The following is a 131,368-nucleotide window of genomic DNA, read 5'->3' as shown; positions in this document are numbered from 1 at the left end:
GGTAAATTATCCTGGACCACAACACTGCTCTGACCGATAAGCCTGATCAGCAGTGATATCAGCAGTGACACTGAGCTGGGCTGCAGCATGATACCAGACCACATACTGAGTCTTCTGACTAAGAATCAGTCGCATCAAATCTTTCCAAGTTCTAGGCAACATACCATAACCAGTACAAAGCCCTTCCATCATAAATGCAGATTCCCCCTCCCACTCTTTGGAAAGATCCAGGTCCCCATTACAGCGGGCCGCCTGGACTGCCAACGCCACTTTTGATCGAGGCGGTGGACAAGCGGGAGAAGGAGGGATGGGTGAAGAAGGTATGGGGGTTAAAGACGAGGCCACGGGATACGAAGATTCGGCTGCAGGGAGGAGAACCAAAGACGAGGCTGCAGGGAGGAGAGCCAAAGACGAGGCTGCAGGGAGGAGAGCCGGATAGGGGGGCGGTAGCACCTCCATAGCAGGTTGCAAGAGCATGTTGGCCACTGGCGTCCCAGCGCAGACAGCTCTATCAACCTTTTGCCAGGCAAGAATAAGTTGCACTGATGCACGAGGCTCACCCTTCAATTCCCTTCCTATTCGTTCCCAGTCTCCTGGATTGAAAGTGCCTTTCTGGGGGTACCAGGGACACTGACAATCAATCTCCCGTAGGAGATCTTTGAGATCCGCCACTGACATTGAAATCCCGCCACAATGTTTAACCAACCGCTGAAGTTCTTCAGCATGCTTCACCTGTTCCGTTGACAATGTTTCACCCATACTTACCAAAGGGAGCTGGAGCTGAGGGGGCCGATGAGCCGTGGGGGCCTGGAGCCGAGGGGGCCGATGAGCCGAGCTGAGGAGGGCTGAAAAGCCGAGGGGGCCGATGAGCCGAGTGCGCACATAAACCTTTTCCAGTCGTGGTAAGCGGGTGGGGTCCGGTGGATCACGTCGAATCACGTCGGCGGCACCAGATGTGGGAATTGGGAAGGATTGAGGCGAGGCTTCAGTGTCAGTGTAAAACAGAACTCCCTTGCAGAGAGCTGAGTTTATTTTATAGCAATTGTAATCAGCAGCAAAGCTGAGCAAGGCAGAAAGCAGCTAGATTCAGTGACTAGAACAGCTTGTACATTGCTAAGGTATATTGTTGCAATATATGTTTCTGCAAGGAGCAGTTGCTAACCTAAGAACAAAGGCAGCCTTTATGGGCGGTGGTGTGCCAGCCGGCCCCAGACTGCCCCCTCAAGGCCTGGGTGACGCGGTGTTCCACGTCACGCCTGGGTGGTGTGCCAACAACCAGTTAGGCCAAAACCCTATACCCTATACCTTATAGGCCTAGACAGACCCTACACTCCAGGGTCCTCTGAGCCATAGGAATAGCTTTGGGCTGAGGCAGTAGGCTGCAGGGGAAAGGGCAAAGACCCCTTCTGAAAACTCACTCCACTTGCAGAGGGCTTTCACCACAAAGCAAATTCTCTGCTTTCTTACATGCAACGATATGCTGCTGCGATGCAGTGGTGAGAGGGTCTTGGAGAGTAAGCTTCAAATCCCCCCACTGCCGAGAAGCTTGCTGGCTGACCATGGGCCGCCTCTCAACTTAGCCTACCTCACAGGGTTGTTGCAAAGTTAAAAAGAGGGAGAGAATAAAGTATGCTGCTCTGAGCTCTTTGAAAAAAGGGTGGGATAAAAGTGTACTAAATTGATATCAATAAATGCTTTGGTAAAGGGAGCAATTTGGCATTGAAGATCAGGCCTTTGTTTTGTCATCACTGCCAAGGTTAAGTTTTTTTTAAAGCCAATAGTCATTCTGAATTTATCAGATGACCTATATCGAGGCACACAAGTCAGTAAAGAGCAGTCCAGGCGTCCGCTGTATTCTTGATGCCACAGCGTCATTCTGATTCATAATTTCATCAGGATTCTTAAAGCAGAAGCTTTTCATATCCAAGGTCACGGTGTCCTCCTCTGCTTGTCTGGCTTTAATTAATATAACTGAATTTTAAATAGCAAAATGCAATTAAATTTTGTCACTTTGCTAGGTGAAATGTTCAATAATGGAGGCAGGCGGGACCCTTGCACTTGGTGAAAGGACATAAGAGGACTGTGCGCAGTTCTTTCGTAGAACGAGCAGCAGTCACATTAATGTTTTGGCCTCCGGTTAGCCTCAGCTGATATCTGAAGTCAGATGTGGAATGCTCGTGCCATTTTAATTTCACTGTCTTAATTTTAAATATTTATTCAGAAGTCAATTGTGTGGCCTTTGCAAGATGACCTTGAAAGATGTAACTTGTTTCACAGCAGTTGTTCTCAAAAACATAGAACCCATCTGGTCCCATATGCATTGTTTTTGCCCAATCTGGTCTGTATTGTTCTTTTCATGGACTACAGTAAGGATTGTCCAACTGGATATAGTTTGGTCGCATTTAGCATGTCCATACCAACCTCCCATTTTACTATCCAACTGATCAATGCTCACATAACCTGACCTTGCCATATGCATGTTGCATGTACAGGCAGGGAAGGGAGCTCTGTTCATAACCTCCTTCTCTTTAAAGCAGGGGTCTCTAACCTTTTAAAGCCTGTAGAATTCTAACACAGGGTGTCGGGCACAGCCACAAAATGGCTGCTACTGTTATAGGCTCTGGCATTTATGAGACAATTATGCCAATGGAAGCACTGTATTTTGCAGACTTTCACTATTTAAAGTTGAATGCAAGTATAGACTCCTCAGCTAAGAATGTTACCCCTAAATAATTTAGTCATAATATATATATATAAGTTGTTTGTAGTAGCAACAGAAATGATTTTGAAATGCCAGGCTGAGTGTAGGATTTTCCTTTGTTACAAGCCTCACGGTAGAAACTTGGCAAGCCTAGACATGTCTGACTCTGTGACCCTGGTTGGAATATAATTTTTGTGGAATCCAAACTGTAGCTGCAAAGATACAGCTTAAGGTGTAAAAGGAAGACATAGACCAGGAAGAGGATCTCCTTATATGGTGTCCATATGGAATCCAACAAAGGTTGCTCTCCTACAAAATAATGCAAATTCAGAACAAACCTGGAAAAACAGGTCTCAAAAAAATATAAAATGAGGAACTTTCTGACCAAGGGTTAGAGTTGCTAGCTGATTGCCTGAATGGATCTCTCCATCCCTTGCATGGGATGTGGGCTCTCAGACCTTAATTCTTGCATGAATTGAGGCTCTTAGACCTTCCATATGGGTTAAGACTTTCTTGCCTAAAAAGTCTCTCTAAGTATTTAGCCCTTGCATGGTCTGGGTACTTACAGATTTCTCCAACATATACAAGTCTTCTCATAAGACTGAGGATTCCTTCCAGATAGCCAGCCCTTGCTAGGACTGGGTGTCTGGGCTGAATGCCTACAAACCTCTCCACCTTTTAAGTAAGATGGAGACTCTTAGAAACCATCAAACTTTGTGTGGATTCTAAGAGCTTAGATCTCTCCATCCTTTTTATGGAGGCACTTCTTAATGCTGGCATGTATTGAGAAGTGTTCACTGAGATCTATCTAACCTTTGCATAGGCATCTCAGTCCTTACAGACAGTGACTCATGGGTCTCTACAGCTCTTCTATGAGCTGGGGATACTTGGAGTTTCTTGTTCTTTGCATGGAGTCAGAAATCTCTCTAACAACCAGAGAGGCTTCTGAACTCAGTTGTTACACAGACTAAGGTCTTATACAGAACTCTTTAACATTTACACAGATTTAAGCTTTCACATAACTATACATAGCTTTAAGCTTTGCATCGCTTTCTAGTTCTGACAAAACTAGAGATGGTATGCACACACACACAGATCTCCCTGATCTTCACATAGACCAGAGGCGTTTCATAGGCTAAAAACACTCAGAGATTTCTCTGTGGTTTCATGAACTTAGTCCTGACATGGACTGAAAATATGCTTCAAAGGCTCATAACTTCAGCTCTTACATAAACTCATGGAATCAGAGATTTCTCTAACCTTTGCATATAACAAAGATACTCAAAGGCTAAAATAACACATAGAAAACCTAAAAGGTCTATTCATCCTTAACATGGATTGGGAATTTTTCAGATCTCTCTAGTCCTTCTGTACTGGGGAGGTTCACAACTGACATGATTGGGTAAAGTATGCCTGCTTGTTATTATGATATTCTAGATACTTTGAATTAAGATACTTTTAACTAAATCAGACTTTATGTACTGAACTAACCATTTTACAAGATTTCTGTAACTGTTATATTTTATGAATGAAATATTATTACTGTTTTAAGGTTTGATACTCTCATATAGAGGCATAAAGATTGCTTAAGATTGCTCCCAACATGAACATGTTTGAGACTCATGTCTGAACTTGTGTAGCATTTAAAGACTTTGTAACCATCTACATGCATATACTACATTATGTAAAATAAACTGTACATACATTTATGTCCCTTTTCATAATTTATTGGAGCACTTCAAGAGAAAGCTTACTTCAGTAAGAAGCATTGAGTCCTGCTTATTAGGTGTCTAACTGAATAAGATAACATACTTCTTCTCAGGAAGGGGTCAATTCTAAGAGCTTAGGTACTCAAACACAGAGACCCGCGACACTACAAATGTCAGGCTGACTTTTAGATTCTCCGTTTGCCTCCAGCTTCAAGGTTGTTTACCAGAACAGCCTCCAGCTGGCATAGCTTCTCAGGGCCTGGGAGCTCTGTGGGAGCCTGGTAGTGTGAACTGTGTTATCTTGATATGACTGTATTGTCTGGCTTTCTCCATATAACCGAATGTACACCCTTCCCCTTCGTTCCTGCCTTTTGATTTCTAAGCTCTGCATACCTGTTAGCAATAAACCAACTCTTTTGGACTATCTGTCTCTTGATGTGGCTATTGGACTTTCAGGACAAACAAGTGCTCACAACAAGAAGCAAAGCTGCCCACAACACATCAGGGAGTGAGGTAACTCTTCAACATTTCAGGCAGAAACTCTGTTTGACAGGATACCTTTAAAAATGAACATATTGTTTAAATATATTTCTTGCATACACACAACTTACCTTTAGTCATGCAGTGAAGATGCTTGAACTGTGGTGGTAGCCATTGCCAAATCTGCACAGCAAATTAGACCACCAATGGCCAATCAAAAGCCCCACTAGGCAAAAGCCCGACCTAGCCCCACACACTTTGAAGAAACATTTGGCGGATACCAGGAAAACTATCTGTGGGTGCCATGGCACCCATGGGCACCATTTTGGGGGACCCTGCTTTAAAGGTGCCACAGTACTAAAAAAAGGGAGATGAACTATCTGTAAAGTAAAAATGTTTCAAAAATGGGTAAGGACTCCAGGAGAGGTCTTACTGCTGTTGACCAGCTCCCTCCTCAAAGGCTCTTAAGAGTGGGAAAATGGGGGCAGCTGAGCCTCTTAAACAGCTGGAAAGTGACTTTAGCAGTCTTATTAAAAAGTTCTCAAAATGGCGCCATCGGGAAGGGGGAATGTATGAGTCCCCAGAAACAACTGAGCCCACGGTGTGCTGGCCTTGAGTACTGAATACCACATTTCAATGTTGCTCTTCAAATACCATCATTTGACTGCTAAGAAAATGATGGACTTTTCTCCCCATAAGGGATATACTAAATGGGGACAAAGTCATTTGGTTAGAATGACTGTATGTACTGGAGGAAAAATAGTTGTAGTTATACAGAGTAATCTGAGCATACTATGGGAAAACTTTGAGTTGGTTCTCTCTCCCCACCAGAAATGCTTGCATTCTGGTATGTGGTGTAGATGTGAAAAATATGGGCAAGCAACTTTCTTTTTTAACACTTTAAAAAATTGTGCCCAAAGTCAATGCGTGTTTGAGACCTAATTCTTTTCCTGCTGGCTGCTTCTGAATATTTTTTAAGGAACAAGCACTAACAAATACACCTGTTCCATCAAAATGGGCACAGCTTTCACCAGTGTACCAGTCCAAAGTGTGACATATTTAAAACAGGGTAATATTTTCTTAATAACATCAGGACAGCTTCCCATACTGTACTTTTCTGCTACTATTCTAAAGGTAACTTGTAGAATATTTGAACACATCCTGGTTTTGGATTCTGTCACATGCTTCGTTTGACAGCACTTTTCTACTTCCTTATATCAAACAGTCGGGAGCGTGGCTGTTTGAAAAGGCAATGGCAAGAGTCCAAGACCTACCTGATCCTTCTGAACAAACTTGAGTTTTAAAATTGTTGCTCTTTGACACAAGACTGGAAAGGTTTTCTGAAGAGCTTTCTGCATTATTTCCTGCCCTGGCAGCATTCTCTCTCCCTCACTCTGTGTAAAATGCTATCAAGTCACAGCAGACGTATGTTGACCCCTTATGGGGTTTTCAAGGTAAGGGACTAACCAAGGTTGTTTGCCATTGCTGTCCTCTGGCATTTACCATGGGGTAGTTTAATCTTGGAAAAGATGTTAATCATCTCTGTGATGGTCAACACAGAAGATGTAATGCTGGCCAATAACATAGCCAGAGTGAGGAGTCAGCCTGTGTAGGTTAGCAAGTTTTTTCTAAAAGGGCAGGTTTGCAGCCTAGAGGTGCTATTAAATTGGGTCTACCTCTGGAGGTCTTCCTGCTCGTCACTTACAGGTTAGACTGCTGTAATGTGTTCAACACCAGATTGCCTTTGAAGATAGTTCAAGATACAGCTTGTGCATGGTGTAGAAGTAAGCCTGCTGTCTGGCGTAAGTTGCCAGTTCTGATGGAGTTGTGCTGACAGTTGATTCACTTCTTGCCACAATTCAAAGTTGGTTCTTACCTTTAAAGCCCTCCATTGTCTGCTCCCATGCAAGCCTTCCCATCAAAGCAATCGTTTGGGACACTGATCATTCCCCTCCACCAACTTTTTGACAACTGCTTTTTCTGTTGAAACATCCCTCCTGGCACACATTTGCGGCTGTGCAAGTCTCCTACCTTTGCAACACCTGAAAAAAGCCTTCCCTTTTCTAAAAAAGCAGGACTTCTGAGTATTTTTTAAACACTTTGTACATTGTTCTGGTATTTCTATTGGCCCACTTGTATTGATTTCATGGATTTTTAAAGTTTATTTTATCCACTTCCACAATGGTTTTATGCTGCTATAAAAATAAAATCTCTGCCTTATTGCCGTTTTTTTTATTAGCACTTCTGACTACATTAAGAGCAGAGGGTATTAATGTCTTAAATGGCACAGTGCTAAGCTAGATGTAGACTACAATTGTATAGATTTTCACTTGTAAATTATGAGCAGCCGTCCTTAGAAATAGCTTTGTAACTATGCAAAGAGAAATGCCATAGCACAAGCCAGAGAGTAAGACTTTTCCTACATGAATTATTTGCCTCAGGAATGATACCATTGGGAGACAGGGCATTCTCCTCCTGGACAATTCCTTGTGAGAATCAGACCCCAACCTCTACACTAAGCACCTCTTTAACATTTCAGAAGTAACAACGGGCATGGTAATGTAGAAAAGGTGATGATGGTGTGTGTACAGGGGGACAGAATGTGTAAAACTCCTCGTCCACTTGGCTGATGAGCTAGTGTGTTTCCCATGTAGTCTGGTCATGATTTCAGGTTCCCTTTTGACCAAATGAGTAACCTTGCCTCTAGGCATCATCCAGACTTCACTGTCCTATGAACTCCCACCACAATTTTTTCTTAATGGACTCTCCAAAGAACCAGGATATCATCCTGCATATAATGACATCTGCATTATGATTTTAGTAGTATGGATTTCAAGCGAGGTTCCTCTCTAACTTGGCTCTTTAAAGTCCACATCTTCAGGGTACTTTACAGATTCAGCATTTAGTGGCTGTTTCCTCTCCTGAAGTGGGTATTAGATATGCTAATAGTAGGCAAGTTCCCTCTGATAATATTGGCATAATTTGGTTTATAGCTAACAGAATTTAACTGTAAATTGCAAGTTTGCACGGAGCTCAGCTTCTTCAGTGGCTTTGTCTAGATTTGTAGTTGAGCTCAAAGGACACTCAATAGTTCTGACAGCCTGGAGTTCCCAGGCAATTTCCTTCAGGCCTACTAGAAGAATTACCAGTGGCAAAAGACTATCTCAAGAATTCCACAACTTGGATGATAATGTCAAATAAGGAGCTGCCTAAGTGGACTTTTGTTTATGCAAATATGGAAATTGGCAGACTAATGCCACTTTGGATATAGCAAAACATCTAGATACTCTATGGGCAGATCTACACTACAGACTGAAATTGATTTAACAGTCATTCATTTTCACTAAGAAAGCCTGGAAACTGAAGTTTGGGGATGGGGTCCTGGGATGATCAATAAGATTCTCAGCACTCTCATCAGAGTACAGTTCACTGGAGAAAGTAATGACAATCCAATTGGCATAAAACTGATGGAAGTCTATACGTCAAATACTTTTCACCTTTTCCACTTCCAAACATACCTGATAGTTTCTATTAGCTGAATCAATATTCAAGCTTAAGACGGTAGTAAAAGCAAAGACGTTTGCCTCCTAGGAGGCAAGAAGCATGAGTTAGTTCTCACCTTTTTAGCACCAAGCTTTTAAAACGTAGGGCTAATGTTTTATGGTTCACAAGAAATGCAAGATATATGCCTCTTAAGAGAGAAATACTCAAGGTGAACCTTATTTTCAATACATAGTATAGAATACACAATTGTGTTTCTTCAAAATTTTATTTCAATTATGGGGCCTGCCAGATCTTCTAATAAGAAATGAAATGCTCTTATGGAAGTAGAATTACAATTGTTTACATCTTTTAAAAAAACCTCACATTAAATAACTTTTTACTTATTATTTTAAGCCTTCACGCAGATAAGAAACCACTTCCAGTACAATAGTTTTTAATATGAATAGCACATCAAATGGTCTTAAATACAACTCTTTTTGAATGCCAACACTCCAAGGTTTAATGTTTTAAAAAAGTTAGCCACTGTTTCCCATGCCGAATAGTAGAGAAGCAAAACCAATATCCAATCATCTTTTAACTTTATATATATACACATACATAACTTTTAGCATTTCTACATTTCCCCCCTAATGTGGAAGCCTTATGCATAATGGAGAATAACTTGCCAAGTAATATTTTCTTCTTCTTAAACTACAATAAACCAAAATATAAAAAGGACAGTTAGTACTGAACTATAATACCATCTCATGGCTAGTTTTGCCTGCCTAGATAAATGATTTAATAGAGGTATACTAATTGTCTTCCTCATTCAGTAGACATTATGAATCACTTTGCAAAGGACAGGTTATGACCTCTAAAGGAAGTCAGACCATGGTGAGACATTCAGAATCACCAGAATCCTATTTTCTGGAGCTATTTTCCCTATGTGAAGGCTTTAAAACTGAGCTAAAATGTCAGTCAGGAGATTAATCAACTGGGAAATAATTTAATTAGAAAGAGGATAGAAAGCAATAAATAATTTTATAGCACTCTCAGTCATATTCAATCATGCAGAATTTGAACTTTCATACTCCTAATCCATGAAGTTGGCTGGTTGTGATCTTAGCGCTAATATTAAGATGAATAGATAACATTTTGATAACATAGTTTAGATATATTTAGCAGGTTTTTTAATGATCACAGTAACAAAAAACATGGTGCAAAATCAGTCTTTTAAAAAAATAAATACTGATAGTTTGCAGCATTAAAGAACAAGACACTGACATGAGGACAGTTATGAAGTTATGGTTGTTTGAAGGGGAATTATAAGTTATTTACTCTCACAACTATCATACTGAGTATTAACTACATTAGAGAGATTTTCGGTAGATACCCACAAGAAAAACAAATTAGTATCAATTTAGCATAATCTGCATAATTTGCAATTGGCTGAATGTAGCGCTAAAGATAAGTGAATAAGGCCAATATTCAAGAACACAGTTTTAGTGGGTTCCAGCACTATGTTTTAATCTATCCTAATTTTGATGGCACCCATTAGATCAGTGAATACAGGAAAACGGGGGTTTCTTCCTTTTAATGCTGCAGTATTTAAGAAATGTGAAATCAGCATTTCCATGTGATCCAAAAGTATTCATTACATATGAGCTTTCATTTGCAAAACTCCGTATCAGGTAAAAGTTACAGACTAATACATTAACATTCCTCTGCTGTACAAATTAAATCATTTTTAAAAGAAATGAGCAGCCCAAGGAGTTATATACAAAAGAAATCAGCAAGCGTCGTTGAAATGAAATGCAAAGTGTCACTGTTAAGCTCTACTGTCTGAAACACCTTCAAAGTGAAATTAACAAAAAAGACCCTTTAGAACGTATTTCCAAGTCTACAACTGAACCAGAAAAAAAATCAAATGTCAAAAACAACAACAAAAAAATCTATAAAGCAGTGAAAGGCATATATACATTTTCCTTATGAACTCTGAGATTTCACTCTTTAGAAGTTGCTATGTTTTGCTATCAGTTTTATTTGCAAGACAACTCTTCATCCCAGTAAGCTCACATCTTAGATACATTTCCCCTTTGATTACAAATAAAGCACTGCACGTTTTGTTTTTTAAATCAAGGCATACAATCTTATACTATGGTGCCAGATATGCACAGATCACATTGTGCTCGCATCTCATACAAAGTTAAGTGCAAACATACGGATTGAACCAGATTTGCAAGCATGCACCCCATTGCGTAAAATCTAATCTAACACCTTCTTCTATCCCAAACTACCTTCTATATATTTGCTTTCATGAACCAATCAGCTTTCCCTCCCAGGATTTCTAAAAACAAGCAGTGTGCTTGAATTCAGACACAAATACCAAAAAGTCCACATTGTGCAAGAAAGCAGCAGCTAGGTTTTGTCAACTTGGACTAAAAAAAAGAAAAGAAAAACAAAAACAAACACTGTTCACTGAACAGCAGATTAGCAGTAATGTTCCTCATGAATTGATAAGAGTGCCTGATGCTGAATATCTAACAGCAAATGCTGAATTTGGATTTAATATTTTAGGGGTTTATAGGATATTAAGCTTCTTGCTGTGCTGGTCTTTTCAAATCCCTGATCTGTTTAACTAAATAGGTCTTCTCATCATTAAATTGTTCGTCCTCGGTCCTGTCATTCTGAAACTTGCTGAGGAACTCAATAAGTTTGGTCTGGTTCTTTAAGAGAATATCTAATATAGGCTGTGTCTTGTTAGGATTGGCTACAAACACCTGCAATGAAAAGAAGAAGAAAAGTTCAGTTGATATAATCACAGTAAATGAGAGACAATGAAATATAGATTTTTCACTTAATGTAGAAATTCCAAGGAGCCCAGTTTACAAGGAGGCTAAAAGCATATACTGTATTTTTCGCTCCATAAGACGCACTTTTTTCCTCCTCAAAAGTGAGGGGAAATGTCGGTGCGCCTTATGGAGCGAATGTGCGGAATCCCACCCCTCCCGCCAGCCGGCTGCCTGCCTAGGCAGCGCAGAGCAGTTTAATCTCCCCCCCCATGCGGTTCCCATTCCTGAGCCTCGGGACAACAGTACTGAGTAGACAGTACTGACTTTGATGGACCGAGGAGAGGGGTCTGGTTCAGCATAAGGCAGCTTCACGAGGAGGGGCCCGTGGCTCAGTGGCAGAGCCTCTGCTTGGGCATAGCAGGAGGCCCCCGGTTCAGTCCCCGCGGGGCACCTCTGCTCCCACCTGCCCCTGGCCCAGGCGAGCCCGGCCTCCGCTTTCCCCCCCCACTCGCTGCATGGAGGCCGGGAGGGGCGGGCGGAGAGCGAGGCCGGATCCTGCCGCCGGGATGATCCGCCGGGCCCTCCCTCCTTCCCTTCCGCTTGCCCGGCCTCCGTGCAGCGGGGATCGCCGAGGGGGAAGTGGGAGAGGGGGGAAGTGGGAGAGGGGGGGAAGTGGGAGAGGGGGGGAAGTGGGAGAGGGAAGAAAGGAAGGCCGGGGTGGGGTAAGCCTGAGGGGGAGACGCCGCCTTTGCTCAGCTGTTGGGCGGGGTGAGGGCGCTTCAGGACCGGGAAGCGTGCGGGGGGGGGGAAGTTTAAACCCCCAACGCCCCCCTTCCCGGGAGTCCTCACAGGAAGGAGGCCTGGGCCAAGGGTCGAACATGGTGGTGCTGGGGCGGCTCCTGCTGCTGCTGGGCTCCTGGGCGGCCGGTGCAGGAGGTAAGCAGACCCGCGGCCTGGCTTCCTTCGCCGGGTGGGAAGGAAGGAGGGTCTCCTCAGAAGGGGCTCCCCTCCCCCCCGCCCCTGCTTCCCCTCCCCCACCATCCCCCCTCCCCCCGCGGGCATAGGTGGCGTCTCCCTCTCAGGCCTACCCCACCCCCACACCGGCCTTCCTTTCTTCCCTCTCCCACTTCCCCCTCGGCAATGCCCGCTGCACGGAGGCCGGGCGAGCAGAAGGGAAGGAGGGAGGGCCCGGCAGATCATCCCGGCGGCGGGATCCGGCCTCGCTCTCCGCCCGCCCTGCCCAGCCTATGTGCAGCGAGTGGGGGGGAGGCGGAGGCTGGGCAGCACCGGGCTCGCCTGGGCCAGGGGCGGGTGGGAGCGGAGGCACCCCACGGGGACTGAACCGGGGGCCTCCTGCTATTCCCAAGCAAAGGCTCTGCCACTGAGCCACGGGCCCCTCCTCGTGAAGCTGCCTTATGCTGAACCAGACCCCCCCCCCAACTCGGTCCATCAAAGTCAGTACTGTCTACTCAGACCGGCAGCGGCTCTCCAGGGTCCCAGGCAGAAAAGGGTCTTTCAGATCACCTACTTGCCTAGTGCCTTTAACTGGACATGCCACTGGGGATTGAACCTGGGACCTCCTGCATGCCCAGCAGAGGCTCCACCACTGAGCTCACAGCCCCCTCCCCATGGCTCTCCAGGGTCTCAGGCTGAGATCTTTCACATTGCCTACCTGCCCGGTCCCTTTAACTGGAGATGCCAGGGGATTGAACCTGGGACCTCCTGCATGCTGAGCAGAGGCTCCGCCACTGAGCTCACAGCCCCCTCCAAAATACACACGAACACATGAAGCTGCTTTCTAATGAATCAGACCCCCCCCCCCCCCGGTCCATCAAAGTCACATTTGTCTACTCAGACCGGCAGCTCTCCAGGGTCTCAGGCAGAAAAGGGTCTTTCCCATCAACTATTTGCTTGGGCCCTTTAAACTGGAGATGCCACTGGGGATTGAACTTGGGACCTCCTGCATGTTGAGCAGAGGCTCTGCCACTGAGCTCACAGCCCCCTCCAAAATACACATGAACACATGAAGCTGCTTTCTAATGAATCAGACCCCCCCTTGGTCCATCCAATTCAGTATTGTCTACTCAGACTGGCAGCAGCTCTCTAGGGTCTCAGGCAGGGGGTCTTTCACATCACCTACCTGCTCGGGCTCTTTAACTGGAGATGCTGGAGATTGAACCTGGGGCCTTCTGCATGCCAAGCAGGGGCTCTGCCACTGAACCACGGCCCCTTCCCCATTACGCCACTCTTGCACATATCTAGGTGCAAGTGGGAAGGGAGAGGCCTCCAAGCCCTCCTGCCCCAGCCAGTGGGTGGGGGCAGGGGGGGGGGTTCTGCAGAGAAGAAGGGGCCCAGAGAAGAAGAGGCCCCTTTCTCTGCAACACCCAATCACCCCCACCTGCAGTTTAACCTCCCCCCCACCGCGCTTCCCGGTCCCGAGGCTCAGCTGTTGGGCGGGGAACCCCCCCACCCGGCTTCCAGGGACTCCCTGTACAGCGTGGGGGGGGGGGGGGAGGTTAAACTGCTCTGCGCTGCCTAGGCAGGCAGCGCAGTTTAAATACCCCCCGCCCGGCTTCCAGGGAGTCCCTGGAAGCCGAGTGGGGGGGGGGTCTTGAAAGTTCTCCACGCTGCCATCCCAGGCAGCGCGGAGGAGTTTAAAGACCCCCCCCCCCGCTGGGCTTCCAGGGAGTCCCTAGAAGCCGGGCGGGGGAGGGGGTCTTTAAACTGCTCTGCGCTGCCTGGGATGGCAGCGCGGAGGAGTTTAACCTCCCCCCAGCACTTCCAGGTCCCAAGGCTCAGTTTCCATCCTAGGCAGCGCAGAGCACTTTTAAGACTCCCCCCCCCCCGCCTGGCTTTCCAGGGAGTCCTTAGAAGCCGGGCGGGTCCCCGCCCAACAGCTGAGCCTCGGACCGGGAAGGGGGGGGAGGTAAAACTGTTCTGCGCTGCCTAGGCAGGCAGCGCAGAGCAGTTTAAAGACCTCCGCCCGGCTTCTAGGGACTCCCTGGAAACCGGACGGGGGTCTTTATTCGGCAGAATATTTTTTCTTGTTTTCCTTTGCGTCTTATGGTCAGATGCGTCTTATGGAGCGAAAAATACGGTAGTCAAAACTATACTGAGTGGGGCCAAAAAATTAAGTTGTATAAAATTTTTATTGGAATTTTAGAGATGAACGTATGAAACCAAGGCAGCAATCCTGAGGTGTGTGTGTGTGGGGGGGATCCCCTTAGGAGACAGAGTGACCGCACGCTGGCATAGGTGCCACTTTATCATGGGATAAAGGGGCAAACACACTGGTGTCTGGGAGGCACGGAGCTCTGCCAGCCCCCGCCGCCTGCTCAGCCACTCCGGGAACTAAAGCCCAGAAGAGAATGGCCACGCCGGCATGGGGGAAGCATTCCCGGGGTGTTCTCAGGGGCAGAGCTGCCTCTGGGCAGCTTCCTAACCCCTTTCATCCCGGGAATGCCCCTGAGCTGCGGCAGAGCTGCACCATCTTTTTTGGTGGTGCACCCTCGCTATTTTCAATGGGGCATTTCCCTCCATTTTGCCTTTTTTTATTTTTAAAAATCTTTTGTTTCCTCTGTGGTGGCCAAGAAGCCTCGGAGGCGGCGGCATGGCTCTGCCACTCCTGGCCACTGTGGATCTACCCCCCATTTAGGAATAGGCTGTAATACGTAAAAATACCACGTAATATCATCGTGATTTAGTTAATCAGAATACCCATATTCACAATCAGTGCAGCACAAAGCAAGTTTGCTTGCATTCAAACTACGTAAAAATTAGGACTGTGATATGAGTCGAACAAGTGCAGGACCTGCAAGGACCTATGGGGGAGTGAAAAATCCCACCCACCCCTTGTCTCCCTAATGATGTTTGTTCATCTCCCTGCTATTTCTACCTCTGTTCCCTAACTCCCTTCTTTCTCCCACTCCCACTTACTACATTTCCTCTTTCTGTCTCTGCTTGTTTTCCTCCTCCACCTCTTACCTTCAGCTCCTCCTATTTTGTGTATTGGGTTGATGAAGCAACATAAATTGGCAACAGAAAGCACATGCTTCTGCAAATTCTCATGCTGGAAGAAACACTGTTCCTTATTGAGCTGTCTGCACATGCAGAAATCGTTTTGCTTGTATGTTTTGGTTCCTCCCTTTTGCAGCCCCTCTTACAGATTTTTTGGCCCTATGATGGAGCATTCTTTGGCTATTGCTTATTTGGTAAAATTTAGCTATTTGGAAACATTTTCATCAAAATTTTGTGGATTAGATTATTTTAAGAATAGAGAAAGAAAAGGGTTTCCTTAACTTGCTTGTTTCAATGACTTGGAGCAAAAATGAAAACCTATTTTGAAAATGAAAACCTTTATTAAAAACCTATTTTGACTTTAAAATGTAAATTGCTTTGTACAATGGGAGTGGCAATACTTCCCAGTTATCAAAGCAGCTCATTCAGTTTTATTGCACCATCCCAATGTAAAGTTTACTGTAAATATGGGACTCTTTACCATCTGTCCATTTGAAAAAGCTATTTTTACCTTAAAGACGTGAAAGGCTTCAAACTGAATGTTGCGACTCTTGTCTCGTAGAAGATTCATCATTAGTTTGAGATTTTCAGGTTTACTGATGTATTTTGTCATAATCGTGAAGTTGTGCCTATCCAATAGCAATTCACCAAGCAGCTAAGGAATGATAAAAAAAAGTGAATTGGAGATATTTTCCCCAAGGGACATATAATTACAAACACTTGAAAGATAAGGGCAGCATTCAAAATGTTGTTCTTAATCCATAACGATATCTGAAAGTTTCAGACAGCGTTTGATGTTGTGGTTCCCCCTGAGTACCCATTCAAACCTTATTGTATCTAAACCTTCACTTGTACAGTGGTAATGAGGAATCTGGGCATGAGGCTACCCTTCCAAGACATTACGTACATGTCATCAACCCCCTTAAAATCAGTTGTTTGTGCTACTTGATTCACATGTTCAACTGTCCAGGGACCAGCTCTTGCAGGATTTGGGAGCATCAGAACACTACTCTTGCCTGGCATGGAATAATGTGCACAGCATGGGCTAGGGGAGGAAGGGTGAGAGACTGGGAGAATATCACCTGTCAAGTCAGTCTGCATGCACATTAGCCTTGACATCCTAAGCTGTGTGTGTACAAATAGTGCTGAATCTTGCCCTTTGTTCTTAGAGATAAGAAATCACACATAACTGAATTGATAGCTAAAGTGGTAAGTTTTGATGTGATGGATGTGCATGCAAATTTATAAGGAAGATCCATATATTAGTAACATTTCACAGGGATGAAATCAACTGTGAATGGAATGAGCTTACGTAAAGTATCCCTCCTATTTCTCTCTTCCTCCTGCATCCTCTGAAAACTGAGGACTGATTGGACTCTTGGGAACAGAATGGGATGTGGTATGCGTGTGGGTAGGAGTAAGTCAGCAGAAATCAGCCCCCCCCCCCAACTATAAAACAGAGCAAGAACTTGCATTGGTGGGATTTCTGCTGATTCCGCTTTCTCACACATCCCAATATGTTGACAGCTCTCAAGAGCAGCTTCGGGGGTGGGGGGAGGGGAGTGGGTAGGAAGACATATGCACCATGAACTCATTCTGTTCATGATTCACTGGATCCAGCTATTTATTGGTAGATAAAACCTGTAGAAGAGTGCTCCTTTGGAGTTTGCACTATGGATAAACAGAGTGGTACCCTAGAGCAGTGGTTCTCAACCTTTTTCCAACCGTGGCCCCCTTCCGACCTTGTTTCCTTCCTGTGGCCCCCCTGTCCTACTGGTAGTAAGGCAGCTATTTAAATGTTTTGTTTGTAAATAGCCAAGGAGCAAAGAAGAATAAAAAGCCACACAAAATGCACACATGCAGTTCTTATTGGGAAACTGAAATTTATAAAAAATACCCCACAAAAAGGGAATACAACATGCTAATAAACAACAATGTTCACATACAAGGGAGAACAAAGCCTATACCACAGTTGTACGATTACAGCGATACAAAAATCCACAGTTGCAAACGATGCATAGAAGTGCAATGAAGAAAGTCATGTGTTAAGTTTTCATGTGTTTCTGTTTTCTTCATTCTCACTTCGCTATGTGGCCCCCTAGTCTCGTGCCGTGGCCCCCCCATTTACGCAATTTTCACCTGTGGCCCCCTTGGAATATCCTGCCCCACCCCCTGGGGGGCCATATGGCCCCAGGTTGAGAACCACTGCCCTAGAGTATAAAATCCTTGCTGGCAATCATCACATTCTTTTAGTAGTCTGGAAAGACACAAAAGTGAATACCTCAATCCTACCATTAGCACCCAGCTATTCTGAAATAGTGCTGTTGTTACTCATACGTGCCATAATATCTCTTACCTTAAGTGACTGTCGTTTTGTCACATAGTTTTCTGAATGGAGTAACTTTTCGTATTCACTAAAGAACTAAATGGAGAAAGGGAAAAAAATCAAGACTTCAACTATAACAAGAATTCTGATCCCAAGTGAGTACATGAAACTGGAAATATGCATAAAAACACAGAAACAGAACAAGTTGCAATTGCAAACATTTCTGACGCATTACTCTCTGGAATGCTTTAACTAGTTCTGTTTGAGACGACTAAAGGAAACGTACAGGGAATTCTTTATGCAATTAAAAGTCAGCAAGTAAGATTTGCATTCTTATCATATGTGGCCAGTAGATGGAGCATATTTATCACATTTTCCTTTACAGGATAAGTCTCAGATGTACCAAGAAGAACAACTGAGGCAGTGCGCCCTCTAGATGAAAAAAAACAACAACCTTCTAATGTGAAATCTAGAAGCTCCTGTCAAACACTAAAAAACTAAATTCTAGGTTGACTGTAAATTCTAGGTTGACTGTAATACAAGAAAATTTAAAAAATTACAGTGATCAAAACAAATACATACACACATGTATTTATTTGAAAAATAAGAAACTGGGAGAAGGAAAGGTTTTCATTAGCTGTCTTGCTCGAAAGGCAAATCCTAGCAAATATCAGAGCAGCCATCCTGAGGAAGTGAAACTACATACCCTATCGTAATGCTGTTCCAAGAACTCTGCGCTCAGCAACTTGTGCCGTGTAAGCAAATCCTGAAAAAAGATACATTTGATAAATTAAGAGGTATTTCCCTTTTAAGTCCCTAGGTTAAGACAGAATGGTTTCTTTTCCCCTGGTTGCCACAGCTAGCCCTTTTACCAGAAAGACTGCATGGGCCAACTGGCTGCAGCCAAGCAACGAAAGTCTTGTGGAGTCGTGAAGACGAAAACATTTACCATGGCATAAACATTCAGAAGCTTTTGTCACTGAGCACTGTGGTAATCCCTTTTACATGTTCCTTTAACTCAAACCATCCCAAAGTTAACCCATTCTTGTCCTCTCCCCCAAAGTACCAACCCCTTTTCTGATGGCTGTGTACTTGATGGTCAAACAGTATTGTTTTTTTAAATTCTGGTAGTGTTTTGAAGAACTTATTTTTTTTAACAATTCAATGTTTATGAAAATTATGCATCTTATAATACAGTTACAAACTCACAAAATTAATCAAGGTAGGGCTAACAAGTCTTTCTGAATGGGGGGAGGAGAGGGGAGAGAGATGGACTATTTTCCGTATGGATCAAAATTTCTTTTCCAACTATCACCAAGGCTGCTGGAAGGTTACAGGGAGGTCCAGGTATATCCTGTGGTATTTTATCAGCTTCGACCGCTCCTCAAAAAGCAGGATCTGGCCATGGCGATCCAAGCTCTGATCACATGCAGGCCAGATTATTGTAATGTGCTCTATGTGAGGCTGGTCTTTGAAAACTGGAAACTTCATTTGGCCAAAATGCGGCAGCCAGGCTGCTGTTGGGGGATGGATACAGGGCTCATATCGCCTCTGCTTAAAGACCTGCTCTAGCTGCCCATCTGTTTCTGGTACAATTCTGTGTGCTGATTTTTACCTTTAAGGCCCTAAATAGCTTGGGGCTGGGGTACTTGAAAGACCGCTTCCTCTCCAGTTCTGTCCAGCCATTTAAAATCTGCCTCTCAAGCCCTGCTCTCTTTTATGTTAATGGCTTATTTTAGTGGTGATACATATACGTTGTTTCTTTGGCCTTGTGTATTTTTTTTTTTACCTTAAGTTGCCTCTAGCAGGTCTCTACAGAGGCGGATCAACAAAAGCCACACATATTTAATTACAATAACAATAATAAATTTTAGTCATCCTAGCTTTAATGGTATGATACAGATAAGGCTGATTTCAAGGTTACTAAGGAACATCCCAGCTGAACCTGGCCCACTTTCAAACCAGGGATGTCAAATGAGGGGAGTACTGTTAACCAATACTATTGGCAGCAATGAAAAGTATGCCCTTTGAGAGTATTTTGGATGACTGTTTCAAAAGGCACTGAAAGTGTTTGCCAAATGGCTTCATTTTCCCTTCTGTGATTCAAAGCCAAACCTGATTGACTCTGAGGGGTGACTGTGTTTATTACACAATGCCTAAATGTCTAGAGTTGCCTATAAGAAAAATATGGTGCAGTTGTAAAAGGGAAGGGGGAGTGCTGACAAGGTAATTTTTTTTGTTGCCACCACGTCACAGCTGACTTATGGCGACCCCATAGGGTTTTCAAGGCAAGAGATGTTCAGAAGTGGTTTGCCATTGCCCTGCCTCAACGTCACGCGTCCAAGGTCACCCAGCAAGTTTCCATGGTAGAGTGGGGATTCGATCTTAGTCCGACACCTGAATGAACCACTATACTACGCTGGCTCTCGACAAGGTAAATATATGTAGAAAATAATTACAGGAAGCATGTTTTTAAGAACACTGTCACAATTTAGTGCGTTTTGGAAGGGAAGCATTTCCCACCAGACTTTAAAGTCATACTTTTGACATGAAAATCAAAATGAGACATTTGGCTCAACCATAAATCAAACCAGATGCACTTCAAATTACACATTACTGAACAAAGTAGCCTGAAAGTCCAGTCAGTGAAAATATAAACACTGCTTTGTGGGAGACAGAGGCTTCTCTGCCGATACTCCTGAAACCAAGTGAATTCTGTTAATTTGTCTTTAGGAAAATTGAAGTTATGCAAGGCTCACCTGCTTCAGCATGCGCTTCTTAGGGACTTAAATACTGGTATTTTTGCAGCTCGTGTTACTGCAATGCTGCTAATTTGCTAATGCTGGGTTAATTGTACATGCTTCTTGATAACTTATATTTTCCTAAACATGACGGAGAAGGCATTTTTAAAAGAGTCATCAAATATACAAAAAATTACCTTAAAAGTGGCAAATGCATCTGAAGCTATATCAAATGTTGACATTTCCACATATCTGAAAAAGTCATAAAACTGCTCTGACCACAAGATTATTTTTGCCAGTGGTTCGTGTCGGATGCACTCTCTTAACATAATTCCACAATTCAGAGCGATTTCTGGAGATTCATACCTGCAGAGTGAGAAATCAACACCTCAGATGTACGTAGTTATTGCAAGCTGTTATACATAACCTTCTAAATAACCTCCTCAAAAATGGTTTCGGCAAACAAGCAGTGTTTATATTATCAACTTTACAGTGTCAGTGAAATGGCTAATACGGAGGACTATTAATTATTAAATCCTCAATCTGTTCATATTATAGACGTTTAAATGTCAATGTTTCATGACTAGATGCACTACATAGAAAATGATACAATAAATGGATTCCAGTCTGAAAAAGTGACCTAGGAGCAAGTATGCTTTGGAAGCAGTGTTACAATTTATGTATCTGCTACTCCAACTTGCTAACAGTTGTGCAATAGCATGTATAAATTCAATTTGTTCCGATTTTACCAACTGCATGGCTATTCAAGGAGATTGTATTAACCATTAAAATATGAAATTTAAATAATAAGGCTGAGCTCCCCAGGAGCGTATGTACTACCAGGAGTTTTCCAGTCCCCTGCTTCCCCTTCAACACCCAAAAAGGTGCTCCTGAAGATGGAAGGACCCTTTGGAGCAGTGCAAAGGGATGCCAAGCTGGAAAATTGCCACCATACCCCTCCGACATGCGCATGGAAGTGCTTTCTGCTTGTACATGGAAGGGGAAAAGGGGAGTTGGATCATGGCCTAGGAAACTGTGTGCAAATTCCAGTTCCTTAGAGAAAAAATCTGTTCTCACCAGTGACTTAGATTCTTTCTAATGCCTTTGGAATTTAACTTAAAATCTGCCAAAAACAGCTTATAAGAAGTCTGCTTTTCTTTTGTTAAAAACGGAGGGAAAACAACCTTACCATTTAGTGAGCAGCTCAAATGTTCAGGTAGCTTATCATGGCTTGATACTGGGGGGCCAGAGACAGTCATCACAGAGTCCTTCATGGATCTGGTGGGGTGATCACTTCCATTTTATGCCTAACTACTACCTCATCTCCGTACTCTAATTATATGCAGTTATGACTTACCAAACAACATGGATGTTTACCTTCCACAGAAAATATTTACCAGCCCACTAACTACTACCAGCTGCCACGGGTGGAGATTATTTACTGTTGTGGGTAGAACATAATAATGGGGTACGGCAGAGCCGTTATACTATCTAGCAGAAAAGGCAGCCTAAGCAGAGAGGGACACTGGAAACTTTTAGTGTTGATTATAGCTGGCACCAGTCATTAAAAAAAGCCCTCCGCCATGGCTGCAGGTTGACCCTATCTGGAATCATGAGCACAAGTTATATCTTGCTTTTCTGTACCATAAGGAGTCTCAAAGCGGCTTACAATCATCTTCCCTCCCCCCACCCTCCACAACAGGCACCTCTACAGCAATTTATTGGACGGTATTTTCTAAAATAGTAACAAGGTGTCCTGGAAGGACTTGCAGGACAGGGGAAAACCCATTCCCCGCTGGTTCTCACTATTGCCTATTTTTGCTGTGCTCTCTGCCTCCACTGTGGCGCCAACTGTCAGGTACCATTTTGGGATCTTCTGGCAAACCAAAATGCCATCCAAATTCCCCTGCCCGTTTTTTAAAATCCCATTTTTTAAAACTTTTCTTATTTTTCTGTAAACTAGGCATTTTTATTGGGTTTGCAGAAGCATGTCTTATTTGTGTGGATTTGTGTGGATTTTTGAGATACACAGTCCCTGTATATGTAAGAAACCTAGTGTACTACCTGAAGTTGTATGAAAGCTCTATTCAGTTTAAAATAAAATGTCTCTAAGGTTATAGTGGCCAACTGGTATGCGCTTTTATTTAGGAAGTCTATAGTCATCTTCAGAGGCCCTACTATGGCTGCCCCTGCCTTTTGAAATTAGGCGGGGGGGGGGGGCAACTTGGAAGAGAACATTCTTGGTCGTGGCATCAAAACCTTGGAACTCTCTCTTGAGAGAGACTTGCCTGTCCTCTTCTGTTGCCATCTTCTACCAGCAGGTGAAATTTTTTTTGCTTTGTTTTCTTCCCCCAGTGATCCTTCCTACCTGCCGTATGTTTCAGTTGTTGTTTTATATGTGTATTTTAGCTTGGTTTTAATTGTTTTAATAATTTGTTTTTGTTTGGTTTTAATAGTTTTTAAGGTATGTTTTTATTACAATGCTGTTATCTGGCATGGCAGCCCTGATGAGTGCAGAAAGGAATATATATTAGGTAAATAAATAATAATAATTTTTAATTTAAATACATTATTCTAAATTGGCCCCCTTTTTCTTCATGTGTCCCTTCAGAAACCCTAGTCACAGACAGCGATTTTCCTTTCTCTTTCAACCTGGATCATAATCTCAAGAACTGTAATGGATCCATTAATGTGACTAAAACACTAGTTGAAGGAGTGGCCATAAACACTTTCCAAAAATGCCATCTGTTCAGATTTTTAGGTTCCTTCTGCCATTCATATTTATTTATACTTTTCGAATATACTCTAAACAGAAGCTTCAACTGAACTTTAATAAAATAAAAATGTTCTTACTGGGATGTAATGCCAGATCCTTTTACATCAGTAACTCAGTATCTGCAAAGGCCTCCTAACATTTTGGTGCTGGTTTTCAGTATGTATTGCCTGCTTTGCTCTAGTTACCAGATTCTAGGGTGTAGGAGTGGGCTGGTTAGGAAATGAGGCATCAACTATGTCTTGCCTAATAATGTAAGTCAATCTCTCCTTCACTTTAAGAAACATGGACATTCTCAGTTATGAGATGCAACGTAGATAATGGAGAAAGCAGAGAAGTATTTTTCACTGCTTTTCTTGAGAGCAGGGGGGAGAAAATGTATTTTCCAAAATTCGGTTACATAGGTGATGAAAAAAATGTCATCAAATCCAACAAACTTTGAATTATAATACAAAATAGCTAAGTAGAAGAACTTTTTTATTATACAAAAAGCTCTCAAAAGTGTTATACGGATGGCCCCAGCTCTTGCTTTTTGTGACTTTTCACAACATTTAAGTGCCTTTGCATAATTTTTTTAATAAAAGAAAGGGAATCTAGTTTCCTCTTAACTATTTAGCAAAACAACTTCAAATATCCTTTTGTTCCAAACAGAACCAATACAAAGCTACTTGTTAATCTGGTGTAAGGCTTCACATTTGTTTCACAGGAACTGGGTGTCGAAAAAATTTGAGCATGGTGTCTGATATAACAATGCAGACAATGTAAGGAGAGGAAGCAGCAATCTGGCAGGGAGCGAACCAATGAATTAAGTCTTTGTTTGAGCAAGCCTCAGCCAATGGCGTGCCATGGCTACAAGAATCACGTATCAAAAGCAGGCGAACTGGGGAGCAGGACTTCAGTATGACCCAGCAGGCTTTTGGAACAAACAGCAATTGGACTGATACATGGTAAACAACAAAAGGACCAGTCCGCACAGCCAGATTCATCCCCAATATGCATGAAAAAACAGCATCATGATCTTGTGGGCAAACTGGGAATATAGCCCCAATCACACCTCAGCCAGCCACCAGCTCTTTCCACAACTGTGGCTGAATGTTTTCAGGTTGACACAAATATTTCCAATTAAAGACAATGCATAGGGACTATAAGGACCACAGCTGTTATTATGTGATACAGGCTTAAAAATGTGTACATGCAGCAGTTTACATTTACTTATCCAACATATTAAACATACCCTTTTAGCAGCATGAATAGTATATTTTGCTGAGTGCAGATGTATTCAACTGTGGGAGTTCTTGTACCAATCTGTCTTCTCAAAATGTTGTTGAATATCTGAGCCACATCCTTTTTACCCTGCCAAAAATATAAGCCATAGGACACAATGTTAGCAATATAAATGACAAGGCACAACATTTGTAACTTTGACTCCCATTTCAAGATAATAATACATCAAGGATAAAATTTTAAAAAAATACACATATGAGCCCTTGCACCAATCCTCCCATCAACTCCTGATCGCTGTGCCACCCCCTCCCAAGGGTGTAACCTTCCTTAGCCCAGGTTACAGTTCCAGGAACAGGTTATAGTTCCAAATATATGGAATAGCCTATTCAATGAAGTCCCGACAGCACCGTCTCCATCAGCCTTTAGAAACTGTATAAAGCAGCTCTGTTCTGGAACACATTTCACTGATGTTTCATGGCATGTGTAATACTGAGGAAAGTTTTCTGTGCCGGGTTTTGTGACGTGGCTGGCGGAGAATTGGTTTAGTGGCTGCTTTTCATGCTGGGAACTTTAATTATTATGGATGCCTGTTGGCACTTTTTTTCCTGAAAGCCACCTTGGACTCTCCAGGGAAAAGAAGAAATATAAGCATTCTCAATAAAACAAACTTCTCACTAGCCAATGCAAATACACACAGCAACAATCTAAGGTAAAGTGTGCCACTGAGTCCCAACCAACTCAAGGCAACCCCATGAAGTTCCACCTCATTGGGTTTTCAAGGCAAGAGATGAGCATAAGTGGTTTGCCTCTGAGTAACAGCCCCAGTCTTCCTTGGCTACCCCCCATCCACCAAGGAGCACCGATCTAGGTGATTCTGTTTTCTTCTAGCAATTTTATTCTATAATAGTAAATGAAATTGATATCTACAATGACAGACAAATGTTCCAGATTGATACTGGAAATTCTCCCTCCCCACCCCTCAAGTCTGATTTCACATGCATTAAAGTGAGACAAAACCCCCACAGCCCAACATGTCAAGCTGTGTGCAGCTTCCCCTGGCCTGTGCTGAACATCCCATGTTAACTGTTCGTATGTAAAAATGTTCCAATCAGATAGCCCTGTGAGTCAGTTCTAAGTTCTGGGTGGGCGGGCACAATCCAGTCCATCACGGAGCATTTCAATGGGCTTTAAGAGTCCCTATTTCCTCTCTTCTACCTGCTCATAAATAGGACAGAGCTAGGGGCATTAGTGTGATCACTCCCATACATATATGTAGTACTTTGTGCCGAGGTGATGACCCCTTCCTTGTGCAGCCTGCATGCAAGTGCAGGGGAAGAGATGAAAAGAGCTGTATGAGAGTCCTCCAAGACCGGAACACTACTCATAATAGACTAAAGCATGTCATCCCCCATCCAGGCCGTCCAGGTGAGGGGGTGCCAATAGTGTGACCGACAGCACTGGTCCCTACCACCAAGACTGTATCATTTAAATGTCATCCCATGTGAACCAGTCACAGAAAACTGGGCCCCCTGGCCTGGTTAGCTGAAGCCGAGCTGTGGTCAGAGCATAAGCATCTTGCAAATACTGGGCTTTTAAAAGATTTTAACTATTGTAAGCTAGCCCAAAGTAGCACCAGAGCTCTTTGTTCTGGCAATGAGTAGTGCAGTGTTTCTGTAAACTGCCTCGCCCAAATCCCACGGAGCACAACTGTCAAGCGTCATTCACTAGCTCAGCCAGCTTTGCCCAGGGTCCCATGATTCCTTCTGTTTTTGCCATTAGTAACAGCATTTCCTTGTAAGTCGCATAATGAACTTGGTAATGGTACATAGCAATACACAATTAAGTTATTGTTTGAAGCATTTACTACTTCCAAGTGATGCAATTTTGTCACTGATGATAAACACACACAATAGCTTGGCAGGAGTTGAGAATAAAATCTACCATCCCTGACCTATGCAGAAGATGCATGAGGCGGAGCACTTTTTAAAAGGGGAAACCTAAACCATTACTCTAGGAATTGAAGTACTGCCTGCTTTTGATAGCAATAAAAAAACATTATGTGTTGCATGTACTACATCAAGGCAACAAAGCCAACGTATTAATGAAACTGGAGGGAGGTCTTTGTGTACATACCACTAGACATTCCTTGAGGAATGGATACACCTCTCAAGAATAAAGCAGCCCACAGCTGTACACAATGAGAAAACTGGGATGTAAAATCTATCACTGGGGGGAAAAATCATACCTAACTTCAAACATCACTTAATTCCCCCCCCCAAAAAAAACAACCAATGCCAGCTCTAAAGGATGGTAACTCTCCCTGTGGTAGCACAGGGAGCAGACCCTCCCCTTTCTTTGTAAACTGAAACCAAACATCATCTCTTCACCAAAACGAAGAGCCAAGCACTGTGGCATTTGCTGGGAGGGCCTATTTGGAAGCAACCCCCCCTCCTATCACAGCACTTGGCTTGCAACCCACCAGTATTTTATGATTGGCCCAGTCCCATCGTACCCCTTTTTGTGCCCTGTGACAGCCACTTGGTGGCGGCAGCCCACTAACCTTCGTGTGGGTGGGTAGTCTGTGCGCTCACACACACATCAGCCGGGAGTATTTGTGTGTGTTTGTGCTTCTATTTTATATGAAAAAGTACACAGTGACAGAGGAGCTGAGTGCATCTGCTATAAAGCGTGTTAATGTTTTTAGAATGCTATAGGTTCAAGGGCTTTAAGTAAGATGCTTCGGTTACAAACTTGGCCAGACTTTATTTAGCCTGTAACCTATTTTTACACTCCCGTTTTGCTATCATTTATGTATATGGAAAATTTATATTCTGCTTTGTCACACTGAACTACCATCTCAGGGCAGCTAACAAATAACTGAAATATTACATTAAATCACTAAAGGAGAGAACTACATTGATCACACCTATCTTAACAAAGTACTCTGAACCCTGGATCGTTCCCTGTCTCCTATCAGATTTAGAGGTGGATATCGAGATAATCCATCAGGTTGCCAAATACTTAACCCAGGTAATGGTTTTTAAACTATCCCAGTAAATGACACTGGCATTTGGCCTAAGAGTTTGTTGAACATGTATAATTTTATTATAAGCTTTATACATTTCATGTATTTTACAAATTTTAGGCATCTATGCTTATGACTTTGTTAATGAGCAATAAACGACGACTGCGACCACGACTACTAAATCACTAAATTGTACTTTGAACAGTGTGAGGTCTCACAGTTGGCTGGTTATTTTTTGATGGGGGCACACTGAAAGATATACAGATGGTGGGAGCGTAGAGTGGAAGTTTTCTTGGCAGACCGCCATGCAAAAGGAGCCCTCAGACAGTTTGCTTACTGAATGTATACATTGGGAAAAAACAAAATATATAAACAGAAAAAGGGCTTTAAGCAGGCTATGTTTTCTAAATCTGTATACAATGAAGTTTGTTCCCTATTTCCCCCAATACATAACAGGAATCTAGCTTTATAATGACACTGTAATGCTAATCACAGCTATGGTTTTCTTGGCTTCCTGATTAATCTTATTCTGGAATGCATCTGCAAGGGAAATACTTCTTTCATAACAATCCATTTCAAAAATGAATCCAAGAAAGATTTGACATTTCAAGTAAACCCACCATACCAAGATACATTTGAAGGACAAACTGCCCTCTGGTTCACATTTTTAAGGTAAATGGGAGAGACAGTACTTCTTGGCGTTTCAAAGCAAATTTATATTAAAGTACAGTAAATCAAAACCATAGCAGCATTGCTAGCTAATCACTGTAACTCCCTACTCAACACTGTAAGAGCAGCTAGTGCAGGGGTCCCCACACTTTTTAAGCCCATGGGCACCTCTGAAATTCTGGCAGAGGGCGGTGGGCACAACCACAAAATGGCTGCCACAGAAGGCAGAGCCAATCACGCAGAGGAAGCCCAAGTTCAGGGGACAAGGGGGTAATTTTAAAAATATACTGGGAAAGTTAGTGAGAGAATAAAACCAACACTGTGGTGGCAGCTGCCACTGAAACAATTTTAATCTACCCTGCCAATCAGATCTCCAGAGCCAATCAAAAGCCCTACTGGGCAAGTGCGCCACCTGGCCCTACCCAGTTTCTCAAAAAACTTAATGAGCACCACGGTGCCCATGGATACCACATTGGGGACCCCTGAGCTTCTGTGTCAATTCAGCAATACCATGTAGGTGACAATGCCTGTGTGAAGCTGCTCCACCTTCAACGAGTTCCCATGCCTTTCAGCAGATGGAACTAGAAATGCACATGCTCATCCTAGCTCTCCTCAAAACCAAGCCCGGACCAAAAAAAAAAATATTTTCAGCTAAACCTGCAAATACTTTTGCTTGGAATCAGCTCAGATAACTTGCACACAATACACTTGGAACACAAAGCCAGGAGTGCCATGACATTCTTGGTATCCCCCCACAAAAAAATTTCCCCATTTCCTTTCTTGCTCCAATCTATCTTTCCCTACTGATGGGGAGCAAGCGTGAACAGGAGGCAGCTGAGGAAACATTCTTGCTAACTTCCTCTCCGTTCTTCTTCTGCCCTCCTCTGCTCTGTCCCCTGGATGGATATTATCTTTATCATCTACAATTTAAACAAGGTCTTCCAACTCCATGAGGATTTACACCCTTGCAGGGAGCTTATATTTATTCCTGGCTACTTCTTACAGTAGACCTTTCCTTGTCCCTATCCAGGTCGATGGAGACCAACAGCAAGGGTGGAGAAACTCAATACCTGGTAAGTTGGATTCTTGGGACAATTTGTGGCAAAGGATTTGGCAGGTGCAACTCAATATGTAGTTATTTATCCGTGTACATTAGTAAAATGTTACTAGGTTTTGCTTCCCATAAGTCTCTGTGGAACTGTGTGCTTCATTTCTTCAGGACAAGGTACCAAGCTACAGGAAGACTGTAGTACATGTCAGTACACAGCACAGGAAGTATGTGCGTGCGCACATGTATGTGCGCATGTCTACATTTTGCTAATTTTCAAATGTTATACTGCAACTCAACCCCCCACCCCAAGGTTTAGAAAGATTGTCTTGAAACTGATGCTGGAGTATATCTCACACACTTAAAAATTGTCACGTGTTAAAATTGTCACATGAACTATAATATTTTCTTACCTCAAAATCAATTAGTTGCAAGTCAGCTACTAGGGTACTAAGAAGACCACTGTTGTACAGTTCTTGAGCAAGCTGGGCCACAGCTTCTGTCTGGGGCTCCTTTTCATTCGTGCCATATAAGATCTCTTTCATGGCAACTAGATTTTTTGAAACTTCTTCGGTAGCCTGAATGGTGAAAAACAAAGCATCTATAATTATTTCCAAAAACTGAAATCACTGTAATTACCAGCATATACTTTACATCATATTCCTAACTAAAACGTGCCCTAGATATCAGCCTACATAATCACTGAATTAACCAATAAAAGGTAGGGGGATAAAAATGGCAGACTATCTTCACTGCCTATCTTCAGCCCCTTCCTATTATAAACAGTAAGGGGGAAAAGGTTGCTAGTTGATGGCTTTTGTCAGTAATGAGTTTTGATTGCACAAGTAGAACAATCATATTTTAAATGAATGCCTTGTTTTCAATGGTATGTCTGATCCAATCTTTAGAATCCTACACAGGATTTCAATGTACCAAACTATAGCAAATAGCTCACAGAACAGGTGGTGTTCCTATGTTATAACCTATGGAAAAACACTGGGTTGAAAAAAACAACTAATCATCTTGACTAATTATTAGACTAGCAAAGGGAAGAGTGAAACCAAAGCCCCCTGCCTCCCCTAACCTGCCATTACTTAGAGCTAGAAAACAGCCTTGCCCACCTCAAACCTGTCCAGAGAAGCCCCCACTCCGATCCCCATCTCTGCTCAACCATGACGCTTACTGGATGACCTTAGATCAGTGAGTCATCTCACCACCATACTACTTCAGAATTCCAAAGGTGCCTGCAGGCTCAGAAAAGTTGGGGACCCCCCTCTATTCACTGTACAAGTTCTCTGTACCTGCAGTCATTCGAAGAAAAGTGGGATACATGTACAATAGGTGACACCATTCTGTTCCACTGAAACCAAGACAGCATTTCAGGGTGTGTGTGTGTGCACTAGTTCCTTCTGGAAGTGCTACTGATGGCAAGTCAGCCTAAATGTGCAAATACATCCCCTTTCGAGGCTCTTGCAGAGCTGAAACTGTAGCAGCCTTATAGTGAGAATGTGAGTTACCTTTAATTAGGTACTGGATACGTATAATCTTTTCCCATCTGTTAGGTAGTTTGGAGGGAGTGGATTACTTGCTAGGGGACAGTGAACTGAAAAGGCATTGGAGAGGCTGGGTTTCAGGTCTGTATGTACAAATGTGTGTGGGATGTACTTAGAGAGAGGGGCCAGGAGAGTGGCAGGTGCCAACATCAGGGTTATGTGAAGCAAGAAAAAAAAGGTGGTGGGGAAAAAACAAGTCAGGTAAGGGGAACAGAGCCTCAACCTTTGCAGTCCATTCTCCCTAGTGTCTCTTACAACCAAAAAATTGTTTCTTGTCACACTACTATCCCACCTTGTCTGAAAATTGCTGACCAACCTCAGGACAGAAAAAGGAAAATCTACCATCATTTAGCGTTTGCCCTGGGTAAGTGAGCCAACCTTATGTTTATTACAGGTGTTAGATGGGTGTGGTTAATCTGTTCCAGTGCTGTCCACTTTAATTTTCAGTTCAACAGCAACCAAGGTAAGACAGGCAAGGAAGGAGGGTTGGACAATAATTGAATGCTATCTGCCCCAGCACATTCAGCAGGACATATTCAGTTTCGTTGTCTCTTCTGGACAAGAAACTCATTATCTGGGTGTGGAGGAACCGACAGTATTTCCAGTGTCATGGCTGGATCACTATCTGGTTCAGCCAAAGATTGCCCAATTGGTGACTACCTAATTTGTTACATAATATAAGCTTGTTCAATATAAAGATATGGTCAAAGGAATCTGTAGATGTGATACCAATAAATGACATGTATCATCTTAGATCATCCTGACTTGAGAGGAGCCTGGAGGAAAAAGAGAATGTGTTGAAGCAGAAAATGACCCATTAAGAAAGGGATATACTTTCATGGCACCTAAGGAAACCACAGTGTGATCACTGTGGGGGGAAAGTCTCTGCCAGAGGCCCCCAATTTGAACAAATTTAGGTCACTGAGTCTTCAACATACCATTCCAGTGCACAGTGATCACGCATGTGGTAACTGGACTCTATGTCACAGCTAGCTACACGAAGTGGGGCCTTCTAGATGGCAGCACTGAGATTACAGAACCCTCTTCTATACGAGGTTAGCCAAATGTCATGCCATCCATCCTGTAGGAAGGGCTGTTAGTTGGATCGCTTGGCAATGAAAGGCTGAGGGTTGGTTCTAGGTTTTCTGGGGTTCTTTTTATTTTAAACTCTATTCCACAACAGGCCTGTAGGTTTTCACTGTACACGGGTTGTATTTTGAAGACAACAGTGGAATAAATTATGTGTTTTGCTGGGTATCAAATTAAGCCAGTTGCCATCTAAGCATATATTCCGGTAGAAGTACCAGGAATTCCAGACCTCAGCTGAAATGTCAAAAGGACACTTCACATTGCTACAAGGTCAGAGGAGGAAGGAATAGAATGTTAGCAAAGCCAGTTCTGTGACTAAGTAAATATTTACAGCACCAAGGGTGCTGTATTACATGTGCCACAAACCAAAAACCTTGGCAGAATAAAAATAAATGCTGAGGTAGACCAGAAGATGGGAATAGATCAACACAAATGAAAATCAAGCCCAGACCTAATCTAAGCTTAACGTAAATTATCATGTTAAGAAGAAATATACTCCGTAACTTCTATAGCATCTGAAGCACATTTTTACCTCACTGCTTTGAATGTATAGGCCACCACACAAAAGATGGGCTAGACACTTCAAGGGCATGTAACTGGAACTTAGAAAATTTAAATACTTTTGCCAACCTATGCACAGGCAGCACCTGAACATAGTATACCGGCACCCAAGCACGTGAGTTACTTTCCAAGTTCTAGTAAAGAAGAAGAAAAGCTGTTTTTTATATGCTGACTTTCTCTACCGCTTTAAGGGAGACTCAAACCTTCCCTTCCCCTCCCCACAACAGACACCCCGTGAGGTAGGTGGGACTGAGAGTGTGACTAGTCCAAGGTCACCCAGCTGGCTTCATGTGTAGGAGTGGGGAAACAAATCCAGTTCACCAGATTAGCCTCCGCCGCTCATGTGTAGGAGTGGGGAATCAAACCCAGTTCTCCAGATCAGACTCCACCGCTCCAAACTACCGCTCTTAACCACTACACCACACTGGCTCTCTCAGCAACTGCTCTCTCCCTCTCCAACAAGTTGTCATCTCCACTCTTCCTACACAACCAGTTTCAGACAGACCTATCCTGAACCTTTCCACTGATGGAAGCCTCTGTAACTTGGCATTTAGAAAGACCCGGACTGTGCTTTTCAAACATCAAGTTGTTTCCTTGCTCAGAAGTGGCTGACAAGGCCAACAGGAATTCTGTGATCACAGCAGAGGAAAGACTGTAAGCAGCTGCCTTTTAAAAGGTTTAGTGCTCAATTAATCTAGTTGATGGTGACAACATATTTAAAAGGATGAAGGATTAATGGCCTGATATTTCCTATTGTTTCAACACACTATTTGGCATAACATGAAGAACTGCTGCATAAGGTGAAGCTATGGTTATTAAAAGCTTAAATCAGGGGAAAACAGACATGTACACTCAGTACAAGTCCACAAGTTAGACCATTCTAAGATGGACACACACAAACTACTGCAACATCAGAACACTCTTATACCAGTTGACTGTTTTTATCTTCCAATGACAATCAGTGCTGCAGGCTGCATGTTCTTGCACCAATCCATGTGTGTCCTTTCCAAAGCTGTGTGCTTGATGGAAGAGGATGACCATTCCAGATAGAAGTTCACAGTTTTTTAGTCAAGAGTAAACAATAGCTACACTCCCTCGCTAGAACCTCTAAACAAGTTCAGCAAGAAAGTCATATCGAGCACTTTAAAAGGTAAAGGTCCCCTGTGCAAACACCAGGCCATTCCTGACCCATGGGGTGACGTCACATCCCGACGTTTCCAAGGCAGACTTTGTTTGCGGGATGGTTTGCCAGTGCCTACCCCAGTCATCTTCCCTTTACCCCCAGCAAGCTGGGTACTCATTTCACCGACCTCGGAAGGATGGAAGGATGAGTCAACCTTGAGCAGCCTACCTGAAACCGACTTCCGTCGGGATCGAGCTCAGGTAGTGAGTAGAGCTTTTGACTGCAGTACTGCAGCTTAACACTCTGCGCCACGGGGTTCCTAATCGAGCACTTATTAGTGACATCTAATAAGATGATTCATCTAATAAGACGAATACAGTAAGTGTAGCAATGGATTAGCCAAATTATGTACCCTGTTTCCTCTATGATCTTTCTGTATAATGCTGAACAAGGGCTTTTAGTTTTCTGGCAAATGCCACAGATTGCGGCTTAGACTCTACACAATGTGTATGAATAAGGAAGGATGTGTGTCTTTCTCATCCTCCCCCTTCCCCCAGCAGCACCCTGAAACATCTAAAACACTGGAAAGCTGAAGCAAGAAGTAAGCATCATACAAATTGTCTTCTTCTATCAGCAGAAATTCCGTAACTGCAAGAATGGTGCTACCTGGTTCCCCTTCACCAGTGCAGTCCTCTGGGCCACATGGCACTTTGTCCATGAAAATCCTGCAACCTCCAATATCATTTTGATTTCTCAGGGGGTTGTGGAGGGGAGGATCAGACATACAACCATGACACACACATCCTTACCTGCCACTCTATATGATTCAACTATTATCTCGAGGTTAAACAGGGCTGTGGCTTGCATGGGTCATAAGGTCCTCCCCCATGTTAATATAAATTGACATATGGGAAAAACATGCATTGGTCAAGCAAAGAGCACACTGGGCCTTTCTTAAATAATGGAGACACAAGGATCTGAAATAATGGGATTACATCATACTCACAAAATCTGCATGCTAATTCAAAAAATATTCCAATAGACCTAGTTGCACTCTCCCTCTGATAGAGGATGCTTGCTCAGTTTACAGAAAAGTCATATGGTCTTGTCATGAATATGTGACCCTATCTCATAGATGATATGCTGCCTTCCCTTTCCTAGGCCCAAGGCTGAGGAGTGCAGCAGCCTCTATCTAGGTTCTTTTTCTCATATAAATTTCCCTTTAGGAATATATTTACCAGACACCCTCCAAACCTCAGGAGTGGATTGGGGAAAATGGAGAGAAAATACAGAAGCCAATCGCTTCTGATGAGGCAGAGCCTTGAGAGAAAGCATATTAAACCCTGCACAGGGAAAGAGGCTGTTCACTCCCTGAAAATGGGCTGCATAGAAGCTGCTATCGGAGGGAGCCACTCCTTCACCTCCAATTGGGAGTGAGTCTGGCCTAAAAGGCAGCAGGTGTTGAAGCAGAGTTCAGAGTTCTTTCCTTGGGAGTTTTGCCCTGTGTGTGTTTACAGAGCGTTCTGTGTTAATTCGTCAACACTGTCATAAAGATTTTCTTATTTAGACAATTGTTAACGGTATTTGTTTCATAACCTAGCCTTTTCCGTTCACTCAGCTTGGAGCTTTCATGGCTTGTACTAGGCCTTACAACACAGCACATCCTGACTGAAGAGGGATCTACCTGGGGGGCAGGGAGGGTGCTCTGGGTGTTCCCAAATTAACATGGTGGCAGCCAGCCAAAGCCCTTGCCTGCTCTGGTGCTGAAGGAGGCAGGAAGCCTCCCTGGAAGGGACTTCCCATCCACAACAAAAAAAAACCCAGCACTGCCTCACTCCTTCCCACAACGGGCCTCTCTCCAGATGTTGAGCAATCTGGTGATCAGGCAACGGTTTATTCAAATATTCGCACAGCAATTAGCAGGTTTGCTAACAGAAGACACACAAATAGGCAGAATCCCAATCTCTCCGGTGATCCAAAGCTCCAAGCAGGGTTCCTATGCTGTGTATGGAAGATAACAAAGAATTCATGGTGTGCTGGAAGACCAAGCTGCCTATCTAGAACCTAACGGCGGCAACAGATCCACATTGACTATTACCAGTCTAAATATAATACTCCTTTGAAATGGACAGATGAACAATTCATGCGGTATAATGCTTAGAGCAGTGGTTCCCAAACTTTTCGGGCCACTGTCCCCTTGGTTACACAAACTCAACCCCAGCATCCCCTATCCTATCCTATCCTATAAAAAGTATTATTCAAAACAGGGATGTGCATGACTCACTAAAGAAGGTAATAACAATAAAATTTCAAAACAGTAACAATTAATTGCACGTCTATTCAAAATCAAATTAAAAAATTTTAGTTGAAATTTATTCAACAAAACTGATTAATTTGATCCAGTGGTACCAGCTCTTCAAAGTCTGGGGAAAAATTCTGATAGTTTCCACCAAATTTGCCAGCATGGTGTCATAGCTTGATCTATTGTAAATTAGTGAACAACACAGTTAAAGGGCCCACCTCTAGAGCCCCCTGCTGCCCCCTTGCCTCTTAGTGCCCCCCAGGTAATACCCCCCCAGGGAGTGGTACTGCCCACTTTAAGAACCACTGGCTTAGAGTGACTGACCAAGATCTGGAAGACCCAGGTTCAAATCTGCACTCTGCCATGGCCACTTGCTGGGTAACCTCGGACCAGTCACATACAATCTGACTAACCTACGTTGCAGGGTTACTTTGAGGGCAGAATGGAGGAGAGGAGAACTATGCAATCCATTATGAATCCCAACTGGGGAAAAGAGCAGGGTATAAATAAAGTAAATAAATTATACAATATTCTAGGGATGCTATAAGCTGTGCATTTGCAACCTTAACCCTAAGGACAGAAAGGAGGATAGATAATTGTTTTTAGAAGTTGATTCTATTGTAATCAAAGCCAGTAATTTCTCTCTTAGGGCACATCTCAGGGCTTCCTATCTACCTTGTTTCACCTGAATTAGGTAAAACATTTTTCACTGGATCATACAATAAAGTTTTCAAATGCATTTATGTGTCACTGTCACAAGAAGGGGTAGGGCCATGCAGGGTTTTGTTGTGGATGGGAAGTCCTTTTCAAAGAGACCTCCCCCACCCTCTTTCCCTCTGGAGCAGGGAAGGGCCTTAACTGGCTATCACCATTCTAGTTCTACAGCCTGACTGAAGAAGCACCCTCCCAGGCCCAGAGCACCCTCCCTGCCCCACTCCCACAGCTCCTCCTTCGGTTCCCCCCGGCCCCACTGCATGGCCAAATATAAGACATGAAGGACCCAGGCAGAATGAAGAAAACTACTAGTTTATTAAACAAATAATGTAACAACAGATGAAGTAAAAACACGTTATGAAAATAGGGCAGAGTAAAACAGGGTGCGCTACAAAAACACAGGGGAGGGCAAAAGGCACATGGAAAAAGTCAGCTAAAAGCAAAGAAGTTCCCTAACATGATTAGCTTACTGGATTTCTACCACTAATCCAATACCTGAACCCTTCAGATTAGACTCACTCCCACTATTCAGTGAGGAATCAGTTCCCTCCAAAAGCAGCCTTAACTGCTGCCCTATAGCAGGGAATGAACACCCTCCTTTGCTACAGAGAATCTTATATGTTCTCTCTCTCTCTCTCTGTAGGCTCTGCCTCCTCAGCAGCAACTGACTCCTGCTTTTCCCCTCCACCTCCGCCCCCCATCAGTTCCCAAGGATTGCAGGGGGCTGGGGTAATTTAGGCCTGCATGAACATTTGCAGCAAGGCCTGAGGGTGACACGAGGCCCATGGGCCACTGATCATGACACTTCACACACACGAAGTGTGAAACAGAACACTTTATGAATAATATAAAAGCTTAAGACTAAAGGAAGCTTTTCAGGTAGCACAACAGCAAGTGCTATTTATAAGGTCGGATGTTCCTCTTGCTGACAACACAGTCAACTAAGGAGTAAGGTGTCAGCTTGCGCTACCCAGAGGTGCACCCCCACCCGAAAAAGTGGGTGGGCAGCTAAACTGTGCTACTGGATTACTTCCTGAAAGAGGAAGTTCAGGTTTCACCAGCTGAGTGTAGCATCAACAAATTTGGCTGGTTTTCCAGCTGTAACCCTTCCTAGAAAAGCTAGATACCATCTTTCTTTGATCACATTTAGGTTGGATTGTTACAATGTGTTTTTCAAGAGATTTCCTTTGCTGAATGATCTGCATCTGTCTTGAACTGTGTTTTAAAGAGTTAAAAATATACACCTCATAAGGTAAATTTCATACACATGAGGAATCTCATGAAACAGCTATATTGGTTGCACAAGAAAAACCACCAAGACATAAATAAACATGATGCAACCATGCTACTATTGGCTGCACGACTTTCAGCACGTGTTTGTGTGTCAACCGGTAAAAAAAGTGGGTTGCATCACGTTTATTTATGTGATTGATGGGAGCTCCAAGACAAGTTCAGGCCTGGTTTTACTTTTATCTATATCTGGAGTCCCAATAACGAACTGCTTTACATGCAACCTACATTGACCGTTACAAAGATTATGTTATTTATTGATTCTATATATGTGTATACACTGTACTGTGACCACTAAAGAAGGCCCTATGGGCCAAAACATGTATGGTCTTGTTGGTTTTTACTGTACAACCGATGCAGATGCTTCATATGATTCGTCAGGTGTATGAAGTTTATTTTATGAAGTTAATGTTTTTAACTTTTTAAACCGTGATTGCACTTAATACTGTGGCTCAACCTTGTCAGTTACTAACTCTGTTTGGACAAAACTGGCAACACTGCTAAAAAATCTGGAGATGAGGTGCAGATCTAGTCTAAAACAATCTTTATGTACTTGAGAAGAATCAGCACAATCTCTTTCAATTGGATAATACCTCCAAAATTTTTCTAATTTTTTTAAAAATCACCATGAGCTTAAATAGAAACCTTCATGGGCTACTTAGATTATTTCTACTTACAGACCATACAAAAACATTATTGAAACACTGCACTTTTTTCTGGCCTATGACTGCAATGAAGTTATTATTATTATTATAACACTGCACTGAAATCACCTCCTGTCACCAATGCATTCTGTTACTCAATTATTACTGGCTTTCAACTCACTTCTGGGTACAATTCAAAGTGCTAGCTCTTATCTTTAAAGCCATAAAGATAACCTGGGGACTTGTTCCTTTATGGACTTGCCCAGCTGAAGACCCCTAGTAAAGTCCTTACTTCATGTCCCCCCAGTGTTAAAGTAGTGAAGTGGCCAAAGAGTTTGTTACCATACCATGTCAGTGAAATTGATTCCCTGCATTTGTTTGTTTGGCACTGACAAGTTTTTGTTAGTTTTAACCACTAGCGTAGAAATCATTATCTCCTTAGGGCAATGGCAACAGAAGCCGATGGCAACAGAAGCCAATGCTTTTTGCATCTCACGCTTTTGACTGTTTTAGTTTTGCTATTTTTGAATGTCATAGTATTTTAAAGGACCTTTTGTAGGACTGTAATATGGAAATGTCTGAAATAAAATAACAGCATAACATTATGTAGCTTTCCACCTCCCACTGTGTGTGTGTGTGTGTGTGTGTGTGTGTGTGTTAAGTGCCATCAAGTTGCTTCCGACTCATGGCGACCCTATGAATGAAAGTCCTCCAAAATGTCCTATCCTTGACAGCCTTGCTCAGATCTTGCAAATTGAGGGCTGTGGCTTCCTTTATTGAGTCAGTCCATCTCTTGTTGGGTCTTCCTCTTTTCCTGCTGCCCTCAACTTTTCCTAGCATGACTGTCTTTTCCAGTGACTCTTGTCGTCTCATGATATGACCAAAATATTATAGCCTCAGTTTAGTCATTTTAGCTTCTAGGGTCAGTTCAGGCTTGATTTGATCTATAACCCACTGATTTTATTTTTTGGCAGTCCACTCTCCTCCAACACCACATTTCAAAGGAATCTATTTTCTTCCTATCAGCTTTCTTCACTGTCCAGCTTTCACACCCATACATAGTAATAGGGAATACGATGGCATGAATTAATCTAGTCTTGGTGGCCAGTGACACATCCTTACACTTCAAAATCTTTTCTAGCTCCTTCATGGCTGCCCTTCCTAATCTCAATCTCCTGATTTCTTGGCTGCAGTCTCCCTTTTGGTTGATGGTGGAGCCAAGGAATAGAAAGCCTTCAACAATTTCAATTTCCTCATTGTCAACCTTAAAGTTGTATAATTCTCCTGTCATCATTACTTTTGTTTTCTTGATGTTCAGCTGTAGTCCTGCTTTGGCACTTTCTCTTTTAACTTTCAGCAGTAGTCGTTTCAAATCTTCACTATTTTCTGCCAATAGTGTAGTGTCATTGGCATATCTCAAATTATTAATGTTCCTCCCTCCAATTTTCACTCCACCTTCATCTAAATCTAATCCAGCTTTCCTAATTATATGTTCTGCATATGGATTGAAGAGATAGGGAGATAAAATACATCCTTGTCTGACTCCTGTCAATTGGAAACCATTCCGTTTCTCCACATTCTGTTCTAATTGTGGCCTCTTGTCCAGAGTACAGGTTGCGCATCAAAACGATCAGATGTAGAGGCACACCCATTTCCTTTAAACCAGCCATAGCTTTTCGTGATCAACACAGTCAAAAGCTTTGCTGTAATCTACAAAACACAAGCTGATTTTCTTCTGAAATTCCCTCGTTTGCTCCAGTAACCAGCATATATTTGCAATATGATCTCTAGTGCCTCTTCCTTTTCTGAAACCAGCTTGAACATCAGGCATTTCTCGTTCCATATATTAGGACTTCAGCTTCAAGGTAATTTAATTTATCTGGACTCCTCTCCCCCTAATACCTCCCACTGGATGTAGTTATTTACCCTTTAAAAGTTAAGTATAGAATCTTTAAACGTTAAGTATAGAACAATAGCAATGGTCATTGAAGAAACTGTTAACATACATTAGGAATAGGATAAAGAGCCAACTGGGAGAAAAGACTTGTTTTTTTTGAGAATATTGCTGCAGTTGGTACAACAACTGACTACACATTTAGTTATTGTTTTCAGCTGGGATTCCGATCAGGTAAGTAAAACAGTTAGATAATATTGAGAATACCAAGAATAGTAGCTAGCAGGCAAAAACAAAAGGTTCAGCACTTCTCCCCCTAATATTAAAGGTCCACATGGAATGATGTTATCCTATTGTGAATGGCATAAACAACCAAAACATCAGTCCCTTGACTAAATACAAGTTCATTATTCCCAAAGTGATTGTAACTCTGGTTTCAGAAGCAGGGGACTTCAGCTTCAAGGTAATTTAATTTATCTGCACTCCTCTCCAAGAACGAAATAATTACAAACCACTAGGGTGATAGTCTCAGCCCAGTGCAGCACTTCACAACAACTCTGCCTCTCTTCTTTCACAAGAGGTTTTCAAAGTTTGGCACTACAAGAAACCAGAACACCAGATAGTACCACATTGTAGAGGCAAGACCATTCACAAAATTAAGGTTCAGTAGGCCATCACAATTTCTTTTAGAGGCACAATCAGTAGAGTACACGGGCAATGTAGTTCCACTCATTCTGTTTTGAAAACGCAAGTCACATAGCTTTGTAGTTTTGATGGTGCATAGAAGACCACAGTGAGGTGCAGAGGTTTATTTTATTTTTCAGCTGTGGTCATTGGCAGACTGGAAGCTTAGCTGCACACAGTGTAAATATTTTTCTGCAGCATTCTAAAAAAACAACTATTTAACTCACTGGGCCACATTTAAAACCCTTCACAAGCAAACAATTTCAAATAAAGCTAACAACTGAGTCCATAATTAAGTGAAAGGACTGGACTGTGAATGTTGAAAAAGCTGGCTTCTGGTGTGCCACTTTCAATTTGGCTTTTCAAAAGTTATCTTCCCATGTTCAACTAGAAGCTATATTAAATTTGCTTTGAATTAAGAACACAGGCAAGAATATGTAAATTAGGAGAGTGACTTTGTACTTTCAGCTCTGAGGAGGGGCAGCCCATTACTGAGTGGGGGGGAGTAGACAGATGACCGCTGGGGACGGCACAGCCGCACCACCTACAGGGAGGCTTCTCCAGCCGTAAATGTAAAATAAAAATGATTTTCGCAGCAAATCCCATGAACCTCTCCCACAGTTTCATGGGGCTACGCCAGTTATTTTGCTGGCATAGCTCTGCCAGAGAGTAAAGGGGTATTCCTGGGCCGAAAGGGGTTTGAAGGCTGACTAATGTCAGCTCCGTCCCTGGGAACACCCCCCAGATGCCGGCACAGGCCCTCGCTTTTGGGAAAGTAGCAGCACCGGTGCCCAAGGCCCTGTGCTGCTGCGCTACCTCGGGAGCCGGCATAAGTCATCCTGCGCCAATGTCATGCCAGCTCCTACGCAGTTCTGGCCCCCCTTTCAGGATTGCATGGTACGCATCAAAAGTCAGAGAATTTTGAAAATGAGATGGTATAACCAATAAAAGTCTAGAAATAAGAAAAATAAATGGCTTCATTATAATTTTCAAATCATCACTACTTAACTCACATATGTAATTTCTTCAAGGACGGCCTCAGGTTTAAAATTAGTGGGTATGCATTTCAGAATAAAGTGTAACTTTTCATGATCCTGCATTGGAAGCCAGGAACCATCACTAAAAACATACACAGACCAAGCATCAGAGCTCTACCCTCAATGAGGAGCCTGATTTACACTTTGAGAAACTTCCACCTTCCTTCAATTCCTGCACACCCTCAGTTCTCCCCAATGGTTCCAATACGCACTTTCTATGTACAGTACTTAAAAAAAATATTTACCACTAACTACCACCATACAGACCACCCTGAAGCAATTCTCAATTTTAACGAAATAATAGAAACAAGCTATCAATAAACAGGAAAGCCAGCAATATAATTAAAAAAAACCTCACAGCCTTAAAATCCCTTTGTTATAACTCAACAAAAAACTATTTTAAAAACCCAGTGCTAAGCAGCCCATAACTGAATTTCCCCCACCCAAATATCAGTTAAATGCCTGGGGGGGGGGGGAGCTTTCACCTGCCAACTATTGGTCAATTGGTCCAGTTTTGGTCAATCCTGCTGGCTCCCAATTTGTTTCCAAGCTAATTCAAGGTGCCGATTTGGGATGAGCATACTTTAAGGACCACCTGCTCCAAAGTGCCCCTGGCCTTCTGAGGCTAGACAGGTGGTAACTCAAGAGAAGGCACCAAAACTGGGGTACTCCCTCCCCAAGGATACTCATTTGTCTCCTTCTGCTAGTGGGTGACAACTTTTGTTTCGCCTGGTGTTCCCTTAATGACCCTCCTTCCTAGCTTAGGTTTTAATTGTTAGGTCTGTGGCTTTTACGTACGTAGTTTCCCCCTGGTTTTAAAGTGGTTTTATGATAGTTTTATATGTTCTGCTTTTAATTGTAAGCCACCTTGGTAGCTGTGACTGGGCAGAAAGGCGGGATATAAATTCTGTAAATCAATCAATAATAAGTTGTTGAGCCAGAATGCGATTCATAACATGGGTAACTGTGGGCAAATCATGCCTCTCAAAGAAAGGTCATCAAGTCAATGCATCATCATCCCAAAGGTGCTGCAGATGAGATCGGAACTTCCAGTTGTAAGTGAGGAACATAAATGTGCTCCTTCAGGAGGAGCACAAACCCAATGAGAACAGGTTGACTCCTCAGTCAAAGAATGGAAACATTATTAAACAAAGGTTTTCTGGTTCAGTTTAATGGAACCTGAATCAGCCTATTACTACCTCTACATATTTGTTCACTGTTCACAAGTTATCAGAACACTGCTGGCACTTTACTCCAAGTACCTGGACTACATCTCGCAGTCGTCTCATACACATGTTAAACAGCATGGGGGATTAAACAGAACCTGAGGGACTCTGTAGCATGAACACCAATAGGGCTGGATAGCTGTTCCTAATCACCACCTTCTGATAACAGTTAATCAAATGACAAGAACCAGACTGACCCCCAATACCCATTTCATCCAACTGATTCATAAGGATGCTATGGTCAATGATACTGAAAACTGCCAAACAGTCCAGGAAAATCAACAAGGTCACTCCCCTCCACACACACGCCAATGAAGATTGTCAAGTCAGGGAAGCCAAAGCCATTTCAATTCTAAAATCAGGCCATACAATAGAAGCTTTCCTACATGAGTTACTTGCCCTGGGATTGCTACGGTTTGGAAGAGGGTGTATTTCCCGCTTCCCCATAGCATCACGGCACATTTATTCACCCCCAGGGTTTCCTCAGCTTTTTCTCAAACCTGCTTTGCTGCAAAATTTTGGGAAACATCACAGCAAATCCTGGATGGCTGCCACGTGAGGGTTCTCAAAATTGCCTTCTTCAAGGCAGTGAGAAATACCCTTGCCTTCACAGAAACATTACCTACTGTACCTAAATAGGTCATCCTCTTCGGTTACATGCAGAGACCCAAGATGGACAAGGATTAAGCACCACACAGTAGAATCTCTCTCTAAGCCAGTTTTCCACATCCTTAGGAAATATTAACAAAATCATTCACAGCCAGGCTCTTCCTCTCTTCCAGCATAACTGAACCAAAACTGTCTAGGAGGCAAGTCTAATTCCACTATGTCAGAGAGCCTTAGCTCTCCACTGGCTTGTTACTAATGGGACACCCCACCTCTAGCTGGTATCCCACACTCCCACAGTTTGAGATCAAACTGGCGTATTTTCAGTTTTGTAACTAACTTCAAAGCATTTCAACTTCTCAACATGGAGTATTTCAGGAATGTGCACCTGTTTCAGAACTATTTGTAATCTCTCTCAAGGGCACACAATCACAGGGTGGGGGTGGGGAGATAGGACTGGAATTAAAGTGCTAGCTACATCTAAAGTTGACCAACAATTTGGGGAGCTTCTTGAAGTACAAAAAAATTCTAGGGAATGTGAAAATATTGGCTATTTCTAGCCTCCTTAAAAATAACTTTCTTAAAAGAAACTGCTGAGGTTATAATAAGCATGGTCTTCCATTCTTAAGCCACTATGGTTACTAACAGTATTTCAAAGTACTAGGGGTGCAGGACCCAGGGAGCGGATTTCAGAAGGAAGAGCAAAGGCAGTGATTTATTCCCAGAATAGCTTCTTTTCTTTTTACAAAGTGAATTATCCTTTTAAAAAATCCACTCTATAAACACTCTTTGGAATCAGCATTAAAACCACTAGGAGTATACTAAACTGCCTGGGAAACAGCAATTCAGGGGGGAGGGGGAGAAGAAGCCTGACTGAGAAGTCAGATAAGTTTCTCTTTCCACCCTTGCTTCATATGATTCTCAGTTGCTGAGAGGAGAGTAAATTATCAAGGAAAATCTTAGCACGCCCAACTATGCTGCAGCTAATTTTTTCAGTCATTTGTGTAGCTGTTCTATGTACTGTTCAATGACTTTTTAATATTTAGGCAGGTTATAAAATATGGCATTTGAACTCAACGGGGATAACTTCTCATTATAACAATGGCAGTAAATTACCAATGAAAGCTCGAGGAAATGCTGGGATAAACTGTAGCCAGGTGGCTAAAGAAGATAACTATATTCCTTTCGGGTGGTAAATATAATTGAATGGAGCAACCTCCATTCCACGCAAATAGATATTTACACTCTATTACAAATAATCAGAGAATTAACAGGAGTCTAAAATGTATATAATTGTATACAACAGGATCTCTGCTATGCACTGCTATTATTGTACTATCAATATTTTACTTAGAACAAACAGCATGAGGCTTACCATTTACATTGGATTAACAGGCAAGAGCTGGTAAAAGACTCAGTGACTAACAAGTAGCCTTTCCGGGGTAAAGGAGAATCAGGTGACAACAGAGGTGCAAGCAAGGAATGCTCACATGGTTCGTGAAAGTATAACTTCTAGGAGAGAACATGCGCTTTCAGTTATTTATGCACAATGAAGAAGTCTTGCACACTGCTCTTCGTGCTCACCTTTTCAGTTTCTAGCTTTTAATAAAATATTCACGCACACCCGCCAAAAAGAAATGCAATATATACCTTTTCTACCTTCTTGTCAGAAATATCTTGTTTTTCTAGAACTGCCATACTCTCTTTCAGATTCTTCACTATGTCTGCAGGAGACTTGTGTGATTTGCCAAAGGGAAACGGCATGGCGGCAAACGCGTCTTTCTTCTAAAATTCCTTCTTCACCTGCAAGTAAAATATACAATACATGCAGTAAACCAAAGCTTATATTAATGAACATGTGATCACCAAAAAACTGTTTTTCACAGCTGAACTTGAAGTCTTCTGAACTACAAAAACAAGGTGCACACCAAATGATAGCAAGAAATTCTAATTTTTCAGCAAATAACTCCTGCTAATTTTGTCAGACTTTTTACAAAACCTTTACTGATTAAACATACATTATTATTTGGCAAAATATCTGAAGCATTATGGTGAGTCTGCATATTATAAAATTAAGATCACAATTAAATTGATTACACAAAATGCAACATTTTGTTTAAGAATAACAGCTAGCAGCAGAAACTATGAGTTATTTGATGAACAAAACTGAAAATTGGCTGAATTTTCCTCTATCCATGTAATTATTACACTGATCACAATTAATATACTTTAGAAAAAGATCTTTGACAGCAGTACATAGAAGAAATGTTCACCTTTGTGTTGGCCTTAACCCTTAAGTGAACAAGGCAGGCTGTGTTCATTTGGTACCTTTAGTATATAAAACAGAAATTTGGATCTGACTGCAGGTATCCTAGCAGTTCTATGCTTCATAATTTTCAAAAGAGAATCCAACTTGCAAGTATTTTGGAGAGAAAACTCAGTATAAGTAACCAAATCCACCTGCATATTAAGTGCTTGAAAAATAGATCAGAATGCATTCCAAACATAAGAAGTATTCCATATCCTAGCAAACCTTTCTCAGCAATATTTACAGTTGCTCAGTCAAGCATATAATGGAGAATGATGAATACTTCAACAGCACTAATAAATATTTCCTTAAATTACTTCATGGCTGTACTTCTAGAGCTCTCAGTTATAAGAGAAAACAAAACCCTATATTTCAAAAATGCTGATGAACTGCTACCTCTCCAGCAAACAAAAGACAGCCTGAGCTGACAGAGCAGAAGTCACTATAATGAAGAGCTGTTTCCACCTGACACAAATGTAAACAGCCCACAGTCTGGCTTAGGAAGAAATCAGGTACCACCCAGTTTACAATATATGTAAGAACCTCATTTAACACCATGTAAGGGATAGACAGTGAAATTTAGCCCAATTATATGAAATTCAATTTGCAAGATCTGAGCAAGGCTGTCAAAGTTAGGACATTTTGGAGGACTTTCATTCATAGGGTCGCCATGAGTCGGAAGCGACTTGACGGCACTTAACACACACACACACGTAATATTGTGGGTTCACAATTCTAAGTGTGAAGATTTATCAAAGCAGTACAGATTTCAATAGTTCTGTTTGCAAAGTACAAGCCACTAAACAATACTTAGCGAGATTTCCCTCGGAAAAGTAACATTTTCCTCCCAAATCGTTCCAAATATGGTCCAAAGTATATGTTATTTTTCTAATGAGCCGCAACCAAGATTGGACTCACTTTCCCCGCAGCTACAAAGCAGTTGCAAGAAAATGGCATTTAAAGACCCGCAGGGGCCTGATTCAGCTTAGGCCTACAGCACAAGGGAGGAGGGGCTCCCCTTGCAACGTTTTCCTGAACCAAAATGGCCCAGGGGGAGTTTTTGTCTTATTTTGGAGCTGCCTGTGCTGTATTCCATGGTTTGGGGATATGGCACAATAGGGAAGGCAGGAGTCCCAATCTGAATTGGGACCCCACATCACTTTAAAACACTGTTCATTGAAACTGCTGTGTGGCTGCAGGGAAAGCGAGTCTTTCAACATGACAACTAATTGTAAAGTTGGATGGCAGCCACTTGTTCCTTCACTTCATGTTTAAGTTCACATCCTACAACATATAGCACATTCTCAGTGAGAAGCTGTAGACGTGCCGCACCCTTTGAAACTTGCATGTCAGCTATAAGTGAGATCAGACACGACTGTGTTTTGTAGATTCTCTTAAAGAAAGAAGTGGCTTGAAGACAGACTGAGCCAACAATCACGATGCAAAACAAAATGTGAAAAACTCTGAAAATTATATATATTAAACAAATAAAGGCCATCATTCAAAGCGCTACACACTTAACATGCAAGGGGCTTGTGCTACCTATGCAGTCTTTAAAAAAACTTTAATAGCAGATCTCCAAGCATTATCACAAACTGACTCTAAATTTCAAAAGCAATCTGCTGCACTCCACAAGGGTTTTGCTATTCAAGCAAAACAAGTCCAAAAAACTCTTAGCTGCAAGGAGTTAGCTTTATGATTCTTTGGATTCTAGCTATAACTTACCGTAAACTTAGTTTTTTAAATGTACATATCCTGAATTAATACCCTTACTTGATAGGCTTATAAGAGTCCCTGAAGGCTATTTTACACTTGGATGCCAAAACCTTGTTTTCATCTGTACTCATCTTCATTCATTGTACAGGTGGCCTTAAACTGTGTAGTGTTGTCTTCTGGTGGCACAATCTTTTTGGCTCTTGGAAAGACATCAGTCTTATTTGAGTGGAAACTCCTAGCCCTGGAGGAACAAGCTCCGCAGAGGAGGCCCATCCCTACAACTGAAAAGGGCGCAGCACAAGCGGAAGGCTTTTTTTTTTTTTTAAGATTTTATTCATTTTTGAAGGGGGTACAGAAAAAAGAAAAAAGGGGGGAAGGAAAAAGACAGAGGGGAGATTTTACAATTCATCTTGTGTTCGTGCCCAGTGAAGCCCGTCTGCGTAACACCCCCCCCCATTATTATCATTGTTATTATTGATCATTTAGAGATACAGGAGAGTGAAGGGGAGGGGTAAAGCACGGGGAATAGGGAAACGGAAGCAAGGCTTATGATCCAAGTTCAACCAGACATTAGCAGAGCAAATACTCCACCTATTTCATCATTATCACCTTATATTTTAATAGTGAAGTTGGCCAAATCTTTGGATATTTAAATCCTGTGACCGGAGCTGTGAGGACAGATCTTTCTACAAACCTGAAAAGGGCCCCACATTTGCAGAAAGATTTGAAATCTAAAAAAAAATACATTGGGTGGTTTTAAAAACCTGAAAATGATAGAAAGAGTGCTTGTAACTTTAAGCAACTGATTCCCTCAGTGGCTGTTCTTAGGCAACCACAGCATTCCAGGCTACAGTTTCAGTGAGTAAAAGGCAGGGGGACACGGCAGGCCACTTTCCAGGCCTATTTGGGCCTTTGAAAGATGACTCATTGGGACAGCTCCAGATTGGGACATTCCTGATTCTCTGGTAAAGTCTGAAAAGGGCAGGGTTTGGGGAGTGAAGAGAACAAAGCAAGCCTCCAAAGCAGACTAATTTTCTCCAGGGAGGGCAGATATCCGTTGTCTGGAGTTCAGCTGTAATTCCAGGGAATCTCCAGGTCCCACCTGGAGGTTAGCAACCACTGACCTGGCAACAACCTCTGGGTGACTTAATACCACCTGACTTGCTTAACTCAACTAGCACTGTCTGTTTGCTACTGGTCAACAGCAGCCACCCTATGAAAGCCAGTGTGCTGTAGCACTTAGCTTCAGAATAGGGTCTAGGAAGCCCAAGTTCAAATCTCCCTCTTGCTGTAGAAGCTCACTGGGTGATTTTGGACCAGTCATATACTTTCAGCTTAACCTACTTCAAAGGGTTGTTGTGTGGATAAAAAGTAGGAGAGGAAAATAATGCAAGCTGCTTTGTTCCCCGTTGTGGAGAAAGTTGGGGTATAAGAAAATAATAAAAACGCTGAAGATTGGAGGCAGATAAAAGTTGGTGAATGGCTGAGAATGAGAGGATGAGGCAGGGAAGGGGGAGGACATGGGGTTGTCAGGGGAAGGGAAAGAGGAAATCATGTGAGGAAAGTAAGGTGCCACCCCACCAGTCCTTGAGAGTTGCCAGCATGCAAGTGGGCCTGGCCCAGTAGCTGGCACCACACAACTGGGACACAATTTTTTTTAGGTAAAGGATGCTGGGGGGGATTAGGACAGAGAGACAAATAAAGGTGAGTTGGCTTTTGGGTGGGAAGAAGATAGAGTTGCCAATTCTATGTCAGGAAATTCCTAGCAATTTGAAGGGTGGAGCCAGGGGAGGGTACTTAAATCTGGAGATTGCAACCATGAACAGACAAAACCAATCTTTCTACAAACCTAAAAATGCCTCAGGTTTGTAGAAATTCCAAAATCTAAAAAAAAAGGCAAATGATAAAAAGGAGTGCCTGTAGCTTTAAGAAATTGAACACCTCAGTGGCCATTGCTAGGCAACCACAGCATTCTAGGCTTGGTTTCTGTTGGTAAAAGGCGGGGGGGGGGCAGGGCCCTTTCCTGGGCTGTTTAATTTAGCTAGCAGGTATCTGGCTACTTGATGAGTAATAAAAGAATTTCTATCCAATAAGAGATACACCATCAACTGCTGGTCTGAGAAATTCTGCACACTAGACAAACAGAGGTCTGATAAAAACATTCATTGGCCTCAAATAAAACTTACAAGGCAATAACACGTGAATTAAGTGTTCAGGAACCCCAACCATACATGAACAACACCTGTCACTGAAAGGAGGTTTTTTATATCTACCACATAAAATGGCTGATGGAAGAAAATTAAGCCGGGCAAGCAGACGTCAGGTAATTCCAAAAAAATTAAGCAAGCAGCTACAGTGCCATAATCTGGCGCAACACCATGAAACATGGGAGAACAATGTGTGTTTGTGAAAGAAAATACAGTTTGCCTTTCTATGTCTAACAAGCACTGACGTAGCAATCTAAAGGCCTGCTCTTTTCCAAGCAACAGAAGAGACTTGAAAGAAATACCAATGGATGCTTTTTTTCCTATTTATTTACTTTGGACGCTTACTTATATAGGAGTCTGAGAGCAAGGCAGAGATATAACTGGGGTATTCAGCTAGAAAACGCAAATGCAACCAGAACTTTATGGTATGAATCCAGGGCTTGGTTTCCAAGAATCCTTGCCCAGTGTCAAGGCACAGAGCTGCATACCCAACACTATTAGGAAAAGACTGTTTATATAAAGGTTGAAAAGATAGGGGGCCAATACACATCTCTGTTTCACACCTTGATTTGTAGCACTCTCTCTAGTTAGTTTATCTTGAAGGCCATATCAAACTTGGCAGCTGGTGGAGAAATGCAGCTTCTGGATAAGAAAAAAGCAGTCTCCGTCTTATTCTGTTTCTCCCATAGAGTCAAAAGCACCCTTCAAGTCAAGGGAAGCTGCAACGAGTCTCTTCCCACTGGGACCCCCATATGTCTCGGCCAGGTGAGCTAGGGAAACACAGTGATCCAAGCACAGAACCCAATCTGTTCCCTATCCAGAATCTTAGTAATTCCATTATTGCTCTACATGTGGTGGTTCAAGATGTCACTGATGGCATTTTGACCAAAAACAAAACAAAACCCTAAACATACCCAGAAACTCTCATGTAGGAAACAAGTACAAAAATTCAATAATGACATTATGCATAATTTCAATAATCAAAAGGAAATACGTAGAATCATACTGTGACTCACTAGTTTTCCAGCAAAAAACACTAATTTTGTCAAGTACAAAACAGCATCAAATACATATAATCCAGTATACTCATCTACTCAACTGAGCTATTACAGTATACATGCCTATAATGCATAGCTACCTATAGTAAACAAAACTTGTAAAATGTGTGTCATATATGGTACTTAAAGATGTTTTATGTAAATTGAAGCACTGTCCCGTGTATTTCAAGTTTACTGTCCTAAATAAAGTGACATTTCTCTACAGGTGGAGAAATGCCTGTGTTCTGCATCAGCTGCAATTAAGTAATCCATATTATTCAGAAATATGTATGTTGTGTGTGTGTAAAGTGCCGTCAAGTCGCAAGGTATCCTAATATTATATACATGGAGTGATGCTTGCAAGTTTTTTCTTCAACTGACGATTAAGCAATAGAATACATTTTAATCCTGAGGTCTGGACTCTCGGGGTGTACATTAAGCATACATCACACATTAGACGATCAGATTCCATGTTCATTTCCCTCAGCAATCCGAACCGGGGTTTTAAGATGTCTAGGGCGGCTATCAGTTATGCCATTAGACAATGCATTGCTGAGTCCTACAAATACAGTAAGCTTCAGGTACCAGTAGGGATCACAGCTCATTCAGTGCAGAGTGCAGCCACTTCGGCGGCGTTCGATAGACAGGCCTTAGTGGAGGACATCTGCCGGGCAGCTACCTGGGCCTCGGTGTCCACTTTTACTAGGCACTATAAAATAGACACTATGGCTTCTGCAGACGCAACCCTCGGCAGAAGGGTTCTGCAGCACGTCGTGGAAGATTCATAATCCCACCCAGACTAACTAGCTCTTGGAGATCCCACAGTCTGCAAGATGCCTGGAGAGCCCAGAACGAGAACGGAGCCTTGTTTACTTATGTGAGGGCTCCTTCTGTTCTGGGATCGAAGGCATCTTGCCCGCCCAAGAGTTTTTTGACTTCCAAGACATAAGCAGTTCAGCAAGATAAAATTCAGATCATATGTTACTATTCTCCTTTGTCTGCCACCTTGCTTCCGACAAAGGGTTTTTTCCTATTTGTTTATATGGTTCAGAGATTATCTCATTTCTAATTCATGTTTATACTACCTGTTTTCTGTAGTGCTTGTTGTTCCTTGTCCTTACCTGTCTCCTTTAGCTTGGCGAGCCCGAAAACTGGGACTGGGAGGTTTTCCCGCCCAGGAAGACAGGAAGATTTTTAGTCCTGCCTCCCTGGGCACGTGACGGTAAAACCCACAGTCTGAAAGATGCCTGGAGAGCCCAGAACGAGAACAATGGGCTTTTAAAACACAATGGGTTTCATTCTCCAACTGTGAAATTTGGATCCCAGAACAAAAAAGGTATACTGTTATCAATATCCTTTCCAAGCTCTGTCTAGTCCACATCTGGCTCAATATCTATCCACTTGAGCAGTAGAAAAGAGCAAGAGTCCAGTAGCACTTCAAAGACTAACAAAATTTCTGGCAAAGTATGAGCTTGTGAGTCACAGCTCACTTCTTCATATCTGAAGAAGTGAGCTGTAGCTCACGAAAGCTCATACCCTGCCAGAAATTTTATTAAACTTTAAGGTGCTACTGGACTCTTGCTCTTTTCTACTGCTAATGACAGACTGACACGGCTACCCATCGTGATCTATATCCACTTGAAGTTTCCCATGAGCTGAAAGACGGAATCTGTCTAGAGGAACAATACTGGAAGGTGGATTTACACTACTGCCTTTGGCTGCCCCTGGGTCAAACCCATGTTTTTCACGTGGAGTTGCCATTTGTATGAACCAACACTTCTGTTTGGAAGATGTCCACAATTTGAGACTGTATGGCCTTTTCTGGGGCACCATGGTTGCAAACTAGGGCTGTTGGAAAAAAAAATTCGGTATAGTTCGGCTTCAGCAAAATTCGGCCCGTTTTTATTCAGGCCGTGCCGAAGTCCAAACTCCCCCGCTTCGGATCCCCGAAAATTTGGGGGAAAATTTGGCACCCCGCGCGCCTTCAGGGGGCTTCCCTGAAGGCGTGTGGGGGGCCCTTTAAACAGATCTGCGCCTCCCAGCTGGGAAGCGCAGATCTGTTTAAAGGGCCCCCCACGCGCCTTCAGGGAAGCCCCCTGAAGGCGCGCGGGGGGCCCTTTAAACAAGCCCCTCTGCGCTGTCTGCGCAGGCAGCGCAGAGGGGTTTGAAGACCCCCTCCCCCCCTCCCGGGACTCCCGGGAAGGCAGGCGGGGGGCTGTCAAGCCCCTCAGGAAGCTCCCTGGAGGCGCGGGGGGGGGGGGGGAAAGCAGATCTGCGCCTTCCAGCTGGAAGGCACAGATCTGTTTAAAGGGCCCGAATTGGCCAAATTCATTCGGGAAACACCCCGAACTCGGCCAATTCAGCTCCCCGGTTCCCCCCTTTTTTGGGTTCGGTTCGTCAGAACCAAAAAAACCGCAGAATCAGGAGGAATTCGGCTGTTTTTCGGTTTGGGCCGAACCGAATCAACAGCCCTATTGCAAACTATTATATTGCATGCCCCCCTTCGACTCAAATGTTCTCCTAGTTTTTTTAAAAAAGTAAAGCAATTAAAACAGTAAGTAGTACCGGAGGGAGGGGTCCTCAGCTGGAGCTGGGTTAAGGAATGAGGAAAGATCGCCTGGTCTTTGCCTATTCTCTTGCTGAAAGCTTCAATGGCAATTGGGGGGGGAACAGTTTGCAGCTGCTTGCACAGCCCACGGAGGAGCCAGTTCATGTGAATGGGCTAGTGCTTTTCAAACACATGCCAAGTAATGACTGCAGCATTTCTTATCTGTTAAAATCCTCTATGGTGAAGCTTCAAATTTTATGAAATTATATCACAATGAGAATTCCTAAACTGTAAAGCAGGGGAAATGCAGTGCAGCCTGGAACAAAACTTTGTTTATCCTCTTAATCCCTGGTTTAGAAAACTAATGTTCGACCACATCCTGTGTATCTTTCTTAAGACACCATTCCTCGAAACATCTTACCTCTGCCTCGGGGCTTGTTCACATAAAACTAAGGCTCTTGCCCTGGAGAATCACATACTTTCAAAATAATTTAGAATGAACTGACAAGAGGTCACAAACCCACTAAAGGAAGGGGATTAAAAGTTACATTTTGCAATCATCGAACAGATATTCCATGAATTCAATTTCCCTGCTAGGAAATGGGCCTGCTCTCAAACACATTCCACTGCCGTTCCAGCATCTTGTTTACACAGAACTATGTTTTGGGTTGATTTAATAAGGGAGAAGACCCAGCCGTGACTGACCAATCTCAGAAGGAGTATAATGGTTTTTTTCAAACCTACATTCCCTTTCTCATGCCATACAGTCCTGCAAGAGTTTACACCGATCTCTGTGTACCAACATACAATAAATTAATGATACCTTCAGTATCTATTAATCTTATTTTTCAGTGTTAAAATTTTGATTTCACATTAAAAAACACTAGTATAAAACTGCTAACAACTCCTAGCAGATTCAATATATAGTAACTTTGGCAAAGGGTTTAACACTACTTTTAACAGACCAAAGTAATATACATAAAGGAGAAAAACAAACAAATTGCTTCTAGAAGACAAAGCTGAAAGAAACTGGAACAGACAGAAAATATACATTATCTCTTGCAAGAACAAACATCAGACAGTATTAAGTCACAAAGCACTGCAAACGACAAAAACTCAGAAAAAGGCTGGACTAAACTGATTGATATTAACTTCTTTCTACACATAACTAATCTCATCTGTGCAAAACTGTCCCCTTATTCTTGTGATCAAATCTTTCTACTCCGTATCCATTGCAACACCTACCAAACTCAGACACTGTCCCAATCCCGAGAAATTTTTACTGGATAGCTTCTACTTCACTTTTCCTTTTCCAGCACCAAGCCCTGCTCCCACAGATTGTCAGGGTTTGATGGCACAGCAGGGTGAAATTACAGCAAACTCTGCCCATGTCAGATTGATGGCTCTGGGAAAGTTAGCTACATAATCGGGGATGGCACAAAAACACTGCAGAAGAAATTCCTCAAACGGTACTTGGGCATGGTGCACACACAATGGTCATCGAATGGAAATTTTTCACACTCTTGCTACCTGCCAAAATGGTTTTTCAAGGGTTGGGGCAAGTTTCCAATTCAAATACAATGAGAGATTAAAGAAGGTAGCACATTCCAAGTTATCAGTGTACTTTGTACACTTTTAAAGATTGTACAATAAGCCAAATGCAAATAATCAACACTCTGTTAGTTTAGGGTGTATTAACATAAAGAACAAATCTGGGGTAAAGTACTTTAGGCTAATTCACCGCAGACCTTTTGCAAAATTCTGTATTGCTATGGCAGAGCTGCTTTGAGGCAGTTGCCTCAAAAATGCACAGTTCAAAGCAACTTAAATTCCTCCCCCACAACTCCTCTGTAATAAGTTCACAACGAACTTCTGGGTTAGGACATTCTTAGATCAGGTCATCAATTTTAGGTCTAGAAAGAGGCTCAGTTCAGACATAATACAAAAACATGATTTAGTTTAATTATGGTTAATTGACCATTTAAAACACATGACACTCAACTAGCTATGATTAGTTAGGGTATGCCAATGCAGGATCTCAAATATACCTAGCCGCAGCTAAGACTAACTATGGTTTCATTTAACACATGAATGTGGAACCCTGCTTTAAACCTAGATTACTTCCCTGCTGCCACTTTGTGCCATCCCCAGCTGCAGAGATGCCTGGCAAAAGCAGCTGAAAAACAAATATTCTCTTGCTCTTCACCACCACGTTAGTACTTTCCCAACTACTCCTAGTCTGACAGGCGAACGTTGTGCCAAACACAGCTGAACATTCCCAAGGAGATACTAGACAGATGTACTAGATGGAGTTCCCTTCCCTTGCAGAGACGCTTGACAGTGGTAAGTGAGTTGGGGATGCTGCAAGGCTTTTTCCCTTACTTGTGCGATATAATGCAGCCTCTGTAAGGAAAAGGGTGAATGAGTGGAGGTGAATCCAGATTTCTCTTCCAGAAAAACCACGCTGACACAACTGCAGCCTTTTCAGGCATAAAGAGGTGCTCCCCTATATGTAGTTGCAAATGCCCAACTTACTGGAGACAATGAAAATCAGAGCCTTTCAATTTGCTAACTCAACTTAATATGACTGGACAATGTAGACTTTTCTAACAGTTGACAATAATTTGGCTCTTGTATATACATATTTTATCATTACCACTAACCCCATTAAGCATTCTAAAGAAAGCAAAACGTTTGTCAAAGCGAGCACTCATGTCTATTAATTATTTCTACATCCACAACACAATAATCAAAGAATCTATTTGGCCTTCCTTTGTTTATTCACCTAATGTTTACCCTTACACAGTGAAACCATTTTTTGAGGGGGGGAAACTACAGACTTTCAACTGAACAATCACCAAGTTAACTTAAAAGGACAAGAGTTATAGCATCAACAAAATGACACAACTAATGAGGCTCTCTCTTATTCACTGTTCCCTTTGACTTGAATCCCTTTTCAGAGAGCAACTTTTACACATTGCAGTCCCATGGAATCCCTTTTCAGAGAGCAACTTTTACACATTGTCAGCAGGCAAAAATGCAAAGGTAAACAAGTGCTGAGACACTGAAAATTCAAAGTGTTCAACAGCTAACTTTAATGCTTAGAACAGATTAGCCAGGGCTTGCGCAGCTGTTTCTCTTGTTCTGCTGGAATTTTACAAACTGGTGTATTTTTATCTATTGACCCATTTTCAGCACCCCTTAGCTGTCAGAAAATATTTTCCTGTGACTTATAGGGCTATCTATTGCTTGACATATACATGATGGGCACTGGGTATAAACGAAGGCCTCACAAAAGTTACGAATTCTACAGAACTAATGGCCATCTCGTGAGTATAGTAACAACATTCAAAACGTACCTTGCGGCTGTCACTTTACAGGTCACTGGGGAAATGGTTAAGTACTACCAAAGATCAAGACCGGCTAAATGAACTTAAGTTTTCCAATATTAAAAACGCTTATCTTTGCCCAGAATAGAGTATCTACACATTAACAGCTGGCAGCACCCTCCAACACCATCCTCAAAACTGGCTTCGTCTAACGGGAGGGAGGGAGTACCTTCTAATACACTCAGATGTCAGAGATTAGGAACATTATTTGCAACAGCCAAAATCTGATAACAGTAGGTAGTTCTGATCCAGAGACCTGTGAATGCCAATGAAGGCTGCACATCAAATGCTGCACTTATAGTGCCAAAGAGCATCTGCAGATCAAGAAGCTTCTCACAGTCATAATTTCTGCCTTCCCACCCCCTCTTCCCTACCAACGAGTTTCCTAGTTTTATTTGCAGGGCTAAGATAACGGCTTGCCTAAATCCACAGAAAACTGCTTGAACTGAGAACTGAATAAGGGATATCCTCCGTCACAGATGAAGATCTTGATTATTACATTACCCCAAGTGTTGAATTCATGACTGACATTCTGAAAGGAGCCCAAATTTCTTCATAAAATTACATGCTACTTTATGCGGTCCCAAGGGCTTGTTCATACCCAGGGAATGTTTGACTTATTACTTTCAACAGCAGGCCCCCAAATCCATATTTTAAATGGCTTTCCGAACTCCCTATCAGCTTCAAAGGCAGTTTGCCATGTGACATCAGGGACTGTGAATGAGAAAAGAGGTCCAGAACTCCTTTCAATGAACCTTTGGATCCTGGCTGGGGTTTTTGAGACAATGTTAGTGAGGGGCCTTAAGCCATCCTTTTTGTTTTGTTTTTTAAAAAGGAATTACATCACTGCTATGTGCTCAGGTTTGCCAGCCATTCCAGTAGCCACAGCAGGGATTCTAGAAATTCACCCAGTAATTGAAGCCAGAAAAGCTAGTGTGATTACAGCTGAACACGTGATTAAGCCTTTGCAAGCTCATGGCTTTACTGTGGTACATGATAAACTGACTTTGCTATATTAAAAGTTCATCCGACAGGTTTTTTTTTTCTTCTCAAGAAAAAAAAACAAGCAGCCTTTAGTGAAAATCTATGAAGGCTGAGTAATAAAAAAAACCTACAAAATTAATCCTGATTTTGGGAATTGCTGCTGATGGGCTGGTGGTTCCTACTACAAGTACAAATTATTGACCAACTCTGCAATCCATCTGATTTAGCATCTTTTAAATATTTCCAATTTTAAAACACTTATTTCTGAACAGTAAACAAAACCAACAGAAATAATTCCTACTGATGAACCGGCCATACTCCCACCCAGTGCATCTAATTAGGACCAAATTTGTTACTTTAAAATGTAACACAGTTTCAGGTTATGTTGCTTAGGGTCAAGAGGACAACACTTACAGGAAATAAATTTACAATGTATTTAATCTACAAGCAGAATCCTGAATATTTTAAATTTAAATTAGGGATTTTTTCCCTTGTAATCCAGTGGAACAGAATGAGAAGGCACAAGTAACTGTAATAAAATTGAAACTTGACAGGCCAAGTAAAGGACCAACATTATACTAAAAGGTCTTATAGTGAGCTGTAGAGCTTTAATCAATATGGCCGTTGTGCCTCTTCCATTTGAGGATCTCTATATTCTTGCAATGTATCTCAATACTGACAATAGCATTTTCCCCCCAATATACCCCAGGATTGTGAATTAAGTCCATGCAAAGACTGCCAAATATGAGCAATCAGTTTCTTCTCATATATCCTATTGTGGGCCACTACGTTTGTTGGGAAATCAATTTCAAAGTGATTAGAAGACTGAATTTGAGCTTAATAAAGGGCAAGCAAGTACAGGAAGTGTTGAAATGATGGGTTATATCATCAACTGGAAGGTGTCAGCAGTCTCATATTTCACGCTGAATATAGAAGGTGATGCCAGCCAGGAGTGATGGAGCTGCTGCTGGGGCATCATATACACGGGCACATGCAAATATGAAAGCAAAGGCGCAAGCTTCTGAGTGTGATGGAAATGTTTGACTAAGAATTAATTACTGTTCAGTGAAGACAAAGTTACACAGATGCTGACCATTTTAAAAACTTATGAAATTCTAACTAAGAGATTCAATAAAGATAACTATTAGGTTGTGTGGGCTATCAAATGTGGGTTTTTACAGTGTAGCAGAAGACGCAAGATATCATTGAGCTGCAAAGATAAAACAGTCTTGGACTCAACTCCACCCCTAGCTGGCAAGTTGGAAGATCCTGACTGATAAGGTGCTATGGCCCAACTGTGTGGCTTCATCGAACACTGACACACTTTGCTGCTTTCTGCTGAAATGAACTAATTTCTCACAGGGGTCAGCATTCCACCCTGAATGTAATTTTGGTTGAGATAAACTTCAGAGGTACCATGATGATAGCATGATTCCCCCCAATCTTAACATGATCCTCCCAACTTTATCACACAAGAGAAGTATTCGGTATTTTCATAATCAAAATAGCAAAACCCTTATCAATAAACAATATGGAGGCAAGCAGCAACTGCTGAATGACTATACAGTACAGTTAGATCACAAAAGCTGTCATCCACAGAGATACCCAGTCAGCAGAATGCATTTCCGGCAAGTGTCACCCAAGGAAATGTGAATCGGTGGCAATGACACAGTCCTGGCACACTAGGATGGTTAGGTGAAGGAGCGGCCACAGAGCCCACAGCGACATCAGCAACTCATCCAGCCTTCATGTTAAGCAGGCAGATGGTGATGTGAATACAATGTTAGCATTCAGTGCCCTGGAGAGACTGCTGGTCATGGTCATCATGTGGTCATTGTTAGCAAGGACACAGACTTACTTGCATTGTTAGAAATACATCGGATCCAAAACAAGAGGCTTTCCTGTTGAAGTTTGAAACAAACATCATGCCAGGCTCACAAACAACTGCAAAACAGAATAGGACCAATGCGTTCCTACATCCTATTTTGTTTATGCCACTATTATGTTTGATATAACATTAGTAACATTTAACCACAGCAAGTAGAAAGCATTCGAGCTCTTTCAGACAATCAACAGCTATAATCAACAAAACCCCATATCAAATGCAGAAGAATCCCTTATGGTTACTATGTTTTGTGCTGCTATGTATTGAGATTCTAGCGAATGCCTGTTAGAAGGCAATTAGGCGTCAAACAATGAAAGCTAAATTCGACTTGAAAGTCCTACTAACAACATGGGCAGCTACACAATGCTAGTTCAGGATTCATCTTCAAGTTCAGCTGTGGTGTGGGATGTCTCTGCAACTCATGCAGTGGGAATGATCACCAATGGACACACCACACCAACAGAAATAGCCTGCACACAAGAAGTTTCTAACTTAATTAGATGTGGCTGTACCTGTCCATGAGGGACTGCTCATAAATGGGTGTTAGCTGCAGCATTTCATGTAGGAATGCAAGTAATGCAGATACTGATGGCTAACAACATGACTGTGTTGAGTCAATTAATGACTTTACTCTCCAGTCTTGGATGACAACATTGATTCTACCTTAACTGGAAGCTCCACAGCCCAATGCTTCACATCAAATAATTAAATCCAACAGCACCAGCAAACATTGAGCATGTGCAGATCTGAAGCCACATGATTTGTTTTTAAAGGGAAGGGGAATTGAGGAATACACCTTCCTCATCTACCCAAGTGGTGTATTTTCCCCCAGGGGAAAAATCTGAAGTTTGTGGAAAAATTTCTGTTTAGAATGGTTTTTTTTTTTTTAAGAAAAGGGTTTAAAATATTACTTTTGCTACTCTTAGTTCCTCAGCATGTGTTCCAGCAACAAATACAGAAAAAATCTACAATATTCAGTTATACAATTTCTATCTACTGCAGAATGTACAATTCTCCAATTCTCTCATCTACTTCAGAGCCATCCAGCAGTATTAAAAGAAACTGTTCTACTTCTGGAAATATGCACAAACCAAGGAACAATTGATATGTGAAAACAACTTCCAATCAATTTTCTCTCTAGACTGGGCACAACGAATCTCCACCAGAGGTGCAGAATCAACTGGGTGGAATTTTTCTTATGGAGTGCCACGGGGTTCTACTCTCTCACCCATGCTCTTTATTAGGCTGCTGAATGAGACTGGAGCTTTGGGGTTGGATGTCACCAATATGCCGATGACACCCAGTTCTGTATTTCATTATCCAAGCCTTCAGATGCTTCTGCCTTGGTTCTGAACCAGTGCTTTCAGGCTGTGGTCACATGGCTAAGGCAGAACAAACCGAAGTTGAATCCAGACAAGGCAAAGGTAATGTTGACATTCTAGAGGGACTGAATCCAATTGTCCTAGGTATAGTAACACTGCCTTTTTCAGAGCAGGTTAAGAGCTTGGGAGTGTTCATGCACCCTGAATTGCTATTTGAAAAGCAGGTTGGCATAGTGACCAGGAGCGTCTTCTATCAGCTGTGCCCGATACAACAACTTTCTTGTTACCTATACTTAGCTGATCTGGCCACACATATCTATGCTTCCATAACTTTGTGGTTGGATTACAGCAATGTCCTCTACATGGGGCTGCCCCTGAAGACGACCTGGAAAGTACAACTGGCCCAGAATGTGACTGCACAACTCCTTTGGAGACTGCCAGGAACATATGTGGCCCTTTTTAAAACAGCTTCATTGGCTGCCAGTCTGTTTCTGAGTTAAAGGTGCTGGTTATGACCTTCAGAGCCCTTCATAACCCAGGACTCACATTTTTGAAGAACTGTCTCTTTCCATATGTCCCTGTACAGCAACTACAGTCATCAGGCAGCCATCAGTTGGCTGTCCCCCTCACTTACGATGGCCCGCCTGGCATTAACTACAGCCCGGGCCTTTTCCATTGTGGCTCTGGCTCTCTGGAATGGGCTTCCTGAACAGATGAGAGGGGGCCCCTTCTTGGAGATCTTTAGGAGTCACTGCAAGGCCTGCCTGTTTGCCAGAACTTTTGAGGGGGTTTGAATAGCAGGCATCTTTTAAGGGGGGGGGGGTTTTAACTGGGGGTGTTTAACTATTATTGTAAGCAGTCTTGAACCAAAACGAAAGGTGGGATAGAAATGTTTTTAAAAAGAAAATTAATTAAAAATAAAGTAATAGTTATAGAGGGAAATATGAAATACACAATAAACTAACATTTAGCCAGAGGGGTCTTGAGAGACCAAGATAAAGAAGACCAAAAAATCTTCCACACAGAAAGTTAAGCCTGTCCTCCACTTAAAAATATAATTATTAATGGAAAAGCTCAAGGATTGCAAGTCACATTTGGCATGGGCTTGAAAGCTATGAATCAATTATCCTATGGTACCTGAACCCCTGAGCCCTTCTGAATTCTTCTAGGGAAGCACCACAGCACACTCAGGTGATTGTCCATAGCACAGCTTCTCAATGGTTCTCTGAATTCCTCCCTATGGAACTTTGCCCGTCCCTCTTTCTCCTTGGTTCTAAAGGCAAATAAAAATTTCATCAAGCATTTGGCAATTACTTGAGGAGGGAACTTGAAGTTTTCATTCACATTTCCATTATTGCTGTAAAGAGATAAAGGATATCAGATGGATACACTGTAAATGTTTCTAGTACTTTGCCAGGCAATTGTTTTAAACAGGCAGGTTACAGACTTCAATAAGCACAAGTTTCTACTTCAGAACAACCTGCCCGAGCCCTCAATAGTTACAGTTACTACTAGTCATTGGGACAACAAGCAAGCTGCAAAGTTACATGCTGTCAACTCCAGCGTGCAATACGTTTCTGGAATCAATTTCTTGACAGAGGAGAGAAGTGATAAGACAACAAGACAACTGTCTTTATGATATCCTGTTTGGGCAGTCGTCCAAATGATGGGTGTATCCCATTCTATGGTAAATGGAGACAGAATGCAGGGTTCAGGTCAGCTTCTGACATCACCTCCCGCTCAGGTCTAGATGTTTATTACAGTCTGCTGGGAAATAAAACTAACAAAACACAGGAATAATCCCTTTTCTGAAACAATCTATTTCTTCACAAAGCAAGACTACTTCCTTTCCAAAAAACTGGATCTTAAACAGATATAAGACTCACACCTCCAAAGAAATAGTTTTGGTACTCTACAAAATGTGTAACATTATAAAGCTAATCACTACATCACATACATCAAAACTAGCAAAATGAAACTGTTTTACATGCGGCTCAAATTGTCATTGTGCAATATTGTTAATAATTCAGATACAGCCATCAATGTATATTGCACTTTATAGAATACTAGATGGCAGGCCCCTACAACGTTCACTCTAAAATTTAAGAAAAGACAACAAAGGGGAGGGAAAGCTGGTGATTGCAAACAAGGGATGCTGCATGTATTTATGCTTACCTTTTAAAAGGTAAGAGGAACTAATGAGTTGTCAATGACTTAACATATGAACTTAAAAAAAATCAGAGAACAGAAATGGACAACATTAATATGACCAAGTAATGGAAGCAAAAATGACCTTAAACTACATATGTGAACGAACACTTTTAGAAAAGCAATCATAATTAAGTAACAACATCCACAAGTAAAGGATTTGCAGTTCCAAAACAGAAACGGGAAAAGTGTACATTTCCTAATAAGTCTATTTATATTTCGAGAGCCCCATAGTGCAGAGTGGTAAGCTGTAGTACTGCAGTCAAAAGCTCTGCTCACAACCTGAGTTCGATCCCGATGGGAGTCAGTTTCAGGTAGCCGGTTCAAGGTTGACTCAGCCTTCCATCCTTCCGAGATCGGTAAAATGAATACCCAGCTTGCTGGGGTAAAGGGAAGATGACTGGGGAAGGCACTGGCAAACCACCCCGTAAACATAGTCTGCCTAGTAAACATCGGGATGTGACGTCACCCCATGGGTCAGTAGTGACCCGGTGCTTGCACAGGGGATTACCTTTTCCTTTAATATGACTATTCGAAGATTCTACAAAATTTCCATACAGCTAGAGTTATATTGCCTCAGGTTTGGCATAAACAACAACGATACCTAGAAATGTTTTCCCATCTTGGTACAGGACTTTGGCATTCTCCTAGGTCTTATTCAAAACACAGAAATAGAGGCAAGTTCTCCACTGATGTGCCTGATGCCAAAAAATTGTGAGAAGGAAATGTGGTTTCACAACAATTTGAATTCTCCCAAGTGGTTATTATGTAACCACTGCTCCCTCCCCACACATACACATAGAGAGAAAACAAAACACAAAACTTTTGTGCTGTGAATGTGCAAGCGGAACTTTCACTGGGTTTAGAGAGCACAAAGATCCCTTTTGGGTACTGAAGGGATGCCACAAAGTCCACATTGTTTCCAATATTTGTTATATTTAAACACATGAGCCAAAATTAGACAGGTTGCTTCAGAGATGAATTACATACAGCATCTTTCTAGTTTGGGACATGAGGACAGAATTTCTCGGCTTTCCTAGACATCCTGGAGCCACATGCCAAAATAGTGCTACTTTCAAAGAAAAGAAGTGCACACTACCTTGCAACAATTCATCACTTTAATAACATTGCCTTGTGCTTTCCTGGCTGACAAAAAAATGCTTTTGGGCAAAAAGGTGTCTCCCCATTGACAGAACAACTGCTAGCACTAGTTGGCGCCAGCGTCATAGGTGCAGTCCTGTAGTCAATGAAGCATTGCTATGATGGCTGCACAGGCAGATCTATTACCACTGTAGCCCTGCTGCCAGTCAATGCCAGCCAGGCACCTCAAACAGCCTTACAGGAGGAAAAAGTAAAGAGCAGTGATAAGGGAAGAACCGTTACACACAAAGCAGAAGATGGTTGAAGATTGCCCAAGTTATTTACAAAGCACTACTAATATAATGAAGCCACTTGTTTTCAGTATTTGAAAAAAACTGTGTCATGCTATTTCACCAAATACCAGGTGAACAGACGTAGAGAAAAGCTGACCTTTTCGCATTGCATAATTGAATAGTCTGGCTTTCAACAGAATCATACGGCACAAATAATCCATTAGCTAATTCAGAGCTAGTTCACATAAGAGGCAACACTCTCTTTGACTAGCTTCAGGATCTGTTTCAAATAAATAAGTTCTTCCACTTGAGTAAACCTACTGATGTCACTATACTGACAGAGGACTGTATCAGAGACATTATGCACAGGAACACCACTGTAAATAAGACATAACAAGGATTATGTTAAACATATAGAGAGAGACACAAGGAGGTTGAAAAGTGTTGAATTCTAAATCTATTTTGTAAGATTTCAACATCTTTCTCATCTTGTTAAAACTTCAGCGGTTTGTCTTTTTTACTCCCTTGGCCAGAGCAAAGATTCTCTCTCACTACTGACAAACTGGAAGTGGCTTGGAACACATCTGTCATCAGTTGCTAAAAATAATCTTCTATTAACTGTTACTGGTGTGATAAGCTTAACAGCAACAATATCATCCAAACATAAACCACACTGTGTGAAATACACCTGATTGACCTACAGAACAAATGTCACAAGAGGTACAGGTAGCAGCAGTTGTGAAACTCAAGGAAAAATAGCTGCATGGCCAATGAGATGACTCTGCCACAGTCAGGCCCCCATTCCAGCCTTTTCTCTCCAGTGCTGCATTGCTACCTGTTCTACAGCTCAGAAGATCAGAGGCAAAACCACTCTCAGCACTTAGGGCTGTATATACACCATAATGCACTAGAGCTGGTCCAATGCTTAAGATCTGACTTGTGGCATTTGCCAACAAGGTTGACCACCCCCGAAGCAAGTCTACAATAAAACATTAAGTTGCATGAGCATGTGTGCAATGAATGAAAAGTGCATTCTATAGCATATCCAACAAACTGCTGAAGACATTATAAGTCTTCCGTTGTGACCTAACCTCTGCTAATTTTCTTTATGCTGTTAAGAATATGATAGCTTAATCATCATTAACTAAAGAACAAAATTTCTTTCTAAGAAGGGAAGTATTAGTCATTTGTTACCTTTTCTTAGAAAAGATACAATATAAATAGGGATACTCCTATGTATACTGTGACTAAGTACAAATATAAAACTAAACTTCTTCTTTAGGCTAAACTTCTTCAAATTCACATTTCTTTCCATTCTAAGGAAATTAAAAACAACCTCCCAAAACCGTTCAAATAAAAACAAACACTTTCCCCAGAATGTGTCCAGGGATATAAGTGTAACAATTTCTGAGTATTACAAACAGGGTACATTCACTTAACATGTATTTTTGTATTCAAGATTAACTACCAATGAAAACAGCCTTGTTTGGAAACAGGAAATTAAGTGACAGTACATGCCTCCTTTACATACTAAAATATATACTGTGTCTACTACAGCTTGTAACCAAGCCTTAAAATTGAGCAATACCACAGAAATAGTCCCTCGTTTTAGCTTACTTGTAATATTACATATTTATAGCCAGAAGCATGCCGTATATCAGAAAACACATTCAGCTGTTTCAGTTTTTAAAGTTGAAGTATGGTAGGTAAAACTGGATATGAGAAAAAGCTACATCTTGGTGTCCCCAAAATAGATTACACATGTTTCTGGAGAACTTCTATAATTATTTCTGCATGAACTCTGCGGCTGTTTCCCTTTTGGCTCAATTCTGAACCTGTTCTTTTATACTACATTAGGGGATACATTCAGACCAGCAACATAAATCAAGATTTAAATCACCAAGTGGGAAACCTCAATTTAAAAATACAAACCTTGATCCAGTTTTACATATATACTCCAGTTATAATAAAAAACACTGATTGTACAAACTAAATAGGATCTCTGCACTTTATATACTACATAACAGTTAGCTAACTGTTCACCACACATATATTTGAACACTATTTCATTAACCAGACATTTTAGAATGCTAAAAATATTATATGCTATAATATGAGGGCTTAAATATTGCATCTGAGTATTGTATGCACTTCTCCATGATCCTCTGGTTAACAGAGCAGAAACAAGCCATTTCCTCTGGCCCTACTTTTGAACGAATTCCCCTATCCTTGACTACGGTTAAGTTATTCACACTGTGAATGTCTTAATGACAATCAGATTCCCCCTTAACCAAAGTTTGCTGACTAGCTTTTTAACTCTTGTTCTCAAACCTTAGTTAGCACTGGCCACAGGCAAGGGAAATTTGTGGTGGGGAGGACAGGATCTATTCTCACCAGCTGTAGTTAAGAAGTCCAACACAATGCAGCAATCCACTGGAACAGATCGCACTACATGCGACTCCACTCATAAGCCCCTATAGGCACTACTGATTACTGAAATTTGAATGAGTTTAACACCTACAGCACAGAGTAAAAGCTGTGTTACAGCACCTGGTTAGCTGGCAAACTTGGTTAACTGGCATGCCAGCTGCCTACTCTCAAGAAGTCCCAGCTATAGCAACCTTCCACTTATGCTGCTGCTGAGCAAAGTAGTGCTATGAACAAGAGCCCACCAGGACCTGCCTACTCTTTAGTTTTGGAAGAGCTGGCAGAGGTCCCTGACGCAGCTGTAGTAAAAGCCTGTTAACCAACAACCCCAGTTTCCCAGTGATACTAGTTAATAAAGATTTTACTGTGACACAGCAAACACAATTTGTGCTCATGTAACAGCAGCCTACATAAGTCAAATGGGAACCTATCCTCCTATACCACTTTACTATCTCATTTTAATAAGTTACAAGTACATCAGAGAAATGGGTTGAATCTGGTTGAAAAATGAGTTACCCTGAATCTCAACTTGCTGAAGCCATACTTATTATGAAGGTAGATGACTGATTTGTACAACATGTGTTTTGCTAGTGCATTGGCAATGGCCCGCTCTTATTCCAACATGACAGAATAAGAAGTCCACTAGACTAGCATAGCAAAACCAATCAATGTTGGACTACCACTTCTGGTCAAAAGCAGACTTGGTCACAGACTGGTATAGTTTGCTTCTGAATCATCACATTCAGGATTAAAATTCTAGAAAAAAATGCCCATTATCCCTCAAATTCATATTCCCCCCCCCACATTCCACTGTGGTTGAGATGTCAACCTCTTTTCTACTCTAAGAAAATGTACTTTTATTAATACAATTATATATGATGCACAAAGACTGTATGAGTTTACCCACATCCATTCTGGTGCAGCGACAAGATTATATAAAGTAAAACACACCAAGTTATGAATCTAATTAGAGAGGAACTTTTCAAAACAGTTCTGTTCAAGGAGTACATGCCCCAAGGAATTCAGAGGTAATTTTAAACTTTGCATGCACATCTGCGCTTTACAGTTACAAGCTAAAGAGAAATAATGGCTTGGCACACCTTGCATCAGCCAGCTTTATGCAATCAAATATGATTTTGAAAGCTAAAATTATAATGCTTAAGTTCCTCCCCTGTAAACTAAAAAAACCCTGATTAAGGCTGCTTTAAAATAAGAATTTAAGCATGGTTAGGAAACAAGCAAGCTAAACATTTCCACTGGTACATCTGTCTGCATACTCAATTTGTAGGCTTGTAATAGGGCAACAATTGCCACATTCTATTCAAAGCACTTATTTATAGGTGCAGCAAATGTTGCTTATTTCAAAGAAGCAACAACTTACTATTCTAGTTAAAGTGAACTATAACCATAATAGGCAAATTCATTGCAACTCCTAATGTGTATTTTTCATTTATTCTGCAATAGTTTCCTGAGCAAAAGAAAGTATGCTGCTTTCAAAATAACCTAGTGCTAAATGCTATTAAATTTTCTTTTTGGGTTACTGAAGAGCAGTAGATTACTGTGAGACCTCAAAGACTAACGAATTTGCTACAGCATAAACTTTGGTGGACTAACACTTACTGACAAAGTTGTCCATGAAAGCTTACACCACAATAAATCTTCAACAATAGTTTGTTGGTTCTTTTGGATAAAGTCAGTTTTACAATCTTAGTCACACGTGTGTGTCACCACTATAATTTTTGTGATGGAAAATGTCATTTACCATCCTATTCTCCAAAGTCCTAATGTAATTAGACTCGTTATATGTTGGTCTGCCCATTATATCTAGTTCCAAGGCAAAGATTTTAGGGACAATTCTGGCCAATTTAGATCAATGTACTGTGATGGAGAAAGTTCTATTTCTTCTTGCTAACACGGAGTCAACTGTCTCTTATAAAGTCGTCCTCTTTGCTCTAGTGGCAAAGAAAATTTGGGTCATGTTGGCTCAATGTAGTAAACATTGAACTGCAAATCCCATGGACAGGAGCTTGACACAAAAAAGTCTTAATTACAAGTTCTATTTGGTTTTGCTGATTATTATAAAGTCTGTTAGTTAAATTTTATTTAGTTTGTCAGATTCTAGATAATTCTGAATGTTCAACTTTTAACAATGTCCTATGCATAGTATTTTACATGTTTTGGTGGTTCTGAGAAGCATGCTTTTTCCTGTTCTTATTAATGCTTGTTATCTGGACTTATTGTGTTTTTAGATTACTTTTTGTAACGGCCTTTGGCCATAGGCAATAAATTTCAGCCTGATGTAATTAACAATCTTACTAAGATCTTCACTATAGCATGCACACCCACATGGCCTCAGAGAAATCAATGAGTTCTAGTTTCATTGTGACTTGAGACTGATTAGTCATGGGTCCTCTGATTTCCTGCAATGCGTTGAACAAGTTTATAGGGCTTTAAAGTATACAGAACTGTGTGTTAGCAATGATAACTGAATGTCCTTTATATTTTTCTGAAACCTTATACATGACCCAGTTTGAAATGCAGTTTTCATAAGGACCAGCATTACACATGTCAATCATTTCAAATGATAAAAAGAAACCCTTCCCTACTAAAACAAGCATGTTATATTAGGAATTTAGACATTTCAGGGAGGTGGGGCATTCTTGACATAACTCCACCGAAGTGGGGATAGCCCTGCATCCCTAAGTGATAGTAATAAAATTCACCCAAAAATCCACTTGATACTGATATTGCCAATAGGCTCAGGTTAAACTCCAGCACAGACTTCCACTTATGTCTGTTTTCAACATACACTTTGTAGCTGCACAATCTTTACAGAAATAGCAAAAAGAATGGCCAGGATCCAAAGTTAGCCACCTATTCCCCTTCTGAAAAGCCATCCCCAAAGGTCAGGGGACATGTGTAGAAGTATTCTATAAGGTGCCAGAAGGTGAGCACATCAGCTTTTTAATATATCAGCCAGTGTCGTTAACAATGTTTTTAAAACAGAATAATATCCAGCATATTGACAAACAAGGAGACAATTCAGTAGTCTTAAATGAAGCATGTTTTCTAACAACACTCAACCTTTAAAGTCTTAAGATACTCTCACACTTATCAATGATACAAGCCCTTTTCAGACATTACAAATATGAGTTCCAGGAGCCCATCGCCATGAATGCATGTTACCTGTAAAGCTCCCACCTGCCATTTTGTATGAATAGGGCAGCATGTGGATTTTCTATGCATGCACAATTTTGGTACACGCAAACAAAAAACTCTACATGCATGGAATATTTGTACAAGTGTGTGAAGCGGCAACTGCAGATTGATTAGGAACATTCCAGGTAAGAGTGCAGTCCTATTGATGGGCTCCCAAGCATGCATGGTTTTAAAATCGGAAAAGGATTAAAGTCTTTAGGGTTTTCAAGACAGCCCAATTTGTGCCATGGTCAACTACAGAGCTACTTCTATAATTATTTCTGAACAAATGTTGCAAATTTTGTCAACTGAGTAACAAGTGGTTCATTCACTTTGTGCCGTAAGACTACCACTTACTGTCTGGTAAACAAACTGACTACAATACATTTAACTTAAAGAGAAGAGCGAGTATTTCATATAGAAATAGCACAATGATCTTGTCAGCCCTTTTAGGAGATAGTATCGTTAATATAGCACATAAAAGGTCTCAATGGCTAAGTTATAATATCCAAGACTACAGTCCTATAAGTACTTAAACTATGAAATCCAACTTATTTTCTTCCTGTTAAAAATGTCTATATCATTTCATTTTAAAGAATAATTAAAACTAAAGTTTGCCTCATCATACTGGGAGAGTTTACACTAAGATGATACCATCATCAAATGGCATCATACTACAGATGTAAAACACTTCTGATTGTTTATGTAAAAGATCTAAGTAAGAACTGTTTTTTTGTTACACCCATAGAAACTATGCTATATGATACAGGAAAAAGTTACCTGCAACCCTTCCTCCAACACCAGAGACCCTGCTTATCAGCCTATCCCATCACAAGATGAAGTGATTTGCCAGAGAGCATTTCACCAAGACCATCAGCTAATATCAACTGAATTTCTGGGTCTAATGCCACATGTATCTTCTTCTCATGGTCTAGACCTTTAAACATAAAAACACTCCACAGTGCCATCCGAAACATAATTAGACCATTCTAAATCCATTGAAGTCAATGAGTTTAGAATGGTATAATTCGGCTTTGGATGGCACTGTTTAAGATTGGTCCTAAGCATCAGTAGAAAGCCCTACTGAATTCAATGGAATATACTTCTGAGTGCAGGACAGACAGCCTCATAGATTAAAAAAGTTTTTTGGTGGGCTTTTTTTTGGGGGGGGAGACCAACCACAGCCACATATGATCTAACAGGTAAACAATAAAAGCATCAATTGATGTTGTTTTGTACCTCAGTCTAGAACAGTTTTATGTCCTTGCTAAATTGAGCATACATAACCAATTCCAGAACACACTAACATAGAACTAAATCAGTTTAATCTAAGTACCTAAACCCAGATTATAAACCTATAGATTTAAAATACCTGCCCCCTTTACAGCAAATTTAAGTATTAACTTCTTAGAAATGTGTCAATTTTGTGTTAAACAGCCACATTTCATTCCAGAAGCAAACCATATGTATTCAGTGTTCAGTAATACACTTGCAGAAATTCTACATGAGAAGAAACATAAGTGATGCACAAAATGAAATGAAATGAACTTTCTATCATTCTCATTATAACCAATGCAATTTCCATGCATTCAAAAATACCCCATGGTATACTTATCACTAAGAACATACTGTTTTTAGGAAGTGACTAGTGTTAATTTCATCGACTTCTATGGAGGGATGTCCTAGAAGAGAACCCAGCACTTTATACAAGGGATCCTGCAAATCCCATCCTCACTATTTGTTATCTCAATACTCAGGCCTTAATTTATATAAATTAAAATAACCCAGAAACGAAGCGCGAGATGCAGCCATGCAGTGATGTTAACCCAAACTGGGCCTCCCTTGCGTGGCAATGCAGTCTTGCAAGAGAAAAAAAAAAGCAAATACGCTTTTTATTTCAGCAGTATCTGCTGGCTTCATTCACCCGGCGGACCCCCCACTGTACTTGTTTTAAAAAGTCACAATTAAAAACAAGAAGCATTTCCTGATTTTAATTTAAAAACAAAAAAAACCCCTCCCTTCCTAAACACTGATGGGCAGCTCTGTGATCCCTCCGGCCTTTCAAACAAAAACAAAAAGTTTGCCGGGAGCCCATTCTGGGAGACAATGCCCGACGCCAGCCAGCGACCTCGAAACGAGAGACAAAAAAAAAAGGGGGGCGGACGGCGCTGCGCACACGAACTCGCCCCCCTCGGGCTCCGCATCGGTTAATCCAGAATTAACTACCAGCTCCCGGGTCTACGGCCACTGTCATTACTGGATTAGGAGTCCCCGTTTCACCCCGAAGCCATGGGACGGCCCAGGAGAGGTGCAGAAGGAAAGAGACCGGGGCCCCCTCCCTCCTTCCCTCGTCCCCCCAAAGCCACCTACCAGGAGCCGGAGGGGGGGGTGACTAATCCGTTTCGAGGCCTCCTGAGGACACACCCGGGGGGTCAAGCGCCCTGCCCGTCCCCAGCCACCCCTTAGCGGGACGGCCGCCCAGAGAAAGGCAGGACCTCCCCCCCCCCCCCAGCGCCCCAAGGCCTCGGCAAAACCACAGCCGGGGGAACCCTCCCCCCCCCACGCCAGGCCTGGCGGCGAGCTCCAGCCCCCGAGGCCCGCCTCGCCTCAGGTGTGGGTACCTTGGCTCCGCGGAGGGGGAGGCGGCGAGGCCGGGCGGGCGAGCGGGGAGTCTGGCTCTCCGTGGGGGGCCTGGGCCCGGCGCTGCTCTCGTCCGGCGCTGGCTGTCGGCCTGGCTGGCCCCTCCCCCGCCCCTCCGCTGCCTTGCCTTGCCCCTCCGCTTCTCTTCCCTTCCCAGCCCGGCGGCGGCGGAGCAGGAAGAGGAGGGGCGCTCGCGCCCGACGTCGCTGGCGGCTCTCTGCTGCCCCCTGCGGCGCGGCGGGATCGGCTCGCCCGCTGCCCGCCGGGCCTTGGCCGACGCCCTTCGCCGCCTGCCGCGTTCGGTCCTCTGCAGGGCATCGGGCAGCTCCAGAGGAAGGCGCGCCTCTGAGCCTCGGCAGGGGCTGTTGGGCGTTTCCTTGACAGACCGTCGAGCAAAGGATGGGGCTGCTGCAGCCGTCTTGTTTGGGGGCTTCCTAGAGGCGCCTGGTTGGCCGCTGCGTGAAACGGGCTGCTGGGCTCGATGGGCCTGGGTCTGATCCAGCAGGGCCTTTCTTACGTTCTAAATTCCTCCCTTGTATAAAGTGTCACGTCATGAGACGACAAGAGTCACTGGAAAAGACAGTCATGCTAGGAAAAGTTGAGGGCAGCAGGAGAGAGGAAGACCCAACAAGAGATGGATAGACTCAATAAAGGAAGCCACAGCCTTCAATTTGCAAGATCTGAGCAAGGCGGTCAAAGATGGGACATTTTGGAGGACTTTTATTCATAGGGTCACCATGAGTCGGAAGCAACTTGACGGCACTTAACACACACACACACACATAAAGTGTCAGTGTCAGTATCTTTAGTCTTGTTAACACAGAAAGCCTTAAAGCAGCATACATGTTAAAGAAGGGCAGGATAACAACGAAATAACATAGGTTTTGCTGTCTAGGGGTTATAGGGAGCTGAGAGGTGGGTTCCAGAAAGTCTGAACCTGTGCAGAAGACATTTCACAGTGCTCAGTCAGTCTTGCTTCCAGGTATGTACGGGTAAGATTGCAGAGCAGAGATCTGATCTTGTTGAAGGTCGTCCCTATAGCTCAGTGGCAGAGCATCTCTGCCTTGCATGCAAGAGGTTCCCCGGGAGAACTCATCTCTGTAGTCTGGTGAGCAATTGTAATACCAGGAGATCTCCAGGCCCCACCTGGAGACTGGCAACCCTATCACAATCCCAGCCTGAAAAGGTAGTCCAGAAGACCATGGACCAGAAGATCTAGATTCATCCAGGAAAGCCTGGGGTTATCCAGCCATTAGCCATTTAATCACCTTGCTTAAGAATGGAACATTTGAAATTGGTCCATAGTTATTGAGAAATCCTGGGTTCAGGGTAGGTTTGAACACACTAAGACTTGGGCAACCACTGCCTCTCTCAAGGAGGCATTTACTACCTCTCAGACCCAGTCAGCTGTGCACCCCCCCCCCACATATATATAAAAGTAGTCAGAAAGGGCAAGAGCCATAGAAGCAGGTGGTAGCTTCAAACATCTAAGGATCTTGTCTGCATGGGTGACCTGTCACAGTCCATGGTCTTTGGTCAAATAGTTTTACAGGTTTTACGATGCTCCAATAGCAGGAGAGGTAAAAATGAATGACTCAGACAGTGATGGATTATTTCTTTCATATATTTACATGTTTATATTTATATTCCACTTTCCCTAATATGAGCTCAAGTAGTTTCCAGACATACAGAAAATTATACAATATATAATGAAAATCAGAATCCTGAAAACCATTACCACATCCAGCCAGAGGCCCTCAAGGCAATTAATTCTGTTTTTCATCATAGTGCCTTCAGATTTCTGAAAAACTGTGTACATAGACGAAAGGCTAGGATAGCACTGTGGAATGAGTACTGGGTTATATAAAGCTCAGGCAAGGGCCTTATGCTAGTCTGGTGGGATATATAACTTCTATTTTCCCCTTGAACAGCTGAACCCCATGCCATGTCCAAAAGCAATTTCCATGGAGATGGAAGGTAAACAACTCCTTTTTTTAACTCTTTCTGGTCTAGAAGGAATCCCTTGCAAGACACAGACATTATCTAACTTATAAAAAGTGCTATGGAAGATGTTTTCAAAATCAGCAGCCCATAAATGAAAAACTGACAGCGCATTCCTGACTGGAATGCCTGTGCCGGGCTTAGGAGGCAACGCAGTGGCGTTGCCTCCTAAGGAGGTTTCGGCCTGGCTGAAACCTCTGCCCGGCGCAAAAAAAAACCGTGCAACCCTCATAGGGTGGCGTATCTCGCGGGGGGAGGGAAGGGGTGTTCTCGAGTCGAAATGGCTCAGGAGGCTGCCCCCTGGCCGGCACCGTAACACCCCGGGAATGCCTCCCAGGACTCCGGGACACCCCGGGAATGCCTCCTGGGATGCCATAACACCCCAGGAATGTCTCCCAGGTTGCCGCTGCAGCCTTTGCCGGCGGCCGTGCCTGGCACTGGGGCTACAAACGCCAGCATGCACCTCCTGGACGCCGGCGCTGTGGGCCCTTGCACCAGCGTGGGCCTTCGCTGGCCTCCTAAGGACTTTGGGTGCGGCCGCCGGTGCGGCTCATGACTGGACTGTAACAGAGCTTGAAGTGTGTTAGGAATCACTAGGCAGATGTGAGAGCCAGTGTGGTGTAGTGGTTAAGAGTGGCGGGCTCTAATCTAGAGAACCAGGTTTGATTCCCCACTCCTCCACATTAAGCCTGTTGGGTGACCTTGGGCTAGGCACAGAACTCTCTCAGCCCCACCTACCTCACAAGGTGCCTGTTGGAGGAGGGCAGGAAAGGGAAGGCGCTTTGAGACTCCTTACGGTAGAGAAAAGCGGGGTATAAAAACCAACTCTTCTACTTCCAGTAGAGTCTGTTTCCTGCAAATTGCTTTGCATGAAATTTGGATGTATATTCTGCCATCTTCATTTGTGACTTCTGCATAAGAAGGAAAACCTCACAGGTTTAAAATATTTAAGTCTCATTGATTTCTACAAAAAGGTCTCTGTTTTACTCTTTCATTGACCAGAAAAATCTTTGGCCAGAAAAAAAAAAAGCTGTTTGATAGCTCATGCTCCCCCAAATATAATGAAATTAATGTTGTAACATTCCAGGAAGACATTACTCTGTGTGTGTATGTCAAGTCACAGCTGACTAATGGCAACCCTGAAGGGTTTTAAAGGCAAGAGACGTTCAGAGGTGGTTTGCCATTGCCTGCCTCTGTGTGGGCTGAAAGAGTTCTGAGAGAACTGAAACTGGCCCAAGGTCACCCAGCAGACTTCATGTGGAGGAGTGGGGAATCAACCCCAGTTCTCTGGATTAGAGTCTGCCGCTCTTAAACACTACGCCCCACTGGCTCTCAAGAAGCAGGTTTATTCCATCCTCCTGAGAATCCATTCGTTGTTTTTAACCACTCATGATTAATCTAACAACTTGTTCATTATATCTGTGAAATGGTAGTAAATGTTTTCAAAACCAACATTGTAGAAGAGTGTGTCTTTGTATGATTTAAATCTATAATAGCTTCTAATTATTTTAAAACTTCCCAGTTTAAGCAAATACTTCTCTTGGAACTGAATGAGAAGAAAACGTGTTTTTAAAGGACATCTCTTTTTTTCCTTTAAAATGCTAACAGCAGAGCCAGGCACTTGGTCTTGATTTAGTGATCCTGAACTGGGGTTGAAGTAATTATTCCTAGCACAGCATTTGCTTTTTTACCACTGCCGCACTCTGGGTCAACATTTTCATCAACCTTCCCACTATACTCCCAAGATCTCTTTCCATCTCTATCTCAGCAAGTTCGGACCCCATCAGCATATATCTACAATTATGATTTTTTTTTGTTCCATTATGTATCACCTTACACTTTCTCACGTTGAACTTCATTTCTACAGTGTTGCCCACTCACCTAATCTAGAGATATCCTCCAATAGCTCTTCATAGTCTGTCTTGGTTTTCACCATCCTAAATAATTTAGTATCATCTGCAAACTTGGCTACTGTACTGCTCACCCCCCAATCCCAAATCATTTATGAACAAATTAAATAGCATTGTTTCCAATACCAATCCTTTTTTTAAAACACCACTGCTCACTTTCGTCCATTGCAAGAATTGGCCATTTATTCATACTCTCTACTTCCTGCTGTTTAACCAATTTTTGAACCATAAGAGGACCTGCCCTCTTATCCCATGATTGCTAAGCTTACTCAAGGTCATTGGTGAGTTCCTTGTCATAAGCCCTTTGGAAGTCCAAGTATTTGACTTCCATGAATAGTTAGTAGTCCAACATCCTGGTTATGGGAGTGCTCCACCATAAGGGTTTCCTCAGTGTCTGTGTCCTACTGGACAAGGGTTATAACCATTTGGTATGTATTACTCCACTGGGTATAGCATTGTGCCCTCTGCTTATGCAGGGGGGCTTCAGGAGCAATCTATCCTGTTGGAATAACTTGTATATAGGTTTGCAGAGCTGGTTTTGCACATTTAAGATGCTTGGTGTCGTTTAATAATAAAATTACAGCCCTGTCTGAAGGTTTTCATGCTTAAAAGCCACATCACATTAGGAAAGAAAAAGGGTGGGACACACAATGGAGGAGGAGGAGAAGATTAGTGCAGGATGAGCAAGCAGTCTCTGAAAGCAGGAGGGTGGGACGGCCCTCCAGATGTTGAGAGGAAATTGTGGAACCTTTTAATTTAAAGTGAGCTTCAGAAGTAGGGTGCCATTAAAAAAAAAAAAGAGTACAGAGGACCATATTTTCCTTTCATATACAAGTGGGATTATTCAAGTGGTCCACAGGGGATCTGTGTGTGTGTGTGTGTGTGTGTGTGTGTGTGTGCGCGCGCGTGTAAAGCACCATCAAGTCGAAGCTGACTTATGGCTAGGGTTGCCAGCTCTGGGCTAGGAAATAGCTGGAGATTTTCAGGGTGGAGCCTGGGGAGGGTGGGGTTTGGGGAAAGGATCTCAGTGGAGTACAATGCCATAGAGTCCACCTTCCAAAGTGGCCATTTTCTCCAGGTGAACTGATCTCTGTCATCTGGAGATCAGTTGAAACCCCAGGAGATCTCCAGCCAACACTTAGAAGTTGGCAACCCCAACAAGGGGCTTTCAAGGCAAGTGGGAAGCAGAGGTGGCTTGCCATTGCCGTCCTCTGCAGAGTCTTCATTGGGGGTCTCCCTTCCACGTACCAACCCTGCTTAGCTTCCAAAATCTGACGAGATCGGGTTATACCATGCCGCCTTCCATCCCCAACAGGGGATAAGGCAAGCATAAAATTTAAATAGATACGTAGATGTTGAACTAACTGCAGAATATCTGGTGTTCTTATATGTTGAAAATAGTTGTTACTTTCCAAAACATTCTTGTAAACAGACAAGATGTATTGTTTCCTACAGATTTCAGTGATGAGTTGATTAGGCCCAGGATGAAATGACAAACCTGTGGAAGTACTGAATCAGAATGAATATGACTCTTTATTCTCCAGTTTTGTGCCAAGATGGAATCTTTACTTCTTTGTCATCCCCACAGCATCAGCTAGGGAGCTGGGTCTTAAAGACACTCCCATAGTCACACATTGTTTTCAATTAATCAATATTTCCCCCCATAATAAGATATGTAAATTACACTGATTATGTTCAGTTGAAGTGATATGAATTATGTGCTATGTAAGATTAGGTCTGAAGCCAAAAAAAATCACACTGAGATATGATTGGCAACATGTGAACACACATGAACACACGAAGCTGCCTTATACTGAATCAAACCCTTGGTTCGTCAAAGTTAGTATTGTATACTCAGATCAGAGTGGCTCTCTGGGGTAGTGAACAACATCATGAGATACTTACAGTATGGCATGCCAAGCAGATGCTCTACCATTGAGCCACAGCCGGGCCCCTCTCCAACTTGTGAAACTTGTTAGCAGAAAGAGAAAATGAAAAGCCATCCAAATGTTAAATCTCCTTGCAGTTTAATGTACTGTGTAGCAGCAACAGTTTTTCCCCCATTTTGTGTGTATGTGTGTGAACAAGCACATTATGAAAACAGTAAGCTGAAGGTCCTTATTATTAATTTTCAACGTGTTTTTACAGCAGTTCTCAAAATGTGAAATAATTTATTAAATTTATTTATTAAAGCATTTATATCCCGCCTTTCTTCATAGTACAAGGCCGCTTACAATAATAGTTAAAAACATCTCCAATTAAAACCAGAATAAAATAACAAGCTTCCCAAATCTCTCTATCCACACCCCTAAAACATGCTTGCCATTCAACCCCCCTCCAAAGCTCTGGCAAACAAGCAGGCTTTTTCAGCACCTCTTGAAGATCTCCAGGGAGGGGGCTCCTCTCACTGCTTCAGGGGGGCCATTCTTCAGAGCAGGAACCATGATGGAAAAGACATGGGTGCCAGACAGTGGCCAGAGAACCTACAAATGGCTGCATGAAGAACATAGTTCATGCACAGGGACATATGGAAGGAGACTGTCCTTCAAATATGTGGGTCCCAGGACATGGAGGGGTTTAAGGTTCATAACCAGCACCTTGAATTGAACTCAGAAACAGACTGGCAACCAAAATGGACCATATATGGTATGGGCATGGGTATGTCATGGTATGGCATGGCATAGTGAAAATCAGCATTTTAAAAAGTATGCATTTTAGTTTAATCAACAGTACAATTGAACTAGTTGATTCAGTCATGCTGTTGCAAACATAAATATATCTTCCTTGAAAACACTAATGAAATAACTGAGTAAATGCCTTGTATGCATTATATTATTCTCACTATAATTTAAAACACCTGCACAAAACTGCAGTTTGCTCAGGGGGGAGGAGGGAGGATGTAAGGGATTATATTGTTTAAATCAGTCTCATCAGTGGGAATGCATACTCATGGATTGATTGACTGAGGCTGTTCAACTTAACTAGTGTCTAGTTCAGGAATAACCTAGATCAGTGATGGCGAACCTTTTAGAGACCGAGTGCCCAAACTGCAACCAAAAACCCACTTATTTATCGCCGAGTGCCAATGCGGCAATTTAACCTGAATACCACCCCCAGAGGGGGCCCAGAGGGAGAGGCTAGGGTTGCCAAGTTCCTCTTCGCCATGAGTGGGAGGTTTTTGGGGTGGCGCCTGAGGAGGGCGGGGTTTGGGGAAGGACTTCAGTGCCATAGAGTCCAATTGCCAAAGTGGCAATTTTTTCCAGAGGAACTGATCTCTATTGGTTGGAGATCACTTGTAATAGCAGGAGATCTCCAGCTAGTACCTGGAGATTGGCAACTAGTTCCTTAGTGTTTTCTCTCTACATATCAAGACAAATGGAAAGGTGTTTGAAGGATGGCTTGTGGGCACTTCAAAGGTGGAATAGGACTGCACACCCCTCCACCCGCACAGACCCAGAGGGCGCCGGAGAAGCCGCTGGAGGGAAAGAAGGAAGGAAAGAAGGGAAGGGAGAAGGAAAGGGAAGGAAGGGAGGGAGAGAAAGAAAGAAAAAGAGAGAGAAAGGGAGAAGGAAATGGAGCAAGGAAGAGAAAGAAAAGTAGGGAAAGAAAAGGACAGAGGGAGACAGAAAAAGAAAGAGGCCATTTATGCATGGGAGGTTTTGCCTTGGATTTGCCACTCGGTGGGGCGTGGCGGCGGCGGCAGGCTTGTGAGAGGCGAGCAGGGTAGGGCAGAGGACGCCTCCTTCGCACCCACCGGCCAGCCGCGCCCCTCCACCCGCACAGGCCCAGAGGGCGCCGGAGAAGCCGCCGGCCATGCCGAGTGTGAGCGCTCGGCTTCTGTTCCCCGCTCTCCCACCCACCTGGCTGGCCACGCACGTTCCAGTGGCGGCAATGGCGGCAGCTTCTGTGGGAGAGTCCGGGGGCCACCGCCAATGATGTCGGAGGTTCCCCACCCCTGGGCTACAGCCTCCCCCATCCGGGGCAGGGCAGAGCCGGAAAGGCCAGCGGCTTGGAGGAACCGCGCGTGCCGGCAGAGAGGGCTTCGAGTGCCGGAAGTGGCACCCGTGCCATAGGTTCGCCAACACGGACCTAGATGAAGTAGAATGAAAGTCAGACTTCTTTCCCTTGAACTATGTGAGTGATTTCTCATCCATCTGCTGAACAAGACGCATTTCTTTACAGCGTATCTGAATGAACCTTTGCAGTAATATTCACGCTGCCCTGAGATTCCATTCATTTTAAAATGCTTTACATAAAAATGTGAAACGGCAAATATATAAATTAAACAGTTATGGTTACAGTAAATTGCAGAAATCCATCAATCAGAAGGAAAGAAATAAAGGCTAACTTCTGTGTTGGGGTTTTCCTGGGTTTCTAGTTAATCAACAACACAGGGTGCTTTCAGCTATGTTTACAATGGGCAGCTTAATTTGAAAGGACAGTTACTGGATCTCAAATTTACATGGACCCAAAAACCTTGCCCTCTTCATGCTAATATAACAGGCTGGCTTTACTGCTTACTGAACTGGGAGAAAACATTCTGCAAATGCTCAGAGGCTCTCCATTCTCAAACCAGCAAGCATAATACCATCACTGGGTTTTCATTGGTGTTGTGTAAATGACTGTTAAAGCATCTTCTTTAAAACTGCTTTAAAAGTTTTCACTACAGGCCTTTTTGTGAGCCAGAGCCCACTGCATCAGATTCATTCCGTGTTACATTCACTCCACAAAAGCATTTATACCCAGAACTATAAACAGCAGAAGGGGGGGATAGTTATTACAGAGAGAGTCAAAAGGCTCAGTTTCCCAGGACAAAATGTCACTATATTGCAGAACACAGATAAAAAAACAAGATGCAGTCAGAACAGAAGAGTAAATGATCCCCTCTGGGTATCGACCCCTCCCAAAGGCTGATGAATTGGCAAAGTAGGATGAATCTGAATAGTGTGAGAAGGAAGAATCATGCTCACTCTGAAATAGCGAACAACATCATGAGATACTTATGGCATTTCTAAGCATCCAGTATCATGAAGGAATGGTTTGTGATGTTCATTAATGTCCTGAGATCGATCGATCTATCGATCGATCTGTCTATCTATCTGTCTGTCTGTCTGTCTGTCGAGATAGATAGATAGATAGATAGATAGATAGATAGATAGATAGATAGATAGATATCTGATGTGCCATTCAAACCTCATATGTAGATGAAGTACATGATTTTCTACAGGCCTCAAATTCATTGTTCTTGGCGTTGTTTATGGGTGAGTTTACTGCAACATTGCTTAGCAACCAGCTGAAGTACTAAAGTGCTATTGTACTCATCACTCCAGGGACATGTGGAATAAACGAATCCTAACCCCATTTGACATGGAAAAGACAGGGTAATGCAATGCAAATATATTCTAATTCCTTAAGGTTTTTGCATCAGAAAGAAAAAGGGGGGCTTTTGTGGGACAACTTCTTTCATGGGTTTTATAGGAATTGGTTATCCAGAAAGAGGTAAAAAAACTTGGGAAGAAGGAGAATGTATAAAAGATAGAGTAAAAAAGAATGGAGAAGACTCAAAGGGTAAAGCTGAATTGTACCATTTTGCAAAAAAGCATCAGATTCAAAATTCTTAGCTTATAACCATTGTCTATTAGATGTAATATGTTTAAAAGAATAAAATAGAAACATTAACAATAGATATGAAATCAAAGGACTTCTTGAAGAAAATAGCTTGCCACATAGCTCTTGTGTTGTTGAAAACTCTGGTCATGTTCCTGTTTTGCTTTTGTTTGGAGTGTGTGTGTGTGTGGCTTTTCTCACCTCTGGAGTAACCAAAAATCTAGACCGTTCTCACACCTTATATGTGACTGAGTTGTTTTTCATAGAGTTATGCCCAAGGCTGAGCTGGTGGCACAAAATGCATCAATGACCCACACGGAATAATTTTTTTCCCTTAGCCATGGATAAAGGTGCAAGGAATGCATTTCTTCTCCCAGTCTTCCAGCTGCCCTTTAAAATAATGGGGCAGAACACGTGTTGGAAACGAGGTACAGAGCAGTATATGGACTAAAGGCAAGACATGGTATCTGGTTGGGGGTGGGGAAAACTGCTGCCAAGTCTGGGGAAACAATTGATGGAATATGTGAAGAAGACCTCAGCAACCAAAAGACAAATGTTGAAAAAGAAGCATATTTTCTAACTGTCTCTGTTTGCCAGAGCAGGTTCTTATTTTCAGGCACCTATCTCTGATAAAATACTATCCCCATTTTACCTGTTAGGGATATATTGGGGATGGGGGGAAAGTTTTTCTGTAAAAATTCTGATTTTTCTTCATACCTGAAGCTTTTCTCAGGTTTGTAGAAAGACCTGTCTTGTCTGTTCATGACTCCAGTGTCTGGATTTAAGTACCGGTAGACGGCCTGCATCTGCCCCATCAGGCTGAGGTATCAGGTAGGTGCCTTGTGGACTGCTGGCCACAGGGACCCTGCTTCTTTCCTCCATAGAGGGATCAGGGTGGGGGGATAAAGAGGGCTGTAATGGTTGAGAGGAAGATGAGTGTTGTGTTCCCACCTCCTCAGCTGAGGGGGACAGGCAGCATTTTCTCACGTCCCTCCAGCATGCCCCATGGCCAGGGCTTTTACCACTTGCCCTTACCTCCGAGGCATGGAGGGGAGGGGAGGAAGGCAGGCACTGCCTCCCCATGGGGTGGTGTGTGGCTTGGCAGCCGTGGGTACCCTTGCCTAGGGAGCCCAAAGTGTTTGGGCTGGCCAAAATATTGGTGGGAATATTCTTGTTGTAATTGCCTTGCTATGCTTGCAGACTTAGTTGCTGATGAAATCCCTGTCAAGCTGAGCCACTCAGGCCTAATTTAAACATGATAGTGGTGGGTAAGATTCTACCCATGCAACCTTGCACTTATGTGACCCCTTTTTAAAATGGTGTGGCTGCTATGTATGCACCAGCCTATAGCCCAACCTGGGTATGGATCTCTAGCATGCTAAAGCTGCACATAAAGTTGCTCAAAGTCCTATTTCAATGAGACAACACTGGGTGTGTGCAAGATAACACAGGTAAATTTTTCTTATCTGCTGATGTCAGTTTGAATCAGGTCTTAGTCAGGACATAAGGAGGATTGTCAAGCTAGCCTGGTTTTCTCTCTGATCCTTAAAAGGCCAAGAGTCACTCAAACTTTGAGATTCTGCCCCATCAGAACTGAGTAATTACTCCTTCCATACAAGAAGCCCCAATTTCCACTGAGTATTGTTGGTGCAATGTTCAGCCTTGTGCCTCAGCTGCAAGCCAGGCCCATCTCCCAAGGCACCTAACAACGCTCCGCATATTACATTACTAGGTCTCCGTGCAACTAAGGGCTGCCATGTGGACTACCTTCAGTAATGGCCATGGGATACTGACTTGTTTTCATGCAGAGAAACATAGCTTTGTGGACGCAGTCCAGTGTTGGGGAAGGTATAGACTGAGGCTATGGCTGGAGGGAAGGATGATGATACAGCAACCTTGCTAAAACTAAACAGGTTTGGGTCTGGTCAGTGCTTGGGTAGGAAAACTCCTGGGAATGCTCTGTAAGCCACCTTGGATCCCATGATGAAAGAAAGATGGGATATAAATACAATCAATCCATTTCTAAGAGCATGCAAACATGAATATTTAAACATGCATAATACATAGCAGCATGTGATGTCATCACACAAATGCAAGACATACAAAAACCAATTAACATGTCCCATATGAAGTGACCTCCATTTCTGTGCCTGATTAGTTCATGCTCGTCAGGACTGGTCAGATCAGAGTTTTCTTGGCATATTGTCTTAATGAACAGTAAATCAATTTGGAGAGAGAGAAACAGTCTAAAGATTGGCTAGAGCACGTAAGAAAATGAAGAGGGAAGGCAGTTGGATGTTCAAATTCCTAAATTACATTTCCATTACCAGCAATGATTAAAATACAGATTTTAAAAAAGACTGCTAGACGACAATATAAAGCAATAATGCTCATGTTCTATGTTCGCTAAACTGCAAAAGTCAGGGGGAGTCTAATTCCTTGCTTTCCAGGAAAGATATTGGCCTCAATTTATCCCTTATGTTGTTCCACTGAGACTGTTCCCACAAGAAGCAACATGATCTGTTCTGAGAAAGACTGCCAAACAAATTGTTTATTTGCTTTGCAGAATTTTAACACCATTTTAGCATTATGAAAACAAACTAATAATAACGTTCCCATTTATAAACGCCTGGCTTCACCGATCCTTTTCGTGACGCAGCTGAAGCTTGTGTGGGGGAGTGCAAGCCAAGTTGTTTGCACACACGCAGCTGGAGAAACCACACCTTGTTCTTTTCGAGGCAGAAATTTTGCGATGACCAATGGAGGAAGCCTGCCGAGCGATACATGCCATTCAGCTTTAGAGATCAGGATGTGGTACTGGCACACAGAAACAGGAATTAACAACAAAGCCACATTACTGGCCTGTGCTCAAGCCAGAATGTTGAAAGAAGTTGCACCATGACACAGAAGAGATATTTTCATCTCAGGCAGTGTAGAATTTACACAGTGACTTGCTCAGCCAGCAGGCAGCTCATACTCTGTTATCAAAACTGGTTTTCCAGGAACTTGAGAAACCACGAGCTAGTGGGAAATACCACCAGCTGGAAATAAGAGTTATTTACGCCCTGATAAGGTCTACATGACACTATTCTGCCCTCCTGCTCGGCCACTGTAGGAGCACAGGAAATATTCCTGGAAAAAAGCAGGTAGCTTCCCCCAAGACACCACAGTGCTCAAGTGGGAAGCCAACTCTGCACAATGCATAGCATATGCCAGTCCTGCATTGGCGCAGCTGCTTGAATGGGTTGGGAGCATTGCATAACCAGATCCAAATACAACTACTTCATCCTTCCCTTGGTGATTCTGTTCAGTCATCCCAAGGTGAGGTCCAAGCAGACCTAGGACTTGTGTGTGGTTATTGCAGACAAAACCCAGTCTGGAAGTCTTAGAAAACAAGACCTCTGGGTGCAATTTCTTTGCAGCACAGCAGGTTATTGAAGGAGAAAACAATCATTTCGGAGCACGAAGCCCAATTCTTCCTCAGTTCTTCAAAAAATATACTGCGTGCAGCTATACATCACCATCCATAATATCAGGTTTCAGCAGAATACCATTTTCAAGATTAAAGTGCAAAATTCTTCCCCAAAGGGGGTAAGATAATGGATTCCTTCCACTCCAGGTAAGGATTCCTTCGTTTTCTCCTTCAATAGCCTGCTGTGCTGCAAAAAAAGAAATACACCTTAAAGGACATTTTTAAGTGAACTTGCTTCAATACTTACTTAATAGAGGAATTGATTGTAAACTTACCTGTTGGAATATCCTGTAAAGAAAAAATACACGTGTTTGTTGGTAATATATGGTGTTGGTGGTTATATTACCACATACTGTAAAGATTTAGCCAGAATATATTTGGCATCATTTACGGCTTGATTCCTGTACTGAGTACCTGGAGGTTGGCAACCCTACTCTGAACCCTTCCCAAGATGGAGATATACTTTTCTGTCTAAAATGCTGATTAGAAAAAGAAATCACTTCACAACAGAAAAAATGGTGGGGAAATTTTGTTTTTTTGTTTTAATGTAATTTATTGAATGTATTTTAGTAATATTGTAAGCCACATTGAGCTCTGTAAGAAAGAAAGGCAGCTAATAAATATTTTAAATAAATAAACTACATACAGATCCAGTGTATACATTACCCCTGCCATCTGAAAGCCATCAAGAAATGCTTTTCCATGGTGTTTTAGCTACACAGGGTTGATGGCATAATAGTCAATTTAAAAAACGCATTGTTCCTTTGAGTCTGGTGGAGTTTCTCCAAGTAGCCTTATCCCTTTCTGGTTGGCCTTAGCATAGAAAGATTCCCTGTGATGTAAGAGAACTGGTTGGCCACTGTGTGAACAGTCTGCTGGATTTGATGGATCTTGGTCTGATCCAGCATGGCCTTTCTTATGTTCTTATGTCACATGGTTAAACCACTGTATCTCTCACAAAGTCTCTCTTTCTGTACGGAGCCCCCACAGTGAGAGGTGCTCCCTGGCAGCCACATATGGGTGTGATGCTTTCGAGTGGTCCTTACAGAGATAGTTTCACAAGCATAAGCCATATTGTTAGAGTATTGTCGAAGGCTTTCACGGTCAGAGTTCATTGGTTCTCGTAGGTTATCCGGGCTGTGTAACCGTGGCCTTGGAATTTTCTTTCCTGACGTTTCGCCAAGACACTGAAAGACTGGACAATTCTACCAACTATTTTGTCAGATTGCACAGAGAAGCCATTGAAATTCATAAACATCAGCACAACTTTAACAGAAAAGAAGAGAGTTTAAGAATGAATAAGGCTTGGCTTCCTGTCCTGAAAACCTCCAGACTAACAAAGACTACAGTCCACAGTAGCCATGCAGATTAGCTTTGGATTTCACACATTAACAGATCACTTCAGGATACAATGGTTCCATATTAACATACCACACCCTCATTAGCACATTATCTTGATACTTACAGGACAATGCTTAGCACATTACCTTTGTTACTTTTTGCAGGACAATGATTCAGCCAAACCCAACCCCTTTCTGACTATACAGTACTCTTCCTACACACTTGACACTGAGAGACACTGTCCTTCAGTGTTATTCCTCTGAAGATGCCGGCCACAGCTGCTGGCGAAACGTCAGGAAAGAAAATACCAAGACCACTGTTACACAGCCTAGATAACCTACGAAAACCATATTGTTAGAGTTGCCAGGTCCCTCTACGCCACCAGCTGGAGGTTTTGGGGGCGGAGGCTGAGGGCAGGGTTTTGGGAGGGGAGGGACTTCAATGCCATAGAGTCCAATTGTCAAAGCGGCCATTTTCTCCAGGTGAACTGATCTCTATCGGCTGGAGATCAGTTGTAATAGCAGGAGGTCTCCAGCTAGTACCTGGAGGTTGGCAACCCTACATATTGTCCAGGGATGGAAAGACCCCCTTCCATGACTGGTGGATGCTGTGAGGTGGGGGAAACAACACCATGAAGAAGCACCTCTTTGAAGAGCTGCTGCTATTGTAGCAGCTGGCTGGCAGCATCTGGGAGTGGCTCTGGGAGAGGCGGAGGCCAGGCACCGCTGTGGCAGTGATCAGAGCAGCTCCTGACCTTCTTCAAGAAGAGACGTTGCTGTGCTGCCTTCAAAAGAGGGAGAGGGAGGGATGACGGAAGAGGAAGTAGCTACCACTCCAGATGGCACAGGAGAGGAATCAGAAGAGCGGGGACTAGGCCTGACAAAGGCAGTGCAGCTACGTCCCTCCTCACACGGGTAGCTTACATAGATGGGACACCCTTGTGACCGTAAATATTGCTACTTGTTGCTAGGTGTCAAGCCAGAACTGTTTACTAATAACCTGGTATACATGATCTTCTCTCCTGAAGTATAAGCCATTTCAATCAGCGTGGCTGTCTTTCCAGTTAAGTAATCCTAGGATGGAGGTGTAAAAACAGTGCTTGAGTACTAAGATCCCAAACACGTTTATTCAAGAGCAAGGTCTATTAAGTTCGATGGGACATTTTCTAGTATGGGGATGTCCCCATGTATTGGGAAAGGTCACAAACTGTAATATTTATAAATTCAAGAGTGGCATGGCACGCTCAGTGTGTAAACAAAGTAGAAACCAGAAGGGTTTCATTCTCTTTACTCTAGGGTTGCCAACCTCCAGGTACTAGCTGGAGATAGGGTTGCCAGGTCCCTTAGCTCCACCGGCAGAAGCTTTTCGGAGGCGTGGCTGGGGTGTGCGATGTGCACACATGCCCCACACACCGCACCTACATCACTTCTGGGTTTACCCAGAAGCAACACGGATGCTCTAGAAAACTCTGCCAAAACTTTATGGTTTTCATAGAGTTTTGGCGGAGGTTGCTAGAGTGTCTGTGTCTCTTCCAGGTAAACCCGGAAGTGATGTGGGTGCAGCGTGTGGGCGCACGTGCATGCATTGCCTGCCAACCCTCAGCTGGTTGGCAGGCAGCAGGGTGGATTGGTGGGATTTGGCCGCCACCACTGGGCACTTGGCAACCCCAGCTGGAGATCTCCTGCTATTACAACTGATCTCTAGCCAGTAGAAATCAGTTCAACTGGAGAAAATGGCTACTTTGGCAATTAGACTTTATGGCATTGAAGTCCCTCCCCTCTCTTAACCCCTCCCTCCTCATAAAGATAGGACGGGAATTCAAATTCAGCTAAATATTTGATTCCCAGATGAAGCAGGGAACCTTTCCATCTGGCATCTTGAAGTAATAGGTTCCAGTCTTGTTTAAAATGCTACTTAATAATTAACACTTTTTCCTTCTCTACCAAAGGGGCCGAAGACCTCAAAGGAGCCAGTTGTGCAATTTTAAAGTCTACAGTTTTATTTCACCAGGACCAATTCTCGAGCTGCCAAATGAGTAAGCGCTGGAAGGTTCTCAGCATTAAGTAACCTATATTTAAAATTGATTATGGCTTGCCAAATCAAAGCAGAAATTTTTGGAAGACCCAGTTCCAAGCGCACAACTGAAGATGCTATACTTGGAGGTAAGGCAAGGATTTTACAAAAAATAAATAAATCTGAAGCTTGGCAAGTAATTCAACTGGACCTCAGAACCAGATTTGAGCGTCATAAAGCATTTAAGGTAAAACTAGCACCCTATATGCTCTCAACAATGCTGGTATAAACTAAGCGCCTCGGATAAAAAAGAATTTCTGAAGTGCTGTGACAGTTCAACTTTATGTTTAGCGTATTTAATACGCTTAGACCAATAAATCTGACCTGAAGACAATCCCCACATATTGAAATTTGCTGACCACTTGAATTGAGTGTGTGCCAATTATCCACCTTTTGACTGGTTACTTCTTAGATTTTGCAAAAATCGTAATTTTGTATTTGTTGTAATTAATCTCTAAAAGCTCATTGCTGCAGTAGATCATAAAAGCTTTTACAGCTCTCTTCAGGCTGAGCATCCTTCTAGACAGGGCACATGGATGGGAATATCCTGTAAATTAGGCACATAATCATTCAAAAATAGGCTAAACAAATGCGGCACAAGTACACAACCCTGCCACACTCCTCTCTGGACAGGAATTTGGTTAGATACAGAGCCCAAATTGTCTAATTTGATGCACAATGAATTCCCAGAAGGAAGGCTCAGAATTAATTTCAGCACTCTATCAGGCAAGTGGGCAGCATAAAGCTTGTTCCATAAATGCGAGTGAGAGTCAAAAGAAGCTCTTAAATCGATGAATGCTGCATATAAAAAGCCTGGCACATCTACAGAATATTTGTTTACCAGCGAGGCAAGTGTAAAACAATGATCCATACAAGAACAGCCTCTCCTAAAGCCCACTTGCTCATGACCTATGACTTCCTCATTGTCCATCCATCGACACAGCTTTTTTTGCAGGAAACTTGCATATAGTTTGCCAATCACTGCCAAAGGTCTGATTGTTCGGTAGATATATGGATCTGTTTTATCACCTTTTTCATAAATCGGTGTAACAAATGAGATAATCCACATATCTGGTATGACTCCTTCCTGATGAATCAACGTTAATAGAGATTCCAGCACTGAAGTCCACCACATGGGGTTCATTTTCAGAGGTTCAGAAGGGAGACCATCGAGGCCATGGGATTTCCTTGTTTTCAGCTCTTCAATAAATTCAACTCCTTCCCAATGGGTTTCCAGTGTGGAAGCTGCTGAAGGTCCAATTCAAAGTCCAACTCTGGTTCCTTTTTGGGTTTCTTGTATAGATTCCTGAAATGGTTTTCCCAAGTAGTTGTTGATGTAGGGGCTGTTATTGCACCTCTTGGTTTCAATACTGGAATAATTAAATGCCACAGAGAGGTATAAGATTTTTCCTTTGCAGCCATTATAATGTTATTTCATAAAGACTCCATGGGCTGTCCCTTTTTCTTCTTCAGCATATTCTTATACTAGACTGTACAAGTCGGTATCTTACAACATCTGAATTTCTGTCAGAAGAGCCTATTACTGTGTTTAACCTGATTTTTAGCCTTCCTGCAGTCAGAATGGAACAATTTTTTCTGATGGCTGCAAGCAATACTAGATTTTCTAGCTGACAAGATGCGAAACAAAACAAAAAAAATGGAATCAAACAGATGAATGAGCATAGCCATGTTTGACAATGCTGACTTACAGTCTTGAGCTTTCCTTTAAATTAAGGGCTTCTGTGGAAGGACAATGCTGTGCACATTGAGCTCCAATTCAGTTCCAGTATTTATCTTGATGGAAATAGGTTGGTGGTCATTTGTGATCACACACCTTAAACTCAAGCACTCTGGGAAAGTGAGAATTATCAATGAACAGGTAGTCCATCACACTTGCTCCCTCTGATGAAACAAAAGTAAAATTTCCAAATGGGTCAACGGTACAATTCCTGTTAATAAATGATAGAGATAATTTAGAGGTCAAATTTATCAATCTGACCTCGGCATTATTTATACCCTGGCAAGTGCCTGGCGTAAAGGAAGCTATCAATCAAAGGAAGCTTTACTAAGAAGCTTTCTTAGTAAAGGAAGCTATCAATCCAGAGTGTTGAACGGAGTCATTTGCCATAATTTGAGCCAATCCTGGCATTGTGGTCACTGCCCACTATCAAGATACCTGCAGATCTAATAAATAATCCTCCAAAGTGTCCCACTGATATCAGCCTTGGTGGTTCTAGGAGGAAGATAAACATTTGCAAACAGAATTATTCTTGAACTAATTGAGATTCTGACTGCCACTGCCAGATTAAGAAGGCAGGAGGAGAGAACAAACTGTTTACCAATTTTATTGGATACAAAACAAATTAATCCCTCCTGTGGACACCCCTTTAAATTTTTTTGCAGGAAGATGAAAAGGGTTAGTAGATTCTCCCTTAAATAAGGTTCTAAAGTTGGTTTATTAACTACACTTAATCTTAATTTACTCTAACTATGGCTATGTGCCAATGGGGATTCCTGGTTTAATCCTGGATTGCCACCTCACACTTCCCCGCCTACTGATGTCTGGCAAGAAATCTGCTCAAAATTGAAAGTGTTCTTGTATTTCTCCATGTATCACTAACAATCTCTTTCTCTTCCCTCTCTTAAAGGGGTAGGAACACTCCATCCCAGGGGCCCTCTTCATGGACAGAACCTCTGCAGCCCACCTTGGAGTAGGGCTGTTGATTCGGTTCGGCCCGAACTGAAAATCAGCCGAATTTCCCCTGATTCGGTGGTTTTTAGTTCGGGAGGAACCGAACTCAAAACTGGCGGGCAACCGGGGGGGCCGAATTCAGCGAGTTCGGGAGTTCGCGAATAAATTTGGCAAATTCGGCCATCAGTAAGCAGCATAACCGTCAGTAAGCAGCATTCTCCTCCCCCGGCCAATCGGTGGCCAAGCTGGGTCTTCTTCTGGCCAATCAGTCAGGATTGAGTACTGGAGGAATCAGCTGATGTGCGGCCCGGCCAGGGAGAGAGAGAGAGAGAGCGAAATCCTCGTGTGTGTGTGGGGAGTGCTTGTGCACATTTGCTCCTTTCTGTGGCTGCAGGGGGCGTATTTTTTGGGGTACAGACACAAAACTTTCAGTGGAGCTTCAGATGAAGCTTCTTAAGATACCCCCAAGTTTTGTAAACATTGGGTCAGGGGGTCCCGAGATATGGGCTCCCCCCTTTTTCTTTCCATGGCTGCAGGGGGCGCATTCTTGGGGGTACAGACCCCAAACTTTTAGTGGAGCTTCAGATGAAGCTTCTTACGATACCCCCCAAGTTTTGTAAACATTGGGTCAGGGGGTCTCGAGATATGGGCTCTCCCCCTTTTCCCTCCCCCCTTTTTCCATTTATGTGGCTGCAGGGGGCGCTTTTTTGGGGATATAGCCCCCAAACTTTCAGCATAGCTTTACACAATTATTCTTAAGATACCACCCAAGTTTTGTAAAGATGGGTTCAGTGGGGGCAGAAATATCGCTTCCCCCCCTTTTCTCTTTCCGTGGCTGCAGGGGGCGCATTTTTGGGGGTGCAGATCCCAAACTTTGAGCGGAGTTTCAGACCAGTGTTCTTAAGAGACCATCCAAGTTTTGTGAACATTGGGTCAGGGGGTCCCGAGATATGGGCTTTCCCCTTTCCCCTTTCCCCTTTTCCCTATTGGGATGAATGGATCAGCCGATCCTGTGCATCTTCTCCAGAGCAAAACGTCCCGTGCCTAATTGGAATCGTCTTGGATTACAAGTCCTCCCCAGTCCGTCCTGATGGAACAGAAGACAGCCACAGTAAGACCCCTTTGGGGGCTTTAATCTATAATTTTTCTCCTGTGTATGTGTGTGTGTGTGTGTGTGGGGAAAGCAGACTCTGTGTGTGTGTGGGGAGGGAGCAGTTTCTGTGGGTGGGGGGGGGAAGCCAAAGGGGGCTTTCATCAGTTCTGCCTGGGGTGTGTGTTCCCCTTCGAGTCTCTCGCTCCCTGGTTTGAGGGGGGAGGTTTCAGTTGTGTGTCTTCTGGTTTTCCCTGTTGCAAAGGTGTTGTTTTACAAGGTTGTGTTGTTTTGCAGTTGCTTTGCAAACGTCTCAGCTGTTGTCGGGGCTGGGAGCTTTGTGCGTGGGCGGCAAGCTCTGCGGAGAGATGCACGTTAAGGGTGGGGGGACCCCTTTCAGGGCCCATATCTCAGCCCCCCCTGACCCAATCTTTACAAAACTTGGGGAGTCTTTCAATAAACGTCCTTTGAAGCTCTGCTGAAAGTTTGGGACCTCTAACCCCAAAAATGCCCCCCCAGAGCCACGGAAAGGTGCAATTGTGTTTTTAATGGCTTTATTCGGCCGAATTTTTTTCCGAACTTTGAATTCCCGCCGAATTGAACGGATCCGAAGTGGGGGAGTTCGGACTTCGGCATATCCCGAATCTAAACGGGCAGAATTCGGCCGAATCCAAACTATACCGAATTTTTTTTAATTCAACAGCCCTACCTTGGAGCCCACCTCTTTCTTCACAAGCAGGGTCTGGAAAAGTGTATCATGCCCCAGCTAGAACTGCAATGAAAGCTGACATAGGATCATGGTTTCTGAATCGAAAAGATTGCAAAATTGCAACCAGAATTTATCAAAGCAAGACAAGATGAAACCATCATTTGCAAGAGGAATCCTAGTTTACCAAACTATCCATAGATAAAATAGACCAGGAGTCCCCAAACATTTTGAGCCTGTGGGCACATTTAGAATTATGACATGGAATGGTGGGTGCAGCAATAAAACGGTTGCCGCAAAGTGGCTGCCGCAGCTTAACTTCAGTAACACAGTGCAGATGCTTGTGGTGTGGTGGCAGCTGAGGCCAAAGCCACATTTTTAAAAAATCTGCACAGCCAATCAAATCTCCAATAGTCAATCAGAAGCCATGCTGGGCAAAAGCCCTCCCTGACCCCACCCACTTCCTAAAAATTCTTGGCAGAAAAGGTTTCAGCAGGCACCATGGCACCCATGGGCATAGGGTTGCCAGGTCTCTCTTTGCCACCAATGGGAGGTTTTTGGGGCGGAGCCTGAGGAGGGCAAGGTTTGGGGAGGGGAGGGACTTCAATGCCATAGAGTCCAATTGCCAAAGTGGCCATTTTCTCTAGGTGAACTGATCCCTATTGGCTGGAGATCAGTTGTAATAGCAGAAGATCTCTAGCTAGTACCTCGAGGTTAGCAACACTACACAAGCACCACATCAGGGACCCCTGAAATATACCATGGTTTCATGTTCTGTATGAACTGAGCTGCTGTTTCAGTTATCACATCTGTGGGGTGGGAATCACGTTTTCAGTTAAAGGCAGCTATGGCCTTTTAGCTAAAGCAGAACAAAAACGAAAATAACTTGAAAAGGAGAACATTATATTTTTGCAAAATTAAATTATGACATTAGAAAAACTTAAGCAGGGCCATTTTTAACCATTGAACCATGAAAAAATATTTTTTTTTCTCTACAGTTTTCCCAAAGGGATTTGTTTTTCCCCTGTTCATCTTTAGGTATATCTATGTTACAAATTTTAAACTAGTTTTAACTAGTTCCCTTCCCTGGGGGGATTGTGGGAACTGTGGTTTGGTGAGGAGGAGGCAGCCGAGAACATTCCCAACACCCTTACCAAACTACAGCTGCTAAGATTCTTTGGGAGAAGCCATGACAGTATCACTGGTATAACACCAATGTAAATTGGTAGTGTAGAAAAGCCCTCACTAATTTGCCTCCTACTCTTAGACTATAAGTAGCATCTTCTACCCCTGTATTCTTCCTTGTGCTGCATTATCTCCAATATCCACTACTGGTTGCCTGGCAACCTACTCACAAGATTCCCAAGGAAACAGATTGCCAAGGCAACGTATGTAATCTTTTTCCTGGAAAAGTGTCTGTTATGGATTAAGAAATCCTAGCCCAGCGTACTGTTGGCCCTCCCACCCTGCAGAAGCCCCACTGCAGAGACAGTACCACTGCAGACGCCGGAGTGAAATCAGCACCTCGGGGTGGGAGAACAGATTATCTGGTGCTTTATTTTTCTGTGGAAAAAAATTCATTTCTCAAGATTATTTCATTACATTGTGTGTGTGTTCAGTGCCGTCAAGTCACTTCCGACTCATGGCAACCCTATGAATCAAAGTCCTCCAGAATGTCCTATCTTTGACAGCCTTGCTCAGATCTTGCAAATTGAGGGCTGTGGTTTCCTTTATAGAGTCCATCCATCTCTTGTTCATTCATTAATAACAATGAATGGATGCCACTGACAACACAATATTAGGCGAGTTTCAAACTTTCAATTATTCCCCCCCCCCCCAGGAAATCATTCCTAAGAATTGTGTGAGAGAGTGCATATATGTTTCAGTGATCTGTAAATGTGGAGAGGGGGAATCAATCCACAGATAAATATAATAATCCAAATAAAATGTATTTGGATTTGATTGTGCAAATTAGATTGAACCAAATTAAGCAAATGGAACCAAATTAAAAATCAAAGCTAAAAGCCTTATTTAGACGACTGCCCTCACATGATGGAAGGGATATTGTAATCCCCAGCCGGCAGAGATAGACAAACCCTTTCATTTATGGGGGCCACGTTTATGGTGGGCCACTGTCCTGGAGGGCCACACTGCATCAACAGTAAGCGGACCCAGCTGGCCCCTGCAGTGCTGGCAGCCTCATAGGGTCCGCACAGCTTGGCTCCAGCCTATGGCACAAGGCCAGCTTGTGTGTATCACCTTGCCACTGTCATCATCACCATGGCCTGGGTTCAAGCCACAGGAGGCCACTTGGCTCGGGTGGCTCCGGGTCTGTCGTAATGGCCAAGTCCACTCCTGCCAGTATGATATGGAACTAAGGAGTAATGCAAGTGATGCTATGGAGGGTGTCAGTGAAACTGAGGTGGGGGGCAGTGAAACAGGTGGTGGGGGCAGTGAAGCAGAACTTTGGTTCTGTTGAAACAGATGTGTGGACAACCACGTCCTAGGCATATCATGCTCGGTTCTTTGGGTGTAATAACCTTTGTGTGTCAGGTAAGTCAGGTTCTTGAGTAAATTTCAACAGTATAAGGGAAGTACATAGTATAGTATAGAGGAAGACCCAACAAGAGATAAAAGAAGCCACAGCCCTCAATTTGCAAGATGTGAGCAAGGCTGTCAAAGATAGGACGTTTTGGAGGACTTTCATTCATAGGGTCACCATGAGTCAGAAGCGACTTGATGGCACTTAACACACACACACACACACACACACACACACACACACACAGTATAGTGTCTGTAAATGTTTACAAGTATTATTCCAATAGAAAATTATGTTCACATTGAATTTGTCTGATGCTATCATTTATATAGATTTATATATATTTTTCTAGTCAAATATGCCAGTTCAAGTATTTGTTGCTATTGGAACATAAAATAATGTATGATTATGATAGTCCTATATCTAATAGTGGTGGATGGTCACACTGTGCAGATCAAAGAACTCTGCCAGGGACAGCCACCCAGGGCTAGGGTGTATGTTTCTGAATATGAAAAGTAAAAAAGAAATGGAGGGGGTCAACCCTCCCCCCAAGTAATCAGTGTAGTCTGCACATGCTCAAACATCATTAAAAGGATGCACTTTCTATGCAAAAGATGAAAGTTGTGTGTGTGTGTGTATAGGGATGAGATGGATGTGGGAGGAGATAACTGGGCAACTGGCAAATGGGTGAGGGAAGGGGGTGGGAAGGACAATTTGAAGGGTGGCTGAGGGTGTGCGTGTGAAAAGGACCATTGGGCAGGAGGACAAGGGAGGACTGGAGCCACTGCAAGAAGGGAGGAAGCAGGGCCTGGTGAAGAGGAGGTGGGATTTCCCCTCTCCCAGGAGTCTCCACAGGTATTCCTTTTGTACTATTCTATTATTCTTCAACCTACTGCTGGGTACTGGTCAATATTTCGTAAAAGATGTAACACACACCCAGTACAATCCAAAGCAGAGTTATACCCTGACCCTTCTGAATCCACTAAAGTCAATAGGCTTAGAAGGGTGTAACCCTGCTTAGGATGGCACTGATGAACTCTCTAATTCATCTTAAAAGGTAAAGGTAAAGGTCCCCTGAGCAAGCACCGGGTCATTCCTGACCCATGGGGTGACGTCACATCCCAACGTTTACTAAGCAGACTTTGTTCACGGGGTGGTTTGCCAGTGCCTTCCCCAGTAATCTTCCCTTTACCCACAGCAATCTGGATTCTCATTTTACCAACCTCAGAAGGATGGAAGGCTGAGTCAACCTTGAGCGGGCTACTTGAAACCAACTTCCGTCGGGATCGAACTCAGGTTGTGAGCAGAACTTGGACTGCAGTACTGCAGCTTAACACTCTGCGCCACGGGGCTCCTCTAATTCATCTTACATCTACTATATCTAGCTTTCCTCACTGCATGGTAGATGGAAGGATAAACCAGTCACAAACAGGCGGCAAGGTACTGGCTGGATATTAGGGGGGGATTTTTTTTTACAGTAAGAGTTGTTCCACAGTGGAATCAGCTACCTAGGGAGGTGGTGAGCTTCCCCTCACTGGCATTATTTAAGCACAGTCTGGACAAACACTTGTCAGGGATGCTCTAGGTTGATCCTGAATTGAGCAGCGGATTGGACTAGATGGCCTGTATGGCCCCTTTCAACTCTATGATTCTACATTGGGCTCTGATGCCAAGGAGAAGTTTCTCATTCAAGGTAAGGACGGCCAAGCCCAGTTCTTCCACTGAGACTCCTCATGACTTTCTTTCCGGTTTAAGTAGCCCCCAAGGCTCTAATGTTGCAACTGTCTTGACAAAGGGGGAGGAGGAGGAGGGAACAGGACTTGCTGCCATGTAACTCGTAAGGCAGGTTGTCATTGAGCAAGAGCGGCTACATCGTGCTATATACCTTGGAAAGCAGAGAGTAGAAGGAAGTGACTCACAAGCCCGTCCACCACAAGAAATGCCTTGGGTTTGTGAAAAGAGAAGTTTATGGTGCAATTATATTGACACCACTTTGTTGGAATGATGGTTGATCAAGAATGGTGTCCGCATGGGGAGGGTGATCCCGTCCTCCTGCTGTATGGAACAGTTACTGCGCCCTGAGCAATAGTTGTGAAACTATTCTTTACAGTGAAGGGAAAACTCCCCTTAGCTTCATATGGATGCAGCTCAGTAATTACAAGCTTCCTTGGTGCGTGTTCAGAGAAAGCTCATCGTTTCCCAAGAATGATCATCTAGATCGAGATATTGGCACACACATGCTGGTTGTTCCATATTTATTTATTTCATTCATTATGCCCTCCCTTTCTCCCCAATCGGGACCCCAAATGGCTTACACTGTACTCCTCTCCTCCATTTTATCCTCACAACAACTCTCTGAGGTCGGTTAGCGTCTCAGAGGTAGTTTAGAGGGTGTGACTGGCCTAAGGTCACCCAGCAAGCTTCCATTGCAGAGTGGGGATTTCAACCTGGGTCTCCCATACTCTAATCTGACACATGTGGAGAGTCTGCAGGACCCAGAGTTTCTAAAGAGGTCAGTTTGCTGTTTCCTGAGGGAGGAGGGTTGGAGTGATTGGGGTTAATTGCTAGCCCTGCCCTCTGCTCTTGGCTGTTGAGGGGTGGGGCTGAGAGTAGTTCATTTGGAAGGCTGAAGGCACCAGAGGTGGTGCCGAGTTGTTTTCTGTTGCCCAAGAAGGTCGGACCAGAACCAATGGGTTGAAATTAAATCAAAAGAGTTTCCATCTAGACATTAGGAAGAATTTTCTAACAGAGCGGTTCCTCGGTGGAACAAGCTTCCTCGGGAGGTGGTAAGCTCTCCTTCCCTGGAGGTTTTAAAGAAGAGGTTAGATGGCCATCTGTCAGCAGTGCTGATTCTGTGATTCAACTATGCCCTGTCCCATAACAAACATACCTAATCAGGATCCTGAATGCTTTCCAAAAGAGCTCGTTCGCAGTACTCTCTGCACCAAATCTCCTTTAACACTTTACAAGAAGTTTTGCTGATTTTACAAAACAGTTGGCTTTGGAATCCTTGGCATGCTTCATGCATCCACAGAAACGTGCAAAAATCTCTCAAAACAGCAGGGCTCTGGAAAGGCAGCATATATATTTGTTGAATAATTTTCACATTCGAAACTGGAGAAGGCCTTTGGAAGTAAACGACGCTTGGTTTGTAATAGAGCGAATCACCGAGAGTTGGACTGATTCTTAATCCAAACAAGAAAATTATGAACTTCGATTAACAATAAACAATTTGCTCACTGAATAAAAGGACACCTGGAACCAGCCCCAACTGGAAGTTCCCCCATTCCTAGCTACAGCCTGCCACCACTGAGGCTGGAAGAGGCAACAGTCAGTCTCATTATGCCTGGACTAGGAGCTCACTATTTAATTTATTTTTTATTGTTGTGAATCACTTTGGGAGCCAATTTTGATGGTTAAAGAATTAGAGAAATTAGAGAAAAACGAAAGACCCAAGACCTATTAAAATGAAAGATACCATGGCACGAATGGGAAACTTTGTATGTGTAAACCACTGCATCACCCTAGGTTCCATTTCCTGAGTAAAAGGGCACATTGTCTTGGCAAGATTAGATGAAAGAATCTATAGCAAGCAAATATGCCTAACCACAGCATTTCCCAAAAATAATCATTTTGGAGATTGTTCCTTGAGTTGTTGCTTCCCCCCCCCCTCTTGTGAGCAATGCAAGACAATGAGCGCAATCCTGAAGGGGGGGTAGATGTGTGGCCAGGAGCGGAGGAGCCGCACTGCCTCCTCAGAGGGTTCCCAGCTACCACGGGGGGGGGGGGGAAGCATTTTTTTAAATTAAAAAAGGGGAAAGGGGGCGGGGGAAATGCCCCCATTGAAAACCTGGTGGCGCAGCCCTGTTGTTGCTCAAGAAGGTGTTCCCAGGGCGATAGGGCTGTGGAAGCTGCCTAAAGGCAGCTCCACCCCCAGTAATGCCCCCCTCCATGGGAAAGCTCTGCCAGTGTGACTGCACTGGCAGCAGGGGCCAGCAGCACCCAGACACCAGCATGTTTTCCCTACGCTGGCGTAGATGCAGGTGGCACTTACACCGGCACTGGGTCATGCCGACTCCAAAGGAGCTTGCCCCCCCTTCAGGAATAGGCTGAACAATGATTGTAAAGGAAAGGTGTTTTCCCCCCATTTTGTACAGTTCAAAACAGGTTGTTTAGGGCTAAGGCATATTTATCTGTTGCATTGTACAGGGCAGGGCAGCTGACTCCCTGAAATGTAGGACATTAATGTATTTCCATGCTGGATCAGGCAAATGGATGAAGCTAGCTCAACATCCTGTCCATCACATGTAAACAGATGGCACATTTCACAAGGGGTGCAAAAATCCTGCAGTGCTCCTAAAACACAGGATAGATAGCAGCCTGAAGACAACCCTTTCCCTTGCTCATCAGCTATGTACATGGCACCATGCGCCTGCTATTCCAAGTGTATGGTGACCTACGGAGGCCATTCAACAGCAGCCAAAGCCTCCTGCTTCTTACCAGCAGCACCCCAGGAGCATCAGGCTACCTCCGACACAGAAACAGAGGTCCACAAGCTCCATAAGGACACAGAATATAAACACATTCAAAAAGGGGCCGTATGCATATATTGACCAACTCAGCCACCTCTAAGAGCAGCCCATCTCATGTACACAGTTGGACATGAGACGAGTTCATAGTACAGTAACATCAAATGGAAGAGGAGATCAAATAGAAATGTGCTTCATTCAACGTAATCCAAAACCAGGGCAGGATGAAGGTGGAGTAACCAGCAGCAGCTGGAGACATACAGAGAAAGTTCTGTTTAAAACTTGAAGGAGAGACTTCTTCCCACTAGAGGGCAAGCTCTACACAGTCTGTGTTAGAGAGGAATGTTTGCTAACCCCTGGAACAAGTGTTCTTTTGCAGTAAAAACTCTACCTTAAAACCCGCAGTGTTGTATTCTTACATATTTGTGCTGAGCTCTTTTGCACAACGACAAATGGAAAGTTTGTGCTATGTTGGAGACGCCCAGGGTAGCAGCAAGTTGGTGGACTAACACCCAGTCACAGGTGGGCCCTGAGGAGCTGGCCAGAGATTGGGGGCCTTCCTGAGGGTGTGTGGCTTTGGGTGCTGATGGGACCCAAAAAGACTGCCTGGGGGAGCTCAGCTAGGCAGAGAGGGGGTGGGGATAAGAGGAAAAGAAGGCAGGGGGAGGCAAGGGGAGGCAGAGAGGGAGATAGAGACAGATAGAGGCAGGCAGCCCACAAGTTGGGACAGGAGAATCAATGAGGGCCCAGGAAAGAAAGGAAATAGAAAGGAGACTAGGAAGCAGCGAAAAGACAAGGAGGTCAGAAGTGTGATGGGGGACGGTAGAAGAGGAGAGACGGAACTTACAAGAAAAAGCGGGCCAGTGTCTCCAAGGACTGGGGGCAGTCTGGGCAAGGGAAAGAACACCAGACCTGAGTGCAGTCAACCAATGTGCTACCTATAAAAGGCTGCTAAGCAAAGATTCCAGGCTGGAGAGTGATCTGTGAATGGAAAAGCAATGGAAAAGCACTGAATGTGCCTGTTGACCCGGGAGGGACCACAAAAGCATTTTCTGAAAACTGAAATTTAGGACTGCCGTCACTGATTGGTCAAGATTGGACATGGTGTACCAGATCTACGCTATATATAAAAAGAGACCAATAAGCAAAGAGAAAGGGCTGAAATGAGGACAAATCAGAGCACCAAAGAAGAGGGCTGAGAACATTTGGCTAGTACAAGGACGCATAGGCATAATCTATGGGGGGGGCGTGGGGGCTCGAGCCCACCCCAAACTTGGCAGGGGGGACTGTGCCCCCCGGGGCAACCAGTGCCCACATGAGGGCCTCAGTTGTTCCTGTTTACACACGCACTCACACCCCGGTGCGCTGCGACCCCAGCAGGCAAACAAGGAAGTGCTGGCTTACATCTTCCCCCTTCGCACTCACTCCGCCTCGCCTGGGGGGGCCTAACGCACTCAGTATATACTACGTTTTAAAAAAGTGTTATTCAGGTTAGATTGCACCTCAGACCTCCCATTTCGGCTTGGAAATGCTTTGGAAGCACCAGACATCTGTTTTTCCCCAAAACGCCTATACCACGATGTAATTCGTTATGTCGTTTCAAAACTGGCAATCCAAGGGGTGCGTACAGTTACATACCGAAGGGTCTTCCTGGCGCCCTGGGGGCCCAGCAGCCGGCTGGCTTCGGGGGTGGTGGGGAAAGACCGAGAGGTGTTGATCTTCCCACTGAAGCGCTGGTACAACAAGGAAGCCATTTGGTCGGTCCAGGGCGGCAGGGTGGGTAGGGGGCTCCGCTGGTTTTTGTTTTTTAGGAAGGAAGGAAGGAAGGAAGGAAGGAAGGAAGGAAGGAAGGAAGGAAGGAAGGAAGGAAGGGTCTCTCTCCGTCTGAGGGCAGGCGCTGGAGGAGGGGGGAGCTCGCCTCCCGGACCCTCCTGCCTTTCCTTCTCCCCCCTCGGATTTCACCGCCTGCAGCAAGTCAGCCCCTCCTCGGTACCATCTCAGCAGGGCCGGAGAGGTGCCTTCCCTCTCGCTCTTCCTTCCACGGCGTTAGAAAAGGCCAATTTCTAGTATGCATTTATGTGTTTATTAAGAATTTATTCTTATTGCTGCCTTGAAAGACTGTTCCTATGGCCCAAACAAAGGGTCTTGCCACTGAACTCTGCAGGTTTTTTCTTACCCACAACTACTTCAGGTTTGGTGAGGAGTCAGCAAATGTTACTAAATGTAGAAATTTCCTGAGTGAATGATCTGACATGATTGCCTTTGTGAAAAATTCACGAAAACATCTTTCTTTGTTTAAATAATTTTAGCAGGTAGAGAACATAAATATGAGATACTTTTGCCCCACTAGGTGGACTGTTAGAGCACATGAACACATGAAGCTGCCTTATACTGAATCAGACCCCTCGTCCATCAAAGTCAGTACTGTCTACTCAGACCGGCAGCGGCTCTCCAGGGTCTCAGGCTTAGGTCTTTCACATCACCTACTTGCCTAGTCCCTTTAACTGGAGATGACGGGGATTGAACCTGGGTGGGACCTTCTGCATGCTGAGCAGATGCTCTACCACTGAGCCATGCTCCGCTCCAAGAGCAGCTTCCTTACAGTCAGTAAATTCAAATTATAGGGAAACTAATCTCAATGTTATAGCTAATGGGTTCATTCAAAGAACATCAATTAGAACAAACACATCCAGTGTCATAGAATCATAGAGTTGGAAGGGATCACCAGGGTCATCTAGTCTAACCCCTTGCACAATGCAGGGAATTCACAACTACCTCCCCCCCAACAACCCCAGTGACCCCTAATCCATGCCCAGTTAAAAGTTAAAGTTGTATTTCAGCTGTCTGATCAATCACTTGTTGAAGCCCCCCTACATTTCTGGGGAGCCACTCCCTAAATCCCCCATGGCCCTGCCTCCATAGATAGATGGAGCCACTCCCTAAATCCCCCATGGCCCTGCCTCCCTGTGATGTCACTGGCTCCTCCCTATGATGTCATATTAATGCCTCTGGTCCAGGCCCAGCCCCCCCTGGGAAATTGGAAAGCCTATGCCCCTGCAAGGACGGCAGGAACTTACCTAACAAGGCACCAAGATTGACTTAAAGAAAAAGGCTTTGTTGTGGAATCTGACAGGATAGGGAACACTTTTCTTAGGTTTAGATGGATGCATTTTCTGTTGCTACTTTCTTAGCCCAAATGCTGTGGAATAGGGGTCCAGAACTGCTGACAAAATGGCTCCACTCCTCCCTGCCTTTAGTAAGGAATGCAAGCTTGCAGTGTTCAAGATGGCTTTTTGCTTAGGATTTGAATATTCACACAGGCTGATTTTCTATCGATGGCTGAATTATAAGCTGCCCAGAGCAACAGGAAATTTTCGGATAAATAAATAAAGCCAGCCTTGTTATTGAACCGCAAAATTCAGAAAGAGAGTGCATACTTCGCATGCAGAAGATCCCGTGTTTATTCCCTAGTCCCTCCCATGTAAAGGATCAAGACAGTGAAACACTTATTCGTGGAGACTTTCTGTTCGTAGGAAGAGATAGCTGTGTCTAAAGGACCAACGCCCTAACTCAGCCCTCTGCAGCTTCATGTGATCATATGCTTCATCAAAACAAATAAAAATGAACCAGTGCTACTGAACACTTGTTTACATCAACAGAGTTCTTCATTTTTCTCTGCCAAAACACACATTGCTTAGGGAAACACCCTTATTATGCGAGAGGGTTTTTTATGTGTGTGTGTGTGTCTGGTTTTAGCCAGATGTTACTGGACCTTTTCAGCCTAAAACCTCACTGGCTCAAAGAACGAGTCTTCCTTGTTTTCCCCACAAACCTATTTAGTGCTGCAAAAGAACCCCTTCTCTCTTTGTGTAAACATGCTATATCCCGCAGATCTGCCTAGACGGGTTATGCGCTGGGCTCTATTTAAAACCCTGATTTACAGGTGTCTTTACTACTGCTCCAGCCGATTTTATGCATGCAGACAGAATGCGCCTTGTGCTGTGCAGATGCAGGCCTGCCACCTGCCTGCAGCTCTTGGGCTCTCCCTAACGGCGTCACTTGCCTCCATACTCAAAGGGTGGGGGGGGGGGAACTGACCAGATAGTCAGATAGATTGATGGGAGGTTGTTAGCAGTTGCACCTCTCCCCTCATTTCGTGCCCTTTGATGTTTAGAGCTATATTGTCAGGGACAATATCCTCTTCTCTCTCTTCCCCTTCACCCTTCTTCGATGCAAGTCGCATAGAGCCGGGCTCTTCGTGAGCTCAGGCCTTCCCACTCCAAAGATGGAGTGGAAGGCAGGTAACTTCTTTTATATCTAAGGAATTCGCTAGATAGATTAGGATAGGGGACCCTGTATGTCCTTTCCTATCCAAAGTGTATTTCCACAATAAATGTATTTAGTTTGAATAGAGCAAACGACTGCTCTCTTTATTTTCACACACGCGCGCATGAGTCAGCTCCCGCTGTTTGCTAAGCTTAAGGCACTCTGCTAAATATTAGGAATATGCAACTACGCACATTCCAACACTTTTCAGCCTAAAACCTCCCTGGCTCAAAGAACGAGTCTTCCTTGTTTTCCCCACAAACCTCTTTAGTGCTGCAAAAGAACCCCTTCTCTCTTTGTGTAAACATGCTATATCCCGCAGATCTGCCTAGACGGGTTATGCGCTGGGCTCTATTTAAAACCCTGATTTACGGGTGTCTTTACTACTGCCCCAGCCGATTTTATGCATGCAGACAGAATGCGCCTTGTGTTGTGCAGATGCAGGCCTGCCACCTGCCTGTAGCTCAGCGGGCCAGCCTCTACGGTTTAACTCTTTCACTGCCTGGCACCAAGGCCTGGCGGTTCAAGCCAGTCGATGTGCTTATCCAACGTGACCTGTGTGCAAAATATACCCTAAATGGCTCGTTAAGAGGCCAGGAATATTCTATAAGTGCTCTGTGATTAGTGATGTTGCTACATTTGTGCATTTGTCAGTATAATATTTCCTTTCAAAGACATTTGGGCTGAATGGAACTTCTCAGTACTGATGGCTCCGTCAGCCTTTAGGCCATGGTAGTTAGGAATATGCAATCAAAGGCCTGCTATGTAAACATCATGTTGCATTTTCCCTCTCTGGTAATGTTAAGAAACCTTGTAAATAAGCCTGTTATTCAAGCTAGGGCACTCAGTGGGTCACAAGAACAGGCACTTTGTGGTCCTAGTGCCATCACAAGGGCAGAATCTAAGTTTCTGAGCCAGGCTGATGCAGCTATTGACCAGGCTGTATTAACAGTCCCTCTTTCCATTGGCTGTATGGCACACTTGCATAATACAAGGGTCACCTAGGATGGGGAGAGTAATTTGCAGTTAAGAACCCTTGCAATAGGGTTGCCAACCTCCAGGTACTAGCTGGAGATCTCCTGCTATTACAACTTATCTCCAGCCAATAGAGAGCAGTTCACCTGGAGAAAACAGTCCCTTTGGAAATTGGACTCTATGGCATTGAAGTCTCTCCCCTCCCCAAACTTCGCTCTCCTCAGGCTCCGCCCCAAAAACTTCCCGCCGGTGGCACAGAGGGACCTGGCAACCCTACCTTGCAATGATCCTAAAAGATATCAGGCAGAGTGTCACAGTATAAGTTTAAACACACTTTACTGTTAGTGGTAGAAAAGAGCAAGGGTCCAGCAGCACCTTAACGACTAACAAAATCTCTGGCAGGGTATGAACTTTCGTGAGCCCCTTTACTGTTCAGGTTGCCAACCTCCAGGTGGTGGCTGGAGATCTCCTGGAGTTACAATTTGTCTCCAGGCGACAAAGATCAGTTCCCCTGGAGAAAATGGCAGCATTGGAAGGTGGACTCTATGGCATTATACCGTCCCTCCCTTCCCCAAACCCCACCCTCTTCAGGCTCCACCTGCAAGAAGAGCCTGAAGAAGGTGAGTCTTGGGGAGAGGAGGGCCTTCAGAGGTGTATTAATGCCATAGAGACCACCTGTTTCCTCTAGGGAAACTGATGTCTATAGTCTGGAAATCTGTTGTAATTCTGGGAAATCTCCAGGCTCCACCTGGGGGCTAGCAACCTTCCTTTACTGGCAGTAACCCTCGCTGAACAGACCTCAGAAGGATTCTGAGGAGACCTGTTTAGGATTGCTCTGATAGTCTTTGATAAGATCCAGGTTCATTCATGCTTTTATTTGCTCTTGTTTCAAATGACTCATTTCCATTTGGGAAGCACAAAACAAACTGCTCTGTGGCTGGCATTTAACTCTGGTTTGGTTGGGTAAAATGATCTGCCTCAATAGTTTAAATGGAAAGGTTGTTCAGTTCACGCATCCCCTCCCACACTTGTAATCATGGTGTAATCACATCCAAACTTCACATCTCAAATATTAGCATTTATGTCCAAAATAATTACAGCTAATTAGTAACCTGTGATCTGATCCATGGATCATTTAGCTGAATTATTTGGATGATGACTATCAGTGTGCTACCAGAGTGCAGTGTGCTAATTGACTTAATTAGCAACTAAAGTGGCCCTTGCATGGTGCTGGAAAGCAGCAGGAATTGCTACAGTCAGAGAACAGCTGATCAAATTAAGAGAAAAACTGTCTGCATGTTTTATATTAAAGCGAAGAATGTGGCTGTATGGGGACAGAAATGAATATCCTGTTTACAATGCCAGTCATAAATAATGATGACAACAGTTATATTTCTGTCCTTGTGATGGTGAAGCCTGAATTTAGGAGCTGGAGCAGTAAATTTGCCATATTTGCTATGCTTAGGACTTCAAGCACACTTCTCATATTCAATTTAATTTTAAACTTTTCACCTTCCAAAGGAGCACTTGCCCCTCCAAGGATTACAGGCTTGGTTTTTTTTCTTTTAATATATAAATGCTGGATTTCATTTTTTATGTAGCCTACCAAAAAAGGGAATGAGGGCGGAAGATATGAAGCTACCATTTGCCAAGTCAAACTATTGGCTCATCCCAGTCAACATTGTCTACTCTGATTGGCAACATCTAAGCCTTGCTCTCAGGCAAAGAAAACTCCTTTCCATCGTCTGCTACCAGAGATCCTTTAATTGGAGATACCAGGGACTAGAACCTGAGATCTGCTGCCCAAAAGCATGCACTGTACCACTAAACCACATCCATGCAGACATGAACAAGACTTCAGTATGGATTTTAAAGCAGCTGATTTCTATGTCATGGAACAGCTAGGTTTGGGAGTCTTTGAGTTAGATCCTAACCATGGCTTCTGCTGGTAGAAGACCAGCGTGGTGTAGTGGTTAACAGCGGTGGTTTGGAACGGTAGACTCAGATCTAGAGAACCGGCTTTGATTCCCAGCAACTCCACATGAGCGGTGGAGGCTAATCTGGTGAACTGGGTTTGTTTCCCCACTCCTACACATGAAGCCAGCTGGGTGACCTTGGGCAAGTTACAGCTCTGTTAGAACTCTCTCAGCCCCACCTACCTCACAGGGCGTCTGTTGTGGGGAGGGGAAGGGAAGGTGATTGTAAGCTGGTTTGAGTCTCCCTTAAGTGGTTGAGAAAGTCAGCATATAAAAACCAACTCTTCTTCCTCTTCTTTTAACAGCAGAAAAGGAAGATGATTTTGGCTGAGTCTCCCTTCCACTGTACAACCCCATTTCACTCCCCATGGTGTTTGCAGACTTCTCTGGAGGATACCATTTCGAGGGGCACAGAAGGCTTCCATGGAAGATGCAGATGGGAAAGTTTGTTTCTGTGAGCAATGTTTTGCTTGTGCTATACAGCATCCACTCCTAAGTCTTTTGCTTGCTTGCTTGCCCCGTGGTGCAGAGTGGTAAGTTGCAGTACTGCAGTCCAAGCTCTGCTCATGACCTGAGTTCGATCCCAACGGAAGTTAGTTTCAGGTACCAGGCTCAAGGTTGACTCAGCCTTCCATCCTTCCAAGGTCGGTAAAATGAGTACCCAGCTTGCTGGGGGTAAAGGGAAGATGACTGGGGAAGTCACTGGCAAACCACCCTGTAAACACAGTCTGCCTAGTAAACGTCGGGATGTGATGTCACCCAGTGGGTCAGGAATGACCCGGTGCTTGCACAGGGGACCTTTACCTTTTAGTATGCACAATGAGGGATATGTCTTAGAGGCTGGGTATGGCAGTGCAATGCCTTCTCCTTCTCTATTACAAAACCTTTGCATGCATGAATTTATAAAATTGCACTTCTTGTAACATTATAACTATATTACAAGATACTCATTCTGTACCAAAAGTACAAAAAGCTTTCATTTCTTCAATGATCAAAATTTTGTGAGGAAAAAAAACTGTACAGGGAGTCCAAAACAATGGTCTATGTGCAGACTGTGCATTCTCTTCGTACTCGTGCCTGCTGCAAGTCACACGCTGATACACATACAAGGCCACCAATTTAACAGGGTAAAGAAGGAAGAAATCTTCAAATTACCATATAGGCATCTCCTACTTTATTTAGGTGTGTGTGTGGGGGGGAACCTTTCCCCCTAAAGGCACTTTCATACAGCCCAAAGAATGCTCTTTCAATCCACTTTCAATGCACTTTGAAGGTGGATTTTACTGTGTGAACTGGGAAAACCCACTTGCAAACGATCGTTAAGGTGCAGTGAAAGTGGATTGAAAGTGCATTATTTAGGCTGTGTGAAAGTGCCGTGCTAATATACAGCTGTCCAAAATGAAGTAGCATAAATGGCAGTTCCGATTTCAAAGAATCAAGGCCTGTCCCTCAATGCTGCTGTCCTCACAAGCAGTCAGATTTATTGTTTTAAAATAACTTAATTTGATCATCCACGTGCTAACATTTTCAACAGGAGCCATCCAGTAGACCATGTAAGTAACAGGATAAAAAGTTGTATTTTCTCTTAGCCTAGACTCACTACAGTTTACCATTTCACCAAACAGATGGGTAATTCTTGCATCGTTATTCATTGCAATGATTATGTGGACACAGTAGGCAATTTTCATCTGGGTATGATGCATGTGATGATATTGCTACTATACATTTATTTAGAACCTAATGTACTAGGTGTTATACATCACATGGAAACGACACAGGCTTTTCTGTTAACAGTATAAAGAGAACAGAGATAGGGAAGAATCTAAGGATTAGCATGGGAGTTATGTGGTAGAAATAGGGAATTAGGTGGTGTTTGAGAACATATATGACAAGTGAATGGCACCCTTTTCGGAAGATAAATATAACATACGCTCTGCAATCTTAGCATTACTCACGAAGATGTTAGTACTGCATATCCTAGCATTCTGAAAGCAGTAGTCCATCATCCAACTGGCAAATCATCCATCCTTCTCAGAACTGCCTCCAACAAACTCATCTTCATTATTTACCTCATCAGCCCCCATCACATGACAGTGAAAAGCCTCCTGACCACTCCACACGATCCATCTCTCCAAAGTACTGGGGTGACTGGACGAAAACTGCCCATTAGAACAAGGATAGGCAATTACTAGCCCACAGCTTACTCACAATGCCAAGAATTTCCCACAGCACAGTCCAACTATTTCTTATATACCTCAGCCTTTTACTCCTGAGTAACGCAATATACTATTAAAACCTGTCCCATCATCAGTGTGAGCAGTATTAGAAGAGTGCCAGACATTGTCCCCTTGCAATTGAGGGTGAAGACAGGGCGTTGGCAGCAAGATCAGGACTCCAAAATGTAAGCAATCACAGAGCAAGCCCAACCCAGAATCGTTTAGAGTGGCCCAGGACAAAAAATATTACTTGCTCTCCTCTGCTAGACAAGGAAGCTGCATTGGATGATGTGGCCAATCTCCCAGCAGTCTCCCCATTTTGGTCATGGTTGGTGATGGACTACGTGCTGACATGTTACTAGTTCAAGGCCCATTGTGGGCTTTTGCTATGTACAGCTGGATCTGAACTACCACCAGCAAAAACATGGATCATTACTGCATTCTCCTTCCACCCAGCAGCTCCTTCTGACCACTAGAAGTAAATTTGCAGGGTTGTGAGACCTGTATGGATTAATGGCCATGTGTGTTGGGGGGGGGGGTTGAAGTGGGGAGGGATGGAAATCTCCATTTCCTCTGTCTCTACAGCTCTGCTGATGGAAAAGGTAAGAAAGTCTATTTCACCTCTTTCCTCCTGGCAGCCCACCAACCTATATGGAAATTCACTTTCCAGGGCTTGGAAGGAACTGCAGGAACACAGAGGAAAACAGCAAAGATCAATAGTTCTTCTTGGATGTAGTTAGAATCCAACCCATGGCCACTAAAAATAAAAATTAAAAAAAATATATATTGAATGGACTCCTGATAAAGTCATGAGTTCATAGACTGGGACATTACTCAGCAAGTTTATGGAACAGGGTAGTATACACCACCCGTTCTTTCAACACAATTATGCTTTGAAAACAGACACAGAATCCTGTGTTTGCAAGTGTTATGCGGGAGACGTCTTTCCCATTCTTATTCTACACAGGAAGTGCAGAAAGGGTTAATTTTTTCTTCTTGTCTCACTTGTGGGCTTGCTGTCCATTTTCCTGCTGGTTATTAGATTCTTCACGGCTATTAGGCTTGTTTGAATAAGCTCTTTGTGCCATTGAGTTTTCCCACGTCCCTTCACCTGCTGGGCAGTCGCGTGTCCTAAGTCAGAGAGGAGCCATAGCCATGAATTCTTAAAGGAACTTGTGTTTTGGAGAGGCAGACATCTGCCTTGGAGGGAATTTGCTAACATCTGCCATGCGTTTTGCTATATTCAGGACCTCTTTCTTTCCATCTTAAAAAGTGCAGGAACAGATGTTTAAAGTTGTTTTCTTTTTAACAAGTGTGAAATGTAGACAAATACTGAAAGTGGAATGGGGAGGAGGGGAGGAGCAGCAACAGTGGACTGGACCCCCCCCCCATTGCATTGGGAGCATAAGAAAGAAAGAGATAGCTTTGTCTGTAAAGGGAATTTACCTTTTCACTGAAAGCTGGCACCAGGCAATGTAAAAATAAGCAAGCAAATCACAAAGTACTTCCTTGAATGATGCACTGACCCATTTGCATTTGTGTGCTGATTCCTCATTCAGTCCTCAGCACAGATGTCATACTTTGCCTGAATGACAAATTATTCTGCAGCCTTCCAAGTTTCTACAGTATCCTTGAAAGCAAACAGAACAAGGAACAGTCTCCAGAAAAAGCCAGCCAGTGCTGTGTGTTGTATGAGCGAACCCTTTCATGAATGATCTCACAGGAAACATATGCCATACCAGCAAAAGGCTCTTGCTTATTTGACGGATGCAAAGCTCATACCTGTACGTAAAAGGAAAAGAGGACAGACATCAAGAAGCTTGGTGTACTGTCGAGGCTGAGTCTTTGGGTCTGAAGTCCCCGTCCCCCATTCAGATGAACTCACTATCTCAATCCCAGGGCTGTCAACCTCCAGGTTGCGGGGGGCATGGAATTACAACTGATCTCCAGATTACACAGAACATTTCCTCTGGAGAAAATGGCAGCTTTGGAGGGTGGGCTCCATGGCATTACAGCCTTCTGAGGCATTACACCCCTCCCCTAACTCCACCCTCCCATGGCCCTACCACTAAATCTCAGGGGATTTCTCAACCAAGAGTTCCACCACCATCTACAGTATTTTAATATGGATAATAATATCTTACAGGCTTAGTAAAATGATGTGTGTCAAGGGGTTGCATAAATGTTATACAAATACTAACTATTTAGCATCTTCAAGAAGCCAGTGAGAGTCAGTGTGCTGTAGTAGATAAGAGTGTCAGACTAGGATCTGCTGTGGATGCTCACTGGGTGACAGAGTTGCCAGCTCCGGGTTGAGAAATACCTGGATATTTTTGGGGTGGAATCTGAGGAAGGTGGAGTTTGGGGAGGGGAGGGACTTCAATGCCATAGAGTCCAATTGCCAAAGTGGCCATTTTCTCCAGGTGAACTGATCTCTGTCGGCTGGAGATCACTTGTAATAGCAGGAGATCTCCAGCTAGTACCTGGAGGTTGTGAGAAAAAAGCACCACTGTGTACAGTAAGCAGTTGGAGAAAGCTGACACAGCAGCCACACAAAAAATGGTTCAGCACATATAATTTCAAAATGTAGTCATTTATCCATCAATATGACTAATAACTGTAATTCTAGTAATTGAATTACAACCTAGTTGCATGCAGTCATCTGCGTAAATATTGCAAGGATCACAGTGTAAGGTAAGTACAATATCACAATTTCTCATATGTTTGTTTTGTATATTCAAATGTAAATTTTATCCAGTCCCGTTTTTTTGTCCAATGTACTTAAGATATATACCGTATATGAAATGTCAATTTCTTTCCACAGGGCGATCAGTAGGTCACCCAACCTTAACTCTGATGAATCTTCAATTCTTCATCAGTTCTTTTTAGTGTCTTCCCAATGTTACAATGTCCACTTAAACTCTACACGTGGAAGGAGAATTGAAGGCCGCCTCAGAATTAGACCCTCTCCTGCAAGCAGGTATCTGATCTGGTAAGATTTACGAACAGGGCATAAGGTGCTCACAGTGAGGTCAACAAGGTACGTCCAACAGTATGGCAAATCAAGAAGTGTGTCTGCTGGAGAGGAAATTTCTGGAAGGATCCTCTCCCAGGCTCTCTCCTTTGTTGTTCCATGGACCACCTGACCCCAAGCCCTGCAAATGCCACAGGATCTGTGGGAATTCTCTGCCTATTGTGTGCAAGAGTTCCCGGCCTCTGCCCTGCTTCCGACCTTTGACTTGTCAGCTTCATAATGTGAAGAAAGGGGGAGAAGATACCAGATTGAATACAAGAGCAGGAGTGAGAAGGCCTTTGCAGCAATCTTGGGAATGGACACAAAGTCAGCAATTAAAACCCACTCACAACGATGAGAAATAACTCAGTTTGGGAAAAGATATGAGAGTGAGGGAGGTCAGTCCAGACGGCAGGGCGCCGGCCGCTATCATGGAGCACAGATTTTGGAAGCATTATGGGGTGTGTTCAGCACAGCTTGATGTTTTCTGGTGACATAATTTAAAGGAACCATGAGGAGAATCCATTTTCTGAAATATGGTAAAAATAGATGACATGCATGCGCTGGGGTCAACAAGGCTTATGAAGAGGATCCCATTGAATTTTTAGAAAAGGCCTGTTCTCTGATGAAAGCAATTAAAGAGGTTGGTCAGAGGTTGGTCTGGACGTGGCTCTCGGTTCATGCTGGGCTTTAGTGTTACATAGGGATGCCAAACTGCAGGTACTAGCTGGAGATCTCCTGCTATTACAACTGATCTCCAGCCAATAGAGATCAGATCCCCTGGAGAAAATGGATGCTTTGGCAATTGGACTCTATGGCATTGAAGTCCCTCCCCTCCCCAAACCCCGCCCTCCTTAGGCTCCACCCCAAAAACCTTCTGCCAGTGACAAAGAGGGACCTGGCAATGCTAATGTTACAAATGTGCACCAGGACTCTTCTGCATTGCCTCCTCTTAGGCAGCCACCTCCATATAAAAACAACAACAGCAAGCCTTTTCTTAGTCTTCACTCTCTGAGGGGACAGGTTGTAAAGGTGGTGCCATATTTATTCACATTATTATAAGGTAATCAAATTATAGATTAATTCATAAAGTAGGAAGACTGAGTTTTCACACTGGAAGGGGCATGATGCGGGTGATGCCCTCAACCACATCATGACTGACCTCGTTTTCTAGCACTTCTTCCTCCAAATTGCTTCCAAAGTAAGCTGGACTGGGAGAAGAGAGCCTGAAATTACAGAAAGTAGGGAGGGAAGGAGGAGGGAAGGCATCATGGTATAGCCTGATCTTTAGGGTTGCCAACCTCCAGGTAGTAGCTGGAGATCTCCTGCTATTACAAATGATCTCCAGCCGATAGAGATCAGTTACCCTGGAGAAAATGGCTGCTTTGGCAATTGGACTCTATGGTATTGAAGTCCCTCCCCTCCCCAAACCTCACCCTCCTCAGGCTGTGCCCCCAAACCTCCCACCGGTGGCAAAGAGGGACCTGGCAACCCTACTAATCTTGTCAGATCTCAGAAGCTAAGCAGGAACAGTAATTGGAAGGGAGACCACCAAGGAAGGCTCTGCAGAGGAAGGCAATGGCAAACCACCTCTGGGTCCTGAACAGTAGTCTAGCACTACAGCCAGCCGGGCAGGATGTTGTGCAACACTATCGACAGGTGGGCAAGGCTGCCCTGCCTCTCACCAGCCCCCAAGGGGGAAATGAGCCAGTGAGAGGAGAAGTCAGAGACCTGAATGAAGAGGGTGCAAGGCCTCCACGGAGAGAGGCAGGCCTCATTGGTGACCAGGAGAGGGGAAAAGAGGCCAACGGATGGGGTGAGGAGCACCTCTGGCACCCCAGCAGCACTGGCTTGGTGGTGAGGCAACAGGTCAGAGGAAGTCATGCCCGTGTGGGAAGAGGTCTGGTGGAGGACTGGGGAGCACAAGGGACCTATGAAAGAAACAGCATAAGTGTAAGGGCCAGGGAAGAAAGAAAAAGGGGGAATCCTAAGGTCCACTGAAGGGATTCAGGGCCCCTGGTCTAAGGCCCCAACAGCCCTTAGGGTGACAGAGCAGAGGGGTGATCCAGCTTTAACCCAGCCCTGTTACCGCAGAACGTAATATCATGTCTCACTGCATTATTTCTCCAATATTGTTGCTTTATTAGTGTATTCCATAATTTTGTTGATTTAGTTTATTGTACTGCTTCCTACAGCATTGCTTTCAGCTGTAATCCGCCTTGAGTTCAGTGAGAAAGCTGGGCTATAAATGAAGTTCTCTCCCATTCAGGAGAAAGGCAGAGTATAAATGAAGTGAATAAACAATAAATAAACTCAAAAGCAATAAATCTTGTACATAAGTACAGCTGTTAGTAGATAAACCAAGAGCTGCCCATGTAGAAGGCACAGGCTAGAAGACGGAACTGGGACACCGCCTGTTCCCCCAGACGTCCAGAAAACAAAAAGGTGCTAAAGATGAGGTTCACCCAAGGTGCAAAATCTGCCAACTAAACCACTGAAGAAAAAACTCTGTGGGCCATTCGCAAACGGTTGCAGCGGAGGGTTCATTGGGGGAACCGACAGTTTGAAGGCTACTGAGGTCTCTGTGCTGTGAAAAGTATAATACTGGATATATTTTACTTTGTAATGCATGGGGGCGGGGTAGAGGAAAAATACGAGTAAGAGAGATGAGGTGCGCAGATGAAAAGTGTCATTTTGCACAAGAAGACAACAAAACCGCTAACCTCAATAGCCCAGGTGTGTGTCAACTGATCGTTTCTCCCTGGGAATCAGTGCCAACTGAGCAAGGAGCCATGTAACCTCTAGTGAGCGCTCTTATTCTGTGTCTCTTCCAGAACAAAAGATTTCTGCCAGGCAAAGCTTTGTAGAGGCTGGACATCTGTCGCTCTTTGGGAGCTCTGTGTGTGTGCGCGGTTTGGCCATTCAAAAGTGGTGACCTGTCAGCCTTGATTGATGGCCACAAGCCTCTGGTCTCAACCCCTCCTGTGGGAAAAGAGGGCCAGCCAAGGAGTGCGCTCATTCACATGCTAATACCAGGCTATAAATGCAAGCAGAGCACCGCACTCGTGTAAGAGAAAGCCCCCAGAAGGCAAGGGGAGCGGCCCGCTGCCAAAGGCCTTCCCCTCCTTTCTCCTTTAAGCCTTGGGGCAGGCGAGGTGGATTGCAATGACTGCCACAACCGTGGCCAGCGGCAGCGTGCAGAAACTTTCCAACACCAAAGAGGAAAGGAAGGTATGTTGCATTTTGTACATGGCTTGTGTCAAGTTGGCTACTACTAATAAAAGGTATTGCAAATATTTCCTTGTTGTTTAGTAAACAAGTGCCAAGCATTTACTAGCTGTGCATAATCTGAGGGAGTAATACTTTAAACAGGGTTAGGTTTTATGATTTTTACATTTGGGTATATTCAGTCGGGCCTGACCTGGATAGCCTAGGCTGGCCTGATCTCATCAGATCTCGGAAGCTAAGCAGGTCAGACCTGGTCAGTCTTTGGATGGGAGACCTCCAAGGAATAAAAGGGTCGCTCTGGAGAAGCAGGCAATGCCAAACCATCTCTGAAGGTCTCTTGCGTTGAAAACCCTTTGGGACCGCTGTTAAGTGGGCTGTGGCTTTTCGGCAGGGGGAAAAACACATTCAGTCTGCTTCACTAGAAGTAATCTCCTGGCAAATGGCCCTTGTGGAGTGACTCACTTGCAGGCATTCTTTAAACAAGCTGCATGTGGTGTAGTGGTTAAGAGCAGCCTGGAGCAGTGGAGTCTGATCTGGAGAACCGGGTTTGATTCCCCCACTCCTCCACATGAGCGGCAGAGGCTAATCTGGTGAACTGGATTTGTTTCCCCACTCCTACACGCGAAGCCAGATGGGTGACCTTGGGCAAGTTACAGCTCTGTTAGAGCTCTCTCAGCCCCACCTACCTCACAGGGTGTCTGTTGTGGGGAGGGGAAGGGAAGGTGATTGTAAGGTGGTTTGATTCTTCCTTAAGTGGTAGAGAAAGTCGGCATATAAAAAACACTCTTCTTCATATAGAGCAGCTGGAACAAAAACCAAGGTACAAAATGTAACATGTATATAAGTTCTGTGTGTGTATTCTGCACTCATTTGTTGAAAAATATATCTAGACTTACAGCACATTTTCTAAAAAGTCAATGGTGATTAAAATGAAATATATATTACTTCAGGAGTGAAAACTCTTGTAACATTGGGTTTGTGGAATTCATAAGCTACCTGTCATGGTCTCCAGTGCAATCATGGGGGAGAAATACAGCGGCAAAAAGTCTCATGAATGATTGACTGTATAAGTGGGTTGAGCCATTCCATGTAATTAATAAACGCAGGTGCAGAAGGTGATGGGAAAGTCCATCACGTAATCAAGTTGGAGGAGAGTTTTGGCAAGATGTCTGTACAAATAAAGTCTGGGTAGAATTGTCCTTGCACTTGTATTTCTACCTTTGTGACTGGGGTTGTTAGGACTACTCTGTGTTTTTAGATGAGGATGCGCATTTGAGAGAGACACTCGGGTATCTGTGTTTCGGATAGAAAGGCTCTGCAAAGTCGGTGGTGTTATGGTCACCAAACAGGTGAGAATTATAGTGTTGCTATCACACCGTGGCACAGTGCCAATGAACTACTTGCGATCACATGGGAAACTGATCTAGTTTTAAGAAATGAGACCCATGTTGTTTCCCAAGAAAAACCTTCGCATCCTCAAAGTATGATCACAACCTTGAAGCAGAACAACATACTCTTAACATTCTCCTGTTAATTATTGCAGTTAAGGAAACCTTTGATTGAACGAAAACGAAGGGAAAGGATCAACAATTGTTTGGACCAGCTCAAAGAGACGGTTGTTGGAGCCTTTCAGCTTGATGTAAGTACAGATTTTTAACATACTTCTATTATCGGTTTCCCAAACGCCCCCCCCCCCCCACATCCACCAGCCTAGGGTTGCCAGGTCGTTCCCCCCGTCATCCCCCGGGCAGGGGATGGGGTGCTAGATCCAAGTTGGGAAACTCCTGGAGATTTGAGGATGGAGCCTGGGGAGGACAGGGACCTCAGTGGGGTACAATTAAAGTTGCCAACCTCCAGGTGGTGGCTGGAGATCTCCCACTATTACAACTGATCTACAGGTGATAGAGATGAGTTCCCCTGGAGAAAATGGCCGCTTTGGCAATTGGACTATGGCATTGAAGTCCCTCCCCTCTCCAAACCCCGCCCTCCTCAGGCTCCACCCCCAAAATCTCCCGGTATTTCCCAACCCAGAACTGGCAACCCAAGGTACAATGCCATAGAGTCCACCCTCCAAAGCAGCCATGTTCTCCAGGGGAACTGATCTCTGTAGTCTGGAGATAATTCCAGGGGATCCCCAGGACCCACCTGGCAGCTGGCATCCCTACACCAGCCTCGGTTTCATTTATTTCTAATCCAAAAGATTCCTGATCCACTTTATTGTTTCCTTTTTAACCAGCAATCTAAACTTGAAAAAGCTGATATCCTTGAAATGACAGTCAAGCATCTCCAGAACATCCAAAACAGCAAAATTATGGGTGAGTGGATATCTGTACCTACATGGTTTATGCAGGTACCCCTTCTTTGTGCCTTAAATGTTTATTCAAACCTGAGCAACTCATATTCAATACAATAGAAAAAGCTGTTCAAACATTAGTGCAAGAAAGAACCTACCTTTCCCCCTAACATGATGTTTCACAGCCAGGCTGTATGTTAAGTAGGGTTGCCAGGTCCCTCTTTGCTATTGGCGGGAGGTTTCTGGGGCAGAGCCTGAGGAAGGCGGCGTTTGGGGAGGGGAGGGACTTTAATGCCATAGAGTCCAATTGTCAAAGAGGCCATTTTCTCCAGGTGAACTAATCTCTGTCGGCTGGAGATCAGTTATAATAGCAGGAGATCTCCAGCTACTACCTGGAGTATGGCAACCCTGATGTTAAGATACAGAAAAGTTTGAAGGAGAAACTATACCCGTTGGATTCCATGCTAAATAAAAGGTAATACAGAGATAGTCTGGAAAGCTGATTGCTGAAGAATGCCTATACACCTTCACTGAAAACTGTAGATGCATCACCTTTTCCATTTATTCCTGCTGTGAAAAATACTGGAAAAATAAAGCGGCCATTGCCCTGTGCAGTAAGGTTGTGTGTCTCATGGTCAAACTAGCCTGTGACTATTTTTAGTTTTGTTCTTAAAATGTTTGAGCGGCTGACAGCCCATCTGTACCACTGGAACACACAATTACCATATTAAAGTGTGTTATATTGTGGGGAGTTGTAAATTTGTTAATGTTCCCTTATTGTATTGTATGGTCATTTTAACATGATCCCTTAAGGAAAAAGCCTTTGCTTTAGGGTTTCACTTTTTACTTATTATATTGATTGCTGGCTGTGGCTGGTTATTGCCCAGCAGGGCTTAGACAAGGCTTTGCCTATGTTCTAATAAATAGGATTGGCTGCTCCTGGTTGGTATTAGCTGGAGATCTCCTGCTATTACAACTGATCTCCAGCTGATAGAGATGAGTTCACCTGGAGAAAATGGCCTCTTTGACAATTTGACTCTATGGCATTGAAGTCCCTCCCCCAAACCCCACCCTCCCTGGGCTCCATCCCAAAAATCTCCCACCGGTGGCGAAGAGGGACCTGGCAACCCTAGTGAGATAGGGGGGTGGGCACAACAATCAGGTGGTTGGGCAATAGGCTGGCCCCACTGTCTAGCTGATTGGCTGTGGCGCTGAGGTAGGAGGAGCTTTTCCTACACAGAGCTTGCTAGGAAAAGGCCCTGCCCACTTTCCTCAAATGCAGAGCTGGGTGCCAAAAAAAATTCCTCTAGTTGCATTGGTGCTCATGGGTGCCACAATGAAAAAAGTATAGCAGTCACATTATCCAGTTTGCATGGGCATTTTTCAAAGGTGATCCCTAGACGTTTACACTGCTCTAAATGTAGAGGGAATTCATATTAATTTATTTATTATTTTTAGAAGGAGCAGCTAAAATGGATAAGGCCCCAAAGCTACATGCTGTGAGTCAAACTACTTTTAAAAAAGGGTTGGCTAAATATATGAGCTAAGGTAATGTTAACATTATATAGCACTGTAAAAACAAGAAACCCTTAAAGACAGTAACACCATAATTTTTAAAACATGAACCCTAAATGATACAGAAAAAGTTTACTGTGAAAAATCTCTAAATAGATGAATGACAAAGCACTGTGCATTTATTTACTTCATTTATACCCTGCCTCCTCAGTGGGGACCCAAAACAGCTTATATCATTCTCCTCTCCGCCACTGTTTCCTCACAATAATCTTGTGAGGTAGATTGGCTTGCCCAAGGTCTCCAATCAAGTTTCCATGGCAGAGTGGGGAATCTGAACTTGGGTCTCCCAGATCCTAGTCCAGCACTCTAACCAATACACCCTACTGCATTAAAATATATGTTATTTCATTGACCAAAGGGCCATAAGATGTTTGACCAAAGCTAAGAATATTAAACAGTTCGCACTTGCAAACAACATACTGTATGAAAGGTTACTACCAAGATTATTGGACTGGCCTATTATCAGAGTCAAGGGCAAGTGTGTGGCATGAATAGAAATTAATCTGCAATTGTCATGTGTGTGTGTGTTACCGGTAATTGCCGTCAAGTCGCTTCCGACTCATGGCGACCCTATGAATCAGTGTCCTCCAAAATGTCCTGTCTTTGACAGCCTTGCTCAGATCTTGCAAATTGAGGGCTGTGGCTTCCTTTATTGAGTCCATCCATCTCGTGTTGGGTCTTCCTCTTTTCCTGCTGCCCTCAACGTTTCCTAGCATGACGGTCTTTTCCAGTGACTCTCGTCTTCTCATATCTCAATTGTCATATTATACAGATAATGTGTTCTCATGATCTTCTGTAATTTCTATACCTCATGCAGTCATTTCCCCCCAGTATACTTGATATCCCAGGTGAGGAGACCTGGGTGTAGCCACTGTGTTGTTGGAACCTAGTGGTACTGCAGCCATGTGGGTTTATGAAAGAGATTGTGCCACAGGAATGTGGCTCCCATAGTACTGTGTCTGCATGTGAAAGGGAACAGACATGTCTAATGCCATTCAATGAATACATGGAGGAGCAGGGATCTGAAAGTATTTCTACCTTCTCCCAAGTCAATACTCTAACCACCAGCCTGAGAACTTCCAGGGCATTATGAACCTCCAGTCCAAACCATACTGCAGTTTGATTCTGCTAATGTTGCACAAGTCATCTGAAACTGCTTTTAATGCTCTACAGAGCAGCTACAGTTGTACAGATTTCTGATCGAACCTGGATCACATGTGCACCTTATAATGGCAATCACTATTATGAGTAATCTAAAAGAGAAGCCTGTCCTTACATGTGCTGTAGATGTTTTCCCTAAAAATGTTTTAATAACTTTAGAACTGTATCAACTATTATGGAGAAAGGATCAGTCCAGTAAGGTATCTGGAGCTGATTTGCTCAGTGTCTACCACATTCTGAGCATGTCCATACATTACTGATTGTGGTTTTTTCCCCCCAGTGACTGTAATCAATCTCTTGTTCTCATCCAGCAGATTCCACATTGGGCTTGGAAGCTCAGCAGAGATACAGCACTGGATACATTCAGTGTATGCATGAGGTCCACAATCTCCTCCTGACCTGTGAGTGGATGGACAAGACCCTTGGAGCTCGGCTGTTGAACCACTTGCTGAAATCTTTGCCCAGATCGAGTGACGAAACCTGCAAGGCAGACTTGAGGTCTACCACCCCTGGGAGTAGCAAGGGGAATGCAACAGGGTCCAGCCAGGCTCAAAGTCAGTTCTACCCTGCTGAAGAGAAGCAGGGGTTGAAAAAGCCACAACCGCCCTCACGTTGTAGTCAGCGCGAGTTGTCATCTCCAAGCCATTTTGCATATAATGGCGCTAGCATGGGGTCATTAGACATGTGGAGGCCATGGTAAAAATGTCTCGAAGAAACCTAACTTCTAATTTTAGACCCTCTTATATGTATCTTATAGATATGCCTCTTTAAAACACTTTTTGGAGCAAGTCTGCTCCTGTAGGTGTACTAAAGACCAGGGTACTTCAAGCCGAAGTAAACCTCTACGTAGCCTGCATTGTAGAAGGCTGCTATTATTTTGTATTTATTTAATGCATCTAAATTATTTTATAGAATCTTCTCTTGGGCTCTTTAGTTTACATGACTTGAATAATGTTCTTTTTGTATGCTATTAAAAGAATTAACAACTGATTAATAAAAAATAGAAATAACCTTTGGCTTGATTTATCCAGCTACATTTCTAAAATTCCTCTTATAAATAAATCATTCCCCCCCCCCAAATAGAAGGCAGTATGGGATGCTCATTCTGTCACTCCAGTGCAAATGACTGGTGGTGGGAGCAATTTCTATTTGCAGGATTGCATACACAAACACACATACATAGAGTTGTCCCAAGGCAAAAAAAATCTACAGGGCCTGCCTTGGTGGCCCATGTATGTTAGAAGGGTGAAATACTTGCCACCTAGGCTCCCACCTTTGGTCTGGCACAACTTCTCCAACTATCTGGAAACCAGCGGATGAACCTTTCCCCCTCCCATTGCTACATCTTCATGCTGCAAAACTTTTCATCTGCTAAATTTCTGCTACTCAAGCATCCAATAACAGGCACAACCATCCTACTGGAAAATGAAAAGATATCACAACCCTAATCCGGCCAACAGTATTATTTTTATTCATATTTGTGTATAAACTGATTGCTTTATACAGTGTAAAATAAAAGACATATCCTTATTTGGAAAGATCTGGCTGAACACACAGGAAAGGGACCAGGGAGGACCAAAGGAAAGGGTCCAAAGAAACATGACGAAGAGATCTGCAACTGGAGCCCCCCTAGTCCTTTTCTTCACCTCAAAATAGCTGTGTGGAGCTGCTAATTTGATTAGGGAAACAGCACTGGAGGTGCTTAATCATTTCTGTGGACACCACTGCCCTGACACCATTGCCAGTTTCTTGGGAGGTGAGGGGGAGTGCAGGTATCTGAATACTGCTCCTAGGTTTTCCACTGATCGGCTAAGGGCAACTTCAGGAGTGTGAGATTTAGATCAGGTATGTGGCATGCATTCTGACCTGGATAGCCCAGGTTAGCCCGATCTCGTCAGATCTCGAAAGCTAAGCAGGGGTCGGGCCTGGTTAGTATTTGGATGGGAGAATACTAAGGAATACCAGGGTCATCTGTGCAGAGGCAGGCAACGGCAAATGACCTCTGAATGTCTCTTGCCTTGAAAACCCTACAGGGTCGCCATAAGACAGCTGCAACTTGGTGGCACTTTTCACCACTGCATATGGCATGCACACGGGAAGGGGGAGGGCTGGTTGCACAACATGCTGTGGGCTATTCTTCAAGGAAGAACATTTTTAGTTTTCTAAACTCGCCAGCATAAGGGAGAGTATGTGGATTGCATACACATTCAAGGATCTTTTTTTTTTTACTTCCCTTGTTCCAGAATATTTTAAGGTTTTATTTTTGAATCCTTCACAGATTAGAGAAGGGTACCAGAAGGGAAGAGATAAACTTTGATCAGAGGATACTCAGACAGACTAATTGCTGACCCACTCTTCTTTTTTCTAAAAGCAACCCCATGTCTTTCTTGAACATTGTTTACCACCTGGCAGAGGGCAATAAGCAACCTCAAGTATCACTGCTCATTCTTTTGATCTTTATATATATATATGTGTGTGTGTGTGTGTGTGTGTGTTAATGTTTGTATATTTCCCTGTGTATGCAGCAACCTCCTTTTGTCTGTAGGTGGCCCTATTTGCCCAATATGAGTTGGCGACCGCATCATCCAATTTACTATTAGAGGGACTTGTTTGGTTTATATTCCTCTGATCCTGAAAGTGTTGCCCACACTCTCCTGCTATGCAATTGTGGCAGTAGGCCGCCCGTATGCAGTGGTGTATTCACATCTGCAAGCAAATATGGTGAGTGCACTGCAACAGGGATGAAACCACCAGCTCTGACAGAGCTAGTCATCCATTCGAGAAAGATGAAAAGTCTCAAGAAAAAGAAGAAACTATAAAGTCCCAGCCAACTCACGGCAACCTCACCCACAGGGCATTGCTAGTGGCTCTGTTCTGCCTGCTATCTGCTGCCTCCTATGGTCTCCAATAGCTTGCTTTCTACTGATTTCAAAACCAACAGATTCATTAAAAAAAAAATTAGCTGAGAACTATTTCCTACACTGTGTTTAAACTATGCTCCAAAAGCTGCTGGGTATGCAGTTATAGGCTGTGCAGTGCCTGGGACCTTAGTGTCCATGCCCAAGTATTAATGTGTATTTAGTAGGGGTGTGCATTCGGCTAAAGTTGAACCGAAAAAACCTGAAAAACATTTTCAGGATTTTGGGGAGGGGGGTTACCAGTAAAAAAAATGGTGGCAATTAAAAGGAGCCAAAAAGTGGATCCTGAATAATGCCAAATTTGGCCCCGCCACCATTTCCCCCTCCCTCCCCCTTACTTACCTGCTGGCTGAGTCCTTGCAGCATGGACTTTGGAGGTGTGGCAGGCAGCAGCGATCTGAACACTGGACCACTTCCGAAGACAACATGGACTTCAGAGGGGGCAGACCACATGGACTTCAGAGGGGGCAGTCAGCGCAGAACTGAATGCTTTTTCGGATATTTTGAAAAATTCCAGGTTAATTAAACCCAAACCTGAAAAATACTGAAAGGTGCACCGCCCTAGTATTTAGATAAAATGCATCCACACAGTTATGCTGCAATTCTAAACAAATTTGTGTGTGCGTAAAGTGCCATCAAGTCACAGCTGACATGGCAACCCAGTAGGGTTTTCAAACCAAGAAGCAAGAGACTAACAGAGGTGGTTTGCCATTGCCTTTCTTAGCATAACGACCCTGGTATTCCTTTGTGGTCTCCCATCCAAGTACTAGCCAGGGCTTCTGAGATCTGACAAGATGGTAAATCCCATTGAAACTAGCAATAATGCTTTAGAATTGTATGCTTGACTTCTAGATATCCTGGACAAGGAATTGAACCCTGAAGAGCGATGATACCAGCAATTCACAGTAATAAAATCCGAACAAGGGATCCCAAATGGCAAAAATAGAAACAAGATACAGACAGTGATTTAGCAGCAACATCAGTCATATAAGAACTGTTGTTATCAGATTCCTAAATAGGGACAGTTGGAAAGTATACCATTGATTTCTGTATGAACTACTTCCAAGTAATCTTGTGAGTGGTTGCAGTAGAAATTTTAAAAAACCTCCGTTTTTTAAAATGTCATAAGTGTAGGTGACAGGCAGGTATTCTTGTTATTTTCTCATCCCGCCTAAATGTTGCACATAGCAGGGTTGGTCAGCTATGTTGCTACTTGTACAACATGATTATGGCAATGTGAATGCCAGAATAGAAGGCTCACTGGACCAGGGCATATTTGATCACAAACCAACAACATGGATCTGGGATATAACACAGTATTGATTTTCTGACTAAAAGGGCTAGTTGCTGCTGTATACTCCAATAATATAGCAGTTCCCTCAATAGATTCTTTGACTTTAAAAATTCTACTTTCCTGATTTCTGAACCAGCTTTGACAGCACTGAGCCTTAAAAATGTTAGAGGTTGATGTTAGATGTAGCATCTTTGGAAACATGTGCAGGTTTATAGAATCTAAAATGCATTCAGAAACTATTCTAAATTTCTCTGAGGTTGTGTGTGTCTGTGCATAAAAATGTGTGGGGAGGTTGTCTGCACATGTATGAGAGTGAGTCTCAGGATCGCACAGTTTCACATCACTTGCTCTGCACTGTGGTAGAAGGAGCTGTTGTTTCTGGACAGGCACTTCAGTCTACAAAGCTTTTCCCAATATCTGCAGCAGTAGAAAAGAGCAAGAGTCCCGTAGCACCTTTAAGACTAACAACATTTCTGGCAGGGTATGAGCTTTGGTTAGTCACAGCTCACTTCTTCAGGTGCAGCTAGAATGTGAACCCATCTGTCCTTAAGTAGAGATGAGTGAATTAGGCACCCAATGGCAATAGCATGCCTGTACCTGTGCCAGTTTATCTACAAGTCTGATCGATTTCCATTCTGTACAGCTAAATGTGGTGCCTTCCATGGAGATAGATCATGATGGGTAGCCGTGTTAGTCTGTCTATAGCAGTAGAAAAGAGCAAGAGTCCAGTAGCACCTTAAAGGTTACCAAAATTTCTGGCAGGGTATGAGCTTTCATGAGCCACAGCTCACTTCTTCAGATACAGCTAGCATGTGAGTCCATCTATCCTTAAGTAGAGAAGATCTGCGGTAACATTAGCTATTCGATACCAGGAGAGGGAGTTCTGGCACAGTTCCTGAAGGGGCTGGTTTCCTTCCAAGTTCCACACCCTGAAGTCAAGGCATATTTAGCAACATGAATATTCATTCAAGTACATGGGTGTTCTCCCCTTGAAGCACACCCAGCACACACTGGGCAACTCCCTCAATAGGCATGCACTCATTAGCACAATAGTTTGCATTTTCCCCCTTTGGCTCTGAGGCATTCCTTTATGCTTGCATGTTACCTCCTTTACTGAAGTTTTTTTATTTAAGCACAACCCACAAACATTTCTAAGATCTCCTGCAGAATAGCATTTGTTTAAAAATCCCTCTTTCTGGGAAACTCTGTGCTTTATTCCAGAATAGCAGTTCTTAAATGTTGTATTATAGGCAATTATTCTGATTTATTTGTTCTTTGTGGACAAGGTAGAGGATAACGTTAAATTCCTTTTGCACTCCAATGCAGTTGTGCTGCAGCAAAATAAATAAATATAAATAGAAATGAACATATATAAGTGTAACAAATGAAAGGGGATAGTGTTTTTTAGTAGCAGATGATATCTTACAAATATTCTTTGGCTTAGTTCTCAGAGCAGTGGTAAACCTGTGACTCAGCTATACCATTTCAAGATGTGTGTGTGTGTGTGTGTGGGGTCTCATATGATTGGAAATTCTCGACCCAGAAGGCTAGGATGTCCTGAATAAGGTTTGGCTACAACCATTCTTCCTTTCAGAGTTTTTTACGTGCATGGGAGGTCTTTTTGCAACGGGGAGCATTCTGTCATGTGAGATCCACTTTTAATGCAAAGTGGTATCGCTCAGATACACGTTTACTACTTCTGCCTGTGTTGTTGGTAACATTAAACACTGGCAGCCATGATGGAACTGCTCAGAGATGATTCTGAGATTATGTCCATGATGGAGAGGCCACCCAAAAGGGTTCTGCAGGATGGGTGCTTGGTATTTTCTCTTCTGTAGAGTGAGCAGCTGTCATAGATTAAAAGAAATATGGACTTCAGTGCTGTAGAACATGGTGGCAAAGCTCACTTTTATGACTCAATAATTTTATTATGGTAAGTGCATAAAATTAGTGGAGATTGTCTGGATAAGGAAGCGCCTTTCTCAGTGTGCAGAAAGCTGGATGAGGTGACCGTTCATGCCTTCAGCTTCTTTTTAAAGCATATATTTATTATTACAGGAAAGCAAGAGAAAAGGAACCATTCCATGTTACCTCAGGCACCTCTTCATGACTTCCTATTATAGGTACAAGGTTCCCACTAAACTAAGATACAGGGTACTCCATTCCAATATGCTGAAGGAGGAATGAGCAAGTTGAGGTCAATTTGACAACCAGATATTTGCCAGTCACTGAGGCCCAGAAAAAAAAGTTTGAGTTGGAGAGGTCATCTTGAAGTTGCTCCACAGGAATAAAGACAAAACGAATATGCCTTTGGTCAGGTTGTATATATAAGGAACCAAAAGAAACAAAGGAATCGCCAATGTTCCTCAGGAATATTCTCATTTCTAGAACAGAATAGCTGTATAGATAGTTGGAAACAATCATTTTGCCATGGACTGTAAAAGAAGAAGGGCAATTCTGCCTTACATTACATCTGGCAAAAAGTGAAGCAAACATGCTTCTTTTGTCAGAAATTTCAGCTGGAGTACAAAAAATTCCCTTTCCCATATATCCGGGCTCCCAGTTTGTTTTAGGTCCAATTCAAAGTGCTGGTGTTGATCTTTAAAGTGGTATATAGTTTGGGGGCAGTGTACCTTAAGGACCGCCTTTCCTACCTGAATCTACCCAGTGACTACAGTAATGTTCGGAGGCCTGCTTCCTATGCCCCTGCCTTGTGAAGTTACATAGGGGGCAACCTGAGAGAGGGCCTTTTCGGCGTGGCTCCAAAATTATGGGATATTTGTCTGTCCCCTTCTATCACTGCCTTTTTTTATCACTATACTTTTTTATTTTCTCCAGCTTTCCCTCAATGACCCTGCCTTCCCACCATGTTTTAATACAGGGGTGGGGAACCTTTTTTCCGCCAAGGGCCATTTGGATATTTATAACATCATTCGCGGGCCATACAAAATTATCAGCTTAAAAATTAGCCAACCAAGCCCCAAGCAGGCAGCTGCCCTAGATGACCCCCCCCCAACGTGGGCAAGCAGGCAGGCATCCAACCGGCGGTACACTCGCCCACCTGGTGGCACAAGATGGTCTGTTTCACCAGCCGGGTGTAGCTGTCCAGCCGCACGCCGGAGTTGCTCCTGCTCTGTATGGTCGAGGCCGGAATCTACAGCCTGCTCCTACTACCTCCGCCTGCAGGGATGAAATGAGGACACACTGGCTAAGAACTCATCCCCCCCCCCCGGTGCATTCTGGCCCTGCCCCCTTTAACCCCTCCATTGTTGCCACTTCCGCCCCCAGTCCTTTTGTAATACAGAGGGAATACGTTTCTCCATGGCCTGGGTGGGAAAGGGTTATCACAGTTTCTTGGGCGGTCCTAGCAGCTCCATAGCTAACGACTCTTCTGCAAGGGGGAAAAAGGTTCCTTTTCTCTGCAAAACAAACTCATATCTACCTTGAATAGAGGATATTCCTGTCCACGGGAGGAGGCGGATCACCCGTCTTAGATCCTTCTGAGATAGAGATCTGTCAAGACCCATGAAGGGCCAGACCAAATGATTTTGCGGGCCTTAAACGGCCCCCGGGCCTGACGTTCCCCACCCCTGTTTTAATAGATGTTTACTCACTTTATGATGTCTGTTTCATACTACTCTGTTTTTAGTTGTTTGCTGCCTTGGTGGCCTTGTTTGGGCTCAAAGATAGGACATACAGCGTGTAAATAAATACATACATTACCTTTCCAGTTACTTGATGTTTGGAGTCCAGAGAAAACAGGATTTCATGAAGACAGGCAGAGGTCTTCATTCTCCCTTCCAAACGGGCAGCCTCTTCCTTTTGAGTGTCTCCTGACTGAGGCTCGGCTGGTGCTGCTTTCCCCGGCATGGAAATCTGGAGATGAGAAAAACTGCAGCTGCTGAATGCAGTTCAAGGCACAGGGGGGAGAAAGGGCAGCCCTCCTGCTTCTGAATCTCCTGATCTGATTGGAAAGGTCCGGGCCTGCCTTTCACTGGGCATTCAAACAACACCCCAGCTGCACAGGAACTGGTGGGAATCTGAGCATAAGACCAACTTGCCAGCAGGAGCTTTTAATTAAGGTATGATTGAAAGGTGCCACTAGGCTGCATCACTGCTTTGTGCAGCCCACTTTAAACAAGACTGTTGTGTGAGTACCAGCCCTCTAGGGGAAGGCCTTGTTGTGCCGCAGCCGGCGCCACATGCCGGGTTGCCAACCTCCAGGTACTAGCTGGAGATCTCCTGCTGTTACAACTGATCTCCAGCCAATAGAGGTCAGTTCACCTGGAGAAAATGGCAGCTTTGGCAATTGGACTCTATGGCATTGAAGTCCCTCCCCTCCCTAAATCCCGCCCTCCTCAGGCTCCACCCCAAAAACCTCCTGCCGGTGGCAAAGAGGGACCTGGCAACTCTAACCACATGTTAATGACGCCTAAGCCTTTAAACGTGAGTGACAAGCAGAAATTCTACAGGCAAAGCTTTTCCAAGCTTGCAATGATAGAAAAAAATGTCACTTATGGTTTGGCTGTTCTGTGTGAGTGTTAAGTGCCGTCAAGTTGCTTCCGACTCATGGCGACCCTATGAATGAAAGTCCTCCAAAATGTCCTTTCTTTGACAGCCTAATCCATGTTCTAGTCCATGGCAAATGCTCCAAGGAAGATGCAGTAGAGCTTCTGGGTAGTGAATCTGCATACAGTCATTTAAAATGATCACCACCTACACAACCCTGAATCGCGTGCAACTTGAGCAGACTCTCCAGAAGCTTCTGGTGATCAGCTAAACTGGGCTGACTCGAAACAGGCAGAGTTCCCTCTCCTTTAATGTCCCTTCTGATGTCCAAATGAAGCAGGTTTAAACTAGAATGTTCTTATTTTCTTTTTGTTATACTCAGAAACTGTGAGGATTGGTGGAAATAATGGCAAGGTAGGATGCAAAGGGAGAGAAAATGCTGGGAAGGATTCCCACCTCCACCCCCCACCCCCCACTGCATGGACATCTGCCAAAAGAAAACCGTGATGTGGCTTATAGTTCCACAGCAGATGATGCCTCTTTTGAACTCCTTGATGAGGAATAATAAAAAAAAAGAGGCAAGACCAGAAACACACAGATGCCGGTTAGTCTTTTTGCTCAACAGAGATCGACTGCACAGTTGCACAGGCTGGTTGCAAATCAATATCACTGCAGCATTCAGTCTGCTCAGGCCTTCCATGAGCCAGGTCTCAAGTCCCCAAGAAAACCATGCTGGTTGCTAGGATCTTTGAGAGCAGGGCCCTTACTGAGTGACAGCTAGTGAATCTTCCCTGGACTTTTCTGATTTTTAGCTATATAGTTTTAAAAATTCCACTTTGCTTGAAATTCTGAAAATGATTTATTATGTACAAGAGATGTTAATTTTGCCATAGCTGCATATTCTGCTAGTTTGTTCAGTTGTGGGTAGTTCTCTGTTTTCCACTTTGCTACATACGTCACTCTGGCTG

The 131,368-nt window shown here is 43.4% G+C and overlaps 2 protein-coding genes across 3 annotated transcripts; one reads left to right on the top strand and one right to left on the bottom strand.

The window, feature by feature from the left end:
- Positions 1-9,837: 9,837 nt before the first annotated feature.
- On the bottom strand, positions 9,838-72,952 carry CAB39 (calcium binding protein 39). Its single transcript, XM_056850154.1, has 9 exons — positions 72,935-72,952; positions 45,362-45,514; positions 29,402-29,566; positions 24,257-24,375; positions 20,447-20,615; positions 18,215-18,274; positions 17,539-17,604; positions 15,694-15,837; positions 9,838-11,153 (listed from the first exon to the last, which is right to left on the bottom strand). The coding sequence occupies exons 2-9, from the start codon at positions 45,473-45,475 to the stop codon at positions 10,965-10,967; spliced, it is 1,026 nt and encodes a 341-aa protein (XP_056706132.1). The 5' UTR covers positions 45,476-45,514; positions 72,935-72,952; the 3' UTR covers positions 9,838-10,964.
- Positions 72,953-116,587: 43,635 nt separating this feature from the next.
- LOC130478041 (transcription cofactor HES-6-like) lies at positions 116,588-122,674 on the top strand. Of its 2 annotated transcripts, none has more exons than XM_056850159.1 (4): positions 116,588-116,653; positions 118,194-118,289; positions 118,887-118,965; positions 121,994-122,674. In XM_056850159.1, the coding sequence occupies exons 1-4, from the start codon at positions 116,588-116,590 to the stop codon at positions 122,377-122,379; spliced, it is 627 nt and encodes a 208-aa protein (XP_056706137.1). In that variant the 3' UTR covers positions 122,380-122,674. The 2 variants fall into 2 exon arrangements, with proteins under 2 accessions (XP_056706137.1, XP_056706136.1); XM_056850158.1 differs by having other exon boundaries at positions 121,991-122,674.
- The last annotated feature ends 8,694 nt before the right edge of the window (positions 122,675-131,368 follow it).

Source organism: Euleptes europaea, chromosome 5 (genome assembly GCF_029931775.1).
Source record: "Euleptes europaea isolate rEulEur1 chromosome 5, rEulEur1.hap1, whole genome shotgun sequence".
Taxonomy (NCBI): domain Eukaryota; kingdom Metazoa; phylum Chordata; class Lepidosauria; order Squamata; family Sphaerodactylidae; genus Euleptes; species Euleptes europaea.
The sequence above is the reverse complement of the archived record's forward strand: the minus strand, read 5'-3'. Positions and strand labels throughout refer to the sequence as shown.

What these genes read in the sequence shown, in the direction of transcription:
- CAB39 (XM_056850154.1), bottom strand. Translation starts at nt 45,475, where the DNA reads ATGCCGTTTCCCTTTGGCAAATCACACAAGTCTCCTGCAGACATAGTG. An exon ending in CTATTCATGCTGCTAAAAGG is followed by an intron (nt 20,616 to 24,256) that starts GTATGTTTAATA and finishes CTCACTCTGCAG; the next exon opens with GTATGAATCTCCAGAAATCG. An exon ending in ATGCATTTGCCACTTTTAAG is followed by an intron (nt 18,275 to 20,446) that starts GTAATTTTTTGT and finishes ATCTTTTTTCAG; the next exon opens with GATTTGCTTACACGGCACAA.
- LOC130478041 (XM_056850158.1), top strand. Translation starts at nt 116,588, where the DNA reads ATGACTGCCACAACCGTGGCCAGCGGCAGCGTGCAGAAACTTTCCAAC. An exon ending in ACACCAAAGAGGAAAGGAAG is followed by an intron (nt 116,654 to 118,193) that starts GTATGTTGCATT and finishes TAATTATTGCAG; the next exon opens with TTAAGGAAACCTTTGATTGA. An exon ending in CCAAAACAGCAAAATTATGG is followed by an intron (nt 118,966 to 121,990) that starts GTGAGTGGATAT and finishes GTTCTCATCCAG; the next exon opens with CAGATTCCACATTGGGCTTG.